Source organism: Molothrus aeneus, chromosome 3 (assembly GCF_037042795.1).
Source record: "Molothrus aeneus isolate 106 chromosome 3, BPBGC_Maene_1.0, whole genome shotgun sequence".
Lineage (NCBI taxonomy): Eukaryota > Metazoa > Chordata > Aves > Passeriformes > Icteridae > Molothrus > Molothrus aeneus.
The window spans coordinates 41,189,979-41,306,163 of NC_089648.1; the positions used below are offsets into that span (position 1 = coordinate 41,189,979).

A 116,185-nucleotide genomic window follows, 5' to 3' on the forward strand; every position below is an offset into this window, starting at 1 on the left:
TGGAGGTGCCAGAAGTGGGTCTGCACTCCTGTGGGCAGCATCCCCTTGTGCCCTCTCCCACTGGCCCACATGCTCGCACCATCTCCCATCAGTCCCACCCTGCTCGTGGTCTCAAGCAGAGGGTGAAGCCTTTCAGCCACTGTCTCCTTTCTCCCCCCAGGGGTGACCTCAGGGTGGCCTGGTGCTGTGGGAGTGCACACTCCCAGTGCTCAGCCTGGCTCAGAGGCAGGGAGGCAGCCCCCACAGTGGCCCTGCTCTGACAAGGAAGCAGCGTCTAGACACAGATTAGGCAAACAGCTAAAGCACAAGACCAGACACTGAAAAAATCAAAAGGGAAAAAGAGCTCCCCAGCTCTGTCCACCACTGATTCCTGTGAGATCTGGGGAAAGGAACTTCTTTAGGTCTTTGTCTTCCTCACCTGTCTAGTATGGGATAATATTTCCCTTTCTGGCAAGGTTATGGTCAGAGCTAATTAGCATTTGAAAAGTGCTTTGAAATGGAAGATGCATTTGGAAAACTGAAGTATTATTACTGTGATTGAGTAAGTGGGTCTCAGGATAGGGAAGCATTTCACTTCTTTTTCCCCGTGGGTGGAATAGCATGGATAATACTGGGATTCCTTCAGATTTACTAATTATCCAAGCATCTAGTATGTATCAGGTATCTAAAACAGAACTCAGTTTGGATATTTATTCCATCAAATGTTGGATTGCAAATTCATTAAATCCAAGCTACGTTATTCAAACAAATAAATCACGTGACACTGGGGCTCTTCCCCTACTGGCACCAGATCTCCTGGCACAGCTGCTCAAGGACGGGCATTTAAAATCTGTTTTCCATGACTGCTCACACAGGATTTTAAAATGCACTCCAGGTTTCCCAGTACAACCTCTTGCAAGAGTCTCCAGCAAGCAAAGTGCAGGTCCTGAAACACATACATAAAAAAAAAAATCAAAAAAAAAAATCAAATTAATGAGCTTTGTTTGCTCAGGCCACAATTCTGCAGGATATTTTAAAGTATTGGTTTGTAGTCTTGTTAATCCCAGTGAAGTGAGTGGAACTCTTTCCAGTCAGAATCAGTCAGATGCTTAAATACTCTGATGAATAGAGCTTCCAATTATTATTTCATCACTCACATGCTCTTGTCCTGTATTTTAAAGACTTCCTGTGTATTGTCTTCTCCTGGGGGCTAACATGAATTGAGTCTAGGCTGGAAAAGGATCACCTCTACTATCCATGGAGCACATATTAGTCTATAAAAATGTGCCACTGTTCCAAGAAACCTCCAGTAACTTTAAAAAAAAAAAAGAGAGAAAAAAAGAGGAAAATTATAAGGGACACATTTTCAAAACCTTAGTGTTCTGAGTTGTGGGGTTGGCAGTTCTTAGTTTCATGTCTCTATTTAGCTTCTGCTGAAATGATCTGTCCACCTATGCAGCTGTGGCATCACATTCTGAAAATGCTGTCCAAAAGAGAGTGGATTTTGCTTTATTTTGGAAGCAGAGTCAAGTTCCTGTGTAGACAGGGGCTGGGATTGATCAAAGCTCACTCATCCTGAGCCCAGCTCATTTTGATTCTGTGGAGTTGATGGTACTAACCCAAGTGACTCCTGCATACACACAGGACAAATTGTGCATATTTATGTGAATAAGGATGTGATGCCAGTATCTAGCAGTTCTCACTTGGAAAGCAGAGTCCAGGTTAAATCAATCTACTAATCCAGATCCAGGAGTTTCTTTTCTTTGACTGAGCCTTAGGAAATCAGCCACCAGGCAGTCTTTATGGCATCAACAAGCTCCACCTCATTTAAGAGAGGCATTGAACATCCGATCATCAGGAGATATTCAGACAGGTTACCTAACTGCAGGTGGCCTCACTGGCTGGGTGCGTGTCTTTTTGAGCCTTGGGACAAGGTCCCTGCCATAACCAACATGGGTGAAGCCCCATGTTTTGCAGCTACCAGCCCTCAGCCCCAGTCTGTACAACCCTTGCTTGTGCAGAGCTGCAGTGCAGAAGCCAGCAGGAGGATTTGGTCAGGGTTAGTGTGGTGGTCTGCAGGGTCACTACCCCAGATTTCCATCCCTGAGGTGATTGCAAAGGGACCTTCAAAGGCAAGGCCAGGGGTACGGCTGTGCAGCCAAGGGAAGGTGAAAGCCATGGGAACAGTGCCGTGGCTACCTGCAGTAGCTGCTGCTCTCATGGGTTAGGTCATGGCACAGGTGATGGGAGGCTCCTTAGCTGGCTGAGCTGCTTGCCCTAACAGCAAGTGGCTGCCCATGGGCATTCACCACAGAACAGTGCACAAGATGGCAAGTCCAATTTGGGACACTCATGTTCTCAGCCCCAAAGCTTTTGTCTGTCTTCATCTCCTTTCCCCACTAATTCTCTTCTGAAGGATTTGCAGGGAGTCGGCACAACTCTCTGCTAGACTGGTGGCAGGAGTGACATTCTCAGTCCTGTATGAGTAGGAGCAAATGCCATCGCCTGTCTGCAGCAGAGCAATGAGGTCTACAGGGCAAAAATCAATGTTACCTGATGGGAACTGGAGCCTGGAAGGTGCCCAGGCCAGCTCCTGTGTTGGCCCTGCTGTGGGAAGGCAACTGCACCATCACAAATATGCTTGGAGCAGCTAGCACAGCACAGGGACACCCATCTCAGATATCATCAATGAAACCCCTCTTTTTAATTTTTCTTTCTGTTGTCTGACGTTGGACCCGAGCCCCTGTGAAATTTCCTCTCTGTCTAACCCCGCTGCAGTTCTGAGTTGGATGGAAAGTGATGTGAACACCAAAGCAATTTGAATGGCTGCCTGGGACAGCTCCCTCCCTGCTTAACCCAGCCTCTCATCTTAGGGACACATGCCTCCCACTTTATCCTCAAAGGCAAAGCTAGGCAGTCCCAGTGTAAAACCATTGCTCTTACCTTCCTCTGACTCATGGTTTGGGCTGTGCATGCCAAGGTGTGCTTTCTTCCTTCTCCTTACAAAGCTTGCTTCCATTAGCAGTGACAGGAGCACAAGTCTGTGCAGTCCATGGAAGGCCCAGCTGCTCACTGTTAATGTTTAATGACAGCACTGCAAAATGGGGATATTCTCAGACTCCATTTCAGCTGGGCAGGCTTCATACAAACTCTTTTCAGCAAACACTGTCAATCTACAGAGCAAGTTACTGAGGAGTACTGGTTCAGATTTAGGGGAGACTTACAGAAAACTTGGTGTGATTTAGTTTCCAAAGGCTTTTCTGCAACCAGACTCATTTTTTTTCACATGTGCAAAACTCACTGTCTCTTGCTGTGGAGGAATAAATGTTCATGCAAAGTCCACGCCAAAGGGTCGGTGCCGAATGGGACACAGACGCCTTCCCTGTCTCTCCCAGAGGGGCTGCTTCTCTGTCAACACAGTCCTGCACAAAGAGTAGTGTCAGATGGTTTCCTAGAGTAAATTAATGCAGCTTCATTATGTTAGCCCAACTGATATCAGCAGAGAATTCACACAGCTAATTTTTAGCCTTCTCCAATTTCTCTTTGGCTCATGAAACCATTTCCTTCCCTGGTCCCTCTGACAGTCCCCTGGTTCTCCTTCAAGCATCTATCCACTGGAGAGACAAAGTTAGACATGAAGTATGATCCTAAATGCTACTACTTACATGCTCAGCCAGGAGGGACAGTGGGTCAGAATTTCTCAGCCAGAGATTCGGACCCTTAGACCAACCTCTGCTTTCATTCTCAGTGTGAGTCTAGAGGTATTACAGCTCATGAAGAACATGATGCCTCCACTTTCTACTCCCACCTTAACCAAGGACTGATCCAAGATGCAGATTTTTTCTGTGGTCATTATTACAACTCACATCCAAGAAAGACAATTGTAATTGAGGTCCACTGTGTGGAAATTTTGAAGTACATTGGTAAGTACATATACAAATATTTGGCTATAATTGCCTTGCTGTTCAATGAGGGCCTTGAAAGACTTTGAAAAGGTCATTGCTTTGACTTCACAAAGAAGGTGAGCTTTAGGAAAGCCTGTGTGCACACAGAATATTGGTGGGTTTGCCATAGGGAATAACTAGGTGGATGTGGATGTGCATACAGAGAAGGGGCCAGACCAGTGCATTCCAGGTGAAAAGACAAAATGGAAAAAAAGCTGTTTGAGCCAAAAAGACAAGTTTGAAGCCTTTCCTCCTTTCTACCTTCCCTCCTCAAAACTCTGAAGACTATTAAATGTCTGCTGCGGTCTATTCCATCCCCAGCTGGGGATGGGGCTGAACAGTGACAATCTGAATATGACAGAAGAATCTCAGGGCAGTGAAAAACCCCATCCTGGCAGGCTGTCTGCAACTGCAAGTGCTCCTGGCTCCACGTTGCTCAGAAAGAAAGAACCTTTGCTGTGCTTCTCATCATCGCTAACAGGGACAGGGTGGTCCTCCCCATATCCCTGCCAAGCTCTTTTCCCATCACTGAAAGCATCATGTGTGGAGCTGCACATGTCCAAAACCATGCTGCACTATTACAGAATCAAGCTGTGACTGGAGATTGCTTGTTCTGCTGGCTCTGGGACATGCTGGGAGCATGCAAGGTGGCCTCATCCTGGCTTTCTATGGAGAGCAGGCAGCAAGCTGCAAAGATGGATTTCTGTCTTCCTGGAGACCAACACTGTAAAGACTGAGATTCTTTGGAGAGAGCTCATAGGATCAAATCTGTACATAGTGACAATTCTAGGTCACAGCTAGGGACAGACGACAAATCATAATGGAGAAGGCAGGAACTGGCAAGGGCTGGGCAGTGGGAGGCTGGCATGGTGGGACAGTTCCTGTGGATGATGGTCTTAAGGCTCACTTCTGGCCCCAAATGAAGGTGTTGGTCTCTGCCAAAGATACAGAAGATGTGCCCAAAATATGCTGCTACTCCTAGTCTTCTTTTTCTTTCCCTCAATCCTGTCTGAAAGCCTCCCTTTTTCAGGAATGACAGACTGTTAAAGTAGGAGTGTTGTCAGAGGCTGCTGTAAGTAACCATAATAATCTGTAAGGCAATATGCAGCTCTGATGTGCAAATGGGATTAGGGAAGCCTCAGTAACGGGATAACACAGACAGTGCTTAAGCTGAATTTCAAACTGAACATAATGTTTCATTTGACAAATGTCTGGGTTTGAACTTTTTTTAAGCCTTCGGGGCTTTAGGAAGAGAATGTCAGTCTCCTGCAGAATAAATCCTTAATATTTTGGGCTTTCATTTAGGAAGAGGAAAAGAAGGTCTAAGTAGAGAAGAAGCCAAAAGGAATATCTGATTTCATTGCTTTCATCATATACCACTACATATCATTTATTTTCTCTCAGAGGCCAGGGATACATCTTCTCTAAATATTTACCTACTTTCTTTCTAAAAACATGTCTGCATGTCACCATGCTGATTTGTGCAGTAGAAATACCAGCCTTACTTTTGATCTAATACATTTAACATACCCAGACTTTAATAGTAGGCTAATAAAATGAGGGTCTAATAGTGTGAGGTCAGGATAGCCTGCATCATCTACTGGGAATATATTCCAGCCACTGCTCTGCACCAAGACAGTCACACTAGTGCCACACCACACTGCACCATGGGCCTTGCAGTGAAACTGGGGACAAGCAGGCTTGGAAGCAGGCATGGAATTTTGACTACAGGAAATCCTTCAGCCTTATGGCTCATTAATATCTTCCTGAAATGGAACCACATCTGGCAGCTCTGTCTCTCTTGCCTCCATGTTCACCCCCCAGTCAACTCAGACAACAGAAGCTGTGATGTCTCCATCCCTGGAGGTTTTCAGCTAGATCGAGCCCTGAGCAACCTGGCCTGACCTCAAAGGGCTTTTTAGACCAAGCCCTGCTCAAAGCTGGCCTGGCTTTGAGCAGGGCTTGGTCTAAAGAGTCCACAGCTGACCCTTCCAGCCAGAATTATTCTGTGATCCCATGATCCTGGCCCAGAGATGCCCCTCTTTACTTTTTGAAGGGCTCTATTCAGCTACTAGGCTTTAAACTCCAGGCATTTTCTACCTTAGTATCAGAAACTAGAAGGACAGCTATGTCAGAGACATTTTTTCCTCCCCTCACTTTCCCAGGCAGGGAGTACTGATCTTTCCATCCTAGAATGGAAACTGAGGCACACTCAGGTGTCATAAGACGACTTTCATTGAGGAAGTAAAAAAAGTAAAAGTTAATGGATCATTGCAAGGCTCAGGATGATTCTGTCTAGTCTGATCAGTACTGTGGGTGGCCCTTGCCCTATCTTACTTGAAATTGAACAAGGATCCTTGTTCAAAAGGACACTTTCAGACTGTGACTACAAATCTTGGTGCACACCCTACTTGTCTTCATAATTACTGATCACCTCAGCAAACTTCCTGCTGCCCTAGGCAAGCAAAGTTTTAAAATATTTCTTTCAAGTTTCTGACCCTTTTCTATTTCTCAAGCAGTGTCTACCTTGCCGTGCATGATGCTGCACAGGGTGTCTGAGAGCCTCAGTCTTTCAGCATATGTGGCACCACCTGCCAATGAAGTAGAGGATGAGGGCTTGGAAGCTGTAGCTCTCTTCCCAGTGCTGCCATTGTCTGGCTTTTTGTGGGCTCACTCGCAGCAGTCCTTCTCTCTGCTTCCCTCTGTAACAGGTGGGAACAAGTAGCAACCCCACAGTGACATGAGGATGTGAACATCTCATGCCCTTAGCTGGAAAGTGCAAGAGACAAGCAAAGCATTCTTTATTATAACTGCCCCGTCTTCTTATCTCCTCTGAGAGTACAAATCCAGGATTGCTCCACTTCCTGCCGTTCCTGCACCCCCTGCAGCACTCTGCCTATGTTCTGTTGGAGTTTTTCTACTCCACTTGGCTCCTTTCTGTAGCAGTCAGAGCTGCACACCAAAAGCAGCCTCCCAAGCCAGGTGCTGCACCTTGCTAACCTGTACTTTTCTACACTAGGCCCCCTATCAGAACTTTGGCAAATTCTCAGCACTTTACTGCCTAAGTGTTCTGGCCTTTCTGCCTTTGGGTGCCCAGAGGGTGGCTGGGCACTGGAACAAGCTACCCAGGGAAGTGGTCACAGCACCAGCCTGACAGAGTTCAAGAAGTGTTTGGACAGTGCTCTCAGGCACAGGGTGTGACTCCTGGGGATGGTTCTGTGCGGGCTGGAAAATGGACTCGATTCTCCAGTGGGTCTTCTTCAACTCAGCATATTCTGTGATTCTGTGTGAAATAGCCAGTGAAGCTCCAGAGCAGATGCCCAACAGACAGGGCTGGGGCTGTGCTACTGAAGTGTTTGTGCTGCCAGCTCTGCCCTTCGAGCTCAGCTAGCAACACTTCATTTCTGAAGGGAAGATGCAACAAAGACTTCCACAACCATGTAGTTAACATAGAAGAAGATTTTCAGGAGCAGTAGGAAAACATGGAAAATTCCATGTTTTCAGTTTTTTCTTTGGGATCTAAGAACCTGTTCATTTAGCTCTTTGTTAAATGGGGCTTGAGTTCTCCTGGGAAATTTGCCTGCGGTCTCTTCCCAGACTTTGCAGTAGAATTGTCTGAAATGTCTTTACATGTGAGTGACATCTACACGTGAGCCAGACACCCTGGGCTCAGTTCAAAGAGATAAACAGGCATTTACAGGAAACAATTCATCTTCTCCTGTGGTAGATACCTAAAATAGCCCACAGCAATCACAAAATGATCGCTTCCCTCCACAAACTATAAATTTATTCTGGAAAAGCAGCCCAGCCCTTGACTTGTGTTGGAGGATTTGGTTGCCTGGTGCTTTTTGAGCAGCTCCGCCTTACTTTAGACATTTACACAGGCAGGCAGGTATATATACATATAGATATGTGTGTGTGTGTGTGTGTGTGTGCAGGAGCCTGTAGGAGACAAATACCCTTCCAGCATGTCTCCTGAACACCAGGGAAAGGCTTCACTGTCCTGTTACCAATGCAATGAGGGTCACTGCCTTTGGAGTACTGGATTAATTTCCCTCCATTACACACCCTCATTTATATCCTAAATGTTGATATAATTGGTCCATGCTGGAATAGCTGAAATGCAAGAATGAGGCCCACAGTTCTACACAACAAACGATTAATAAAATAATAATTAATTTTATTCAAAAAGAAAAATTGACTTTATTACAAAGTAAATAAATTATCTGAGTTTCATGGCACCATGGCAACTGCCAGAGCAATGTGTAGGGGTATCATTCCTGTTCTGCAGATAACCACCCCAACCAGGAAAGGTGTGCAAGATGTCACGTTGCAACTGTTACATCATCAGGGAAAAATCTCAATGGCTGATCATTGCCTGAGGGAGATGTCAGTCTTCCCAGCTCCTGTGCTAGGAGAAGCTGTACAGGAATTAACTCTTTCCTAGGTGATACGCACCACTAGATTTTAACAGTATTAGTTCCACCCTGTTTGCCTAAAATGAATCGTTGTTCTCTTACTTTCCATTTTTGTCTTTCACTCAAGTCATAAACAGTGGGACTTTGCAGTGACAGCTGTCTATCACATCTGCTCTGTGACTGAGGACCCTTTTTCTTCCACCTCACTATCATATTTCTGCTGGACACTGGTTGCTCACCACACCACCATTCCCATAGAAGATAACAAATGTTATAGCAAATGCTGAACACAACCCAGGCAGCCTCCCTGTTGTCTGGAGAGCAGCCCATTGTCCAGCATGAAGAAATACTCCCTGCACATAAACAAAATGGCCCATCTTGTTGTGATACCCAAGGCAGCAGGAAATACCTAAGGCTTTCCCTGAAACACATTCTGGGGAATGCAATGATAAAATAGGTTTTTACCCACTCAGAGATCATACTCTCTGCCTTGTTACTGCTGATGTTAAGGGGCCAGTGCTGTGGGAATCAATTCCCTCTGCAGCCCCATGCCTGGGGAGGGCAGACTCTTCCCAGCAAAAAAATTCCCCCCTTGTCCGGAGGAGATGGAAGTGATAATGCCTTTCCCCAGGTTTCTACAGACTCCAGGCAATGTCCAGTTCCATAAAAATACCATTCCTATGTCAAAAAACCAACGGATATTTCCTTTTCCTCCTTGATATTTTGTCATAGGGATGCTCTTCTCAGTCCTCAGCAGATGGCATGCAGGCTGCTCTGCCCACTGGACTGCTGTGGTTTGTGCCTGGACACTGGAGTCCAAACTGTACCTGCTATTAATACAGGCTCTTTCCTGTTAAGTGTTCACCCTAATGCCCCAGACCAGGCTCAGACTGAGCAGGAGGAGGCATCCTGTATGACAGAAGTGCCTTTAATCTCCTCTCTCCCACCCGCATTTGTCCTTGATTGTTTTGCATCCCTCTTGCCCTCTCAGGCAGGTAGGACACAAATTTCTAAGTACTACCCTTCATTTTACTAATTTTTTTCCTGATGCAGAACTTTGCTGCTACATCTCTTGGTCTCTCCAGATCCTCCAAGCTATTTCATGGGCAATATAGTCTACCTCCCCATTCACATACACTACTGAGTTTCTTTTTAAGTTATAGTAAACTGTATCCAGAAACCCATCAAGTCTGTATCCAGAAACCCATCAGTTCCCAGTTACCCACTTTGACACTGACAGGTTTTTGCTCTTGTTTACACTGAGAGGCCTAAAAAACATGTGCTTACTTCCTCTGGAGGTCTTCCTCTCTTTTGTTCTCTTAATCACATCTCTTCCTCTACACAAGTTTTTGAAGAAACCTCCCCTATATCACCTTGATTTTCCTTTATGTGCATTCATATACTAATTCTCTTCTCAGCACTCTCATGCCTGCCTCCTCTCAAGCCCTCAGCTGCTATCTCCTTCCAAGCTGAAGTCACTGAGCAGAGTTTGGAGGGGCTGATTTCCTTTCCATGATCATGGACCAGAGCTCACACTTTGGTTTTTTTCCTTTTCCTTTTTCTTTTTCCCCTTCCCTTCCCTTCCCTTCCCTTCCCTTCCCTTCCCTTCCCTTCCCTTCCCTTCCCTTCCCTTCCCTTCCCTTCCCTTCCCTTCCCTTCCCTTCCCTTCCCTTCCCTTCCCTTTCCCCTTTCCCCTTTCCCCTTTCCCCTTTCTCCCTTCCCCTTTCCCCTTTCCTTCTCTCAAATGCTACCATTTTATTCCCTTTGATGCTGTGTGTGCTCCAAACAAGTGGCTCACTTTCCTCCAGAGGCACTGAAGCCCTGCCCAGCACAAAGTACATACTGTGCTGCCCCTGAATGTCTCAATTCAAGAAGGTTTGAGCTCCCATTGTTTGCAGTTCACAGAGTTCACCTGCATTTTATTCTGCTCATCTATTAAAGAAAACAAAGTGGAGATGGGGGAGAAGGAGAAGTAGGGCTGTAAAAGAAGCAGTCGGTCAGAGAGCCCTCATGTTCCTGGTACCAGTTGTGGGCCAATCAATCAGCCTCAAACAGCTCACTGGAGGATAACTGCCCAACTTACCCAAATTTATTTTCTTTAATAACAGAATCCTCCTGTGACCCTGCAGTTATTGCTGACACAAAGCAAGGCCTGCTTGAGCCTGATATCTGTTCCCTTGCTCCCTGCTGTGTGCAGAGCAATGGAGCCATCGTCCCCTTGTTTTCTGCCGACAGCAGCTTTAAATCACTGACAGCCACCCCTGTCTGTGGGGCCTGGGAGAGGCTTTCCTGCACAGGTCACTCACTTGTGACTCGTGTGTGCTCACCCTGTGTGCTCAGGCTGGGTGAAACACAGATCACCATGCCTGGGGATGGATGTCTGCTTGATGTTGGTGTGCTCGGCTCTGCGAGGACTGTGAGCACTGAGCAGGTGATGGAGGGAATGGATGAACACAGACACTCAGCTGCAAAGAAAAAATTGATGTAAAATCTCTGAGCTCACAGTCTGGCCAAGTGGCATTGCTAGCCAGGAGACTGGTGTGCCCTAAGCAGGCAGACATTGAGATTACACAAAGGGAAATGGAAACTGGGATTACAGACCAGGTCTGCATCATGGGCAGAGTCTCAGGGCACAATATCCTATACAGTGCATTTATTGGAGCCTGTGATCCTTCTTTGGGGGTGTCCAAAGTCCTCGTGAGAAACATGGAAGAATGTTTTTTGGAATTCTGAGAGAGAAATCCTGCTCAGCCCTCCAGGTTCAACTATAGGGCAGGTTTTGAGAAAGTTAATGAGAGTTCTTTAAAGGGTAAATGAAGGTTTCTTAGAGCTGACACATAAAACCCACATTGACCTTTGTGTTTAAAAACTTATCAAATGAAACCAGCTTTTTTCAAAGAAAAGCTGTATTTTTTTTAAGCTCAAGGACTAGTTACAAGAGGAAATTTCTTCACTGTGCTTGTACTGGAGAGCAGAATCTTGGAAAGGAAAACCCACTCCAAAACTAGGAATGGCCCCACCAGGCAAAGTTTCAATCCAAACCCTTGCACGGTCCAAGAGAGGACATGCATTCCCGGGAGGGAAGGACAGAGTGAACCCTTGTCCTGCCAAGGTTAGGCAGGACCAGGAGTGAGGAGGCAGAGAGGAAAAGCTGGAGTATAGGGAAGGAAGGTCCCTGGAGGTGCTGGGTAAGCCTGTAGAGAGGGAGCACCTGTGGTCTACAGGTATTTCAAGTATTTCCAGGTGAGGCAATGCCCTCCTTTTCTCCTGGCCTGTGTGGGCAGGGTGTGTGCAGCACACCCTGGGGATTCCTGGACCAATTAGTGCTGCAGGGAGTGGGTGTAGCTGGGCCAGCACCCGGAGCAGAGAGTTTAGAACTGGTAGGTGTCCTCTGTGCAGCTGTAACCCAGGGATCCAGGCAATTTTGGGCTTGGCACATGCTGCTGGTAGCCTGTCCTGAACAGGATGGAGCAGGATGGGGGTCTTTTTGTATGACATATGAGCAAGCAGGGCTGCAGGAATCTCACTCACCCAGAGGGACTGCTGATGCTCACCCAGCACTCTGTGAGCAGAGACCCATGGTCTGTCCATGGGGTTGTCCTATCAGTCTGTCACATATGGAACAGTTCATGGACTTCAAGCTAAAAGTTGGCACAGGCTGTGGACAAATGTGTTTTTTTCCAGCCATTATCATGTTTGTGTTTGGATGCAGGCCAAAATGCATAAACCTTCCTGAGGACATTAATTGTCCTCTGATTGCCTGTCCCGCATTATGGGAGGGTGTGGGGCTGTTTGGCTTTTCATAGGTTTGCTTAGTCCCCTAATTTTACAGAAAAATTATCTGGCATGAATTCTGCAAGTCAGAATGGCAAAAGTATAATTAATTCCCTGTGTGAAGTGAAAAATAGCCAATTTTCTACAGCACCGGTTTGAATATCAACAAGTCATGGAAATAATATGCAAAAGAAGCAGACGAAATTTACACAGATACACCAGATACACAGATTTTTTAATGGGGCAGCAGTGCTTTATATGGATAAAAATGTCAATACACACCTGAAGAGCTCTTCATTCCTGGTATGTATTCAGCTGAAAGAGTAGAACAGCCTTTAAAAACAGCCTCCTTTTCTGATCAACACAGGGAATTTGTTGAAAATGTATGCTCATGTCATTTGTTTCACTGGATACTATAATTTTGCAGGCAGATCTCTCACAGATATCTAAACATGAAAGTGTTAAGGAGTTTTCTCTAACCAGGGATAGGGATTTAAAAGTAAAACACCTCTGAAGCCCAAGCCCACTCCTTTCATTGCCTGAGGCTTTCTCTCCCTACAGCAGACTCTGTGCTTATGTGCTGTTTTCCTCCCCACCTCATGTTCGCTCCCACCTTGCCGAGCCCTTGCACCATTACAAAATTATTTGCACAATCTGCACCTGACTTTAACAAAGTTAGAGAATGAAACCCTAACAGAGGCTTTTTTCCTCTTTGATGCCTCAAAACACATAGTGGCCATCACAGTCTGCCTGGCCTAGAGACTTGCTGGATAATGGGAATACCTTGAAGCCTGTTAAAACAGTCCCTAAGGTTAATCTTGACCCTCTGACCACTGGTTGCTCTGCATGGCTGATAACTTGATTTGAAGAGGATCCAAAGGAAAACCTGAACTGCTGGCACGCTGGGGAAGCCACGCTGCATAGCTTCTCATAAGGTGTTAAAAAACACCTCTTGAGTCTCCATCCATTGTTTTGCTACAGGTGAGTAGCAAAGCAAAGAAGAAAAGCAAGTTATGCTCAGATAGCATCAAATACAACTTATTAGCTGGGCCCTGGTGGATACCTGGAACAGATGTTCCAGATCTGTGTATCACCTCTCTGTAACCCTCTTGACACTTCCTGTTACATTCTGGGACAGTGAGGAAATTAAATATCACCACTGATGTCACAAAAGTTAGCATGTACAAACAGTAAACGGAAATATGTTTCTTTTTTTTTCCCCTGCTGTACTTAGAATAATGACTGCATATTGCAGGTGTAGGGTATATGATGGCAAATGTTCTTGGGTGCAACCACCCCATTATATATTATAGTGACAGTTTTGATGTTCACAATGTCATTTTCTGTGTCACAGACCAATAATTTGAAATGAAAATATCTAAAAAAGAGGCTGTGTACTCACTAACCATTTTTCTTTACCTGTATATAGCCTTATTAGTGGGAATAACAGCAGGAGAAATCCATCTTCCTCTTTCACCCATTTCTACTTTACACTTCACTCACTCCAGAGCTTCCTCACGACCACAGGGACTACTTCACATCTCTGTTTGCTGAAGAATTCTTAGCAAAAGGCCATGATAGCTCCTTGTGTATGTAAAACATAGCAGAAATATTAAAGGAAAGATCAAAGGCAGTTCTGTTCCTCAGATATTTTCCCTGACCCTTTAAACTGGCTGGGTGCAGAATGAATAATAAGGACCAGACTCTGCCATCAATTACACCAAGTTAAATCCAGAACGGGCTGTTGTAAATCAAGTTATTTTAGAGTTACACAATGTGTAACCGGGAGCAGATTTGGGACCTGAGTCTGCAGGCCAAAGCACCAGACTGCAAAGGGAAAATCCCACCTCTGTCCCTCTTTGTTTCATCTAAACTCTCCTTCTCTTCACATAAGCAGCCCCATCTGCCTGCTTAGAAAAGCACACAAAGCTAAGGCCTTTCTAAGCTATCCAGAAAGAGCTTAGAAATCCCACCTCTAAGCGCTGCCAAAAGGATCACAGATAAATCAGGTCTTTATTTGTGTCAAAATGCAGCCCAAAAAGACCAAACAACATCTAATTTTTATTTGCAGCTATAAAAAAGTAGAGTCATTAATTGCCTGGGTGCAAAGCTTGCTGGAGGAGAAGTAAAACCAAAAGACTTGAAGTGTTGAGTAAAAAAGTGTCTGGAAGCATATTTATTCAATAAATTCTGTCTCTTCTTTTTCTCTTCAAATTACATGATGCTTCTCCGCCTCACACAAGCCTAATGCTTTAATCCTGCTAAATATTTGCAAATTGGCACCACATCGGATCAAGACAATAGAGGGGGAAAAGCAAAGTGACGCAGGTCATGATATACGTCTTATTACAGAGATAGCATTTCACAAGATTAAAGAGGATTTTCTAGGCAATGGAGACAAATCCAGCACCAGCTTTATTGAGCAAATGTTGCAGATGCTTCACCCGTTAACATGTGGCAGTGCAAACAAAGGAGATTATCTCCTTTTCCAAATGAGCACCATAAATGCTACCATTCCATTTATTGCACATTTTCCCACTCAAGTGTTCACTTTTGAGAGAAGACCTGTGGGATGCAATGCAACAGCCTTTGAAACAGAAGCTCCAGCCTGGTTGCAGCATCCAGGGAAATTATCAATCTGGAATATTGCTCTTGGGAATAAAACTACCGTCCAGAATAGGAAAAGAGAAATGGAGGGAAAAAAGAGCAATTTCAAGCCCTTCCATTATGGAGATTTTATGCACAATATGTCCTGAGAACCTCTACTCTGGTCAACCTAGGGAGACAAAGCTGTTTGTAAACACCAGCATGTGCTATATTTTTGTCACTTTTATTCCCAATCATCAGAAACAGAAGTGCCTGGGTGAGAAATACAGAGTATTAGAGGAAAATGGATAGGAAGCTGTGCAGAAACTGCTGTCCTCCAGTGGAAACACACCTCTGACGCCGATAGGTTGGACTACAGAGCAAATGGGGGTTGTGCTAAACCAGGGCCCTAGGAACTAGCACTTCCTAGCCTCAAACACCTTTTTACCCTGTTCATTACAGAAATGACAATGTCAGGACTGTGAAGAGCTCCAGCAGTCCCAGGGCACTGCTTGGTTGCAGCCCAGACCCTGCCCAGTGCCACTTCTATTTCTTCCACCACTCTCTCCTCTCTGGTGTTCTGCATCCAAAGCACATGTCACTATTTCAAGCCTCATAAACTTTAAGACCCCAGCTGTATGGAAAAGTGACACAAAGGACCCATAAGAAAGCTGCTGGGACAAGTGGATTCACTTTGAACTGTGGCAGATCAATGAGGATCTGGGGCTGCTTCCTGGTCAGCCAGTCCTGGTTCACGCCACAAAACTTTACTGGCAAATGCAGCCTCCAGTCAGAACCACCTGGTTTCAATTAGGATGGATTTGTGGCACTTTAAAGGGGTTTAGTGACTGCTTTAGCTGACCCTTCAGATGAAGAACTCCAAAAATCTGGCCTGGATCTCTAACAACAACGGTGCTTATCAAGGCATCCTTCCATCATCAGGCTTTCCAACTGCCTCCTGTCTGTTATTTCTTATCAGTATTTTGATGGTTTTGCTCCCAAAAGCACTGAATGTAACAGTTGCTTCTCTGGATTCACAAAGGTAAAATGCCTGATCACATCCCTAGGCTGCTGTCTGGGGATCCTGACAGTAAGCTCCCAGTGCAAAAAGGGGAAGTTTCACCTCTTTAAAAATCAGGTTAGAATCCAACTTGCTGCTTTTGCATTTTTCTGCTAAAGGAGCAGCTATAATAATATCATTCTCCATTGTTTCCTGGCCTAGAGCAACAGTATATCAAGTGTCCCCACTCCCTGAAGTCAAGCAACAGCAGTTGTGCATTGCTGAAAATCTGGGATCGCAATCGCCCAGAAAATTAGGAATATTTTGAAATTACTGGGCCAAATCTGCTCTCTGGGTTGCCAGCATAAATGTCATATTCGCACAAGTGCCAAATTTATGATGGGAACATTTTCAATGTAATTTTTACAAAATGTAATGAGTATCCATTCTAACTGGGCAAATGACATGTCATGCATAAAATATTTGTCCAACGAGTCAAAATAATTTTAAGTTATACTTTGAAGAAGGACATGAAGACCTCTTTCTCAAAGAACTTGAGCAGGGGAACATTATTTTGTACTGCTGCTCTGCCTCCCACCTCGGGCACCACAAAAAATTTGTGGCCTTTTAAAGGCAAAGTGCAACTGGAGATAATGCAATCAGACTTGGAATAATGATAAAGGGACATGATTTCCACAGGGTCAGTGATCAGTGAAACCATTGAACAATCCCTGGTGAGCTACCCACCAAAGTGGCAAAGAATTTTGCCACACCTGCAAGTCTTGGCCAAGGGTACTGGAGCCTCATAGTAGTGTGGTGCAGTAGGAAATTTTCACTATCTGTGTCCTCCTGATGGAGGGGGTGATGCAGAAAGCAGTCATTTGACTTTCATATTTGTCAAGATCATAGATCCATTAAAATTCTGGATCAGATGCATCCCTGGGCAGTTTCTCCTTGCTGATAGCACCCTCAGAATATTTCCCATATGTTCACACAGAGGGTAGATACTACAATAAAGAGTAACATAATGGACCACGTGGACAATATGGTCTGTTGGGAAAGGGCCAGTCTGTCTTCTCTGAAAGGAAATGCTTCTGGAAAGCTGCTGCTGTTCTATGGGGTAAAGGTGTTTTTGGGGATAAGGGAGGTCTCAGGATGGCTGGATTTCCAGAAAATTTTGGATAAGGTTCAACACCAAAACTTGTTGAAACACCACCAGTAAAATATTGGGCAGTACCAGGAAGAGTGCTGAAGAACAAAACACAGGATTATAGACTTTGCCTGCAGCTCTGCTCTCTGCCCTTCAGGAGTGGGATGGTGGGGCTAGGGTAGACCCAAAGGGACAGCAGAAAAAATAACTGAGAGGATGGAGAAACTCTTGTATCAGGAGATGTTATATAAAAGCTGTGACTCTTCAGCTGAGAAGGGAAAAAGCAAACACAATGGTGGAGAGAAGGCAGTCAGTCGAGTTATTGTGACATTTTCCCGGTCACCTGACCACCTGCTTACCTGTAAACTGCTCTTCACCACCTCCTACAATGCTGGAGCTAGAGATGATGTGATGGAATGAACAGGGGCTCTGTTTTAAACAAATAAAAGCAAATACGTTTTTACATAATACTTCTCTACATCCAGAGGTGTGGGACCTCTGGGCTTGGCTGTTCTGGGCAACCACATGAGCAGCAACAGCCACATCTGCGAGGGAGAAGGCAAATCCATGAGTAACAGCTCCATGCAGATACTGAAAGGATGAGGGAGGGATGTACCCATGAATACCTCGTTCACTTGCAGGCTTGAGTCAGATGCTAGAAAATTGATTGATTTAAACTTTGGAATCCTGAGGTTTGGCATCACTTTGCATTTTCTGCTTAAATCCCTGCATATCTTCTCAGGTGTCTGCAGCTAGGTTTTGGCCTCCTTCTGGGTTACCCAGCCTAGATAAACATACATGCTGTTAAAGCTGTCTCCAGGAACTCCTTCCTCTCCCTGCGATCTCTTATCTCCCGGAGGAGATTGTCAGAGGGTACTTCAAAGCCCTTTGAAAATGGCCAGGGCTCTGCCTGTAGCCCGGCAGATACAGGCACCCTCACCCCCAGAAGTCAATAGCCGCCCCTGCATTCGGAGCAGCCTTATCACCACCACAACAGCCAGCAGCAGGAGAGACTTTACCCTCACTATCACCGCCCAATCTTCTTCAGTCTTTGCTCTGCAGCATGCTGCCATCATCTCCCCAGATTCACCAGGGTGAGTTGTAGAAGATTACATGAAAACAGCAGAAAATAAAAGGAGTGGTTTTCCTCAGCCCTGAGGAACAGGGGAGCCTGAAGCCTGCTGAGCTTGTAATTAAAATGTGGAAAGGCCATGACAGAGCTCAAAAGATGGAAGAATGGGACACAGGCAGCAGAAAAATGCTGAGCACCAGGCTTTGGGCCACGTGAGGTTTTGAATTAAAAATAAGAAAATTGCCTAGAGGAATGCAGGGGAGGGGCGGCTGTGGAGGGAGAGCGTGATGGAGCAGGGGCCATAGTCCAAGCACTGCCCTCAGATAAATCTTGTCCAGCGTTCCTCTACTGTAAAACTATGAAGTGTAGCGAGGCAGAGGAGAACGGTACAGCTGTTTTATGGTGCTATTATCCCTGCTGAACCACGGAGGACCAAATGCCTGCCAGGACAAATGGCAGGACACCATGCATGCAGTTCTCACTCCATCAGCAACTTGAAAATGGAAATGCCAAATATAAAAGTCACATTTTCGCTTTGAACTTGTTTTTTGCTACTGTTAACAGGTATCTCAGGGGCTGGCATCACTGGAACAGGCTGCCCAGTGAAGTAGTGGAGTCACCATCACTGGAGTGATGTAAAAGATGTGCAGATGTGGCACTTAGGGACATGGCAGTGTTGGGTTAATGGTTAGACTTGATCTTAAAGGTCTTTTCCAGTCTAAGTGATTCTATGACCAGGCACACAGGCCAGGTGGCCACAGAAAGCCCAGGGCACACACGTGGCCAGGGATGTTCCATCATGATAGGAAAAGTAGCACTAATTGGACAAAGACCATGCTTTATTCCATGTCATATTTATCCCATCTATATTAACCCAAATTGGCCACTGCTGCTAAAATTATGCTCCCAGAGAGAAGGGCTTTAGAAAATTGGAGTTACCTGAATGAGTTGTGGATCAGGAGTGAGAAACATCAGATTTGTATGTGTGAGATTCATCCCAGGGGACCACAGAGACCAGCAAAAGTCTGAGCAGCAGGAGAGGATCAGTATTCCTCCCTCCCAGTGAAGCCAGAGGGAAAGTGCTACAGAGAGGCAATGTCATTATAAGTGTACCTGCAGTGCCAGAAGCTCAACAGGAATCCCTGCCTGAGTCTTTTTAAGGCTGCATAAAGTTTTACAGGTCTGCAACTCTGCTGACCTGGGTGAAATGATTCCTCCTTTGCCTCCAAATAATATCAGGATCCAACCAAAATGCACAGACCTGGGGAACAAGGGATACCTGGGGACACTCTCCAGCACTAGAGTCTGAATTGGTGTCTAACACAGGTCTCCTTCAGCCAGGAGAGCTCCTCAGATTGGAACAGTCTCTTGCGGATCACGCTTCCTTCTCTAGACACACTTCCCTTGCTGAATGAAAAACTGCTCCAAGCTGAGGTTTTATGCCTTTTTTCATACACATCACTGATCTATTCATCCTGTTAAAACTGTGGAGAAATAAATCAGCAGTGCTGAAGAATACTCTGCCTCAGATGGTAAAATTCATTGGATTACACAACTGCTTGCTCTCCAGGTTATACACAGAGGTCTGCACTAACTGGGTAATGAACAAGCCTCAACCATTATATTTTCCTGCTGGCTGCCAGCAATGTGGGAAGCTAAGGCTTCAGAAGGTCTCATTGGATCTTGGGGCCCTGCTGCTGGCCTGAAACCCATCCTGCTCTTTCAAAAACAACATTAAATAGACTGGGACAGTTAGGCTGATTGATGCCAGAGGTCCACCTCATCCCACATCCTGTCTCTAGTCAGCACAGATGCTTAAGGAGAGAATGTAAGAACCAAGCAAATGCTGAGTGATTTTTCCCTATTGTGTACAGTGATTTTTCCTCCCAGCTTCCAGCTATCCACAGCTTTGAGACTTCCCAAAGAAAAGGCTGTATTTTAATACCTAACAGCCCTCCTTGGGGCTGTTCATTTCCTCATGCATTACTCTAATTGTGCTTTTAATCTGCTTATGACTAAAGTAGGTAAAAGTAGTGTCCATCACTCCCCCTTGCCCTGGAGTCCCTTTGCCAGCTCTCCTGAGGTTTAGAATGTCTCACTCTTTCCTGAGCAGTTGTTTTTCCTCTCTCCTCACCTTGTTCCATGCCAGGGTAACACTAAAGGCAGAAGCTAAGATCTCTTCTGTACAAACCCCTGAGCACATAAATTGCTAGAGCTCAGAAAGGTTGCTCAGCTGTAGGGGCACTCACATGCTTCAGCAAGGTTCAGTGTTTAAGGATGATACATATGACAACATTAAGTCAGCTCCATGTGGTCATCCAAAAACCCTGTCTCCTGAAGCAGTGCCCCCCCTCTGTGGTCAGTAACTGGTGTCTATAAAGAAAATAAAATACAAAGTAAGAGTGTGGTGAAGTGTCCTTACAGACACATTGCAAGGACAAACTCACATTTGTCAATGTCTCAGCTCTAGTCAACCTTCAGTCCTACCCTAGAAGCATCTCCAACCCACTAAACACAGGGGGGAAAATGGTGTAAGTGCCTTTTTTCTCCACTAACAATAATAAAAAAAAAAGTGTATTTTGCCTAGCAGTTTAATTTCATATGAAAGTTAATCTCTTGGGAACTTGCATCCATCACAAACCATCAGCTATTTCAGCATTTCTGGGAAACCTTAAGTACAGTGGGCTTACTTCAGTATGCCCTTATCAGCCTCAGCTGCCAGCCCATCCAGTATCTGAAGCAGGGCAGCTGAGGAAGCCTTTTGATCACAGCAGCACACCCAGGCACAAAGTTACCCTGGGATGACCTGAACTGCCTTAGCCTCGGTCCAGATGCCGGGATGCACAAGACAGCAGCCTGCCTCAGCAGAAAATCAATGCCCCACAGGTAACAGAGGGATTTTTGTGCCAGGATTTGGCAAGAGCAGGTTCTGGACTCTAAGCTAGCACAGCCCCATCTACTGCAAAGTCAGCACACAAAGGCGGGGTGCCTTGGTCTCCAGACAGCATACCCTGACTCCCCTCCCTGCAGCACAGGAACCCCATGGAAGCAATCTCCGAAGGCATCCCCAAGGGCATTGGTGACTCAACACCAGTATCCCCAGAGAGGAGCCTGCTGGCAGGCTGGGCTCTCGGGCAGGGCCACTGTGCTGCAGGCACCACCAGGTGAACCAGCCTCCCAGCAGTGCCCAGCCTGGCACTTAACAGAGGAGAAGATAAGGCTTTGTTCCAGTGAGGAATCAACCATGAAAAAGAGGAGCTGTGCATTGAACTCTACTTTGTGGACGTTGTGTGCATTCCCATGGTTGAAAACGCCTTGGCCTTATAACCCAAGAGAAAGGTGGCACAGGAGGGCAAGCTGGTATGCCACCCCCAGCATGCCTGCTCCTCTCAGCTCCCAGAAAAACAAACACAGTGGGCACAGTTTACAAACCTTGGTTGGTCCAGAGCAAAGCACCCTCTCTGGAGCAGTTTTGGAGCAGGACACTGGATCCACGGGAATGCCTGGAGGTCTAGATGCTGCTCCCCACTCAGCTAACACAATGGCACCAAAGGGTGGAAGGCTTCTGTGCCACAGCCATCCAGCTCCTGGGCACAAACAATCTCAAACCTCACTCGCCTTGGCCCTGGCATGAGGGACAGGACCCAGCAAGGAGTGGCAAGACCCATGGTGTCAAAATGGAGAAGGCTCTGCTGTTCCAAAAACACCCCCTGGCTCCCCCAGGACACACATGGCACAACATGCAGCAGGCAAAATGCCCCAGTTATGCTGTGCTCCTTGCCACTCACCCCCACTTTCAGGGCCAGGCACAATGAGCTTGTCCATGCCTACCAGGGCCATGGCAAGATGCTGTGCTGGCAGGGAGACAGAAAGATGGCCATTGTACCCTTCCCACCCAGCCCAGCCCCTGGGGATGGGGCAGTGCAGAAAAAGGCTGTATTTTCTGGGCAGAGGCCTTTTGCTGGGGCACTGGGAGCACAGTTCCAGTATTTTGCTAATTCTGGGTATTAGCCCAGTGCATGGCCAAGGGACTGCCCTCCAGCCTCCTTGAGCAGGCAGCAGAGGCAGACACATACACAGGTCAGAATTTATTTCCAAATACCTCATTTATATCATTCTCACATGAAATATTTCTTTTGGAATATAGCCTACACTTAGAAAACAGAAGATAGTTTTTTTATAAGGCACATCAGATTATAGACTACATAGAGGCATCTCCCCCTCATTTATGCTTGTAAAATACTGGTAATTTTAAAAGTAAGATTTCTAAAACCTAGACCCTGTGTAGCCCCACGTAGAGCAGTATCCATAGAGTTATTAGACCTCAGTTTACACACACCTAGTAAAGGGCTATAACAAGTTGTATATAAATCACATCTTCAGAAACAGTCACAGCTGGCTACATTCAAAAGTAATGCTACTCCAGACTATGAAACAGGCTGCTTATAAAATATAACCTACTGCTTCCAGTTCAGCATGATACCAAGCAGTATGATCTTGCAGAGGAAATTTTGTTATTTTTGTAAATGGAAGCTGCTCAGATTCAAGCCTGTTCCCTCCTCAAACCCACATTTTTGAGCGACTGAGACTGTTTTTTACAAGCAAGCCAAGCACCCAGGAGAAATCTAGCTTTGTTTTTCTCCAAGATGTTGGCATGACTGCATATCTGAAATCCTGTCAAAGCATTTGAGTAAAAAATATAAAGGCTCAGATGTTAACTTCAGGACTAGTACACATTAAACCATTACCAACCAGATGCAACCAAGTCAAATGCATCCAGTTTCTGTGCTACGGAAACTCTTTTTCCAGGCTCTTCCAGTGCAGAAGCCAAGATATTTTTATTGAATTAGGCCCTAGGTAAAGATTTCCATCCCATTTTCAAGTTTTTAGTGATGGAACATTACCCATTCTACACTCATTCTTCTGTAGAGAAGGAAAAAATACAGTCTGTGGAGCCTATGCCAATAGCCCAGAATCCATTTACATAGTGTCATTTTCCTCAATGGGCCAGGAGGTAAACTGTGGTCAGCTTTATCAACTCAAACAGCTGCCACAGTTCTTTGTATCAGACATTGATTCCTTTCTGATGAAAAAAGGTTCTGGCCTTCTGTCACTACAGTTTAGTTTAAGAATAAGGAAAAGGTCACTTCAAGGCTAGGGCCAAAGGGAACAAAAAAGAAGTAAAATTTGATCTTGAACTATCTAGAGGAGGGAAAAAAGTAATTGTGGCCATAAAAAAGGCAGACAGATAGCACAAACTAAATGTCCTCTGCAGAACAGGTTCAAATACTGATCCTTGCAGAGTCACATTATCATTCGGGGCTCTTGAACTCACTAGAACTGCAATTAGGCTTAGAGTTCAGTAGGAACCAGATTCAGTCAGAGAACAGGTCACACTCAGCTCTATGTTGATCCCTCAGCTACATTTTAGGCACATTTCAATTAATCTGTTGGACTGATCTGGGAAAAAAAAGAATTATCAGTTGTATTTTAGGGATGGCCTCAGACAATTTCACAACTATGAGCTTGGACAAGATTCAACCACAAGTGACTGTTGCCTTTAGAAGGGAAACATTAACTTAGTAGGAAACAGCATCACGAAGAGGATGCAGCAGCCTCAGTTTCTGGAGTCCAGTTTGTTATAAATCTCAATCTGCCTGATTCGTTATTTGTTTAGCAGCCTTAAAAGGTAAAATGGGGCATCCTGGAATTCTTGGCTGTAGACTTAAAACCAGATGCAGTTTATATGGTGCTGCACAGGTATTTGTTACATCGCTTAAAAAAAAAATTAAAACCCCAACACAACAGTATTTACATTCCTTTGAGCTGAAATAGATGAACTGTCGTCACGTCTGCAAAAACACAGAGGAAATTGCCACTGCTCGAGGTAGCGAGTTAAAAGCTTGGTCAAGTTTTTGGGCTTCCACTCGGCTTCCTGGGAAAGGCAGGGGAAGGAGGACAGAAAGGACTTTCAGAAAAAGTCAGGAGGTAACAAATGAGATGTCAGCTCCATAAGGGATTAGGTTCCCTCACCACAAGCTGAAGGTATACCCATGACCTTTTTAACCATGGCATTTGCGTATAGATTACACCTCTTGCATACCCTTTTAAAAGTGATCCCTAAGAGCACTGGCTTGGGAAGACACAAAGAGAGCAGGAGTGGGGTTTAAAGCTACAAATGTCAGTTAGGAGGCACAGTGTTATTTTTCCCTTTGATCGTCCATGTACAGAGCTCTACATTTCCACCATTGCTTGTGCGTTCCTCCTGCAAAGCCCTGGCAGTGAAGGCCTCTGTTGTGCTCCGCCCCATCACATACACCTTACAACAGAAGAAGTTGAATCCTTTGGACAAATCCTTCTATGCTCACAGACACATGGTGCTTTTTTTTTTTCCTTAACAAGAAGGTCTGGTCACAAAACTGGGTGCCAGACCTGATATATAGCAATTATTTAACTAAGAATCCTTCTGCAATCCTCAAAAGGGCAACTGAGTCATCCAGTAGCAACATATACACATACATACAGATCTACACTATACACTCAAGACGACACAAATTGAGATTTCAGCTAATATAGCCTCTATTGATTTCCTCAGAGCAGCACTCAGGTCCTTGCAGCCCCTATACAAAACAGCAGTATTTTTTCCACCAGGATTTGGAGAGGTTTTTCATCTTGTCTGGAGTCCTACATTTGGATTTCTTTGGTTGCTGCTGGGTATCCGAGTACTGAATGCCAGCCACGATGGCTGCATCAAAGACCTCCTTGAGGTTTTTCTGAGTCAAAGCGGAGCACTCGATGTAGGACGCGGCTTTTATTTCCTCAGCACAGAGCTTTGCAGCCTCCTCCGAGACTGGCTTTTCTTTGCACTTGTCCAGCTCGATGAGGACTTTGACATCCTCCCGGAGGTCTGACTGTGTCCCAACCAGGATAATGGGTGCCTTGGGGCAGTGGCAGCGAATTTCGGGAACCCACTTCTCACTCACGTTCTGGAAGGACGAAGGGCTCACCACGCTGAAGCACAGCAGGAAGATGTCCGTGTTGGTGTAGCACAGAGGCCTGAGCTTGTCGAATTCATCCTGCACAGAACAAAACTGCGTAAACACTCTGCAGAAAAAACAGCTCTAGCCTGCCCTGAGCCTTGGTGAAACTGAGGACCACCTGCCACTGCCACCTTGACAAGCACCCCAAAATGAGCACCCAGACCACTCAGTAAGGTGTGACCCAAGCGGAAGCCACCTGTACCCCTGCCTGATGTCTCATGGCTGCCAGCCAGCGGGCACCCTGCCACCATCAGGCACACAGGACAAAGGTGGTGGCTTCCCCACGTACCTGAGATTTTCCAGCAAATGCTGCAGGTTATTTCAAGTGCTTAAATATTTCCTCTGCTCTTTGTACACAGGCCCTGTGCCCTACTTCAGCAGAGAAGCAAAGCTGTGGGAAGCAGTTAGGGCACAGAAAGGCGCAAACTGAAGAGGGAGAGAGCACTTTCTCCAGACCCAGCTCTGCCAGGGTGAGTCAGTGAGTGGCTCTGAGGAGGAGCACCGTGTACCTCAAAGCTGTTCTGCTGACAGACCCGGGCAAGGGCAAAGCAGATATGCAGCAGCACGTGTACCTTTCTGGGTACCTTTCCTGGAGTCAGCTTTTAAACTGGTAACTACTTAGCAACATCCTCCAGGATATGGGAATAATTTCCCTGCCATTGTGCCCAGGGATTTAAATCTGATGGGAGCAATAATGACTTACAATGCGCAGGCTTAACATGCCAATGGCATAGAGTAAGAGCTTTACCTTTCCCTCCCACCCAGGCCACATCAAACAAACTGCACACGGGCCTCCCAGCACTACCCTTCTGGTTTTTTTGGGTTTTTTTTTCTTTTAGTGCAAACTCCAGCAAAGCAAGGCCTTTTTGCAGCTTCAGGACGGAGCCACAAGAAAGTCAAACACCTCATGGTAACAAAGGTGTGCTGATCCTCAGGGAAGAATGCAGCTAGAAGCCAGGGTTACTCCAGGCAGGCTGCTTTTATGCTGACAGCAGGATAAAACCAGGGTAGCAGCCTGAACAGGTAGGATTTGCCTCAGCGGCAGTGACATTTAATTAAAATTGACCATGTTCTCAAATGCATGGAATTGAAAAGGCACAGAAACATAAAGCTGAATATATCTCTCAGTTTACTGATGAAATGCGAGTTGAGTGTTAATTTTTGAGATGTGAAATTTTGCTTTAAAGCCTCTGGAGACCCAGGATGTGCAGTTTAAAGCCCCCTGGAAGCCTCAGGAATCTTGTTCTGCTCAAATGAATTTTTTGCAGCAGTATCTCTGAGAGAGACAGACATTTATAAAACACCAGTCAAAAAACTAAGATTCATCAGCTCTCTCGATTCTCAGATTGAGCCTCAGAGGAAATCAAGTTCTCACCACTCGGCTCAAGAAAAACCCCACATTTACTGAGAGATGCTGCTCTGACCAACAGGGCTGTTTGCAGAAAGGCACCTTGCTATGTAATTGCCTCTTCTTGCTACATGTGAAACCTCAAAAGGGCTCAGTTCAATGGGTTTGGAAGCAAACCCCAGATCTGATGGGTTTTTACTAAGATGAAACAGTTCCCTTTATATCCTAAGTACACTTCTGCCATTTCAATGGTAGGTACATGGCCTGCAGGGATTCTACACCTCTTCGGGCTAGTGATGCTGAAACAGAACTTCGCACTGCCTGGAGTGCTTTTTTTAGCTCCAGATTTCAGCAGCCATCTCCCAGCAGCAGTTCTATCAAAGTATCCAGCAAGGAATCTTTTACTCAGGACAATTTCTGTCAGTTTCGATAACCCTTTCATTTTAAAGGCAGTAACTTTACTCATTCCAGCTGCACTTGGGCCACCAGAGCAAACACCTTAACCATTAAGGGCAGGGAAGGCAAGGGGTGACAGGACCTGTTCATCCTTCCTGCAGCTTGTAGCTGCATTTCCACAGGCACTGAATGTCCACAGGCTGTCACCCGATGGCAATTTCACCTGCCATGCTCTGCATATGAACATGCACAGCCAAGACTGTTGTAGTACCACCCCATCTCTTCAGCAGGACACAAAATCATGGGACAGTTCTGCTGTTTGACTTCACATCACTACTGCAGAAGGCTGTTTGTAGGATTTTAGTTCTGCTTTGTAGGGCACACTGCTGTCTACTACTGCATAGCCCTTAAAACCTCATTCCTAACTAGGGCACCCAGTTATTACTCATAGGTTTGTATGCTAAGACCACTGAGATTTTTCAGCGTGGTTTTGGTGAAAGCATAGACCTAGATCCACAAAGCTGCACAGGACTCTAACTCCCATTGCCTTCAAAGAGCAGTGAGGTAGCAAAATATTCTTGGCTACTTTTGGTTATCCAGCCTCAACCCCTGGCAAGCAGTGTTGCACACTGCTCAGGGTGGTACAAGCCTGGGTCTTCCAGAAAATGTGAGGCAGCAAGACATGGGCTTTTTTATGTATCAGGCCAAGTGGGAGATGAGAGGCATCAGCTACCCTCATCCCTTCAGGTTGCAGATTACAGCAAACCTCAGCTTTGCAACAACAGCACTTTCTAAATGGGTGGGAATGGTGAATATGAAGCCTCCACGGACAACACCCAATAGTACTTTTTTCTCCCTCCAGCTTCGGTCCCTTCAAAAACACAGTCTCTATCTCTGGACACCTACAGATGTGGTTGCTTTGCATGCATATATGCCAAACACCCTAATTCTTAAACCTGCAGTTATTTAGCAAAAATAAAGACAGTGACAACCGCTCAAAGAGAAAACCAGGTGGCCGTTGAATCCCCAATATGTTCAGCCTTTCCAGTCAGGCTAAACAGAGCTGCAGCTTGAGCCAGCAGAGCAGCAGCCTGTGCCCAACCCCTATATGGAGAAACAGTACGTCCCCCACCCTTCAACCGACAGGCAGAGCAGTGAGTCAAGCAGCAGTGAAAATGACAGCAGATAATGACATGATCAAACACTGGGAATACTTTCAAATCCATGAAGTCATTTGCAGGACTACTTTGCGCAACAGCAACAACTTCTCCCCTCCCGCTGTCACTTAAATCAAGTAAGTGGCTCCACTGACCTGACCAGCTGTGTCACAGAGCTGAAGTCTCACCGGCTTCCCATCGACAGACACAACAGCTTTTGGAGAGAAAGAAGGGAGGCGGGGAGGGTGAATTCGACTTTACATGTTTTCCATTAAAGAAAAAAATTTAAAAAGGAAGATTTACCATCCCTCAGCTCTAATAGTGTTCAACTATTTTAGATTTAACAACTTAGCAGAGCTGGAAGGGAGTCCGTCGCTAACACAAGCAAGCCCTTCAGTGCTTTCCGATTAATTTTACTACAAGAGATGAGTTAAGCAGTGACCGCACAAGTCCTCCGCAGGGAGCGCGGAGAGCGAGCCCGGCAGTCTGGCATATTCTCCGGCTAGAGGGGTTCAGCTTTATTTCTCTATACACATTCAGCAGGCCCGGGACACGAAAATCCCCCGCTGAACCGCAGAGAAACCCCTGCACTTCCTCTTTGTAAGGGCGAGACAAGGCGAGGATTTAAACCTGCCCTTTAGGCGCTTCCGATGTCCCCGAGAGCGCTAAGCTCTCCACCGGAGGGTTCCCAATTAAAGCCCGGCTCTGGCCGCGGGGCCGGGCATGACACCCGCTGCCAGCCTGGCTCCGTTACACCGGAGACAGGCCGGTGCTGCTGGCTGCGATGGCAGCCTGACAAGCTCGGTCCTGCTCCGTGGAGTCCTGCTCCCCGTAAATCCATAATGAAATCACCGAACCTGGACATCGCTCCCCCTCCGCGCACTGCAGCCACGGCCCCTGGAGCGGCACGCTCCCCGGGACGGCAGAATTCCCTCCCGCCGCCCCGGTGCCCGCGGCCGCCCCGGTCACTTACCGGAGAAGTTGTCGAAGGCGGTGGGGATGTACTCGGTGGGGTACCCGTTCGTGGTGTAGCTCACCACCAGGCTGGTCTTCCCCACCGCGCCGTCGCCCACCAGAACGCACTTGATGCTGCGCCGCGGCTCGGACCCCGCTCCGGCCCCGGCTCCGGCCACGGCCCCGGACCCCGCCGCCCGGCAGCGGCCGCCCAGCGCCGCTCCTAGCGCCGCCGCCGCCCGCCCGCTGCGCACCCTGCGCGGGGGCACCGGCGGCACCTCGCAGCCGCCCGGCGGCACCGGCTTGCTGATGTATCCCGCCTCGCCCTCCTGCTGCGGCGGCATCCGCGCGGCCACGCAGATCCCCGCGGCCCGGGGGGCGGCGCGCTGCCCGGGGCCGCCGACCGGGGGGCGGCGAGGCGCGGCGGCGGAGGCTGCGGGCGAGCGGTGCGGGGCCCCGGCGGGCCGGCAGGAGCGGCGCGACCGCCGCGAAGCCAGCCCCGGCGGCGCTGGCGGTTCCCGGGCGCGGGCGGTGGCGACGGCTCCCGGCGCGGCGGCGGCTCCCGGCGGCTCTGCTACCGCCGCGCCCCGCGCGCCAGAGTCCCGGCCGCCGGCCCCGCGCCGCCGCGTGACATCGCCGGCGCGGGGAGGAGCCGGCGCCGCGCGGCCCGGCCCGCCGCGGCCGCCAGGCGGCGCCGCAGCGCCCCGCCCCGCACTCACCGACGGCCGCGCGCGGGCAGAGGGGGCGGGCCCCGCCGCGCCGCCGCGCCCCTCATTGGCCCGCTCTCCCCGCCGCGCAGCGCCATTGGCTGGGTCCGACGGAGGGGGCGGCGCCGCCCGGCCCGTCGGGGCTCGCGGCCGGCCCTGCCCGCGGAGCCACTGTGAGGGCCCGCCCGGCCCAGCCGCCGGCGCGCGGCTCGCTGAGGGGGCCGCGTCGCGCTCAGCAGGGCGGGAGAACCGTGGAGTTTCCATGGGTGCTCTCGGCTTATTTGCCGTGGAAGCCGCTGAGTGGGCTCCCACCTGCACGCTTGGGGAGGGATAAACTGGGCTGTGTGCCATAGGAAAGGGGGCTCCTCATTTTCAATAATTTGGCTATGGAAAGTTTTGGAGTAAAACGCTGAAAATGAAAGGCTGATGAATAGCCTGCCCCCGTTCTCAATTGGAAACGTTATTAACGCATTTCTTATAGGAACCTTAAAAGCACCATAAAAATATGAACCACGCCACCTGGAGAATCTGGGGTGCCTCATTTGACAGGCAGCAAATGCATATATCTGAACTTACCCAAATCAGTATTGAGAAGTCTATGGCAGAGCTGCGATTTCAGTTTACCATTTTTAGCACCCCTGAGTTGCCAGTGAGTCCTGAAGTGCTGCTTCCCCATTTCCCTCGGTGAATTGGAAACCCATGTGAGGCAGCCGTGCTACAGCTGCCCATCATCCCATCCGTATTTCCCATGGTCACTGGAGCTGACATCTTCCTGCTCCTTTCAACCCTGGGGCAGTGTGGCCTAACCACCAAAGGCCCTGCAAAGGCTCACGTCTCATGGAAAAAAACATCCTGTACAGCTGATCTTTTCCTAAGTGCCCTGGCCTCTTCCATGGGAAGAGTCACTGGCTCTCCATAGGGCCATGGCTCTTTTGCGCATAGACATTTTGGACATTCCGAAGCAGGGCCAAAGCCAAGGTCCTGCCTGGCTGAAAGCAGCTGCAAAAACCCCATGTTGGATACGCTGTGTGCGCAATTGAAGGTGTAGGAAAAAACCATGTCCCTGGAGCCCCATGTGAGCTCAGCAGCACCCACTCCCTGCAGGGAGCACAACCAGGCAGGGATGGAGTACAGCAACCAGCAGAGCGTTGAGGCTCAGTGTGACCCTCATGCTCAAGACCCATAGGGGCCATTGATCCTCCTGTGGGACATCGCAGTCCTGCAGAATTACCTTCCCTTAAATGAACAAAGATGGTGCTGTCACATATGGCATTGGCCCTAGAGAGAGCTGTCACAGGGTACCCGGCTACAGCCAAACCCAGCTTCCCATTGGGTGCTTTCCTACATTTATCCCTCTGTGATGAAGCCTGTGAGAGATCACGCAGACAGCTGAGCTCTCCCAAGGTAGAAGAACTGGAGCAGGAGCCTGCCTGCACTCAGGCTTATACTAAAATAACTGAAATGGCTTAATTCATACCTTTGGTTATTTTGGTACAAGTCCTCGAGGGGAAGCCAAAGTTAGAACAAAAGCATTCTATTTTAATTTGGTGTAATTATAGGCTGTCTACCTAGAAAAGCTGAATTGCTATAGTAATACTACTAGAGCTAATTCCCTAGAGTATGCATGCAGTTGTGCCGGGATAATGTTAATTTGGCTTATTCTTGTGGGAAAAGGGAAAAGCATTATGTGTGCATTGCAGGTTGCTTTGCAAACAGCTGCAGCTGGTTGGAAGGTTACAGACATGGCAGCTTGCTGCCACACTTGTTCTTGGATTTGCTGCCTCCATAACAGAGCCATACAGCAAGCATGCTCCACGGCCACCTGACTGCAAAATCACAGCGTTTAATTCAGTGTTGGGTGCCTTCAGCCCAGTAGGTGCTCCCCTGAAAGGCCTGAGATTCCTGTGTGGCTGCTGTGCTGTAATGGTGAGGGAGTTCAGAGCTATCTGTTGATAGCTCATTTGACAGGCAGCAAGTTGAACGGCAACGCTGTTTCAACAGTATAAGCTCAGTATTAGAGTGATGCAGCTGATAAATCACATCCCTGATCAAAGTCAGGTACCAACCCCAGTAACCAAAATTGCCATAGGTTCTCCTTTTCCTTAAAGTGAGACAAAAGGAAAATTGATTAATTTTAGAGGCTTGTGTCCCTTCTTCTGAATTGAAAACAAGACACTTTTCAGTGAAACTCTGAAGGTAGTCAGGATCTGCTTAAAACAAGGAATATCTTTAGTAATTTCTGGTGAACTGCATGGAGTATGGAGACTGGATACTGTTATTTCTGGTGCATTTCCTCCCTACTTCTCTGTGCAGGGGGCAGAGCCACATTTGCAGCCCAGCATTTCATTTTTATTCTGCATCATGGTTCCCAGTGAATGCCTAGCTGCATCTCTGCACAAGACAAGGCATTGCTGGCGAGAGGCATGCACATTGGGAAGAGGTACAGCTTTCTAGGATCTAGTTCCCTCAGAGTTCATTCTTCAGGCTCTGAGCAGCACCCAAGAAAGTTGTCTCCAGCACACATGAGCTTTGATAGAAAGGCCCATTGTGCCTGAGAAGCGGAGCTATCAAGAGGAGTCTCCATCTCCAAGCCAATATTTGTGTTACCCTTCTGCCAGAGCCCAGCAGCTGGTAGTTTTCCATCTCCTGAAATCCAGAGGAACTTTCCACCTCAGGGAACAAGAAATTGGAGAAAAGTCAATAGACCAGACTAGCTTCATACCACATTTGTGCAAGGAAAGAAATAAAAGGAGCACTATAATTATATTTTAACTACCTTTTACTCTCAGCAGCATCCCAAAATCAGGTACCTTGTTAGTACTGTGGAACAGCGTATGCTGCTGGAAGTCAGCACGCAGTAAGTATGCTGACAGTAAAGACTGCAAAGACTGTAAGCTGGTTGGCTTTGGCCATCTTGGGCAGTGTGTCCTGACATGATGAAGTCACAACAGCAGGCGAATTTATGTCCATTTTGTCCAGTTTTGGCAAAGAGAAGGTGAGCAGATGTACTGCAGTCTGACACCACACCAGGATGTGGCCCAACTGAGGGCACAAGGATGTGCAAGCCACGTCACCCCTTACTAGCAATGGCAAATGGCAAATTTGTGTCCTGGATCAATGCCATGATGAGAACTCATTAAGATGCACAACCACAAGAAAAACTCCTCATAAAAAGATGCACAACCACAAGGAAAACTCCTGTAAGTGGGAGATGAGAGGGCAGGCAATATGCACTGGGTGACAGCCCATTTGAATGGCACTGAAGGATGATGTGAGAAATCTCCTCATGCAATGCTGCAAGCAAAAAATGCCACTTGTACATTTTTAAACACCTTCAGCAGACAAGTACAGCTGATGCATTGAGTTAAGTAGGCTGCAGTGGGATAGCTATAAGAGTCTGCATTGTTTCTGTGCTCAGGGAGGGGGGCGTGAGTGGATTCAGAGCTGCATGGTTGCCCTATACTGTAATGTACCCTGCTCAGTACAGAAGCCTTTTGTGTAAGAGGATGAGCTAACCGGTTGTTTTGCAGAGGGGGGGCCCCTTTGCACCACAGCAGCAAGTCAGAGCAGCTCCCGGGCAGCCCTGGTGGCAGTGGGCTGAGGGGGCAGTGATGAGGGATGCTGTAACAGATAGCCCCTGTTTCCGAGCTTTTGGCCTCAATCCTATCACAGGCACACATCTTACAGGTTTGAACCCAATTGTTTTCAGAGCTCTAAGCTGGGGGATAAACAGGCTTAAGTCCCCATAGGTCAACAGGGTGGCAGTTGTCTGTCTCAGGGCTGAATCTGAGGCATTATCAGCCAGTTCACAGAAAAGCTTTTGCTCTATCCTACATGCTTGTGTTAGTCAAATGTTATTCTTCAAGAAAAATGACAGAGAGAGGAAATTATTTTATCAGGACGTGAAGTAGGTCATTGTTATACCCTGGCTTATCATTTTCCCTATGATACAAAAAATATGAACGGGATGCTGGCCTTGGAGAATGAAAGCTTTCTTTTTTTTTTTTCTTGTCTTGCAGAAACTTGAAAAGCTTGTCAGGGTGAGAAGCGAAGGAGTGAGGCAGCACTCTCTGAACATGATGTGCTGCTTGTTCAGGGGAAGGGTATGGCCTGCTCTGCAGGACTGTCACTGAGATATTGATCTTTGTCAAGAAGAGCAACCCCGAGATCTGGAAAAATATGTGATGACTCCATTCTTTTTTCAAATAGTTGGATCCCAGTGATTCAACTGAGCCGATCACTGGCAGGCGAATTGGTGAGAAAAGAAAGGGGAAGAATAGGAAGGGAGGAAGAGAGCAAGGAAAGGACAGCAACCCGGGAAAGAAAAGGCAGCTTTTATAAAGGACTGCTCTGACTCTAGAGAAGTGCCTTTGAGGCTGTTCTATGAGATCTGTGAGGGGAAAGGACTAGAGAAGTACAAAATACTGCTACTTTTACATTTGATTTGTAGTTTTACAAAAATATATATTTGCCAGAGCTTTTTTTAGTAACATTTTCAGGCCCTGCATATGGATTTCAGGGTAGTTTTCACTACCTGGGGAATGGTATCAGTAAATAGCACACATTATTAACACAATAAACTCTCACCACCCTGCCAGCTAAATTCTGATTGAATTTAGGACAGGGTACCAAAAACTCACAGACAAAACCCGTTGTTGAGATAAACCTAGAAAAAACCCTCACAAAACCAAAACAAAGCACAATTGCTTCACGGCTCCCAAATTCCTAGTTAATTCAGAAAACAAATTAGCCTCCTATCTGCAGTCCCTCTGCAGGAGAACCACGGTGGGAGGTGAGCCCTTTATCTCACTTTCAAAATCCTTTTCAGCTGATCTGGGGTCACAGTTGCTGAAAAGCACTGCATGTCCTGATTTTGTGTGACAGTCACCAATTTGCCAGCTTGTTGAGTAAGCCCCTCACTGCCTTAGGGCTGCCCCACACCCCTCTGGGTTCACCACCTCTCTCAGGGACAGTTCTTCCCAGGGCTCTCTCCCTGCTGGCTCGAGTAGTGGACCCAGCAGATCACCTGGGCACTGCTGGGGACACACTGGATAAGACCTAGGTGGTGGCAGATAAATGTCTTGGTAAGACAAATAACAAGATACCACCTTTGCCAAACATCTGACTGATGGAACAGCCCCTGCCCTGGAGTATATTGCATTTCACTGCCCTTCTGCTCACTGGGATTTATAACTATTCTTCTGTTTCTGCCACAGGAGCCCCTTTTTCAGACATGGAGAGGGAGGAAGTCCAAAAATTAAGCTGGAGAAGAAAACATGCTTAGATAATGTGCTGCACACTGGTGGGAGAGATGCTGAGCAGAGAAAAGACAGCTCAGTTTGGGCACATTTCTGAGGAGCCAGAGCAGAGCTGCCTGCACTGGAAACAGGCGTGGTATCTGCAGCACAGGTACTCTTTGCCAGACTGCCTGTCAGCCAGCAGGCGAATCCCCTTATTAGTTTTCCTTAGCAGGCACAACCCCACTAATTCCCCAGGTGGACTCCCAAGACAGCTGTCAAAATCCTAGTCTGCCATGCTTCTGTTCTTTAAGGGTTCTGTCCAGCAGCTAGGAAAACTTTCCTTTCTCCTATACATTCCCTTCCCTGTTAGAGCAGACTAGTGAGTAACACCTCTCACTGGGCCATACACATCCTTGTATGAGGGGTCAAACCAGCTTCCTAATGGGACCCTTCACTTTTGTTAACAATGCTGGGACATGAGGAGAGCAGAGAGATCTGTCTGCTCTACAGGGATGTTCCCATGCCTGCTTCTGCACCCTCCCACCCCTGAAAGCTTGGCCCAGCCCATACTTCTGTGCTGATCTGCCTTTGCAGACAGTTTGTCCCATGCATTTTTAGTTGGTTACTCTGAAGTCTGAAAAACAACAACTGGTCTTAGTGTTATCTCTTTTGGAGCCAGTCACTTCCTCTCGGTATCAAACTTGGAAGAACCCCATAGCCACTGTTGAAAAGCCTTTCCATTTCCACATTTAAAGATCTTTTCCAAAAGCGGTTGCTGGGATGTCCTTGGTGGGGATTGAAAGGCTTGGAACAAGCCAATGGAAGTGTTAGTTTTATTGAAAGTGAGCAGGATGTTCTTCCCTGATAGCTGCCTGACTTTGAGGGCAGGAATTGCAGGAAAGCATCCACAGCTCCAGGGCAGCTTGGCAGAGGAGGAAAGTCATGGCTTTTTCTGTGCTGCATGGTAACACAAAGGCAGGAAACCAAAGAACAGGATTCACTTGGTATGGAGCAAACCCTGCCATCCAAAACAGCACTGTCCTGGCTCAGGTGTATGTGGAGACTCCCAGGTTCTCCGGCTTAGCTGAGCCAGCTATGTCCATCCCACATCCCTGCTGCTGGCAGACACAGCTGGGGAGGAGCAGGCGCTTAACACACCATGCTCCGCCCCACAGTCTGCTTTGGGAGAGAACTATGAGCAGGTTTGGTATACTGGAAAGCAGTTTTACAGGCATTATATTTCTCTTTTCAGGGACAGAATGAAAACTTCAATTCCCAAGTCTTCAGGACAGCACTTTTCAATCATAATAGGTATACATAATCAGACATAGAAGCCAGGCATAGTATAAGGTTTTCTTTCCCTTTCAAGCATCCCATCTCTTCCTGGGACTCCCTCACTAGCATACAAGGCTAGGCCCAAGAAATTGCAAGTCTAGTGCATTGGAGCTGGATTTTGAAACAAAGAGTTGCCAAAACAGTACTACCAGCATGGCTCTATGAGGCAATCACTTCCAAAATGGTTTACTTTCACAAAGTAGTGTTTTCACCCGTCTGGTTTAAAACATTTTTCTGAACAGAATGAAATTCCAAAGACTCCTTTGCTGGATAACCTTGACAGATTAGTGTCTTTTCTTAGCTGGGGAGGGAGCAGACAGAATTCATGTGCCAAAACCCAAAACTCTACAGGAAAACTTCTGTTGAGCACAAACTGGGCCTCATTTTGTCAGTGTTTGAGAAGGTACTTTGTAGATGTCTTGATGTCCTCAGACTAAAGATGTGAACGAGGGCATTACTGGTAGATAATGTGATCCTGGCTTCAAAGCTGTTTCTTCTGCTGCTTTACAGGTCTCCATATCTTTGACAGAGAGAGTTAGAATAAGAAGGATGAAAATGCTGAACCTCTCCTAGCTCTGGTAGTTGCGGAGAAGCGACCTAGGGGCTTTGAGCACCAGCCTCTGTTAGCTGTAAACACAAACCACTGAAAAGCACCAGAACTTTGCCACTGAAGTAAAGGCAATGGGAACAGGAGATTAATGGGTTGCCAGCTGTGTCGGCATGATAAGCCAAGCAAGAACCCACACTCTTTCAGTGGAAAATGGATTGAGACCTCAGCAGGGACACATGGCAAATCAGCCAGAAGCCACACATGGAAAACTGAGCAAGGCAGCATGGGCAAACATTCCTTATCTTCACTTTACGTCAATAGAAATGGCATTGTAAAAGAGGCAGCAAAGTATTGGCTGGAGAGGAGGAGGGAAAAGTCCATAAACTTTCTTGGCCGTACATGTAGGTTTTAAAATGCTACTGTTTTCCTCAGAAACGTGTCATTGAAAACAAGCATCCAGCAAAAACCACCCAGAAAGTTCTTCCAGAAGCTTGTTTGCTTGTTGTGGTGGATTTAGCTGAGCTGTGCTGGCAGGAATCTGCCACTGCTGTTGTGCTCCAAAGGCAGTCAGGGAAGTACAACCTCTTAAACCAGTCTAAAGCACAGCTGTGATAATTACACCATCTACTATGATTTGCCACAAAATAGGGCTCAGGGGAGAGGCAGACCTCAGAAGCCTGGGCTTTCTACAAGGTGATGTTGTCTGCAGCCATGTCCCTGTTTCCCACAGGTCCTGCTTTTACAGCAGCCTAGCCCAATTACCTTCATTGGCCTTTTCTTTGCTTTCTGGTTTTATTGTTTTAGTTAAGGCTAATTAACAGAAGAGTGGATGAGTCCCAGACTTCTTGTGTGGATTTTTTTTTTTGATGGTGGTGGTGGTATTTTTCATTTTGTTGTGTTTTCCTTTTACTTTTAAGCAATTGTATGTAAGAAAACAGTCTTTCCTACCAGAGGCAATACTGAGAAAGAAGGAGACTCAGCAAGCAGAATAACAATTAAGGTAAAGCCATGAGTAGGTTTTGCCTCCTCCTCTCTCAGTTTTGCAGCCCCACCCTGAGTGGGTAATGGGCCCTGACTGCAAATCTGCTGTCAGTGCCCTAGAGCAGGGAAAGGCACAAATACTCCCTCCACACAGGTGTGCAGGTGTCAGTGGGAGGTGAGCTGGGAGAAAAAGCAGGCTGGGATAAACACAGCTGAAGCCTCACAGCCTGGATCCATGTGGCCCCTGGATCCATCCCCTGCCCTGCAGAGCCTCGCGCTGGCCGCTGGCCGGAGCAAAGCTCATCGCTGGGATATGGGCAGGGCTGGGCTCACTGCACCTGGCTGTCTTAGGGCAGGGCCACCCACTGCACACCGGTGGGGAGCTGAAAATTCCCACTCCAGGTGCACAGGGCTCCAGGGACTTTAGCTGAGTGCCTGGGAGCTGGCTCTAGAAACATGAAGGTGCTCTGTCAAAAGGTCCAGTTGTTCAGGTATCAAAGTAATGATATCACTCATAAAAATAATCTCAGAATAGGATTGTTGGTAAAACAGTGTATTTCCATACAATGCCATAATTAATGAACACAGATTCTCTTATTCTCTTATTTGCAGTCCCTGACACCATAGTGATGGACATGATTCAAGAACAGATACAGGTGACCCAGTAGCTGAGTGCCTGAGCATCTCCCTCTTAACACACACATGGGGAAAATGAATGGAAAAATTGGAATGGGGAAAATGGAAAATCCATGCTGCTGAACTGCTTTCTGTTTTTCTTAGGAGAGGAACTTCAGGCAATGTTTCTGTAAAGCACTGAGCAGCTTCCACTCTTCCTGACCCCACCAATTTCCTCTGCACAAACTATCCATATGGATTTGACGTGTGGCCTCTGAGAGGCCCTGAGGCCTCCTATGTCTCACTAAGTCAAAACGTATGGGGTAGAGAAGCCATGTCCCTGCCTAAGCTTCTGCAAGTCCCTCAGGGTCAAGTTAAGTGCAAGCCTGATCCTGTTCTCTGAACCAGGCTCGCCTGGTGCACACTTTAATCTGCCCAGCCTCACCAGGCTGGGTTTCATCTCAGCTGCAGAGCTCAAAAGGAGGTGGCCCCTGTATTGCCCCATGGGGTCCTGGGCAGCTCATCATCCCCACCAGACCAGGGGCACATCTCCATGGCTGGCTCACCCTCACCAGCTTCAAGCCCTGGGGCTGGGGCAGAAACAAGAGGGCTGTGGGACTTGAAGGCTTTTCTGGAGTCATGTACCCCTTTTAGTGTTTCTGTGAGTCTCCTTCTGCCCTCAGACCCAGAAGCTTAACAGTGCTTCCCTGCTCTGCAGGGATGCCAGAGTGAGTCAATCCATTAAAAGCTGCACACTGCTGAGACACTAAGTCTACAGCCACATAAGATAATAAAACAGAGCAGGGAGTCTTTTCCACTCACATAAGGTAATAAAACAGAGCAGGGAGTCTTTTCCACTCCCAAGACGCACTGGCATTCCCAGCCATGCCCAGGGAGACAAGCTCCTATCCCCCAGAGTGGGAGGGTTGTGCCCAAACCACCTGCTGAGAACCACCCTGGCTCCTGAAACATGCCTGGGCGTTGACTGCAGGAGTATTTGTTTGGTCTGGGAGAAACTCCTGCAAGGACAGTGCCAACCATTTAACTGTATGGGCAACTGCCTGGGCCTGTGCCCTGCCTCCTCTTTATTAATTTATTAGTACCTTGCTGCTAGCCTACACTTGTACAGACAGAGAGCTTGCCATGAACAAGGACAATAAAGTGCCTGTGAGGGGAAACTTCAAAGCATTGTATTTGTTTTGTAAGAAAAAGGTGCACTGTCCTCTGCAGTTCAGTCTCTTTGGTCACTGCAGAGCTGGGTTTGGTCAATGCAGGTAGCGTGGTTTTTTGTGCAGTGCCTGCCAGAGGGAGCCTCGGTGGCCACGCATCACTGCCACCCCAGCAGATGCTGCTGCTGCTGTTATGAACAGTACTGCAGCCAGGTCTAAGACAGGGATGTAATGCTCTGAGTGGCCAGCTTACCAAAGAGAACAAAGAAATTATTATAGGGCCAGGGAAAAAACAAGGGGGAAAAAAAGCTAAAAGAAAACAAAGAGCCATTGACAAGAGACACAAATTAGCTGGGTCTCGAGTGTCCTTCCCCATCTGATAAAACAAAAATGTCCAGAGCAACAATTTACCAAAAAATATATGAGGGGTAGAATATCTCTGTTTAGCTCCAGGTACTGACTACTGTACAGGGCTCTATTTTTTTGTTGTTCCCATGCTTTGGGTTGTCTTGGATCTTGGTTAATGTAGAGCTGGTTGCATATGTGTGCGTGTGTGTGTGTGGTGCAGTCCCCATGGGTTTGAAAGCTGCCCTTTGCAAAGAAAGGGAAGCCCTCCTAAAGGGCAAAAAAGGAGCAAAGTGGGCTCAGAGGATACAGGAGTGTGCTTTGGCTGCTTCTAGGGAAATACTGCTAGAGGTAGGAATTAGCCCCGGAAAAGCACTCAAAACTCAAAACTAGAGGCAAATCCAGCAAGTGTTTAGGGTTGGAAAGATAGTGCTGAATAAAAGCAATGCAACAGAAAAGGAAGGCTGAGGAGAGTGCTGCTCCTGGGCTGCTCTGGGATACATTGGTTGTTGTTGTTGGCTCACTGGCCAGCACTGAGGTGAGGGAAGTGTGGGCTATCCCTGCAATAGGGCCTTATGGGGAGCTGAACACTCTTCACTTTTGCCACAGCAAAGGAAATAATCCATTCTCCACAGTATGTGAAGCAAGGGATGAGCTCAAACTGCAGCATGGAAAGCTCAATACACATGGTAGAACATACTTTCCAGAGATGTGGGCAACTGTGTACTGCAGTTGCCTCCAGGGACTGAGGCATCTCCAGCAAGGTGAAACACCCAGGGCTGTCAGGAATGGTTAGGGACAGCCCATTTTGTTTCTAGGTAGCTGGGATCCAGTGGTGTTTCCTGACAATCGCTCTTCAAACCATACCTTTGTAAAACAATGCAAAGACTGCCAAGTGCTATGGTTCCATGGTGATTTTCACTGACAACAGAAAGAAAACCAGATAAAGCCTAGGGTATATTTCAGTGCTCTTGCTCCCTCACTGTAATATTTGTTTGTGTATGTGGAAGTACATGCACCTGGTTCCATTCACTTTTTCTCCATTCACTTCACTGATCAGCTCCTTTTGTCCTGTGGATTGCCAGTGTGTCCCTGAAGGGCAGCCTGAAAACCACAGGAGCAGATATCCTCATGGGAGCCCTTTTGGGTCCCTTCTTTGTGTGTGCCCAGCTGACCAGTGCCAGATACTGCCCCAGGAGATCACTTGTCTGTGTGGGTGAGGCACACATGGATGTTGGGTTCTGAGCAAAGCCCTGCCTGTCTCGTGCTGCTGCCACTGCCTGCGAGAAGACATAATCAAGACCTGTCAGATGTACAGCTGAGAAAGATCACAGAAACAAGAAATGACACTTGTTTCTTACAGTCCTGTGTTTGAAAGAAGAAGTTGTTCTTAGCTACGTTTATATCATTTACCTGTATCGCACCATCTCTCTGTAGTCTCACTTGAAAAATCTCCATTTGGTTTGCAGTGGTTCCTCTTTCCTTCCCTGCTGGATTGACAGGCTCAGCAGGTACCCTCGGAATTGGTGTAAGTGCCTTTGACTTTGCACAGCAGCTAGTGGCACCGTGGATTATTCAGTCAACATTAACCCAACAACCTTATTGCCATAGCATGAAGCAGAAGGGAAAAGCCCTATCTTTGTTAGTAAATAATTAAAATTTCTTTTGTCAGTAAACCGAGGAAGCATGACTTGAAGATGAAGAAATAAAAACATATTTTTTTTCCCCCAAAGCAGTGGGAACTGGATTCTGCAAACCCTTATGCAGTTTGCTTCCCTGTTAACCGAAGCGTAAAGGTTCTTGCGTTCAAGGCCTCTCTCCCCTGACTGGAGCTCTTCTGCATGGCTTGTCCTTCACAAGCTAAGTGACAATAATAAATTGTCCTACTTAAGCAAGGGACCTATTTCACCTCCTCACCACGCTCATTAAAAAATGGCAATGCTAAATACACTTAAAGATCAAAGGCCTGGTATGCAAAACAGGTCCTGTGCAGCAAACTGATGGGCTCCTTAGGGTTTTGTCACTATGGTGCTATTGCCTTGACAAGTTAAAATATCCCTTGTCAGCCTCTGTGGGAGCCTAGACGGAGAAGGAAGCATCAAAAAATAACTGAATACTGTCTTTGACTACAGTCACTGAGTGGTTAATTTTTTTTTAAGCTTTAATCATCTTTGACTTCAGGTTTGGCTATTAACTCCACCAACTGATCATTAACTCTATTGACTGAATGACTGATTTCCAGAGGATTGGTCCAAAGAAGGATTGGTTTTTAGGTTTTGTTTGGTTTTTTTTTTCCCTGAAGGACTTTAATATCTCCTACCAGCAGACAGACAACCTATTGAATCCCCTGTAAGACTCAGGCTGAACAGTGAGGTATTGCAGGTTATCTGCATAGAAACACACTGCTCAGAGCTGATAAACTCACTGACACTCTATCCTGCTTTCCAATTTAACTCAAGCCTTGCTAAGCAGCAGGAGTAACCTGACTGAATTGTTGAGGCTCACAGCTTGAGGTCTTTAATCAACATTCCCAGCTTAATCAACAGGACTTTGGCAAGCCTAAAATGCAAATCAGGATTTTTCTGGTATTTACCCTGGTGCTTGTCCTTTTCCTTCCAGAACAGCTGGTTAAGGATAAATATAATGTTGATACATAAATGATCAAATGTCAATTGGACTTCTTTTTTTTAGCCCTTTTGTCTTTAAAATGCCTACAGTTGAAATTTTCTAAAGGCAAATTTGCTGTTTAGAGAATGATCTGCTAATAAATGAAAGGAATATTTTTTTTTAATTTATAAACTATTCTGACTCACAGTCCATATCCTAAGCCACAAGACCATCCTGCCTTCCTGACTTGAGATCCCTAAGACCTAAGAAGCTGACTCTGACTCAGCAGAGAAGGGCTGGGATTGGACTGTGTTTGCTATATGTATCTTTCTTCCATACATGACACAGACAGAAATAAATTAGGAAAAAGCCTCTTGTACACTGGCCCTGATTTCTCCCTGTGAATCACTGGGGTCTTGATTGCCCCCTGTGGTATGAGAATGAATTAAGCTCAGATTTATAAATAGCAGCCTAACCACTCCTGTGCTGACAGGCACAAATGTCAGGAAATATGTAGTTAGTTACACCGGCACTGCATCTTTTAACTTTAATTTAAGTACCTCTTTCATACCAGGGGAAGCAGAATAACACATCTGGAACTAAAAGATTCCTGCTAGACTTTTCACCTAACTATTTCCAGGTTTCTTCCAGATAGGAGTTTTCAGCAAAATGTTGTCTAATTGAAAAATTCTGTTTCCCTAAAACTATTGTTTTTCTTAAGAGACCTACAAAAGAAAACATACCCAATACATCTTTCAAACAAAAGTAATAAGGAAAAAATTATGAATATCAAAGCATCCCTTTTTCCATTTTTGACATTTAGAATAATATTTTCTTTATTCAAATGTCTTCTACAATTTAAATAATTTTGCTTTTAAGTAATAATAATAAAAAAATCTTGAAAGCACTGAAATTTAATATTACCATTGATTCAAACTGTGGTTTTATTGTTTGCCTGCAAATATTTTCCACAGCTTTGTTTTCTATCCCATTTTGTGACTTGATTTTTTCCATTTCAAGCACCTTCTCTCGGCTGAAAATGGTAACCAGATATTTTGTGCCTGAATGAAAAATAGGATGAAATCCCAGCTAAGGCAGACCACATGTGCCTCTGGAAAACGTTCACAGAGGAGCAGCACACCTGTGCTATGGCTTTGGCTATAATAGCAAGGCTTTGCTGTAAGTTAGCCAGGTGAGGAGTGCTGCACCAGACTGATCCTGCTACCACCCTCCTGTACAGAGCTGCTAGCATGAGGTTCAGCAGGACCACAAAGCGGACAGGACTAGACAAAAACTGGGGGAGAATGATTTTTCTGCGTACATTTATTGAATTCTTCAATTGCAGAAGTGAAATCATGTTGATTCACAGTTGCCAGGATGAATGTCCCAGTGTAACAAAAGCAACAGGATTTCCAGTGTTCATTTCCAGTGCTAAAATCCCACTGGAAAATCTGTTCCTGTGCATAGGGAGGGGACTGTTCCTGGTGAAGCAAAGCTCACAGTGAAGTACCAGCTGTAGTATTGGAGCCAAGAAGTTGCAGAGGCAGCTGCTGCCTGCCTTTCCTGTGTTGTCTGCCTGCCTCCAGCCCTGCAGAGTGGTGGGACCAGGAGTGCATCAGTAGTGCTGGCTGCATCCACACACGTGTAAAACTGCCTCCTCAGGCCCAGGCTGTGGCAAGATCATATTAGAAATACTTATCCAGCTCCCAGGAAAGGAATAGCACCTCTGTCAATATAGTTCATAGCAGGGCCTCTGGCAAAAACCCCAGTCTATAACTACAGCCACCTCCAGTCACAGCTGTCACTGTGCCTGAGGGCAGAAGCCGCAGTGAAGCCGAGACCCAGGAGCAGCAGCTCTGTGCCGGCTGCGCTTGCTGTGCCTTGGGCTGGGATGCTGAGCTCCTGGGGCCGAGCTGCGGGCACACGGAGCTGTGCAGCTCTGGGGCTGGTTTACAGCTTGGTGCTGTGCTGGATGATGGGCTGTGGGCACTGCAGGGCTGCTGGGATGTGGGGATGCTGAAATTCGGGCATTTGGGAATTTGGGGCTTGGTGCTAGGCTGCAGGTCTGCAGGGCTACAGAAATGGATGCAAGTGCCGGTGTGCTTGGTTGTGGGACTGCCGGGACACCGAGCTGGGGAGGCTTCTGGGCGCTGGGCACAGGGAAGCGTTGGGCGGGAGGGCTGCGGGATCCAAGGCCGCAGGGCTGCTCAATGGAGGAGCTGAAGGATGCGGAGCGGCGTGCGAAGGATGCAGGGGCTCTGCGGGACTGCGAGGCTGCATGCGGGGCTGGGAAAGGCGCGGGCGGGGGAGATGAGGAGCTGCTGGGCCGGGCCGGGCTGGGCCGGGCCGGGTTTAGGGCGATCCCGGGATGCGGCAGCGGCGGGCTCCCTCTGCTGGCCCTGCTGCCTTGGCGCCCTGGAGCGGCCACTTCCCTGCACGCCCGTGCCCGGCTTTAACCGTGATTCCCACAGAGATTCCCACAGTATCTTGGTGGGGTTTTTTCCCCTTTGTGCCTAGAACTGGCAACAGGAGCCTGCATGCCCCGTGTGCGGTGTCCTGTGGCGCCGTCAGGTTACTGATTTGTTCCCTTAGCCACAGCTCTGAGATCACAGCTTTGCCCTTTGAGGCCAGTTTTCCACCGGCCGGAGTCACTGACAGGACACCAAACCTTGACATCGTCCTTGTTTGCAGCTTGCTGTGGCCGTGTGTGTCACAGAGTTGTGAGCAGGAATGGCACCTGATGCCCTCAGCGTCCCTCTTGTCCAAATTGCACAGCAATCCTAGTAAGCACCACAACAAAATTCTGTTTATAGGCACTTAATGAATCTAACTCTCCTTCTCCCAGGGACAGCTGGGACACGAACACAAGCACTGCATGGTGGGGGTATTTTTATTTCCTTATTGGATACTTTTGCTTCCTGCTCTAAGAAAACTCCAATATCAGGCATGTCCTGCTGCAAGTACAAATAGGCTTAGTTTCTTCATCTCCTCTTGGATGAACTAAAAAATTGCCCTCCTGGTTCTCTACTCATCAAATGAAGGTGGTGCTAGCCCCTCGGACACGGCACACAGTACAGCGAGTTTCCCAGACCTGTCCTGTACCACCTGTGCAGAGTTAGCAGCACTGCTACACCTCAGGGAATGAGAGCTGCCACGGTGTTCTTCACTCACGTGCTCCATGGACCACTTCTGGAGCTTCCTCTCCAGGTACACAAAACCTTGATGCTTGAGCTGCTCATGGGTAGCAGGAGGAAAACACACTGGGTTTTACCTAATTTTTAATTTGCAGACCCCAATATTGTCCAACAGAGGTGCAGACCATCTGTCACAAATTTAAGGCAACTGGCAACAGGGTTGATTTTCTTAGCTGCCTTTCCCCAACAGATAACCCTCAGGGCCTGCAGACAATAGGCTGCAAACTGTTGGCATTGATAGATGAGCTTCCTCCCCTTCCATACAGCTTGGAAAATTGCTTGCCGGTCTCTTATTTAAACAAATGAAATATTCCAACTCCAAACAATGCTAGAGCTAATAAAGGAAAGAGGGACCAGTTTAGGATTTGAGTCTCTTACGTCCTGATTCTTTCTATCCCCCCTCTGTTCTAGCACCCCTTTCTTAGATTTTAACAAAATAAGAAAATTTAATAACAAACTCAGAGTGTTAACCAGGTGAGGTAAGGGACAGAAAAATCATTTGAAAGGTATTGGTGTTTCAAGCTGTAACCTTGATGTAGGATTTGAGCTGGCAAGGTGGGGATTTACGCTCTTTTCTACACCAGCAGCACAGAAAAAATAACTTTCTGCCTTTCTTATTCCTGAGAGCCAAGCCTCAGCCAACTGATATTCTCTGCATCAGCAGCCAGGGATAGGAGTCTGCCACAGAAAGAACCAAACACATATAGCTGCAGCACCAGCATGAATACAGATACACAGAGCAGGAGCACATTTTGTGCTGCAGACCCCTGGAGGCAAGCTTGGCTTGCAGATCACATACATGTGTGCCAAGATACCTGTGTGTGCTGCAGTATAGGCATGTTCAAACCCTTGCACTGCAAAACACTGGAGCTATTTTAGGGATGGGGAAGCATCTGGCTAAAAAAAAAAAGCCTTGTGTGTTTGGGCCTGACTCATTTAAAACCTTAGTTTCTTCCAGAATATTGGAAGTAATGAAAGTGCCTGCACTAAAATACCCGATAAGCCTCTCTTCCTCTGTGGAGAGGGTAAATGCATGTCATTTTCCAATTAGCTCTTGCTCTGAGCAATTACGTTGATCAAATAATTGAATAAGTGACAGGAATGTGAATTCTGGAGACAGTTAATTTCATTCATCTGCCAATTTATAGCCTGACTTGCATGAACACATAAACCAGGCTAACGTGTTATTTATAACTTTGAAAATGTAATTATAGTAGTCAAACATGAAGAGTTGTGTGTGCAGAGAGGAAGGTTTCTGCTAGTAAATTATAGTAATAGCATAATGAGGGAATTTGTTCTTTATAGCCAGCATGTAGGACAGGAAGGATGTGAGACTTGTGTTTGAGAGAGTGAACAAGGCTGGTGTCAGCATTAGCAGGTGGAGCAATGGCCCTGGCCTGAATGGGGGGCAGAGGGCCAGCTAAGCCTTACCCTCCTCTTTTGTGAGACATTGTGTGTGTCCTGCCCCAGGGACTGTCAATGAGGGCTAAACATGTCCCCCAGCTCCCCATACTCTTCTCTCCAAGTGAAGCTGAGCATCATTTTTGATGGAGAACCAGGACTGGGATCCTTTGCATGAAGGTGAGAGCAAGAGATACAAACCAGGTGTTTTCTGCTTGGGGTTGGTCTTGCGTGAGCATCATGGTTCTCTGGAAAAAGCTCCAGCTGAGTGTGCTTGACTACAAATTACTTAGAACAACCCTTGAAGTCAAAACCAGGTCCTTGACTTCCATCAAAAGTATCAATCCTTCTTGCAAGTTTTCTTCAGCAAAAAAAAATTTAAAAAGCTCATCAGGAATGCAAACCATTTGATATTTCTTCTTAAAGCTATCTTTAGATTATCTTAACTGATCATACCTTTTATCTGAACCCCCTGTAGCAACGTGGCTTACCACACTAATTAGCAGAGATGCACAGTAATAAAAGTAGTGTGCAGGCATGAGCCACTGCCTCATAGGGAGTATTACCTGGTTGAGTGCTACACTGGCTGCAAGGAGGAAATCTGTGCAATTAATTGCTTCCTGATTAAAGGCATTTGCAGTCTGGCCCTTAAATCTTCAAGGCCTAAAAACACATGCTGAGTTAAATATGGAATTTGCTCACAGTACTCAAAACAGCAGGATTGCCCCAGACCGCAGGATTCAGTGTGGTAATTTTGGTTGGAAATAAGCACTTTCCAGTCTAAGCATATTTTACCCCAAGCTGTGTACTTAGAAAGTGCCCCAGTCCAAACTAAAGGGCCATAGAAGGACTTGTGGGGATTTAAATCAGTTTCTAAACCAGCTTAGTTGAGCTCTTATCATTTTCCTGTGAGGACGTGCTCTTACAGGAATTAATTTCACAGGGCATGAGGCAGCAGAGGCAGAAACCCCACAGGACTTCTCAGGCTGAAAGGCTATTTAAATGGTAATAAACTTCAGTGGATGACAAAAACTAGTGACTGATTAGAGGCACACCAGGAGAGAGGTTATCTGGTGTGAAGCTGCAGGGTGGTGGCACCGGGGCCTTCTTTTCCCTGCACACATCTCTTGTCCCCAAGCAAACAGGATGGGGTTAATCCTGCCAGCAGGGAGGAGGCATCTTTCAGGCCAGTGGACAGCAGGAGGAAAAAGCTCACCACGGGAGGTTCTGGAATTGGGCAAAATGAAGGAGGGTGGTGTGTGTCAGGAGGCTGGGACAGTGCCAGCCAGAGCTGGCGTCAGGCTCAGGTGGAGCCACATCTCAAAACAGCAGGTGATCCAGGCTCCATGTGCACCCTTTCTTTAGTGTCATCGTTTTCCCGAGGGCATTTCCTCCCCCTTGATGTGGTGTCACCTATTACAGCCAGTCAGATGAAGTGACTTTATTTTAGCATGTCCAACACTGTTATTGTTGCCTCCTGGAAAGTTGCAGCACTGATGATTTATGGACCCTACTGTTCCCACCTAAGAAAGGGCAGGCTTTGTTTGGGCCCACCATTTGTCACACTAGAGCTGAGATGTCCCAGAAACACACATTTTGTTTGCTTATGTGGTGCTGCTGCTCTGGTGCTGCTCTCCCATCCCTTCTTCGCCAATTGTTTTTGCAAATTTCAAAAGGAATTTACTGATCCTCCACTCGTGAAAAGCACTTTAGGATCTAATTGCCTCTGACTATGGCAGTGGGCTTCCCAAATTCAGGGGGGCATCTTCAGTGTGTATTTAAGCACCTTGCTGGCTGGACGTCAGAGGGACAAAGATTATAGATCTTTCTTTGCAAGCCTCCCAATCCCCCTCCTCCCCATCAATTTTGTCAATGGCAAGAGGAGGCAAGCAGTTATACAGCCTGAATTGTGCTAGGACAGATGTACAGGCTGTAACTCAACATTCAGTTTGACATCCCTCCTCCATGAAGCGAGTCTGGCACATCTGCTGGAGAGGTTATATTGTGGAGTGGGAAAACAAACAATCCTGCCAATTGTTAGTGAGGGGGAAATAAAGCAGAGCAGAAGCTGCTTATCAGAGATCTGCATTTTGAGAGAAAAATTCACTGAATCCTGAGGAAGGAAGGATTCTCTGCAGAGCTTCAAGTACTCTCCTGACAATCCCATCCTGTAGGAGCTGGGGCTAGGAGCTGGGGTACTTCCTATAGTGAATACTGGGTTTGGAAAATCAACATAGCAGGAATCCTCAGATTGCTGCAGTGCTGTAAAGCTATAATTAAAACAAAGCAAAGCAAAACACATTAGTATGACTGGCACAGATTGTTGTCTGTGAATTGTGATTTTGAGTAACAGTAGGAATGACTCAAAGCCCAGAGAACTCAAAGTCCAGAAGTCTGGAAGAGTCTGAGGCAAAGTTTTCCCTCATCCCAGTCAGTTTGGAGGATGTCTGAATTTCAGATTTTAATTTTGCCAAGGTTTGCAGTGTTTAGATTCACATGCCTTGTATCACAATGGATTTGGCTATGTCTCTCTTACCTTCATGAGACTCTTGATTTTGTTAGGATCAGTTTCTGGGAGGACAGAGGAAGAAGTGTGTCTTGGTGCAATTAGATGAAGAGCCGTATGCTTTTTATTTATTATTTTTTTAATAACTTGAAAACATTATCAATCTGAGCATCTCCAAGGTTTTGCCAAGCAGCAGTGAAGTTAACACTGCCCACTCTTCTCCCTGGTCCACCTTCCTGGTGCATTGCATTCACTAATCACATGCCAAGATATTATTAGCACACCTGAACAAGATTCCCTAAGCTGGAGAGCCACACATTGTATTTTGGGCAATCTAAGACGATGCCTCAGGGTCCAGCTCCTGCCTTGACACGAAGAGATCAATCTCTCAGCTTTTGTACCAGCTTTGCTCTTGCAGTGGCTGGTGAGAGCAGATGGAATGCAATGGTGTCTGCTTGCAGGGGGTTCCCCACAGCACCGAGGGGAGGCTCCCCAGTGCACGGCTCCTGCAGGACCCCCGCTGGCGGCCCTGCACCACCGCAGCTCGCTTCAGGAAATTTGGGGGCAGCTCCTCTCCATCCTCCCACAGTATCTGCCACTTGAGTGGGAAGTGAGATGCTCTGCCCATCAAAAGGAATGTGGCTATGCATGGGGAGGGAGAGAGAATAAATACCACAGGGCCTCCCTCAGATGGGTGATCTAAAATTGCCTTAAAAGTGCCCTGATCAGCCATGTAAAGCCCCAGGAAGGGCACTACTGCTCAGTGGTCAGCACAGGCCAGGTCACTTGCCAGTACTTTATCTCTGCTGTGTCAAACTGAGCACATCTGTAGCAGATAATCTAGTTCAGCTTGTAACCCTGAAATTGAGAACTGTATTACAGAGCATGTTGAGGCTGCTGAAGCTGTATAAGCAGTTTCCTAAATACACAAGAGGTAACAACTCTGTGTCCAAGGTGGCTCAGTCAAATTCTGATCTATTACTCCAGTCAACACCCCTTGAAGACGTAAATGACATAAATCTATTTTCCCCAGTTTGAGGTGTTTCTCTCTCCACTATCCCTCAGACTTTGTAGGGATTGAAGGCATATCACAACACCTGAACCTGTGAGGAGAAAGATGTCTATGATCACAGAGCTGCTTGGCAGATAAGCCCCATGCCAGATTTGATTTTCATCAGAGAAAATACACTGAAGAGTCTGTAAAACTATGAATAATTTTAAGTAACAGGTAACCCAGTTCAATTGAAACAGTTGGGCAGTAAAGGGAATACAAAGAGTGTGTAAGTTATAACAACAGGTGGTGGGGACCTTCTCTGCTACCGTGCACTGTGAGCATGGAGTTGCACAGGAATTTCAGCCCAATATTGAAGTAAAATGACCAGAGGTCATGCAAACTTGACTTTGAGAAGTCACTAATCTGAAGATTTTACATGAGACATAAAACTGCAGTTGGGACAAGCAACTTTTTACATCTCTGCAGGGGCTTGAAGTGTAGCAGTGTTTTTCAGGCAGAACACAAGTCACATGTTGGTACCCACCTTAAAGAAAAGCAGAAAGGTGAGATACTCTAGAGGACACCTGCAGAAACACAGGTACAGAAACACCTCAGGAAAACTGGAAAACCTAAAAAACGAACAGTACAAGAATTAGAAAGTGCAGAACACAACCACTACCAAGGAATGAAAAAGACCTGAACATAACATCTGGATAATTTTCTGTAGCATCTTCTTCCCACAGCATGCTACCCAAAACCTGCCAAGCCACACTGCAGGGCAGCACAGCTTCCATGCATGGGCCTGCTCGCAGCCGGCTGAGTGCACAAAGCTCCACCTAGTGAGGGCACAGGCTGTACTACACATTCAGCACCCAAGGTAAGTAGGGATGGACTCCAGACACAAAAAAGTGTGGAAGATAAGAAACCCTTTAGCATTAGGGTGCCTCGGTGTTGATAATCCATCTCACACACACACAGAGTCCCATCAGATGAGAGTACAGCCTCTCTATGTCCACAAACATTTTCTTCCAGCCTCACCTCGCTGAAGTGACTTTGTAAGAATGTAACTGAAGTGACATCACTTGGCTTTCATCAGCTGGCTGCTGCTCACCTCTCCCTCACAAGGGACTCACCTGAAGCTCTCTGACTTCACTGGAACTCCAACTTCAAACCAACATCCTCTTTCTGATGATCAAAACAAATACACCACTAGTGCTGTAGGTACAAAAGTTTTAATACATGGTCCTCACTGTTCAGAAAAGTTATTGCATTAAATTCTAATACATAAATTTACCTGATTTTTAAAAAATCATTTTACACAATTTTGCCACAGCACCTAAAGGAAACTAGGTTTTATATGCAGTTGTCTCAAAAAAACCCCAATATTAGTGCCTTCTCAAATTAGCAGAACTAGTTCATTCAGTAGTTACTGCAAATCCCAACTTGAACAACACTATTGCCACAAGTGTACAGCTCAGGAAAAGGAAAGTGCCATTCCAAAAGGGAAATTTTTTAAATGATGACTCAGCATACACTGATTTTTCTCTGTTAACCAAGTTAACATAAAAGAGTAGTTTAATTCCACACCATTTTCTTTATGTTAGTTTTTCTTTTATGATGACTTAATTAGAGTCACAAGTTACAAAATATCAATGCCACTTATAGCAGTTTATACAATGCACACCTGTTTAAATTGTGACAGGCACAAGAACATGATGTTTGATGACTCAAAGGAAAAGATTCCTTGATGCATTAAAACCAACATCAGTGTAAGCCTACTGCTCCATGGATGGCAGCAGAAACAAAATCAGCAGGCTCAGTGTGCCATGAATAGATTGATCAAGGGCTCAGTGACAGAGGCATAACAGAGCATGTGGCAAAATTACATTCTACATTTCATCTTCTGCTGAGGGTAAGCTACACCAGCTCACAATAGAAGCATGAACAGGGCTCTCCTTCTTGTCAGCCTCATGTTAATGCTTGGGAATTGGGAAACTACAATTCAGCTTCTTGGATAAAATCACCAAACATCACAATAATCAGTCTAGAGTTCCAGATCTAACCCTTCTATTGCAAACACACACACACACAAAGATAAGGCTCATCTGTATTTATTCTGCTTTCTTCCGCTGTTAAATAAAAAGAAATATATCCATGTTCACAAAAAAAAAAACCAAAAAACCATCTCTTCTCTCTCTCCTCCAAAATACCCATCACCACAGAGAGCTGTCATTTATAATTCACTTGAAAGTATTTCTCAGATTAGGTTTCCCACTTCAAATAGATGACAGAAATTGTATTACTTTGCTATACTTCACCAGGTTCTGATATCAGAAAGAGTTCACTACTGAAATAACACCAGTAGGACACTCTCTCTCTCTTTGGCAGAACATGTTACACAAGTTCTAACTCACTGTCCCTGTCCCTTACAATAAAAGTAGAGCTATTCACTGGTTTTCAATCAATGTAAGCTGGGAGCAACAAGTTACCCTTTAAAAACATTTTGTATGACTTTATGAGTTTCTAGCAAAAGGCCCAAACACTGAAAAGCAAGTGAGCAGAGACAATAGGATGCTTTGCAAAATCTGACAGTTCAAAAGGCATCCAAAGAGCAAGAGAACAAAACCCAGCCACTCAAGTGGAAACTGCACTAAACTAGCATTATGAAAACAGGGAGAAATTAAGAAGCTTCAGTATAACAGTTATGCAGAATGTTTAATTAGAGATATCTTTTGTTTGTTCAGGCAGTCACAAGGCATTCATGACCATGATACAACCTGCAAGAGCTTTAATTTCAAAGTGCTACAGGAACAGGATATTTTGTTATTCCTGTTAAGGATGCTTTCTAAGGGACTGATCACAAGGTCCCTTAGCTGTAACATGATTTTCTCAAAACTAAGAAAGTTTGCACAGAAGCAGAAGAAGTTTGCACAGCTTAGAAGTTGAAGCTGACACCTTTCCAAAGCCAGCCTTGACATGAGACTTGGCTTACTTCATTTTCACAGGCATACACTGCATGAGACAGCCAACACCATTCAATCCAAACATAAGAGCATTTGTATAAACTTTTCCCATTAACATTAAAATTGCCAACCAAATCCTTGTGATTTCTGCAAAAAAGATAGTTCTTCTTGCTTATTGCTGTATTACAGAAATGATGCTAGCTCTTGCAGGAGACAGTGTATATTTCAAAGTTCACATCTCTTACAAAAAGCCTCACAGTCTCTTCACCAGGTGTTGGTTCTGTATAGCAAAACTGGCATTCCATTTCTTCCAAATGAAACAGTCCCTTCAGTCCCTCTCCCTACCCTGCATGTCTCACGAGCATTTATGCCTCTTCACTATGGTTCCAACCAGGAGACAACAGCCCATAATGCATTTGTGACAGCACCTCAAACAACAGTGCACACTTCACTAAATGGACGTGACCCCAATTAGATCCATGAGAAAACATGGAAGAGGAACACAAAGAGGAAGGGAAGCAATTTATTCTCACTTCTCTTGAAGCAAACTAATGGTTCTGACAGCAGGTTTGTTTTCAGACAGTTATAACTTAGGCTGACAGGCCAGCTTATTTAACAGAAGAAGCCCTTTCACCCAAATAAAAACATTTTTAATTCAATCTGCCTGTGAAATGAATGAAGATAATCTCAACATTAAAGAAAAGTCTGCATTGCTACCACAAAAATCACATTGTGCAAATCCATGTCATTTATCTGCAGTGCTGAGTCACATCTGGATGGTGGATGTGCCTTCTTGAATACCACACCCTGGGAATGCTTCAGCACTTCCCCTCCTACCAGAACACTGCCTTAAAAAGGAACTGCTAGAGTGACATGATGAGAATTGATCTTTTCCTGCCATCTGCTGTACATGTATGTAAGACTTTCACAAACAACTGGCCAAAATTTGTGTATTACAGTTAATTCCCAAGTCACAAATACTACACAAGCCTTTCATACAGGATATGCTGTCCAAGGACACGTGACCTCCACCTTCTCACTTCCCTACACCCCATCCACCAAGTAAAGCATTGCATGCTTGCAGGGATTGATTCAAAGTCTTCAGCTTCTGGAATGCAGCAGACAAGAGTTCTGCATCTTTCAGGGACTCAAAACACCCCAGTTTAGTTCATCTGCTCAATGTACAACGTGTTCAGTAAGTGCTGCCACCTCGTTCCCAGCTAGGTTCACTTCACACCACAGAGGTGGTACTTTCCGGATTTACACGCATCAATCTTGAGGCATTTCTCAGATCCTGTAGCTGCTTGGCTGGTTTTCCAACTCCTTCCTCAAACCTTTTTTCCACAACAGGAAGGACAGTTTCATAAAGGAAAGAGGCGTTCTGCCTAATAAATGCTTTCTTCTCAGGGTCCTGTTCACACCGTAAACTGTAGTCAACATGCTGGACAGCCACCAGGATGATTTCCACCAGGCTCTCCAGGAGAACCATATGCAGCTCTGGAAAATAAAGCTTTAATGCTTCTTCCAAGAAGGCCATAGTCTGCTTAGTGAAAGCTACTACAGTGTAACTGAGGTTGACCCAGCAGTCATCACCTGTGTATTGGTCAAAATTGCCCACTCCACAGCTCCTCATCTCCTCCCTGAGCTTCCCCAGAGCCTCCGGAGTCATCAGGTTCATCTTTCTCCACATCTCTTCAGAGTTGCGGTGCTTGGTGGCCTCGATGATGATATCCTTGTAGCTCTGCAAAGCACCTTTGATATCCTTCACCAGGAGGGCGTGAATGATGAAGGTGAGATCCAGTCCAATCTCGCTCAGCTGCTTGCAGTGCTCTTTAGCCACCTGGGATAACAAAGAAAAGCAATGTTATGGTTATTAATCTGTTGTTATTACTATGCAGGCTCCCTTTACATTTTACACATTTATTGAATGTATCTCAGAAAACTGAGAAGGGTTACTCATACTTACTTCTCGTGCTTTAAGAATCTCATTAACGAGAAATTAGTAACTGAAAGATACACCCTGGCTGTCAAATATACTCTGGACAATTACACTATATAACCCACATACATAAGCTTTTTTTCCCCCCCTCCCAATTAGCAGCTGAAAGAAAGCATAACCTGAGAAAGTTAGTCTTGCAAAAAAAGTATGAAAATGTAGCTAAGGACAGCCTTGGAAAGCAAAGAGAAAATTTTGAAGTACTTATAATTCAGGTGTGGCTTATGTAAATTTTAGGACCTCCTACTAGTTAAAGGCAAATTAAGAATCAACACATTTTGTGTTCTTGATAAAGGCAGGGTTTTCCTTGACACGTACTATAACCTTAAGGCTTTCCTCTGTTAAACTGAAAAAAAAACAAACAAACCTCAAATGAATATTAATCTTTCAACGCAGAAAACCTCTCTGGAGACACACACAAGAGTCAACAACTAAACTAGAATTAGAAAAGAGACTTTAAAGCTTTGAAGCCTTTGCTTCATCTGCTGTGCCCCACCACCCCCCTCTTCAGAATCTCTTACCTTGACACACTCTGCCGCAGTTGACAAACTCTCTTTGCTATCAAATACTTGCTTACTGAAGGCATCTACAAACATCCTCATAGACGAGCGCGCCCAGACAACGAAGGCCGAGTAGCAGCCGTTGTTGCCGGCGAAGTCCGTCTCAAACTCCCTGGCCGTCTCCAGGAGGCTGGTGAAGAAGACATGGCAGAGCTTGTGGATGTAGAGCAGCGTGGCGCCCTCGATGCGCAGCTGCCGGATGGCCGTCTGCACGGCGGCCGCCCGGTTCTTCAGGAACAGCTCGCAGGCCTTGGTGGACTGGCCCAGGCGGATGAGCTGGGACACGGCTCGGCGGGTGGCCCGCGGCCCGCCTCGTAGCGAGCGGTCCGGGGACAGCTCGAACACGAGCACATCCGTCAGCTGCCGGACGCGCTCGTCCACCTTGGCCCGCAGCTCCTTCACAGGCTGGCTCACGGGCTTGTCCGCCAGGTACTCGTTCAGTTTATCCAAGAGATCCACCGCCCCCTCGAAGTCCCGCTGAGCAATGCAGACGTCCAGGTCCTCGGGCAGCTCCTGGATCCACTCAAGTGAGAGGTCAACGACCTCCTCCTCAGCGGAGGGCTCATCCTCCTCCTCCTCGTCCTCATCCTCGTCGAAGGGGTTGGTGGATTCGGGGGGCGTCGGGGCGGGCCGGGGCAGCGCCTCCTGCTCCAGGCGTCGCTTCTCGCTGAGGGCGCGATTGCGCTTGGTCTCCTCCAGCACCTCCAGCCACTCCTTCTTGATCTTGGCGTTCTCAGCCTGGAAGATGCGGCTCTCGGGGAACATGAGCAGCTTGAACATGTCCTTCATAGGCGGGTTGTCCTTGACGTTGACCACGGCCAGCCCGTCCAGGGGGTACAGGGCGTCGTAGCGGTAGGCGCCGCGGCGGTTGGGCAGGGCGGTGGCCACGAGCAGGCAGTCGTTCATGAGGAAGGCGTGCACCCGCTGGATCTGCGCCATGTGGTCGGCGTCGTATTCCACCAGGTCGCCGTTGTAGACCAGGTACTTGCCAGGGCTCTCGGGGAGGAGGTCGCGGCAGCCCTCCACCTTCTCCAGGAGGGTGGTGAGGGTGCGCTGCCGCCCCTCCTCGTTGGCCGCCGCGTCCTTGGCCGACAGCGGCAGGAAGGGGTCGGCGGCGGCGGCGCGGCGGGCGCCCAGCGCGGGGTCGTCGCGGTCGGCCTGGAGGAGCAGGGCCTGGGTGACGGCCTCCATGATGCCCTTCTGCTCGGTGAGGATGTGGCTGAGCTGGTACATCTCGCTCTCCAGGTAGCTGATCTCCCGCGCCGTCTCGATGAACTGCCGGTAGTTTTGGTAGACGTTGCGCTTCAGGCTCTGCGCCGTCTCCTCGCTCAGCGCCTGGATGCGCTGCCGGTGCTCCTGCAAGTCCCGGTCCCCGTCCGACTGCTGCGACAGCTGCTTCACGTACTCCCCTGCCGCGAAGCCGCCCGACTCCAGCTGCCGCCGCAGCCGGCTCCCGCCGCCGCCCTCGCCCAGCGACAGCGCCATGTCCGCGCCGCAGCCGCCGCCGCCCGGTACCCGCCCCGCCGCTACCGGGGACACGACACCGCGCCGCGCCTGCGTCCCGCGGCTCGGCAGCAGGAGCGGCTGCCAGCGGTGACGCGATGGGGCCGCGCCGGGCGGGGTGGGGGTGGAGGGAAGGAAGGAAAGGACAGGAAGGGAAGGGGAGGGAAGGGAAGGAAGGGGCGGAGGCGACGGAGGCGACGGCGGCGGCGGCGGCGCGCGCACTCGGAAGGACGCGGCGGTAGCGGCCCGCGGGTCGGTGCTGCGCGTGCGCCGCGGTGTTGCGGTTTCCGGTGGCGGCGGTGCCGGCTGAGGGCAGCCGCGCTCGGGATGGAGGACGAGGATTTCTTGTTGGCGCTCAGGCTGCAGAGGGAATGGGAAGAGCAGGACAAGGCGGCGGCAGCGGCGGCAGCAAAGCGCCCTGATGTCTCTCCGTACCGCTCGTCCCTCCGCCCGCTGTCGGTGGTGGATGAGGCGTGGGAGCTGCTGGACCCCAGCCCCGACGTTCATGGCCTGTTCGTGCACTTCAACCAGACGCTCTTCTGGGGCAAGCTGGAGGCTGTCACGGTGTCCTGGAGCCCCCGCATGACCAGGTACGGCACCGGCGAGTGTGGGGCCGAGCTCCCGGCGCTGCCCTGTCTTGGGGGCGGTCGCACGGCCGGGCAGGCAGGCCGATCCTCGTGTTTCGGGCGCGGTTTGGGGGCGGCGGGAAGGGCCCGCACCCGTGGAGCCGCAGCGTGTGGCTGCCAGCGTCGAGGAGGAGCTGCCACTTGTCACTGTGCTGCTCCTCGCTGTGCTCCGCCAGCGCCTTGCTGGTGCCATGGCTTCTGTTCCCGGGCACGTGGATGTTCCGCATCTCTGGCAGAGCCCGTACGGCGGGACAGGAGTTGGTCGCTGTCGTTGTCTCCCTTGCCTTGCATCTGCCGTCCCTAGCAGCCATCAGTGGCTTTCCCCGGCGTGCAGGCAAGCCGGAGGGATGTTAGAACGGAAGAAATGACTTGGTCTTAGATGGTGTGTGTGGAAACCTCACGTACTCGTGTTGCTGCTCTGGTTCTCAGTCTTTATGATAGTTTTACTGCAGGGCAGATCGGCAAATATCAACCAATAATAGTATATTCGAAAAATGTAGAATGGGCTAGGAAGGGGGATATAGAAGAAATCTGAGGTTAAACAAACCCAGGAATCTTTGAAGTGCAGTCTGCAGTTCTGCAGCAGATGCAGTTGCTGGCAGCTGGAGTCCTGCCACTTCTTATCCTCTGCTAGCTGCAGTATTCTTTAGGCATTTGGAAATAGTTGGATACTGCACTGATAGAGAACTAACTCAGTAGGACTAACACTGACAAAAAAAGGATTAGTGCACAGAAGTGGAGGTATATGTAGATTCAGTATGAACCAAAAGTTGATGAAGGGTGGGGAGTGAAATTGAAACAACCAGCAATTAAGTCAGCGTTTGCTGCTGTGACTCTCTAGCCTCCATGCTTTGTATTTTAGTCCATCACAAGTTCTAAAAGAAATATTCTTCTGCTTTCAAAACAGGTTTTTCTACTCTAAGGAACTTGTGGAATTTATTTTTTTTTTTTTGCTTAACGATGCTGAGTTTTTCAAATAATTACTCAAAGTGATTTTACTCCATGTTCTGAGTGACCTAGCATGTGTTTGCAGGGGATGGCATTTTAACTTAAATTCTCAGTTTTTTTCATGTGCTACAAAATCAAATAGATTGTCATATTTTCTTTCTTCTTTTCCTTTCAGCTCTGCTGGTATCTGTTCATACCACGAAAGAAGTGGGCTGTGTTCCATTCGTCTCAGTGAGCCGCTTCTAAAGTTGCGGCCAAGGAAGGACCTTGTGGAGGTATTTGAAGGTGGCTCATGAACCGGCACATAAAGTGTATTGTGCCCACCCCCTCACTTCGTACAAACGTTTTAGGTTTCATAGTGGGATTCTTTTAGGTTCTTTCTGTTAGGTTTGTGTGGCTTGTATTGCAGTACCATGGTAATCTTCAGTTTTATGTTTCTAAGTAGGCAAATCCAAGTAGAAGTCTAAAGTAGCTCGTTTATTTTATTGACTTTATAGAGAGAAAAAACACCCCAAGTTTTTTAACTCCTAAATTACCCTTTAATATTCAAAGCAAACGTGGATTGTAGTTTCTAAAAGGCCAACAGCAGAAAGTAAGGATATAGGATATGACTTAAACGTGACATTTTGTTGCTCCTTGGGCCTCTGCCAGAGTTGCTGCTTTGAGCTGGCTGAACATTCAGATTTGCCTAAGAACAGAAATGCTGTAGAGTTTCAGCTTGCTCAGAAGTGGCTCTTTTTTGAGGGTGTGTAGGGCATGATGTCTTTAAAGATGTGATTTAAGTTTGAGGATTATTTCTTCTTTTTGGAATGCTGCTTATTGGAGTGACATTGTGCAGCATGTTTTAGTGATGTGGGAATAGGGGTAATTTGGTTTGATAGATCAATTATGTTTTTAGGACCCAGACCGAATATGTGAATAATCAAAGATAAGATCAGTAACCACAATCAATGTAGAAGAGTAAAATACTTGCAGCTTAACCATGAAACTGAAAATGCAATGCTTTTCAGTGACTGTCTAATGGTTGCATCATTGCAGACATTGTTGCACGAAATGATCCATGCCCTGCTCTTTGTTACTCATAACTACAAAGATCGTGAGTCTCACGGACCGGAGTTCTGCAAGCACATGCATCGCATTAATCTCTTGACTGGAGCCAATGTCACAGTAAGAATAATCCTCTCCACCTGATTTAATAGAGCTTTCTTCCTGGTTTGCTGTTTCAGTTGACTGGTGCAGAATAAGTAATGTTCTTATCAGACACTCCACAGTTGGTACCAATACAAATTTGCATCCAAGTGTGTGCTAGTTCCATAGTTATTTGTTGGGGGTGGTGGTGGTGGGAACTGGTTGAGGATGATGTGGTGAGCTGTTAGTGATGTAATTTTCAGGTATGTTGTCTGTAAGAATTTTTCTTTTAAGCTTTTTTGTGGTAAACTAGAAAGAGCTTAAATGGTAGCAGGGAAAGAAGTGATCCATGTGAAGTGTAGTCAAGATTTATGTCAATAGAGGGTAATGATATTTATGTTAATATTTAAAAATAATGTGTCTAATAAGATCAATTAAGGTAATAGCTGAAAGGAGAATGCTTTACTGGTATTGTTTGCAATGCATTCTAGGTGAAATTGTAGATAAATTTCCAAACTGATTTTATTGCTGTTGCAACTGGGACGTACTCCTCCACATTCTTTTTTAAAGCTTTGTTTTAATGATCGCTAAATGTTGATCAAATTTTACTCAGGTCCAGCTCTTTTAACTGCTAATATAAAAATCACAGTAGCAGTGGAAGGAATTGAATGGAAATAGATTATTAAAAAATATTATAGAGCTAGTGATATAAAATTTGTAACTTCATGAATGACTGGTTTTTTGTGGGTTTATTTTTTTGTTTTTTAACGCAGATCTATCACAATTTTTATGATGAGATTAATTTGTACCGCCAGCACTGGTGGCGATGCAATGGCCCCTGCCAGAACAGAGCACCTTACTTTGGGTACGTGAAGCGCTCCATGAACAGAGCACCCTCTGCACATGACTTCTGGTGGGATGAACATCAAAAGACCTGTGGGGGCACGTTCACTAAAGTGAAGGAGCCAGACAAATTCTCAGAGAAGTCCAAGCAGAAAACTCAGACGGCAAAACCTCCACATTTCAAGTCAACTAACAAAGGTATTTTATAATTTTTTTTTCTTTTCTGAACTGATTTTTGTCCAGACGTTTTCTTAAACGAATATGGACCCAACACTACATAAGCTTGGTTTAGATGTTGCTGTTACATAGCCAAAGAACAGGGCCTGTTTGTTTGTGCACTCCTAGGCCGCTCCTCAACTGAATTGTCTGCAAAAAGTTTTGTTTGATGCATTATTTTCAAGCAGCTGATTTTTTTTTTTTTTGTGTGAAGCACCTCAAATAATAAGCCCATGATTTTTTAATGAAAAAATTATTAACTTCTTTTGAATCTGATCTTGCAGGCAAGACAGAAATGCATGGTGATTGCAAAGACCCAACTCCTTTTAGTGGGACGGGATATCGGCTTGGAGGAGGAGACGGTGTGCTTTCAGAGAAAAACACCAACGCCAGCAGCTCCACTGCAAACAGTGAAGCACATAGCTCACTGCATCGTTCAGCAGTAAGGACAACACCAATCCCTAAAAAGGAGATTAAACTGGAAAAATCACCCCATGGCAGCATCTTTCTGCTTCGTACCAATGGTGCCAGTGAGAAGAGCAGCTTAGCTTTAAAGCGTGAGTTTCCAAAACCCTCTGCTGCTGATACAGAAGATGATGAGAACGACTGGGGGTTGCCTGCCAGGATGGCTCATGTTGCTGAAGGAACATCAAGGCAAGGCTCACCAGCTGGCAAGAGGGCTATGCCATCTTCTAGCTGGTCACCAAAACGAATTTGTTTGGAGCAGACCCCAAGAGCTCAGGGTGCATCTAAGAATGTGTTAGAATGTGTTAATACGCTGCAGCAATGGCCAAAAAAGGAAGACAAAACTGCCTTTGAAAAGTATTTCAACAAAAAGGGGGGGACTGATGTCACTACAACTACAAAACCTAGAGCTGAATTTACACAGTCCTCTGCAAGTCCTAGCAATCCTGTGAGGCAGGAGAGAACAGTCAGTTGTCCTGTCTGTGAGACTGATGTTTTGGAATCTGAAATAAATGAACATCTTGATTCTTGTCTTTCGTAGAACAGCAGAAAGTTTCTTAAAAAGATAAACCAGGGCTGGAAACATTGTTTGAAAGGTAATTTTTGCTCAGGATTTGCTTAGCTGTGGTTAAACTCCAGGTGCCTGTTCTGAAATGGAACTTAAAATGTAGCTGACCTCCATATCCTCACAGTAGTAAGTAAAAATTGTGTAGAATGCTGCTAGGAATACTGGTAAAGACTGTTTCTGGACATGTCATAAAAGCTTTCATGATTTCCCAGTTAAACTTCCTTCAAGTGCTATACAGGACAAATTAGGATTAAAGTGACATTACCTGCCAGTCTTTATTTTGCTTCTTCTGGAAGCCAGCCAGGTTCATGGTTAGCAGGCCAGTCAGTTGAGTACTAAAGCCATTGTGCCATGAGAAGTTATGAGTGCCAGCCACGTGTTTTCTATGTGAGCTGCCTGAAATGTTCTCTTGGTGCACTAAGGTGTTTCATGGGTTAAGCATTAAACAATGTGATTCCTTACAATCAGTGAAACTGATTGAATGTTTGCTTAAACATAAAAATTGTTTTATATAAATAGCTTTTTTAAAAAATAGTTTTATATCTTGTTACTGTAATTTTCAATGGCTGTACATGTTTACAGTTTTACTGCTGCTCTCTTAACTAACTTTAAATGCTTCATATTTTAAAAAATATTGGCACTACAGAAGTTTAATGTAAATTACTTTGTTCTTGCATACTCTGAATAAATTGTTACTGAAGTTTAAATTTCCACTAAGCCTGGCCGTTTTGTGTCACTAACCAGTGGGTTCACCTGTATGTAACAGTCTTGTTTATTAGAGCCTTTCTGTATTAACACATTTCCTTCTTAATTCCCTGTAAAAACAGGTGCTGGTGAGTACAGATTGCATCAACTGCTGCTTTCTCCATCCTGTTTTTAAAACAGTTTCACTATTGTTGCACTTCTGTGAAAAATTTTAGGAATACTGATAGTAAAACTTGCTTTGCAATGTTAATTTTCCATACTTCCTTCTTAAAGCTGCAGCCATCTATCAGTGTTTCCAGTGATACTTGACATTTTCAAGGACAGGACTACCAATAAATATTTGTATTATCTTATGTTTTTTAGATGAGGGTGAGAGTTGCACCACAAAGCATCTCTCACATCATAAAGCATTTTTGAGAGGTATTTCCATTAAAATTGCTCTCTGCAGTTTCCTCATTTAACTTTCCTACTGTGACAGATGTGAGTAAAGGAGAAGGATTGTGGGTATTGTTAAATGTGGGGATTTTTCCCAATGTCTTCTTTTACTTCTGAATTGTTCATTTGAATAACAAACAGAAAACAAATGAAGAATTTAGTGAATAGTGTAGCCTCTTGAGGGAAGATGAGCTTAAGCTGTAGGCAAGTCTGTCCCTCATATACACGTCCTAAAATAGATCATTGTCCAAACAATTGAGCAATTCTGGATTAGCTATGGAAAAATAGCACCTCTGCCATGTGTTTTTACAAGGAAGTATTCTAAGACTAGGATCTCTTTTATCCAGAGAGGAAGGCTTTGCAGTTACTATTTATTGCAGGCTGTTACTAATGGGTCATGGCCACCTTCATTTTGGGTATGTTACTACAAATGCTGTTTCTGTAAAATGTTGTGCTTGAATACAGTGTCCTGCCCAAAAGAATAACAATGACTAACAGTATGTTTTTTAAATACGCTGCTCAATTAGGGTCAAAGATGAGAAATTCCATCCTCTCTATCAGTTGTCTTTGTCCTTGAGTGAGTTTAGATACTGCCTGGAACAACACATGCTGTCAGTGAGCCTTGAACAAACCCACTTCACTGAAATGCAGCGTAAGTTGCCTGAATGGAAACTTGAGAAACAAGTTAATAGACTCGATTTTTGAGGCAAGGCAGCTATGAAGGAGGGTCAAGTGTGTGTGTGCATTTTGTCAATAGAAGGTTCTGCAAACCAAAGGAAAAAGCCATCTCATTTTGTGGTGACCTGCTAGGATTGCTCTGGATAATTCAGAGGGCAGTTCCAGAGGTTAAAACTACCTAAGTGGGGGTTACTTGGCCCTTTCATTATTATCATAAGAGACCGTTCTTCAGTTGCCTTGAAACTGGTTATCAGCAAGAAATCCTGAAGGTCGCATGTTAGCAAGTATTTTTTACTTTATGGAAATGTTATCTAGGAAGTTTTCATAACACTTGAGTTTTGATTAAGCAGTGGGAAGAATTTTTCTCAGGGCTCCTAAAATGTATTAGTATCTTGCAAGAAGACATGCAATATAAATAGTCTGGTTTAGAACACATTCTAACAGCAACAGTGTGCATTTATATCTTCTTTAGTCCAACCTCTATTTGTTCTCACCTGGAATATTTGGGTCACATGGGAGAAGTGTATTCTCCCAGCCACTTCAACCCTGATGCCTGTGCATAAACTGATGAGGAGGCTATTTACAGTGGGGTGGAAGCAGGGCCTGCTGCTCAGAGTGTGGAACCAGGAACCTGTTACCTGAGCCCCCTTTCTAGGAACATTTCCCAAGAGAACAACCAGAGAAATATTGCTCATTTGGAACAGGCTGTGCTACCTGCCTCTGGGCCGATTTAATGAATGAAGGTCACCAGGTAATAATCTAGTACAAAATTAAAGGCTAGAGAGGGCTTAGACATAACTGGACAAGAAGTGAGTAATAATTCCTGAGGTGCAAAGTAGCTATTCAAACTTCAAACTTCCCTTGCTGCAGCAGGAGGACACTAAATAGCTTGTGAGGTTTTCTTCCTTGCGTGTTCTTCTGGAGCCCCTCAGTTCTCCTGAATTTTCCATACACACAGCATCTCTTCGAGTAAAGCAAGATAGACTTTACTGAAGGGTTAACAGCAAGAAGGCATCAACAACAAGTTTCTGAGGAAAAAGAATGATGGACATCTCTTCCAAGTGAGTGGAGCAATCCATGGTGATGGTGGGATGATGCAGACTGCTCTGGCTGGAGAATGTTAAGAAGCTGCAGTTTTCCTCAGCACTGCTGCGTCTGGTCATCCTAGAACACCATGTCTGTGCCTTTTGTTGAATCTTGTCACCTTAAATTGAAAGGCCATAAAAGGTTGGACGGGGTGACCTCGTGAGGTTACAGCTGGCCCACATCCCCCTGTGAGCATGTTTTTGCTGCCTGACGTGGTGAAGGCAGCAGTGCAACCCCTGGTCTCCAGCAGCTGCTCCCTAACAGACAGCCAGTGATCGTCAGTTCTACACTCCAAACTGAAATACCCAAGTTCTTACTTGCATCTGGATTACTACAGCTCTCTTGAAGCCTTGGGATTTAATAAACTATTTTTAAAAATATGAATGTAAATCTCTGCATAAAAATTACCCTTGAAGTGTGGTTTGTGGACAGACAGGCCATGAAAGAGACTTGCATTTCACTATATGTGAAAATATGTGTGTGTGATTTCATAGGCTCCTGTATGGAAAAAAAAAAGCCAGACCCCAGGAGTGCTGTGTGGAGCTTTGGGATCCTTCACCAGGCCGTTAGGTGGCACTCCTTGCACGTAAGGAATTCTAATTTCGTCCTCTCTAACCTGTGCGGGGACAGAACAGAGTACAGGATTGCAGGCTCGTGTTTCACCTACCCTGCGCTCCAGGCTGAACGTGGACCAGCAGCAGCCCTGACTGGACCACAAACAAGCTAAAGGAGGAGGAATAGTGGTGGTGGGGGGGAAATACCTGCAACTAGCTGGAAAATGAAAAGTAAATTCACAGCTAACTAGATTCTGTGAGTGATTCTTTAACTTTGCAGCAAGAAGGGAGGGAAGATGAGAGAGTAGCTCAGGGGTCAGGAGTAAGCCCAAAGGCACAATTTTGTGGGTTACAGATACTGCACTGCTTGCATCCATTGCAGTGACAAAGCTAATTTTCTGTCATCGTTTGGCATCAACACGGCTCTGCAAGAGATGCAGGACAGAGTTTTAGGAAGTCAGAGGGGTTTATAAAACACAGAACTCCTGTGCTTGGCTAAGCCAGGGAGCCAGAGGGGTGTAACAGGCCCAGGGGAGGGTAGTGTACTACAGGTGTGAAAGCTTAAATGGGATGTGGCCATGGCCTTAATTCCTGTTTCCTTTTAGCTTCTGCCAGGCCAGGCTGCTTTAAGACTAGATTAAATTTCTAAGCAGGTGCAGCAGCTTGGCCTCAATAGCTCACCCTGTCTCTGTTCCAGCCATCACCTTTCATTTACATAATTTCACCTGCTTTTTTGCCTTAGTATGTCTTGGACGTGATATTTCCTAAACTGTGTAACAAAGAAGTTTTGAAGGGGCAAAACCCAACAAGTCAAGTATTTGGCTTCACCATTGCTTTAGTTTTCTTTAACTGATGTCAATCTCTGGATCATTGTTTTTGTGTTTACTGCAAGTACCTTCTCTTCAGAGCTCAGTGAAGGCCTGCTACAGGATATCAGCTGTAGGAATATGGTTTAGTCGGAGGTTTTAATTCTTCTTGTGGCTTCAGTAAGCAATTTACAATGGCAGGAATGGCCAAACGGCCTCTCTGCTCTCACCCTGCTTTCTCCCCACTGCTTTGTTGCCCTGCCTTTGTCTTCCCACTGCCACTGGTCTCTTCCCTGGAGAATTTCAGTAATGATCAGCTTTCTTCCCCAAAGGATCCCCTCGGTGGGTGTGCTGCCACTGATCCATAAGCAGTTTTTGATTCACTGGGAAGATGCTGTGTTTGGAGGCAGGCACAAAGCTGAAGTGCGAGGGACTCACTTGGAAGGTGCCCTCCTGCAGATGCCAGTGCAGCCTCTGCAGGGTGGGACAGGGCCTGGCTGCAGCACCAACAGCAAGAAAAGCAAGAAAAGCTCCCTGGTGTGTCACAGCACCAAGAGCAAGAGGAGCTCCCTGGTGTGTCACAGGAGCACAGGGTTGGGCACGGGCTGCTCCGGGTACTGCGGCTCTGGAAGGACATGGCACAGATCTGGGCTCTTCTGGCAGATGGCAAACAGAAACATATCCAAAGGGAAGAGTCATCCTGAGGATAAGCTAGCACCCCAGGGGCTTCAGAGAGGATGGCACTTGTACCAGGTGCCAGGAGTATGGATAGCTGCAAGTAAGGGACTCCAGTCTAAAGTCTGCTCTGTTCCCCAGACTTTGCTGCTAAGAATCCTTTGGCTTGTTCCTTTGGTTTACATTTAGCAGTACCTACATGGGAAATTTAATTAAAAGAAGAGAAAAATCTTCTTTCAGCAAGGGTGGCTGAAAAAATATGGGAACAGGTTTTCTGCAGAAGTTGTGGAGGGTCCATCCTTGAAGATACTCAAATCCCAACTGGACATGGTCTTAGGAAGCCGGATTTGGGTGACCTTGTTAAAGGGCAGGAGAGCTGGACCTGACCACCTTCAGGAGCGCCTTCCCACATAAACAGCCCTGGGTTTCCACCTGACAACCCCAGGAGCACTTCAGGTCAAATTGAAATTACAGCTGAAGGCAATTAAGGTCCACCAGCTTGCCCTTGCCCTGGTATATGCGGAGGTGCTCACACCATCTCTGACCAGCTGAGCATTTCTTCCTCTCCTACAAGGTTTGGTGTGGGCAGCTCTCATCACTGCCACCATGCAGACCCTGGGCATGGGGGATAAGTCTCCTGTCACATCAGAGACTGGGGGACTTGAGGCAGGAGCTGGGCAGGTGCCATGACACAGGGACAGGTACAAGGAAGCTCTGCCCTGCCAAGCCTAATTGCTGAATCCTCTCCAAGTCATGCTGTGGGGGGAGGATTATCAGCCCTGCAGACAGCACGAATGAAAACTCAGACTTAATTAACTTTGAATGTACCTAGAAGAGATTTAGAATGCCAGAAAAGCATCCCATGAGAGGAAATAGGAGGTATTTCTTGCACTGCAAAACCCTAAGTCTATCCAAGCTATCAGGCAGCATTTCCCAGGCAATATGGCAGAGTTAAGACAACTCTGCCCAGAGGTCTCACTGCTGACATTTGGGCTTAGGCTTGGGCCATGAAACACAATGTTGCTGAAGCAGATACACATCCCAAGTGGTAAGCAATGCCATGACTTTGGAGCTGTTTGCAAGGTGTTAGAGACACAAGCATTGAACACAAGCATCCCCTGAAGGAATGGGGAGCCCTCACTTTGAAGGAAAACACTGAAAAGTTGCTGCCTTAATGCCACCTTCCTTTTAATCCCTGTACAGATCCCATAAATGTTATCTTCTCCAAACCAGTTCTGCAGCACTCCCACCCTAAACCAATGCCTCACATCCCCAGCTGTGCACACACTGAACCATACAGAGGCTGCAGTCAGTCCATGCACACCCTGCAGCAGACATGGAGGGAAACACTGCCTTAACTTCTTCAGAAAGAGAAGAGGGATGAGAGGCTTCTGCTGTTGGGCAAGCATCCTCTCCCAGCTATGAATTGTTACAGGATGGGCTGATCACAAACCTCAGCATGTTTTCACATGTGGATATGGGTGTGTGCTGAAGTGACACCATTTTTAGAAGACTGACAAGTAGATGTCCTGTCCAACAATTTTCAGTTCTCCTTCTCTCTACTTCTTTTCAGCAGAAAGACTGCCCAAGCCTGGTGTGAAGCTGTTGCTGGGTGGTTGTTGCATGCATAAATGCAGTGCCAGGTGAAGGGTATGTCCCATGAACTGCCACAGTTCAGCTGTGTCGTGTATATCCTCACCACCTCTGTGAAGGACAAGGAGCAATTCAGGGTTAGTTGGCCTCCCAGAGACAGTCAGCAGCTTAGCACACAGAGCTTCTGTCAGGCAGCACCACCTCAGGGTGGGCAGCAGCACCAGCCAGAGCCTGTGCTGCCAGCCATGATTGGTAGCCACTATTCTCAGGGCACTTTGTGCAGCCAGAGCTCGGGTAGCATCTGACCACCTGGAGAGGCAGCCACCAGGCTGTGACCAGCTGTCATCTCACAAAAAAAAACCCACCCCAAATGTTTTCCTCTGCCAAGCATGTTACAATTTTCTCCAACCCCCACTGGAGGGACACAGCAGGAGAGAAAGGCCTGCAGCTCATTTGACAGCAGGTGGGAGATTTGACAGCGCTTGGGGAGCCCTGGAAGGATGCAAGAGCACTGGGGTAGCAAGGGGCTGGAGAGGCCCCCAGGCACATGTGGGAGCAGAAATGGCAAGGGCAGGTTGGAAGCAGAGCAGTTGCTCTCCAGGCACTCTCACATGAGGCAATGAGGATATTTTCAAACCTACTGTGAGCACTGGAGGTGTAACCACCCCAATCCCACTCTCCCCACTCCTCCATCCCCGCCACAGTGAATTTTTGTGTCACACAGCATCCTCTCCCTTGTCCTGGAGGAGGCCTTGTCCTGGCTGTGACACAGCAGGACCCCACCTGCTCTCTCCAGTCCCAGGAGCCTGAAGCATTCCTGCATCCCACTCCTGGTGTTCCAGGCACAGCCTGGCCACAGCTGGCCCCTTGCTCCCCACCTGCCCTCCTGGATTTGTATAAGCCTTGGCTTTATCGTGAAGTACGTGCTCTCCTTTCTCATCTCATTGCATAATGTTCCATGGTTGCAGAGCTACAGCAACTCTCAGCTAGATACAGTCATTTCCTAATGTGCTATTTTAAATAAAGGGTTAAAAAAGCCCAAAAAACAAATCCAACAGCTATAACGTTCCTAAAGTGCAGGTGGGAAAAAATAAAAGTAGTCAAAGAAGTTTCAAAATTGCTACCTACAGAAGTTCTTCTAGATACAAGAAATATTTGGGATTGAACAGAGTTAACTTTGTAGTTTCTGCTTGTTCATTAAAACATGACTGTGCAGAACACGTGTCCAGCACCACATTACTCACTATTATGTTGTGGCTGGGGAAGGGGAAGCGAAGGGAAAATAAATATGCCTAATGTGACAGCTCAAACTTTGCTCTTTGCTATCAACAACACCATCAACTGGACTCTAATCTCAGAAAACAGATTGTTATTAGCCACAGCCCTCTGGCAAACATTAGCGGTGTCCACAATCACATTTTCCCTGAGGAAATATTCTCTTTGACGTCCAAAGATGTTCTCAAGTGCTCCTATTCAAACAGTTCTGAAGTATCTTTTGGCTCTGGTAACTCATGGTACAGCACTCACCAAAATTTTACTTTTCAGATCTAGGGGTGGTGACATTTAGTTTGTTTCTGTAGTTGTTGGTTGATTCACTCCTATCTTACTGCATGAAAAAAATTCTCAGGATTCCAACAGCCATTAATCCAGCCCCAAAATTCTACTTTCCTTGCGATCTTTAGAGCTGTCACCATGACTTCTGCTAGAATGGAATCTTTTTTACTAGATTTATAAAGCCTGCTTACATGCAGTAATGTAAACAAGACCCATTTACAACCAAAGTGACTTGCCTTCAGATAGTTTTGAGAGGTTTTTATTCTTGGTTTTTTGGTTGACCCTGCTTTCTTTACGTAGCAAAATACAACTCACAACTGAATATGATATTCAGGCACTAGGCTTTTAATTTGTGAGTAGGAGTCAAATCTCTACACTTTACTTATGATGGCTTCATCTTTTTGCTTTTAAATAAAATAAAACAGAACCACATCAGGCCTTGAAACAAACCCAGGAGAGGAGCTGGTTCCATCCTGGCAAACCACACTGACATGGACAGACAAGCCCACAAGGAGCACTGGATATTCAGAATATTCTGAGATGAAATTTTACTTCCCATCTCCCAAAATTATTTTAAAGAAATAATGGGTTTCAGTTCAGACACTGCCCTGAAGCATGTGCCTTTTATCACAGCTTGCCTGTGTGTTCCTGGTAAGTTGTCAGCCCATCTCTGTGTTTTACATCCCTCCAACTCTGATGTGAGGCATGTCCTGCAAACTTTTACCTATATGGAAAGGACAGTACTGGGCTTAGAGGATAAATGAGCCAGTCACCACTTCCAGCATTTATCACCATGTTACAAAGGTAGTTACAACAACTTCTCCAGAAGACCCCATATAAACTATTAACATTAGAAGTTTAATCCCAAGCTACATATTTAATAAGGGGAAAGTCCAACAACTTGCTTCTGGAATACAGACAAGGAAACCAGCTCCTGCTTCAAATAGTTATGAACATCTCATCTTCAGAGATAAAAATATGCTTGTTCGCAACACACATGCAAGAAGAAAAGGATGGATGGGATGCATCAACTATCTTTTCTGAGACAAAGATACTGTGCATTCTTTTTCCCCACACTTCATGTTCCTCCCAAAGCAGACACCTATAGTGTATTTTTAATTGCACCATATTCCTCATACCACCTAACATGTTGTATCTTGGTCTCATGTGCCAGTCTCTTCACATCCTACCTTATCATTTCTATTCAACTCATTACTTACTCCCTCTCCTGCTAAAGACTTGAGTTTATCCCCAACAGGTTGGCAAGTTAAATCTCATCTGTCCTTTCCACTTTTAGAGCCAACTCATTTGGGAGCTATGAGTTTGAGGTTCTTTTTTCATATTTCAGGAAAGAGATGAATGTTCTGTATATACACTCAACTTCAAAGCCAACAGGAAAAGCCTGATGAAACTCAGTAAGCAGTAGTAAAAGTCAACAGAGCAAATTCTCTGGAACTGGTTTTGACTGGCAGGAGAGAGGACCTTGAAACCTGCTTCTGTCAGCTGCTATCCACCCCTAACAGACAGGGTCAACTCTGATGCAGCAGATGTTCCAGAGTGAACACAGCTCCTGTACAACCAGACTTCAGTACATGTGCAGTAATTACTTACATACAAGCTTTACATGTGAAAAAAGAAAAAAAAAAAGCTGACAATGGGAGACCCAGAGATCCATACTTTGACCCCCATCCCCTCCCAACAGCAGGTGAGATCCAAATCCAGCTAAGACCCATGAATTTCTTCAAAGTCTTTGCTGCTCAGTACTCATAAATTCCTATTAAGTATTTGCAAGAGCATGCTGCTATCTGCATGCCTGCAGGCAAGGTACAAATGGGAGACTCCTGGAGTTTTGTGACTTTGAGTTTGCTCTCGTCATTTGGCCTCCTCCCCTCTTCTTCAAAGCATTCAGCATGCACAGAAATGGCACTTTTCAGTCTGGCCACACTTACCAGTATGATGGAGATGTGATTTTTCCACTCCTGACCTTGAAGTGGTCAGCAAAGCCAGATGTTTTACATATGATACAGGCTGTCAGCTCTCAAATCTGGAAATGTCTTTTCTGAGAAACACTCAAGAGAAACACTTTATTTTCCCTGGTGCAGTGTTTAATTTACTATGCAAAACAACCCCCCTGCATATTGTGCTCAACCATGTGATAATTTAAAAAACAAAACAAAACCCAAACCAGGTCTACACAGGATGGTTGCAAGAAAGGCTTCTTCCTTGTTCAATGTAAAACTAGGATGGGGAAGAGGTACTTTCAAGAGAACTTGTAAGAAGTTATACAGCATTGAACATGAAAAAGCTTCAATGCGCTTTGCCATCAGCTCAGTGCTGCTACATTTGTGTTTCAACCTAAGAAAATGCCAAGAACCATCACCTTAGAGCAGAAATGTGCACAACTGGCACCCAAGTGCCATGAAAGGTGCACTAATGCTGGAGACTCATCTGAAGATGCAGGTAACTCTTTCTGAACTAGCTGCAGACAGACAAGCACATGCAGGGGGCTTCACAAAAGCTAGAGTGATGTCAGAAGCCCAGCCAGACAGCTCCTTCCTCCATAACCACACAGCCAACACAAAGCTCATCAAAAGAGGAGGAACAGTGTGTGCTATCTTTTACAGTTCTGCACCTGCAGCCTCTACCATTCTTCTGTCCTCTCTCAAGGGCCTAAAATTCATTGGGAGCCATGTGAAACTGAGGACATCCCATTAAACCTTACACATCCAGTTTGAATGTGACTCATTCTGTACCTCACATACCTGTCAAAAATGGTGAAAAAACTAGAGCTGACTCTACATCATAATCACTCTTCAGAAAGCCTAAAAAGGGTTCTGTTTTTGAGGGAGGAAATCATCAGGAAAATGGTGACCACACCCAGGTAACTGTAGGCAGTCTAAAGAAAAAAAAGTCCCAAATCCTTCTCCAGAGCAGAAACAGCTCTGATTAAAAAAAAACAAAAAACCAAACCAAACCAAAACACACCACCAAAAAAAAAAAAAAACCCACCAAAACCAAAACAACAAAAAAACCCCAATGCAAACAAAAATCCCAACCAAACACCCACAACAAAACAACCAAAATTCCACCTACCCCCTTTATCAGGAGGCATTCATAACTTTGTTGCTACAGAGTAGTTTTAAAAGTTAAAAAGATTACAAGTAACCACATAGTTTTCAAGAACCTTTATACATCATCTTTTTAATTAGATTAGCTTTACAAGCAACTTGAGGAGATGTTTCATAATGAACACTGCTTTTGAGATTACACAACTTTATAGGCAACCTGTAAATGAATCCTGAATTTCTTTGCCTGCTATAGATAAAGGTCTCATATTTCACAGCCAGCTAACATCATGAATAAAAATAGCATTATGAAGCTTTATTTTTAACCAGGACTAGACACATACAGATCATAAGACAGTTTAAAAAATAGTTTTAAAACAAGGACCTGCTTGGTGATGCTCAAGACTGAATATTCAACCGACATGAAATGAACAGTTTCTAAAGGACATGGAAGAAATGGCTGACCTGATTTGTTGACCCTGTTGTAATGACTTACATGGAGTGAAAAATTAAGCACTTTTTAAACCTGTCTGGCAAGCACAAACCTACAGTGTGATTAGAATTTGATACGCTGTTTGACTGCAGCGGTTTGAATTACAGAGGGACTGAAATGAGTTTAAAGGCTTATGCTTACATTTCTAAAACAAAACCAAACTTCTGTTAAAGGAGTACTAATGAAGATGAAGTAGAAGAGGTGACTTTTTTGCTTGTTTCACTGGTAGCCTAAAAGCACTGCAGACCAGACAGTAATGAAGATTTGCACTCCTTGGCCAGGTTGGCAGAGGCACTTACAGTAAAGGTATCCTGTCTGTTTCTCTGGGAAGAAAAGAGAAAAGAGGAAGAGAACTGTACAGGGCAAGAACTTACTAAAAAAAGGAAAAGTGAAATCAAAACAAAGCTGGGATTTCTGTTGGTTCTCCTAAATGATATACCAATACTGAATTTTTCTCCCCTTCTGTCAGTTTGTTACTAAACAATTAGCTTTTTCATGTTTTACATGAACAATAGTAATGTTTTTAATAAAAAATTACTGAGCTTTCCATAGAAAGGGTCTTTAATTGAATACAAACTATACAGATGCTAAAATTGTCACAAGTTGTAATATATACAGAAATATTTCTGTACACTCACATTGTTTTGGCTAAGTAAGGAAATAAGGGACAGATAGAAAACTGCAGTGGGTAAGGTGAACAACCCCCAAACTCCTGTAAATATGAAAGCTGTCTTTGATAAGTTTGCTTTTGTTTTCTCAAGCTTTTAAAGCTCAGGAGAAAAAAAAGGAAAGAAGAAGAAGAAGAAAAAAAGTCTGTGTCCAAAACATCCGTTTCTTAAAAATAAGAATATCACAGTTTCTGCATATCTCACTTTTATTCTGTGATATCCCATCTTCTGGATAAAACAAAAACAATGTAAAAGAAAGCAAATGTTTTCTTACTAAATATATACCTCACTACTGATCAAAAGGCAATGCCTTTTTGGGGAAATCCTTCAGCAACAGTGAAAATTTAAAGATGTATTATTGCACAAGGAGCTTACAGAGTGATGCACTTCAGCTTCAGTGTGCTGACCACCTCCTTGATACTATATAATAGATCAAGGTGTCAACTTACAGACTGCATGGGACACCAACATTTGAAAAGGAAGTTTAAAAAAGTGAATTTTAGATATTCTATTAACTTATATACAAAGGAAAGGGGAGTGGCAAGTATCTTTTAGAAAACGGAGAAAGCTCAAAAATTTCTGTCAAGTAAGTAAGGAGGTTCTGGGTACCTCTAATAGCCTAGGAAAGCCCTTGTATATTCTTGTAACTCGATGGTATTTACTAGGTCCCCAAAGCCAATGACAGCAACTGATAGTGTCACGTTCACTTAGTGCCAGTCACTTAAAAAATAAAAAAAACAACCAAACATCCCCCCTCCAAAAATAAAAAAAAAAGAAACCAAAGAAAAAAGAAGAGAGACAGAAACTTCCCCTCTGTGGATTCAACATACAAAACCACAAACTGAATGTTACTAATAGCAAGATACTGATTTGCTTTTGTTAATAAGGTTCAAGAGAACACAGTCAAAAAAAAAAAAACCAATACAGCAGCAATCTTTAAAAGTTAAGATTAGTGTGAGATATGATATAAAACAATCAGATTTTTAGCTGGTAATTAAAGTGCTCCTTTTCTGAATTAAGTTGTAAAAAAAAATTAAAGTGATTATCAGTTACTGGCAACCCTTACATTAAATTAGGTCTTTCATGGCAGAGGAGAACAGTATGAACAGTTTTACAAAAATAGATCCATGTTATATTGGAGAATACTGTAATTTTTTTCCTTTTTATCAGTTTTTCATTTTTTTAAGACTCAATTTTGATAAACTGTACCTGGTCATACAAAAATTACCCAAAATTCAAACTTTTATCATATAAAAAAAGGGAGAGATGAAATGGATTCAGCTGGATGACAGGTCTGGCAAAATATAAGGATGGACAAATTCTATGTAGGGCACTTATTTATGTCCAGATGCATATGGTGTTTCTTACTGATTGCTTATCTTCTTCACATAAGCAGTCACAGGCCTGGAGTCACAATCACATAGTACAATGCTTCAGCAGTCAAAGAACCTTCTTTTTGATGCAACATTGAAACACTGTTTGCTTCCGTATTAAGATGTTGGTTTGTTGTTGATTTTCCTTTATCTTGTTATTCACATTCAAAAGTTAATAGATAGCATCAAGATTTATCAGGGCGAACAGCAAGGGGAGTTGCTAAATCAAAGGCTTATAAAACATCTTTCCCAACTGAGTCAGAAGGTTTATTAAGTTCAACCCTCACACCTTTTTCACCTGCAGAAATATGAAAAGGAAAATGGTATTTTTCAGCATTTATCCAAGTACAGTCTAATAGTCTATATCACCTTCCAAAATAAAGTTTTACTATCAAAACACAATATCCCATAAGCAAGAAAAACTCACACATATTCTGCATGGCTTTACTTAGACTGACACTTATCCAAAAAATGAATAGGTTTCTATGTTATGACATTTCACTCTATAATTTCACGTATTATTGTCAGTAGAAAATAAATTGCATCTTGCACAATTCTTGCTGCAGATACAGAGCAAAGAACGCAATTTCAATTACAACTGGAAACTGAAACCACAACCATATGGTAATTTAAACCCATTACAGAGAAGACCAATACTGAAGGAGGAAGAATTTCTTTATAGAAGGGGTGATTAAACATTGGACTGAGCTGCACAGGCAGGCAGTGGAGTCACCATCTCTGGCAGCACCATCTCAGTGCCATTGTCTAGTTCGTAGGGTGGTGTTCAGTCAGAGGTTGGATTTGATGACCTCAGAGGTCCTTTCCAACTTAAGTGGTTCTGTGATTTTGTGAAATTTAAACAACTCAGCCTTCCTTCCTTAAGTGCCTGCAATTTGGGGACCCTGGAAAGGAAGGTGGGGAAGAAGGGGGAGCACCTTCCCTTCAGGCTTGAGCGCCCCCCAACCATTTCTCTGCAGTCCCTTTGAAAGGGCAGCAGCTGAAGCTGTGCAGAGGCTACAAAGCTCTGATCCAGCAAGGCTGACTCCAGGAGTTGCAGAGTTGCACACTTGTGACACGAAGGCTGGCTAAGAGATAGACAGGCTTCCTGGGGAGGCCAGGCAGGCTGACTGCCTGAGAAGTCACCTGTGCCTTGCCAGGCATGTGCCACCAAGCCCTGGGACAGCCTGCCTGGCTGGAGCTGAGGGGCTCCCTTGGAAAGCCAGGCAGGAGCTGCACTGCTCTTGCCCAAAATGCACGGTCACTGAGAGCACCAAGAGGGACTTGGCTGAACTGTACACAGCTCTGGGGCTGCTTAGGAGCTCCAGACAGCAATAAATGGAAGTCTCAGCTGGAAATGACTGGCACACGTTTTTAACATCATTGGTTTCGGAGCTTTTGCCAAAGCCATGTTTGTGTGTGTGTGCACTTGCTGTACACCTGATTTTGGGTTACTTTTAAACTATTGTAATAAACACAAAATTGTGATGGCAATTACAAGCATGACAGAAGTCCTAGGCCATTTCTCCTTATAATGCTAATTTGAACAGGAAAATTAGATCAACTTCCTCTTGGGGGAGAAGCCAGAGAAGGAAAACAGATGATAGATAGGTGAAATTGGAAATGAAGGAAGTAAGTCCATTCTTTAAATACAGATTTTAATTTTATGCTTCTGTTTTTCCAATATAAAAATTCTAGTCAAGTAAAGTTGTATTCACTTGTTGAATCCCTATATTTGATCAAAACTATTTCCAGAGCTCCCAGTTCTGCAGTGCCTTAGTCTCTGGTGTATTCATCCTCCACATATATTAGGGAGACAAGAGTAGGGAGAAACTGTATCCCCCATGTAAAAATACTGAGCAGCCTCAGGCCTCAGAGGAAGTATAAGCAGGACAGGCATTGACCTGGATTTCATGAATCACTGCCCAGGAGTTGAATCCCTGGGTCACCTTTCCTGTAAAACCTAACTCAAGTTATGCCACTTTCTCTCTCTTTTTGTGCAGAGGGTGGGCCAATGAGATGAGGCTACATTTAACTACTCTTCCACAAAAAAGTAACCATTATATTAAGAAGAGCTTACCTGTTAGATATTTCACTTTAGCTCGTGCTCTTTCATCTGCATCAAAATACCACACTGTTATTGCGTACCTAAGGAAAGAGAAGAAAAAAGAACTCCTGAATTATGAAGCAAAATACCAGTGAAACACTTGACATGAAACACAATCTAAATTAGATGATACTTCCACAGTCTGACAGAGCAAAGTTTTCATAAACAAGCAGCGGGTTTGGGGTTTTTTACCTACTAGCAGGTATTATCTGAAAAGTCAGTGAAAGGGTGACACTGATACTCTAAGTTTATACTCTTTTTCCTAATGCTATTTATAGTTCTTGTCCAGAATAAAGTCTCTGCCCACATCACCTTGCCCTGTGACCTCATCTTTTTACTAGGTCAAGTTCATCACTGAGTCACACTGCAGTATTATTTTTTTTGGATATTTGCCACAAGGGACAATTAACTACCCCTTCTTACACGGCTCCTCTGCTTTTCCACTGCCCGTAGAGGTTTTAAATACAAAATGCCACCTATTGAGAAAAGACTTTAAGGAGCTTTAGTAAATGGCATTTCACCATGACTCTTCTGGGAGTAGAGAGGGGGAGGGGAAAGCGGTACAGCTTCTGGAAAAGCTGCAAGAGGATATGCTTCAAGTTTCAAGTTACTTCTTGCAAACCCAGCTGTGTTATCTCACAGCTCCAGTCAATGTTCAGTGCTCTGGCCATCCAAACATGTTAAAACATGGGCAACAGGAAGTCTGAATCAAATGATTTACCTATTGAGACTATCTGGAAATGTCACTTATCATGGGGGATAGGGGGGAAGTCAATATGGGTACCTTTAGCATCAACCACTGCCCAGCACTGAGGGACAAAAGAGAGATCAAGTTCCCCCTGTGCTTCAGATTGGGAACAGCTCCTCTAATACTCCACAAAAATATTTGTGTATTGATGGTCGTTTCTGTTCCACAACCCTCACCTAATTCCCAAATTAGATATGGTAGCTCAGCTTGAAAATTATTATTTTCTCACAGCTCCCTGCCAACAAGAGGGAACATTAAACTGAAGCACCCAGTCAATCTTCCAGTAACACAGTAGGGTGGTAAGGACAAATGCAAGTTAGAAGGGTATAAAGCCACTACAGAGAAATAATGACGATGGCACCCTTTGGCTATGTTGGGGCCTGCTTATGGCTCTGTGCGCTCCCACAGAGTTCTGCCAAGCACACGCTCAGAAACTTCCCACCTACACACTCAGGAGGCTTTCTCCAAAATAAGAGATCAGGCAACACTACAAACTCAGCAACACAGTGGAAGCCTAATCACCCATTAGCAGAAACACTCTCCTTTTTGTCAGGAGCAACAATCCACAGTGTCCCTAATTTCTCACTTCTTGCTAAGAGGCACCATGCAGTAGAGAGTCCATCACTCCTACCTTGTAGCAAATGCTGGCTGTACTTCATGAGGGTTGCGGCGGTCAGACCAGAAGAATAGCAGTCTATCAAATTTGGGTTCAATATCAGCAAATTGGGCTTTACCTTCTGGAAATATCCGAAGGATGCCTCCACTTACCTGCAAATGAAATATTTGCAAACAATGCTTGAGAGCCATGTCTCATTGTATTTAATAATTCTGAATATCACATTTGAAAATATCCCAGACACTTGGAACTGAAACAAAAGCATTTATCATGTTCTATAGAAATTATGAATCTATAGCTTTTCATTTAACAAAATGTTTAACACATTTTTCACTGTGATTTCAGAATGCTACACCCTTTCATGTTTAAGTAAAAACTGTGAGTTAGATGGGGAGGTTGATGCATTACTATTAGCAAAACAAAAATGGACGAGACTGACTAATATTACACAGGTGGCTAAAAACACCCCAATATAGATGGGAGAAACATTTTATTTCACATCTGAGTTTCACCTTTCCCCATTAAAGAGATTATTTCTTTTAACTGCAGCACAAGTTTATGTGTAATTAAAATAAGGAAAGAGTAGGAAACTTCAAACTAAAGCTTGAATCTGTACTACTCATGGTCAATTTAGATCTCTTTCATGTTTTGAAAACAGTTGAACCTACCTATGTATGCCTAGAAATAAGCACAAGTAGGTGGGGTTAATTATATTTAAGTCATACTAACTTCTTCCTACTGATGGTGTTGATGTTGTTAAATCTAACTATAGATGGCCACCATAGACCCTCATATCCTAACAGACATAACAATGCAAGTACTAACATAGCAATTTGATATAAATGATGGGGCATCTGTGATCTAAGTCAGCAAACAAGTGACAATTTAGATCCATTTCTTCTCCTAAAAAAGTTTGAGATTCTTTTTTCAATAAACAATATACTCAGTAGTATATTAATTTGTAATTTGAAATAGATTTTGCCGGAAATAAATGCCTTTGTTCATAAATAAAATACCCAGCTCATAAATTTCTCACAATGATTGTGAAAATGCAATTTGCTTGACTCCTATACTCTGGCATGTATTCTTTTTTTTTTCCCCAAAAGAGAAACCATAAATCAAATAAAAATCCCCAAAGCTGCACTTTAAGATGTTTAGTTCAATCAATCCATTTACATGCAAAGGTGCTATTATGGCAAAAAAAATATTTTTTACCTGTAAGATTCAATTTGACATGTCAAAGAGCACATCAGAAACAGAAAGCTTAAAGTGCATCCATCTGACTCAGCTTTCTGATCTATCAGTTTTATGCAATTATGTTATTAGGGAAAAAAGAAAAATAACAACTCTCATCTGCAATTTGTGTTATCCATATCTGGTGCATGCTATGCACAGAATCTGACTGCTCCCATTTACTCTTCCACATGCTACTCTCTTAGCACAATGAGGCATCAGTAATTTCATCCTGTTTTTTTCCCCCCTATACTATAAGAATAAACTTGTCCATCATTAATGGCAGAGAAATCAAAGAATTAGCAAAGCTGTCTTTGCATTACTCTTTCATGGTCTCAATACTGCCATTTAGCTACATCTGTTCTTCAAATCTACCTAGTCCCATCAAATCACTAGGAAAATCCTTATTAAAAATTCACTTTACTAGTAGCCACTAGTAGTAAATTTTTAGACTACTTGAACTTTGGTATAAATCTGTTCTACACCCTGTACCTACAGTGATACACGACTTGTGCTGCTTTGAACTATACTGATGTAGCAATGACTGTAACACTTGGCTTATTTGAAAATGCTCCCAAGCTATAGCATCTTTCTTTTTAGAACCATACTCAAATAAGCAATCGACTTCCACAAAAAGCAAACTCAAGATTCAACAGGAATATAAGTAAAATTTAAAATAAGAATGTATGAAATTGCCTTTAATTTCTCTTTGTGTATAGGGAGGTATTTACCACTTTCCTCCATTCTTACTGTCAAGAAGATCCTGCTGACATCATGCAAAACCTTGAAAATAAATGCTTCATCTCTATCTGCTCTCACTAACAACAGAATTAGGGAGGCAAAGGACAACCACAGTTAACAAAACGTAAAACTACAACTAAGGCACAGAAATAAGGACATGAACAAAAACCTCAAGCAAAGGTGCAGTAACAAGTATATTTATATACATACATATATATGGAGGTAAAAAACATTTTAGAAAGAAATTATTGCATACCTTGGCATCCCAGTCCTTATTAAGATAGTATATACATGTAACACATCTTCCATCTCCATTTGGATTATCAACGTGGAGCACATAACCTGTTCCATTGCCTGGATAACAAGCCACCATAGCCTGGAGTCAAAGAATCAAATACAAGAATTACTTTTATCTCTGTGTGTGGGAAAAGTCTACATTTTATCTACATTAATTCTTAAGTAATTAATACATAAGCAATAGAAAAATTAAACAGAAATAACGGTCAAAGAAATTTTTAGAATTTTTAGCTGTGCTTTCTTTCTAGTTAAAAACTGTTTTAGAACTCAAACAGAAGTTGACAACAAAGGCATGACAGACACCGAGTGGAACACTTAATTAAGGCATGGAAGGTGGGGCTACTCTCATGTTGTGACTAATCACTCAGACTTCCCTCCCCTGAATGACATGGAAGAGAGGAAGAATGTATTGTGTGTAATTTAATAGCTTCTCCTTGTGATAAGAAATCTTCCAGGCTCAAGTTCAGACAGCTATCTTTTCATCTTTTTTTTTCCCCCTGTGTTTCCAATGCAAAGAATTCCTTCTCAAAAAATGCTGTCAAACATCTATTTTTAGGAGACTTTTAGACAAAACCAGTAGCCCATGTTACTCGATCACTGCAAGAGCATTCTTGGGCTTGTGTTTTGTCCTGTACATAGGAGGTCTTTGAACCTTTGTTGAAACAAACCTACACGTACAACAAAAACATCCTTTTTAGACAAGAAGTGAGAAATAGAAAACAGACACCGAGCAGCAATCTGCAATAACCTTCTGACATCAAACGACTCCCAGTACAGCAGTGTATTAAACTTCCCATGCTGCACTTTGCTCACTGACTTGAAAGCCCCCTGGAAGGCGATTTCTGACTCTTCAGACACACGGATGTGCGTGTGAAACAAAGTGGCCCTTGCTCCCAGATGGCCTGATTAGCTTGATTAGCTATCAGAGCACGTGGCTGGTTCGTGGCACAGCACATCTCTGTATCTTTATGCCTTTGCTAGAAATAATAATTATTTCACTTTTTTGAAAGAGATCAGAACAAAGTTTTCCAAGTCAAGTCACCCACTGCCATGACAGTACTCACAGTGACAATATCCTACCTGCAAGAAATCGCAGCATGAATTAAAAATTAAAAAAAAAAAACAAACCAAAACCAACCAAAAGGTGAATTTCTACCAACAAACCAATATACTGCTAATCTCAATGACTGTCTGCTGTATGAAAAAAAGTAGAAAAAACTTATATAAACAAACATTCTTGTCTAGATTTAGCCTGGTTAAGTTAGAACTCTAAGTTAGAGCTCTGCACTGCAAACTCTTTCACCTCTAATGTAATCCATAAAAAATATTTTCCCAATAAAGTTATTTTTTTGCTTTATACTGGTAATTTTAATTTCCTCCCCCTCCTTTTAAATGCTACAAATAAAGCTTTCCACGGTTTGTATTACTTGCAAGTGTTGAGGAATACATTCAGTGCAGGTAACTGGATAAACTGCTTTGTGCAAACTGATAAACAGTTTAAAGTATTTGCAGTTCAATCCATAAAATATTTGCATATCAAATGTCAGCAGAATGGATTTTGCTATAGCAGCAGTCTTTTAAAAATCTTTATTTCCATATATATTCTACTAATGGAAGCAACAATTTTTAGTAGCTATATATAGGCAGAAATCAGAACACAGTAGTTGCCAAGTTGTAAGCCTGTGATTTTAAAGAATCCTAAAAATAAAGCCAAACTTCATTCACATCATTTGGAAGTGATTACACTGCATGAAAAGTACTTAAGAAATACAAAATCCTAATATATTTCTAATTTCCATTAGGCACTTCAGCTTCCTAGCCTCTTTACTGTAATCATAATGCCTTTATGATTACTGGCCTCATGTTATGAAAATGTTACACATATCAAGAATGTGATCTAATATTTGGCAAAATCCTGACTTACCAGTTTTGCTTCAGGAAGATAAACCCACAGAAATCAAAACAGTGAGTTAAAGATACCAAATAATGTAATAGGGTTCTGTAATTTCCTTTCTTAGGAAAAAAAAAAAAAAAGAAAACAAAAGCAAAGCTGGGCTGGAAGAGGAAGATATTTGGTTTTCACTGAAAGCCAAGACTGTTGATAAAAAAGTCCCATGTACCACATAAACCATACCAAGCTCTCATAGAGCATGAACAGTGCTGAAAGCAGATCCAGGTCCAACTCTGGAACAGTATTCCTAACAGCAGGAAAGTTTTAATTTAAGGAGCTTTGCTGAGACATATCATGCAAATTAAATCCTGACACTATCTGTTGCTCACTATCTGTGTGAAAACAGCTACTAAAAATCTCTAAGAATGAGGTGAACTTTGAGATCAAGCAGCTGGAGCAATGTAAATTCTCACTTTGATAATGGGGAGTTAGATTCCAAGGCAACAAAGCAATATTTCCCACCACACTGCTGAAGAAAAAGAGGACAAACAACACTTTTTGGAATGTCTGAGGAAACACCAGTTGTCACCAATTTCACATAAAGAGCAGCTATATTCATTTCATACAACCATTTGAGTCTAAAAATTTTTCAGTCTTTAAAAAGACCTCTTGTTTTTCACTTCAGAGTCTCAAACACCTCCTATCATCAACGCCAAGTGACAAGAAACAGTTTTGCTGTGATAACTTATCTAATATGTATTTGTTATAACACTGAGAATGAGTCAGCCCTCAGCAGCAAATTGGAAAGCAAATAAATTTGCAACTCAGCTGCTGTAGCATAATATACATTGCCCCTGCTGTGTCCTCAGTTAACCCATGATAAGGAAAGGGACAAAATATAACAATTTATCGGGCATGGGACGTATATTGCTTTGTGCAACATTATGTAGTGAGTTCATGCAAAAGCGTCATGTAGTGCAAAATTATCCACGTGGACAGGACAAAGAAGTGATACACATAAATAGCAAAGCCTTTGTTGCTTGTTTTAACATTTTACAGTATAAATAAGAAAGCAAAGACATGTATATCACAAACTGAGAAAAGTTTGTGTCTGTGGCAATTTTTTTTCCCCAGACACTGTTAGTGGCAGTCAGTACAGCCAGGAATTTGAGACCTGAAAGCCCAAGATTCCCTAACATTTTGGGCTATGAACAATAAAGTTCCTAGCTTTCCAAAACAAAGAGACACCCAGTTGGGTGGCTCATCAGCTGTTCCATAGAAGCAATCAGTTAATTCAACTCAAGGTATTACTTGCATTTTCTTAACAGAAAAGGAGCCTCCTCTTTTGTCCTTTTTGGGCATTACTATTCTAAAGCATTCAGTAAATTACTTTCTGCAAAAAAATGTACTTAAGTCACACTGGATTTGCTCACTCACAGGATTCATGTGCCAACACTTTTAATATTAACCTTCTTTAACCCAAGAGCATTCCGTTTTAGGCTGAGCACTCGTGTCTAGCACATGAGCGCTGTCCTAAGATACCCCCTGGAATTCATGAGTAATCAAGAAAGCATGAAGGTGCCCTCCCCACACTGGTATCTGCCCAACTTATGTCTATCAAGTCTGAAGTACTCACATGCTAAAGGTCCTACTGATTCCTATTCGTTTACAGATGTTCTGTGTGCAAATGTTCTAAGTCCGGAAAATAAGGCCATCAGCTCAAAAAGCAACATTAAGTTGTTAACAGAAGAACTAATTGAAACCACAGATTTTCTGCTAAGAATAGGCATCCTTAGTGTGTCAGGCATTATTCTAATTAACAATAAAATGCACAAAGGTAGCATCAGAGGGAATAAACCATAGTCCCTATAGTTTTTTTACTATGTAAAGACATCAGCTAAGACAGCCCTGGGAGGCACAGCATAACAGTGCAACTGAAAACAGTGTTTTGTTTGGGACTAATCTCAGCCTCCTTTGACACAAATGTATGACAGCCTCTCCCATCGATAAAGAAGGAAGACTTGAAGGTAAACAAACTGAAGCTTTATCTTCTATCCTCTCCATTCCTCTCACTGCTGGATGCCTGAAAGCTTAGGTATCGCTCCTTAAAAAAAAAGGAAACATCAAAGCCAACTCTTAGGAAAGAGAGGAGAATACCAGTAACATGAGAACACAAAATTCTCTAAGGGGGGAAAACCCCCAAAACCACAAACATGTAATGGAGAGGATGTGTGTTCTATTAATTTATTAAAGAGATTAATATTTAAACTTTATTGTTAATCTCAGATTAAAGCTGCATCAGTCGAGGAGATGTCACTTTTGCTGTTTGCTGAAGGAACTGCAAATCTCAGTGAGCCAAACAAGATGTCTAAATGCAAGACCGATGACTTCCTACCAAAATTTATCAGATGTGCTTACAAAGACTTCACTGGAAATCCTTGGCATTGGACATATGACATATTATTCAAAGAAAAAAACTTCACACACCACTACAATGAAGAACCAAAGAAAAATAGAATTAAATTTAAAAATGACCCAACCCTGTTTGGCTTGTGATGTACTTATATTTCAAAAATTTATTCATCCCTGACAAACAAGAGCTGTGAGGAAATACATTTCATTTTAAGCACGCATCAGGCTATGATTTTTCACAAGTTGAACAAAGTAACAGTCAAATCAAAAGAACAAAAGACTGGTTTAGTATCACTTTCTGTGAGGAGGATCAAGATTACTGACTTACATATGCTAGCATGGTACAACTTAGCTTGGATTCATAAGTGTCCTGGTTTAGGGCAAATTTAGGAGAGAAATCCTTCACAAGCATAGACAAAAACTTGCAACTAGAAAGAAAATGTCAACAGGGAGAAACTGCTGTCAGCCTTACCCAAAATAGAGCAATCTGAAAAAAGGTAAAATAAACCTGAGATACAGCTAATCTAAATATTTCTATACTAACTTCCATCCGAGTAAAATTTCCTGCTGTTATCCTCCATGGTTTAGTAAGCAATGCTAGAGAATCAAGTTTTCACACATGTCAAAAATGTGAAACTAGAAAAGCTGGAGAGAAATATCAGGCCCTGCAAAGATTTTTTATTAAAAATTCATGCCTTGCAGTCATCATCAACTGCAGAATATGCAAGGAAAAAGTAAACTGCTACTTAGCAGCTTAAAAATTAATCAAGGCATTACACATCCTCAAGAGAAGAGAGGAAACTCTAAGTTAGAAACTAAAATGAAGAAAAAAATTGACATGTTGCAGCAGCTTTGAATCACTGATCTTTAAGCCCTTTCTCCTAATATTAAATTACCACTACAGCTATTCAATTTGTCCATTAGCAAAGGAGTTAGGAATCATTATTTTCTTCTGCATTTTTCTCTGCAGATATGGTAAACACCCAGCTGCAGAGTGAAGGCAAGAAAAACCCAAATACCGAAACAGAAACCAACAACCACCCAAACTAATAAACCCTGACTGCAGCATACACCTGCTATTTGTGCCACCTTCTTGTAAGAACAGAGTAATCTGCTCTTCCAGGAAAAAACCCAAGCATCTGAAGGCAAGGATGACAAGCACAGGTCACCCTCTCTTGTATCCTGCCAAGTTTTAACAGCAAAGTTGGAAAGCTTGGCAAAGTGAAGGCAAACTGAACTCAGAACAGAGATGAAAAATGAACTCAGACAGGAAGGGAGAGAGGAAAAACTGAGAGTTGACATAGCTGCTTACACTATTAATAGAATCAGCACACAGCTATGTACATGGATTACATCTTCCATGACCTTCTAGGGAGTTCAGTAACCTGACCTACCCCCCTCCTTCCCAGGCTTTTCAATGCAATGGCCAACACAAGATTTCTACTTGCTTTGGATAGAACCACATTCCATAAGCATACACAAGCAACATAACATACCATACCATCAAAAGTTTGGCACAACATATTAATACCTTTATACATTGCTTATTTCTAACTTGCCAATCAGATGTTGATTTCTCAGCCCAAATTTCAGAAAAAGCCTTGCCAACCAGCAGTTAATTCCTCTTCAAGTCATGGCCTTATTCCTGTCTTCATTCTTATGTGACATTTACCTGCTCACGACATTCACTTCAAACATCCTAATAAAGTGACACAAGCCAGAAGGCAGCAGTTTCCATGCTGGTTCAGTGGCCACATTCAGCTGAGCTCTCTAGGGCCAGCAGAGCCGCATGAAGTTTGGATCCAAACAGCTTGAATGTAACCATGGTGCCACGGAGAAAAAAACAGCTCGGGTATTTTTCCGTGTAGCAACAACTAGTTTGGTACTCTCCCTTTACCATTATATTCTCATTGTGCTCAACAGCAGGACCACACGAAGTTCATTTTCAAGTATCATTCCTTTAATCCATGCATGCCCATAGACTTCAAGAAATGCTCTTCAGCTCTTGAATTGCTAAAGAAACGTGCATACAAGTCTAGATGATTCATCAGTTCTTACACATGGCACAGGAAAAAACACAGAACTGCAGCAGCTTAAATCTGATATTCAGGAAATGACTGTGCACATGGGATGTGCTTGGCTTTGATGAATACATCTAACAAATAAGAAATAGGATAGAGAAGCTTTTATGAAACTATCAAGCAAGAGGCATTAGCCAGGGAGAAATGGTATTGATTCTCAACATGGGGACAGCAGAAGGCATGTTCCTTGCATGGAGGCTTTGACTGAGCCCTGAGGAGAGCGTGGCAATTGGGGAAGCACATCTCCAAAGGTGAGCCCATGAGCAACTGAAACCAGTGCTAAAGACAGACATAACAGGAAGATCTAAAACACTTCCCAGCTGAAGTTCTGCAGCTCTCACTGCTACTAAACTGAGATAAAAGTGCATGAACATTAATGAGCTTTTCTGCTCTCCTATACCTCAGTTTGTAAAGCTGCAAGTCTCAAATCTCCAAAGGCAAAGAGAGGGCTGAGTCAGCTAACAAACAGCAAGGAAAAAGAAAGATTGTATCTTCTGTAACACAACACAGTGGCACTTTCCAGGCTGCTGGCCAGGTTAGGTGGGACGTGCCTATTCTCAAAATTGTGCCAGTTTAACAAAAAGGTGCTGTTTTCAAATTGAGTCAGTGAAGGCACTGCAAATACACCTGCAGTACTTCAATCTTATGAAGCCCTAGTTTCCATTAACTTAATCTAACTGCTTATCAGGAAAATAAAATGGAGTTCAAGTCTAAAAATGTACACAGAGAGCTGTGCACTGACTTAAATAGAGTAATAATTAAAAAACCCAAAAGTTTCTCTAACATATCTCTAAATACAGACAATGTCATGAAGTCTAAACCACCTACATTCCCTAAAAAAAAAAAAGAATCATTTATATAAGCACATCCAAGAAATGTCAGAGCTTCAAAGCAGTAATAGCTCCCTTCTCTAAGGTTCAATATAACACAATCTGATAGTTTTGATATCAAAGTCTACTGCAAACTTAAAAAAAAAAGTAAACACAGAACACACAAACAAAAAAATCCCCCAGATATACTTAATTGAAGCTTCCCAAAGAAAGTAGATGAAAAGCACCGTCATCAGAGGCAGAAAGTTCTTTCTTAAAAGCTGAGGCGCAAACACAACACTTGGCTTTGCAGCTAGGAAGGGTCTAAAGCATACTTGATTTGTGTCGGTCTAAATCTGTCTAGAGTATGATTAAATAAGTTGACCAATACATTTCAGATTCAAACCACTGTTGAATAATATTAAATATGTTTGTAGAATTGGCAAGCCTCCATGGCTAATTCCCCATTCTCTTCAAGAGAAGCAGACTCATGACTCACTGTTTTGGCGCTGTGTAAAAATTTGACAGAGAAGTAAGTCAGTCAGCACAGATTTTAAGAGTCTGTTTTTAATTTAACACCATAATTGCTTTGAAATGAATAAAACCATTTAGAAAATAAGTACCTTGAAACTTTTTTGCCCAACATGGGGCAGAGCTTTCTGCTCTCGCATAAGACTACTCAACTTCCTAGTTTCATCACTACCCATTCAAAAACGGCACACAGCAACATCTTTAGGAACTAAAAATAACATAACACTAAAGCAAATTACAACAGTGCACTAAAACAGTATGAAGTTAAGTCTCATTCAGCTACATCACTTAAAATATATTCTGACAGCACTTTGTGCACACCAGATTTCCAGAGCCAACCAAGTGACATCAGCAGGCACACTGATGCACAGCACACAAAAAAGCATGGTTACCTATTTTTAGATTATTACGTATTATCAGTGAATTTTTCCAGTTGTGTGAGATCTACTGGGTAAACAACAACTGGACTCAACCTTAAGGGGTCTTTTTCATCTTAATGATACTGTGACACACTACCTTAAAACTAAAGCACACACATTAGCCTAAACACCAAGCCTGGGGACTTAGCACCAGGAGAGGCTGGGAAAGAAGAAAAACTAAGGATTAAGAGTGGGCAAGAGGTGGTTGCTTTTTGTTTTTCTTTTTGAACCAAACATTACTGTATTATCTGTGGAAGTAAATGGCTGAGAAATTTGCCATTTAAAGGACGTCACTCATCATCTCTGCTTTTCTCTCTTCAAAACTATACATACTGAGAAGCCTAGAATTTCTTCCCCCTAGAAGATAAACCATACACAATCATTTTGCTCACTTCTAGGAGGGAGATTCATTTCTTACTTAAAACTGCAATTTTGTTTCTGTTTTAGGGAATAAAATAGCCACATAAGTGAAATTTAGCTTGTAGGAAAAGTATCTTTATATAAATTTGAATGTTGCACAACTGCATGGGAACAGGATTGTGTGTTTAGTACTAAGCTTAGCCAGATACTTGGAAATATTTGTGCACTGCAAGTTCCTTAAGTTTAGCTAATGTTAATGTAGTTGCAGTAAAATGTCCAAATCTAGGCCTCAGGTACCTCTGGATTTTAACCACAGAAAGATTTACTGTCATAAACAGCATGCCGAGGAGAATGATTTTAAAGCAGGTTTTAAGGCTATTTTCAAGGGGATACACATGATTCAGCATGCCCAAACCTCACATTAAATGCTATAGCACTGACTCTTTAATATTAGAGTCCAGATAATCCTTTGAAATTATTTATATATTACAGAAAAAGAAGTAACTATGCACTGAAATGCTATTAGACATTTATTTATGGACAGATTTAATTTATATTAGTACTGCACAGAAGTCTGACTAAGGTTTAAAGCCAAACAGCAACAAGCAGCCTGTAAGATGCTTTCAAGCCACCTACAATTTAAATGCAAGAAATGCTGACTCTGCCCATGCTACGTTTTATGGGTTTCACACATAAACTGTCTCCATCCAAGCTTTTCTTTACAATTCCACCACAGTCCAGTAATAGGGCCTCTTTCCCAGCTGGCATAAACAACACTTAGGGGTTTTGTTGTTTTAACCAGATCACCCAATGTATCCAGTTCAAATGCACGCAGGCATTAAACAAATCTACTGGTATTCCAGCTGTCTCAGCTCCCACCAGTCCTTGGGCAAAGCCTTGAGGAACAGCTGAGGCCACGCAGCACTACAGGCTGAACATAAACACCAGGAGCAGGACTGCTGATGTTGGCATGCCAAGTTGGAACAGTGACTCCCAAACCCAGTCCTTCTGTGTATGTCCCAGCAGAGCCAGCCGTGTCATTCCAGGTTATGGAGGCAGTCTGCTGCAAACAGGGAGGCTGCACTGGCTCAGTGCAAGGAGAGCAGCTCAGGAATGCTATCTATTTGCTCTAAGAGCATGAGGCCTTGTGAGCATGGGAAAGATCTGAACGTACCCAACACTGACTCCAGGGAGGAAAAAACACCTGAGAAAACTGTCTGTGCTTGTCTGGCTGATACAAAAGCCCCACTGTCTTCTGCAATGCCAATTCAACTCACCATACAGTGAATTTATGTTCATGACAGCAACAAGATCATCTCTAGGTTAGGACCTCCTGCAGAGCTCCTTGGTGCTACTTCAACAGGTTTTTTTCCCAGTTTCCCCATCAATCATAACCACTGGCCCAGGAGACCAATGTGATGGAAAAACACATCACTCTCATGCCTTGGAAAAAATAGAACATGCTGCATTATCAACAATAAATTGGTTAAAACGGACCCATCTGGTTTGTTCCAAGTCTGTTTATACTTGGCATTAGAAAGCTGCTATGAAGAAAACCAATCCAATAAAAAAATATTTTCACCTTTGCCACTATTGCAGCAACAAAAATAGTATTTATTAGTATATATATAAAATTAATCACTCCTTCCTAAAAGGCAAGGCTTCTCCATAGATTAGTCCTTTCCTGTGAACAACAACTAAAAAGCCTGTTTATGTTAAGTGACAAGGCTTCTGTCAATCAAATTGGTTATGACTGTCTGTAACTCAACAAGTATTGTGGTTAGAAGTCACATGCTAACCTCAAACTCCACATTTGCCACTCTAAAAATCAGAAAGTGACAGAATCCAAGCTCCACACAAAGTGGTGATCTAAGCAAAAACCCATGGTGTACAAAATCTGACAGGAACAAGAAAGCTTTTCTTTAACAACTTGTCATGGAGACTTTCCCCCCGCCCCCCCACCAAGGCATTCAGAAGAACACAGAACCAGGACTTTTCCCCTCAAATGCTCACACAGAAAATCAAAAATCTCAACATCAGCTGTTAGCATGCAGCCAGCACTTAGAAACTCTTAAACCTTCTTAAAAACACTGTATTTAGTAAGAAAGAGAAATACACTATTCCACACCCCATCTAGAAATAACAGATTTCAAGACAGGATATGCACACCTCCTTTTTTTGTGTTTCTATAGAAAGGTTTATCTGTATGTCCTTTAAAATCCAATCAGCAGAAACTTCCCTGGTAAACCAAAGGACAGCTAGGGCTTTGCAATCTACAGTACTCACTGGAGAGAGATTGTGGGGATTAGCAATAGTAGCCTAGATCAGAGGTGTCACGTCAGAACAAGAGGACTGTTCCACAGCACATATTTATGCAACCTACATGCAAGATCTGCAGAGCTTAAGTAAAGCCTGTTGCCAGCTTAATGTTGTGCCAATTAAAGAAGAAAAAAAAAAGAGGCAAGAGCATAATGGATGACAAAGTGTTTGCCTCAGTCTGCAAATGACCCAAAACAACTCATACCCAAGGTATGAACTCATCATCAACTCAGGCAACAGCAGTGGAAATTACTGATGGACAGACAACATACAGTGACATGAAAGGAAGATGAAGAAAGTAGATACCAGAAGGACATTGTCAAAAGTCTGCATTATTGAAAGGGAGAAAGTAACACCAAGTACCACAAGAACTAAGGGAGGAACAGAAAAGCAGCCAATTCTAAAAATCTTAGATTCCAGATTTCTACACAGTCAACTTCCCCTTCAAGTCAGCAAGCAATCACTTCAGATTTCAGGATTGGCAGAAACAGTCTTTCAGGCAAAGACTGTATTTTGAAAGAAATTTTACACATAATTGTTGAAAATAAATAACACATGTGCTAAATTTGTATCTAGTATTGCACAATAACACTGGGTAGCAGTTTCTAAATAGGACACTGCACTTGAAGAAATTATCTGTGGGCAGCCAACTGATTTACTAATTTCTACAATGGGTAGTAAAGGGCCCTCTATACTAAAGACACTACAGATGCCCAAACATTTTTTGTATTCTCTCAAAGTTACACTTGTCTGAAGATGGGCAATCAAGAGGAAAGCTGATTGTGAAGACAGAGAAAGGCAGTAGGGAAGAACAGGGAGGAAGGGGAGGAGTCAGGAAGGACCTGTGGACAGTGGATGCACTTGCCAACCTGTGCTGCAGTAACAAGGGGAGCAAGCCCCACAGCACGGGTTTTAATTGCGATTACCCTGCTACTAACCCCGCGAAATCAAGCTGCGAGCACTAAGGAATGAGATACCTCAGCAGGCCTCAGCTGTAATTGTTTTTGGGTGTCTTCCAGCCCCCTAATGAACCACACCACAAAACATCTTGGACATCGGAGGTTACTCTCAGCACAGAGATTTGCAACCAAAGATAAGAAAAAAGCTGCTGCTCCATGCACAGCACTGTGCTCACATCCACCCACTGTGTGCAGAAGGCTGCTCACAGCATCTGTACTCCAGGTAAAATGTTTGCATGGAGTGGCCTCACAAAAAGCTACTTACCTCTCTGAATGCCTGCTCTGCCCTCAAGCCTATTGATCAACTTATCCCCCCCACTTGGAGCACATAAAAATCAGTAAAAAGATCGATATATTTTATTTCCAGGATCAATATAAGCAATGTGATATAGCTACCATGAAGACAACTGAGAGTTACTCCAGAAAACAAGAATTTACTTCCTCTGTAAAGACAACCCTTAATTAAGGGCTCCCAAACCAAGATAACCATTCCTTAAAAATGAAGGCTAGATGATGGGAAAAAAGTGTACAGATTTTTCAAAGGAAAAAAAAATTCTCAAAGGGACTCCCTCTTCCTATCACTGGCAAATTCTGTTCCCTACTGAGCCCCTGAAGAATTCCATCACTCTCTCCAGAAAGCTGCTCCCAAAGGGAAGGGGTGGGGAGTGGGGAGGAAGGCAGGGGGGGGTGCATTGGAATTTCTGCTCTTCAAAGGCAAGTTTTCTCTGGGGTTTTAATATGGAGCTATTCTAAGTTGAATTGCAGAACTCTAAGTCTCAATGGTGAGGAAGCATCATTTATTACTAGCTTTGTCTTTCAGTGGGTGTGTTCCTTCAAAGTAGCAGGATGTGAGTGTAGAAAGAGTAAAAGACACAGTAAAAACCAGAAATCTGCAAAATTCAAGTTGCTATATGAGACAATTAAACTGAAAATAAAGCTAGTTGATAGTATCTTCATCTACATTTCATGTCCTGCAGTGGAATATTATTTTCCATGTTTACAAGGTTCTTTATAAAGCTATAGGACTAAACAGGTAAAAATAATGTATGTTTATCTTATTACCTCTTACAATATAATTTTGGCATAGCCTTGGCTCATGAGTGAGACAACTCCCATTTTCTATTTTCACTAAGGAAAATGACAAAGTCAGGACTCCAGTATAGGAACTCCTGTGTTGTTCTTGAGTCTGTGCCAGGTGTTAGGAGGCCTTCAAGAGTCATTACATGTCATTTTGTCCAAGCTATAGCAGAGACTTGAAGCAAATTTACTCAACCCATTAATTTTAATGCAAACATTGAACATTTTTAAATATAAAGCACTTGAACCATGGATGTTACTTCCAAGGCATTTTGTAATAATGGAACAGGAAAAGTAAGACCAATAAAATAGTAAATTCCAGTTGTAACTTCACTACCGCAAACTAGCCTCCTTTTAGTGAATAATGCAGTGTTACCAGAAGGATTCCCAGAGGACCTGTACTATTTCTATATGACGTGGGAAACAAGGGTGAAGGAGCAGAGGGATGGTGTTTACCTGTAATACCTAAATATACTGCAGTCCCTCCCAGCCCTGGCTGCAGAAAGGCACATGGAGGGGGTCTAAAATGATACCAACTGCCTAAACAACAAAATGGGAGGTGAAATTCAGGAAAGATTCAGGAAAGCAAGTGCAAAGAAATACCCCTTGGGGGAAAAAAAACCCTCAAACTTTCTTATACAGTGGTGTCTTCTAAACTGGATACCATCACTTTAGAAAAAAAAATCAGTAAATATAGGCTGTTCTCCCAAGAACTTCATGTCAGCACAGCAGAGGAAGCAACTTAAGTGTCATAAATCACTAAACAAGGAAAGGCAACACAGAATACATCACCCTGCCAGCATACAAAATCAGGATATATTTGTACATTAAATACTGTGCTTCTGCTTGCCTTACCTTGATCAGCATAACCAGAAAAGCTGCACAGAAGTGCAGCAAGAATAACTAGAATCATGAAACAGTACCAACTGGATAAACACAAAAAAGACTACAATTCTTCAATTTAGGAGGGAAAGCGTGTCAGCTGAAAAAAATGCATACAAGCAAATGCCAGACTTTTTTTAAGAATATGACAAGTAAAACTTGTCATATTCTTAGTGAAATATACTGTGAGTATATTTCACTAAGAATAGTGAAGTGAGTTTTCACAACACAGTCTAGGAGACACTGAAATCGCCATCAGTGGGTTTTAAACAAAAGGAAGTTCCTTTTCCATCTAATCAAACTGCAGGACTCGCTGTTACAGGATGTTGCAGAGGCCAAAAGTACAAATGGCTTTTAAAACAAGATTACAAAAATTAATGGCAAATGTGTCCATCCATCTGCACGTATTACAGGCAGTGGCCTAGATACAACCTCTATCTCAGAGCTCCTCGATTGCCAGAGGTAAGTGGTATATGAGAACATAATTTTATATACACTTTGAAGCTTTATATACAGAACAATTATTGATTATTTACAACTACATAATAGTATAAACTAGATGACAAATACTTGTGTGAAACAGACATTTGATAAGGGAGAACTCCCACTGAGCAAACACAAGAAGGCAGCCTGCTAGAACCTAAATCAAATTAGCCAGAATGCAAAAGTCTAAGTTTTGAGCAGGGTGGGTCTTCAGCATCTGAATGATAAGAACAAATGGCTTTAAATTTCAGGGTTTTTTTATAGTAAGACTGGGTAGTCCTCAAAAACACTTAGCTTTAACCTACAATTCATGACCTAGCATCTAGTTCATACAGAAGGTCACTTCAGATGAACACAACTCCATCTGGCTTCAATTTACCACTAGATAGGTGGTAGGGATGGCCAAGCTGACACTCCCGAGAGGCACATGGCTCTTATCTCTCTAACGCAGTCCTTGCGGAGGACAGGCCATTGACAGGGCGCCTGCAGCTGCTGTACCTGGCAGAGAGCAGCAACTGAGGCAAGCCTCGGCCTCTGCACCCTGCTGGGGCAGCCAGCCTCTCTCAGCACCTGCCCCTGCTCCCTCCCCTCTACCCCAACAGGACAGGAATGCACCACTGCACAACAAGGTCCCCAGGGAAGCACAAGCGGGATGGAAGCGGGCAGGAGCAGCAAGTTTGTGTGGGGAACACAGATGAAAGAAAATAACTAGAAAGTAGATGGAAGAGGTAAGGATCATTAACTTGAGAGCTGCAGGTTTTCTATTTATTCAACAGCCTGGCAAAATACATAAACCTGACTCTTACCAGTTTAAATGTTCCCTCCCCACACTTCTCTTTTTTAGTATGGAGTGGGTGGAATTTTTCATAAGTAAAATAAAACTGAAATGTACCAAAAATAATATTTGGCCAGATGTTTGTTATAAATAAAAAAAGTAAAAATATGTGAAATATTAAAAGTAAAAGCACTTTCTGGTAGTTTGTGGCTTTCAAACCGTATATTTCATTTTTCTGTCTGTCTTGCAAGAAAAGGATAACTATGCATGCTGCACTATGCTCTCTCAGTACAGAAGAGGATTCAAGATCATATATAACTTTAAAATAGTTTAGGAGAGAAAGTATGAATCCCCTACAGGTAATTGACTTTCATTTCTTAAACATTCGCTTAAATCAGTCTCGTGGAGTGTACACATGCTCTGTATTAGCAAGCTTTGCTAGGAAAGGACTGTGCTATGAGCAAGTGCACACATGAATGGAAAAACAGGCAACTTGGGAGAAAAGAGGAAAGAGGCAGCAGCACAGACTTAGTACAAGTGACCACCTGGATGACCAAAAGGGATCCAAGGCAGGAATATTTCAAACAGTTACATTACTGGCATATTTGACCACAATGATCCTTTAGGGAGCAAATGACACTAGTAGGAAGAGTGCTGGTAACTTCATTCAGAGATGCAATAAGCAGGACTTATACTGACAGTGCCATTGATGGAAAAAAATTTTAACAGATTGCAAAATTTGGCTTGTTTTGTATCTTTTCCATTTCAAACTGCAGTACTTTTTTTCATGGGAGTGCTGAGGTTGGCAATCACCTCTGGGGATCACATGGTCCAGCCCACTGCTGAGAGGTGGGTCACCCAGAGCAAGCTGGGTGACCAGTAATCAGCTTTTGAGTATCTCCAAGGATGAAGACTCCACAACCTCTGTAGCAACCTGCTTCTTGGTTCATCGCAATGGAAAAACCATTTATTTCATTTTAATGGAATTTCTTGCATCTCAGCATACCCACTGCCTTGCCACTGAGCACTGCTGCCAAGAGTCTGGCTCCCTCTCCTTCACTCCTCCTCTCAAGTATCTGTAAACACTGGTACGGTCCCCTCACACCTTCTCTGCCATATAAACAGCCCCAGCTCTCTCAGCATCTCCCTGTATGACCTGAAAGACCAAATCCACCACTATGAACAGTGCTACTGCCTGGCTGATGCGCTGTCATAGAGGGGCTAAAGCACACACAAATAAAGTTAAGCCAAACAGAGGTACAATTCAGCCAGCATCTATTTCACTGGGCATCATCCAGTGTGCCAGCTGAAAAGGAGTCAGTTTAAGATGCCCTTATCAACTGGCCACAGTCTCCTTTCTCACAGCAGTAAGGCTGCATGCCAGCTGCCTGAACAACAATGCAGCAACCACTGAAACTGGAAGGGCCCAATGCCTTCAGCAGAGAACAGACCACACACTGTTCAAATACAGCAGAAGCTGTTGAGGGATCTTGGCACCCATGGCAAGGTTTAGCTGCTTGAACAGATGCTTGAACAGGACAGAGAGCAGCAACAAGAGAGATATGTTATTAGCCAATGATAAACTACTTTGGAAACCTTACACATGTTGCATCCCAGGACTTTTTCACAGTATGGAGAACTTAGGAGGATTGCTGCCTCAAAGTTGGGACAAGTTTTTAATCTATAGCAATTTAAATTCCACATTATCACAACTGTCAGTTAAACTACTGTTGAAACACTTTTGTTTCATTTGACTAGCAATGTCAAGACTGTTATTAACTATATAACTGCAGCTGACTGACCTGCTCAAGCAGGAAGATAACAGACCCTGGCATACCAGAAGGGCAGCAAACCACAGCAAGACTATGCCCAGCAGAGAATCCTATAGCCTCTGCCAACTCACCAAGAATTTCAAGCTATCAACGGAACAAATTGATGTGAATTGATAATACAAGCTCTTCCTGGAAATGGATTTAAAATATCTTCATACAAAAAGACAAATCAAATAAAACAAACAAAACCCAGGAAAAATAAACCAAACCAAGCAAACACATATAAGGTCCTAATGTCTTCAGCATTTAGTACATTTTTTAACTTGACAGTCAATGCAACAATTCCTCTACCCTGCTAGGACCAAAAAAAAAAACCAAAACCCAACAACTCCCTCACTGCATTCATCTTTGTATCATTTTCAACATCATGTTTGTTTTTGCTGAAACAAAGCAAGGCAGTCTCAGGCTCCGCTCCTACTACAGCACATGGAGGTGACACAGCATCATCTCCTCAAAGGTGTGCATAATTTCTACAATGCAGAATGCCTTCATGATCAAACTATGTGCTCTGAGCTGGTCTGCGCCTATATTAATGCACAAAATTAATCCTTGGGTATTAAATAACCTTTTTCTTTAGGCCTCATTAGCTACCCTACAGGTATGGACTTCATCTCTTTATCAGAGCACTACACACACAAGATATCGATAACCACCCTACCTCCACACACTACTCTGCCCAGACGTGCAGGCACGCACATTTCTACCCCATTCCTATTTATAACATCATGTGCTAACAAAAATACTCTCAAGCAGTTTTAAGTGAAATACCAAAGAACAAGAAAGTCTTCAAGTGTAAGCAGCTGTTACGTGCATAAAAGCATTGCTCTATTTTTGACAGACACTGCCCTGGAACAGCGAGTGGATTTTGACCTGAAGCTTACAACTGCCACTTACCAGCTAATTCTGGCACAAGCCTGCACTGGAAATATGCCTGACCACCCATCTTAACCAACAACCTTCAGAACCTCAAAGGAGTTCACAAGGATTTCATCAGCACCAAATGACTTTCCCAAAAGGCCTCAAAGACTAGCATTAGTCCTCCTTCTGAAGAGTCTAAGTAAGTCACAAATGTAGAAGACAAAAAGGGTGTCATAAATAACGATTATTTCACTCAGTAATAACTGCAAAGTCAAATAACTCTACTGTTCTATTCACTAAAAATACTGCTTTCAAAATACTGCTGTCTTAGTGGAGTGTAAAAAACATGCCAATGAATAAAGAACTTGAATTGATATAATCTGAATGTGCTGATTTCCAAAAAACACTTGTACAGTCCTTGCATTGTCTGCAGTCACTCCCCCACTGCAAAGTAACAAAATACAGCTGCACAAGAGCCAGGGAACCCCACGAGTGTCCTACTGAAGAATTCACTAACCAACCCACTCACAACAGTCCCAAAATTAATTTTTGAACTGAAAAAAGCGTTGCCTTTGTACAAGAGCTCTCTAAGGAGCCTAAAGAGAAACGATTTAGTCTCCGGATAGGCAAGAAGAAATTTTTGCTTTATATAGAGTATCCGTTTCCCTTTTATAACAAGTTTCCTTTTTGCATCAGGAGAAAGCCTTCATTTAAATTCCAAGGACAGTATGTACATACCTAGAGGTACAAACATATGTGCTAGCACCCAGTACAGAACAACAGAGAAGCGACTAGAAAGAGAGCATCCCGCAAAAGTCCAATAGCATCCTAGCCTGTTCAAGCCAAGAACCATCAGATATTAATCAAGACAGGCTATCCAACTGAATTACAAATCTAATGAACATGGTAAATAGTATAGAAGAGAATAATATGCTGCCAATTTATTTTTTCAGGAAATAGCTAGCAGCCTATTCAGAAATTAAGCACCATTTAGAAAAAAGGAAAACATCTCTCAACCAACCAGTCAAGGTTACTGATACAACTAACCAAGAGATCTGAGAATTGCTGTTCAGACAGTCCTATGACTTGGCAGGGCATCACTTGCAAAGAATTTCAGTCCAAGAGGCCACAGGGAAGGGAAGACAGCTCTTCCTCTCGAGCTGTACAGCTATGATGAGAAGCATCCCACTTGATTCTTAGGCACTATTAAATGAGCCCATTCTGTGCAGAAGAGACAGCATAGAACATCAAAGTAGCAACATGGTCAAAAAGTCATTGATATCACTGACAGGAAAAAACTAATTATCCACAGGGTACCAAAATCACTGATGAGCACAAACTACAATGCCACAGGTTCCTCATCTCCAGAACAGTAACAAATAAAAACGTGAACTCTATTTACAGACAAAAATGGCTTGGAAAAGCAAGAAGAACAAGCACTGGAGCTGGCACAAGGGGATGGGGCTGAGCAGGAACCCTCCTTACCAGCAGCAAACAGAAGCAAGCTGCAGCACACTATTCATGGCAAATGACACCAATCCAGCTCTCTCTTGAAACAGAGGTCAAGAACATCTTTGATGCTAATAAAACTCTAGAATAAGGGATAGGAACAGCCAATAAAGCTTAAGAGCAGGTTGATTTTGAAGCTGGGAGCATGGGGGAAATCAGTTTTCATTTGGAGAAAATACATGTTTACACTGTACATGCTATACGGGATCACCTGGTGGGTAGACGAGCAAAGTTTCTGTATAAAATTGTTGTAAGAAAGATTCTTGGAGGAAGAAGTATGTGTTTCTGATGGCAAGAACCAAGTCTCACACTGAACACAGAAGAGCAAAAAGAGAAAAGTTAAGAAAAAAAATACATAGCTAGCAAAGATTTCTTAAACTATGTTTGAATTTTCAAGGGCAAATTTTGGGAGAATCAGACTCAAGTTCTAAACTAAGGCTGTAGTTTTGGCAAACACTTTAAATGGCATAAATTTGCATTGCTGCTGAAAGAAAGTCTCACCATCTGCCAGTCCTCTGTGCCAGCACAAACATCCGAACACTGAACCAGCAGCACTTCTTTTGCCAGTTTATTTTTCAGATGGATCAGTTCCCCAAACCAGTTCACAGGATGGCCATGTAAATACTTGTGCTGGCAAAGAAGAGTGACTACTCCAGCGCTGCCAGCCCAAAACGTTCATTGAACTACAGCCTAACACACAGGGGTGTGGAGAAGTCCTAGCAGTCATAGGTGGTGCTCCCCACCCTTGGACACACTATATTCATACCACACTTGGAAGCTGCAATCACCACATAGCTCCCCTCAGAAACCAGCCTATCTCTGTGATTTTCTCTAGTAGAAGAACTTGTCAGAATCTCAGCAATGCTAAAATTGGCTGTAAACAAGAGTATTTTCTGGATGTTGCTGAGCTTCTCCATCAAAAGATCATTTGCAGGAGAAACCCCAGTCACTCTTCTCACCACCTCCTTCACCAGGGACCCAAAAGGCTTGTACATAAGGAACAAAAATCGAAAACTATAGTCATCACATGTCAGGGCTCTACTCCAACAGGGATTCGAGTATCTCCAAGAACCATGTGTGGGCTGTTGTGTATCCATGGATCACCACACAATCCTTGCAGACAGCATAGTCATCCACAAGAAAACAACATCACCAACAGAAGTGCTGCTGTCAGGGAAACAACCAACAGATAAGGATGAGCATTGGTCATGTTCTGTATCAAGGTCAAGCAACACAAGTGAGTACTGGGAGACTGAGAGAGACCTATCCACACTTTCCCACAACTCAGTGGCAAATTCAAAGCCATACATGAGGTCATTCACTAGGAACCAATTAGATCGGTAAGCTTTCTACCAAGAAATACATTCAAGATGTGATAGTGAAACGATCTCCAGAATGACACAGGAGGATCAATGTAATCACACATGCCACAAGCAAATTGAAGGAAAGCCCCCCACTTTACAGACATTCCTAAGCCCAGATCTCCAGTCACAGCTCTTGGGTTCTTCAACCAGAGCAGGAATTACCTGATCTGCACACCTGCCCCTGTGATTGCTTTCCTTTCTTCTACCACAGTATTGGTATCATCATCACTTTCCAGTCCTGCTTGGTTGCTAAGTTCTTATTCCCTCTTATTTTTCATTTGTCTTCTTATTGCCACACATGCTTACAGTTATATTTTGTAGAATAAGATACAGTGGAAAGAACACCCATAAATCTTACTTTTCTTTGGTAACATTAATCCAACATGTTTGTAGAAAAGCTGCAACATAAATAAGTGGCAAGAGCAGAGAGCCTCTTCTGTCCAGTTTATAAAAAAGCTAACAGCAGGGTACAAGAAATCCACTCACTCTTGGAGAATTATTTTCTAAAGGAGCATTACGAACTTTGAAAGAATCTAATTTAATAGGGCACAGTCAGACAAGTCTGAATCCTAGGTCTTCAGAAACTCCAGAATCTCCAGAGTAAGAAATAAGCAATTGCCAGAAAAAGCAGAAAAGCAAGTTTACACAATATGTAACAAATAAAGCAATTTTTTAACCTACAAGTGGCTGAGAAGCAGTGGGTGTCACTAGCATACTAGTAGAGAGAGGAGAGCATTAAAATGTAGCAATTTGAACAGGATTGGTCTCCTGACAGGTTTCTGGAAGTAGGAATGAAGGAAAAACTAAAGGGATGCAAGAGGGCCTGTCAAACTGTCTATTTTAATGTCCTTCCTACAAAAGGCAGAGGGCAGGGTTCAGGAGATGGCTGACACTGGGTGTAATGGTGAGCAGAAAGAGGAACATCTGATGGATCAGATGTCTGGTTACATGGTGATTAATAGGAACCCAGTCCACAAAAATCACAGTATTACTCCAGGACCAGTAAATGATGTAAGCTTCAGATCACAGAGTCCACAATACAGGAAAGAGAAAGCTAGCAAAAAAATCATAAACCTGACATCACCCCTAACCCCTTCTTCATGCTCCATATGGGGAAGGAGGAAAAACCATCTCAGCTGGGTGAGATTCAGGACGATTTCTTTTCCTGATTTTGATAAGCACGCTTTTACCTCCACTAGTCATGTAAGAACAGGACAGGCAAGAAACAGAAATACATGCATGTACAAATGCAGCAACTGGTAAGACAAAGGAAAAAAAAAGAATGTATGAAAATATGAAAGAAGTAAAAACTAGAAAATAACAGGAAGTAGGAGAAAGACACTGGAGCTCAAATATGCACGTATGTGCCACTGTCTGCTAGAGAAAAGAAGGAAGCAGCGTCTGGAAAGAAAGAGAACAAAAGCAAGGAATGCAGTAAGTCAGGCCTTCCAAGATGAGTAAATAGCCACTCTCTTACACTTGCTGCTGTCTCCACACACCTCAAAAGTACTCGGCTAGTTTATAACTAGTGCTATATCTTTCAGGCTGGAGAGTAATTTGCTGACACTCAGGACTAGGTAGAACCACACCAGTTTAAGTAGATCAGTTCTAGGTGGCTCAGGTAACCTAAAGAAAACACATACCAGAGACTTCAAAATATAAAATCTTAGGTCACAATCAGCACTTTACCTTATTTCACGTTCTTTGCCTTAGTGGACTGGCCCTGGTGAACGTAAATGTTTGAATGAGATCCTATTAACACAACATAGCTTTTTCCCTGACAGGCAGGTTTACAAGCCAAGAGATTCAGGATATATATATATATATATATATATATACACACACCTCAGACCAATTTCTTCTTGCTTTTTCATACACTGCTTCTAGACAGTTGAAGTGCACTTCAACAGACACTTGCCACAGAAGAGATGGCAAGTTCAATGCCAACACCACCAATGGGTTACAAGTTATATGGTTACAATACAAGTTATTTGAAGTGATACTGTGGGTATCATCTGTTTCTGTTTATTCAACTCTGAGGTAAATCTTTGACAGTGAATGACAGTTTTCATTCTGCTTTTGCTGGCATTTTAGAGAACTGAGCTTTTCTGCACACTAAAAGCACTGACTTTTGCAGGGAAATAAACAAGGGAAAGTGAGAAGACAAAGTAATGCATTTCTGTGCCACCAAGGAGTGAAGTATTGTCCTCTTACTGATCTGATCCCTACGCCTGTTCTGATCCCCCAACAGAGGAATTTCAAAAACCAAGTAGGAACATAAAATACAATGGGATCCAGGAATTACAGGCGTGATTGAGGATTACAACTCCAAAAGCCTTGGCACCTATTCTTTACAGAAGCATACCACTGCAAAGAAAAACAGAAGCAGTATTCCCTTTTGCTGCATAAAACTGAAATCCAGCAAAACCACTGATAGTTTTAGAGTGTAAGTTTGAAGCCTTGAAGAGATTTAAGACTGCCTGAAAGATAAGTTGGCTTAGAAAAGTCCTGCAGGAATCTATGAGGACTCTACATCATGTTCCCATTGAAATGTTTTAGCACAGTACTGCTTCAACTGAAGAAATGCAAAGACAGCATTACAAAAAAAAAAAATAATTCCCACCCTCTTTTCTTTATCATGGGAGTTTCCCGTGCCCTGAACAAATCCAGGGCTGTTTTTTGCTGTCCAGTTTCTCCCTTCCTCCCTCCCTCCCGCAGCTTCCTACCAGCTGAGATTCTGCAGCTGCAGCAACAACAGTCCATCTGTGACAGTGCAACCACCTCGGCAGGATGACTCCTACCATTTCACTGGCTTCCTTATGCTTTAACAGAGGTAGCAAAGTCTGAAGGGGCTTCACCCTTCTTCTTTTTTTTTATTAAACTGGAAAGATACTGATGAATATTCATTACTAGTTCTCTACCAAGGGCATGAATTTTATTTAAAGGACTGGAAGGGAATCACAAATTAGGCTAATACAATAGGAGATTTTGACTCAGTTCTCTGGTCTCGAAATAGAGCTAAAGAGTAAGATTTTTGTGGAAAAGTGACTTAATGAGAGTAAAATAAAAACTCTGCCCAAAACCACCCTGCTCCATGGCTGTGATTCCGCTACCTGCCACAACACCTCACTGTAACTCATGGGTTTATTGTGCCACCGGGGCACTCACTGATGCGAGTCTCCTGACCACATTTTTAAGTCCTGCACCTGGCAGGCCACATCCTGAGCCAAGGTTTACCAAAACCCGGCACATTCATGCTAGCCTACAAATGCTGTGCACAAGTGGTTCCACCCTCTTCAGCCAGCGCCGCTGCCGGGACACCCCGCAGCCAGCCCCCTGCTTCCCACAGCTGGGCAGAGCTGTCTGACCAGCGTTTTTTGGGAGAACACGGAAGAACTCTCATTTCAATGCTCATCACCTAGTCAATAAGCTTCCAGGTCAAGGGGTTTTTAACAAAACGCAGGCATATAAACAAGATCACATTTTTCACCTGCAAACAAACCGTTTCGCACCTTCCCAGCAGAGGCCGATCTCCAGGCTGCCCGCGGGACAGCAACCCGCCCGTCCAGGCTGCGGCCCAGGCCCGCTGGGGCTGGGGGTCCCGCCACGGCCGGGCGTGGGTCACAGAATTGTGAGGGTTGGAAACGACCCCTGGAGATCATCCAGTCCCACCCTCCTGCCCAGGCAGGGTCACCTCGAGCAGGTGACACAGGAAAGTGTCCAGGTGGGTTTTGAATGCTTCCAGATGGAGACTCCACGATTTCCCTGGGCAGCCTGTTCAGTGCTCTGCCAACCTCAACGTAAAGAAGTTCTTCCTCTTGCTGAGGTGGAACTTCTCGTGCTTTACTTTATGGCGACTGCTACTTGTCCTGTCACTGGGCAACACTGAAAAGTCTAGCACCATCTTTTTAACATCAACCTGAGATATTTACATACATTAATGAGATTCTATCCTCTTTTCACTAGACTAAAAGAGCTCAGCTCCCGCAGTCTCTCTTCATGAGAGAGATGCTCCAAACCCCTAATCATCTTTGTGACCCTCTAGAGAAAGACAGGAGCTTCTTTCTCTTACTGAGGAGCCCAGAACTGGACGCGACTCGCAAGTATGAGTCGGCTCCGGGAAGCGGAGCGGCAGCGGGCGCACACGCACAGCACAGCCCCGCACAGACGGACAGACAGCCGGCCGGCCGGACGGACGTGCGCACACGCACGCAGCCCCGCAGACAGCCGCACACGTGCGCGCACACACGCCCGCACCGGGGAAGCCCCGGCTCTGCGGCCCCGCTCCCGCCCCTCCGCCACAACCCCCCCGGCAGCAGGAGCAGGGGGAGGCCGGGCACCGGGGGTCCCAGCTCCCTCCCTCACTCACTTTCGTCCTGCCGTTGATTTTGTAGTTGCCCAGCTTTCCATTACAGTGTCGGATGAGATCGTCCATGCTGTTCATGAGGAGCCGAATGGTCTGGCAGCCCGGCTCCTTGCCCTCCACCCAGGTGATCTTGTCGCCGCGAATGTCCTTAGAGGAGTCGCTCTTCTGGCTGACGAGCTGCCCGTCGGTGAAGCGGCCGGTGTGGTGGAGGGCCCGCACCTCCTCGGCCACCAGCCCGCCCAGCTCCTTGCCGAGGAAGTCGTCCACCACGCAGATGCCGTGCTTGTTCATGCAGGGCACGATGTACTCCAACGCCAGCCGCTGCGGCACCAGCGACTTGGTCTGCCCATTGGGGCGCAGCGCGGCCGCACCGGGTCCCGCCTGCACGCCGCCCGGGTACAGGTTCGACTTGTCCCGGTACAGCAGCACTGCCTCCCCGGAGGGCGACGGGGACTGGGCTGCAGCCGATGCCTCCGCCTCACCGCCGGCAGCTGCACCGGCGGCGACGACATGATTGTTGGTCAGCGGGGCGGCCTCGGCGGGGGCCTCCGGGGACGGCGGCGCTGCGCCCTTCCCGACCCCCGCCCGGCTGCCGCTGCCCGCCGCAGCCCCGCCGTGGGCGCGGGGCGGCGGGGGGTGCCCGCTGTGGGGCTCGGTAGCGCCCCCTGCCGCTCCAGCCGCCGCAGCGCCACCGCCGCCACGGCAGATCAGCTTGTGCTTCTTCCAGTCCTGGCGCTGGTGCTCCTTGCTGCAGTAGAAGGAGCTGCGGCAGCGCCCGCACCGCAGCAGGTTCTCCATCTTCCCGCACAGCTCGCAGTACTGCCGGTCCCGCTCGCTGCTGCTGTTGCTGCTGCTGCTGCCGCCGCCGCTCTCGCCCTGGCCGCCCTGACCGGCGCCTCCGCCGCTGTCATTCGCCATGGCGCTGGTGGTGCCGCCGCAGCCCCGCTCCGCCGGGTCGTGTTATGTAAGGAGGCGGGCGGGAGCGGCGCTAACGCGGGCCCCCGCCCGGCCGCGCGGGGAGAGAGCGCTTACTGCATCATGGCCGCCCGGCTCCGGCTCCGCCGCGGCCCCCGCCGCCCTCTGCCTCCGCCGGCCCGCGGCCTCCTCCGGCGCGCGGGGGCCCGCGCCGCCCTCCCTGCGCCGCTCTCCCTGCGCCGCTAACGTTGCTTAGCGCCGCCTCATCGCCGCCCCACCGGCGGCGGAACGGCCGAGGGGGAGCGGAGCGGCGCGGTGCGGGGCTGCCTTCCGCTCCCCGCCAGCCTCTCTGCCCGGTGCAGCACGGGCCGGCGCGGCCGCCGCCTCTACCCACCGCGCCTCCGCCGCTCTGCTGAGGCGCGGAGGAGGAGGCGCCACTCCAGAGGCCCGCTGTGCACGTACGCCACTTCCAGCCCGCCAGCGCCGCCGGCGCGTCAGGCGGGCGTGGCCGGGCGGGCGGGGCCGGCTCGGAGCCGGCCGCGTCCTCCGCGCCGCTGCGTGAGGGGCTCGGCGGTGCCGCTCCAGTCGTGGGCGCACGGACGGGCCGCGGGCCGGACCGGGGCGGCCGCAGTGATCTCGTGGGGATGGCGCCCTTCTCCCGCTATGACGAGTGCGGCCTTCCCGGCAGAGACAGTGGGAAAATTGCTGGGGATGTCACTGGTCTGTGCTGCCGGCGCCGCCCCGTCGTCGCTGGGCAGGTCGCTAGTCTGAGGGTGCCCGTGACCCCGGTAGCGAGCTGCCCGCTGCCCCCGTGGGGTGTGGGCCTGCCGCAGGTGAGGCGGGGGCTCCGGGAGCGGCGGGTGACGTGGAAGCTGGGCACTGTGGCTTGGATGACAGGCAGGGTGGCGGCGGCGGCACCTGGCTGCAGTGGAGAGCCAGGTTTTGTCACTCCCGTAGGCCCCAAAATACTCCCGCTGGATAGCTGGTAGAGCGGGAGAGACATGTGCTGTCTCCTTCATAAATAACATGTGGCTTGTGTCCCGCCTAAGGGAGTGGTAGTGAAGGCTGGAACTAGGCTGATTAACAAATGAAAAAGCAAAAAGCAGGAAGAAGGAGCCAGTTGATGTAGCTGACAAAACAAGGCGAGCCCAGGAGTTGGGGCCTGTGCTGTGATGAACGTGGCAAAGTCCCTGACAGGCAAAAGGAAGCTCGTTTGGCAGAGCAGTGCTGGTAGAGGGACAAAGGTCTCGGCTCAGTCACGTCCTTTGCCAAAAGCCACATGGGCATCTGGACTCCTCTGAGGTGATGTTTAAGCTTCCACTGATCCAATTAACCACGCTGTGCTTGCTTGTGGTATAGTTTAGGAAAGTGGAGTTTCCAGCACTACAGCCCAACACGGTGGCTGGTGCTTCAGAGCCGTGTGGTGAGGCAGAGCAATTATTCCTCCTGGGCTGGATCTTCTCCCGTCCATCTTCTCAGAGAACCATTTGGTGAACAGACAGCAAATAGCTGCTTTGTGGGCTGGGCTGGTGAGACACGATGCATGCCATTGGTCTGCAGTGCCTGTAAGTTAAGCAAATGCATTCTAAAGCCCAAGAAGTGTAAAATACATGACCCAATATATAGATCTTGAGGTAGAAAGGTGAAATGAACCCAGAGGCTGCCACAAGACTACACGACATTGGATAAGTGATTTGTTCTCTGCCACTGTAGAAGAGGAATACTAATGCTTTTGCTTCTCACAGGCTTTTGTGAGGTGTAACACTGCAATATACTTGTATTATAGTGACATGACTTTATGTATGCAATTAATAAAAAATTGTTTTGTTCTTATCTCTCCTATAGAACTGGATTTAGGATTGATTGGCATAGTAATAGGAGTTCAAGAAATGTTAGGCACTGAATGTACTATGTGAAGAATGCAGGAGAAACAAAGTGTACCAAGGCTACAATTGCCTTGTGGTACATACATGAAAAATGAGAAGGAAAACCAGGGTGAATTATTAGAAAGGCAAAAGGAGTACTGAGAGGACAAGGTCATGAAAGCCCAATGGATAAAATTTCAAGGTGAATATGACTAGTGAGCTCCAAGGAAGAATTAAAAACAACAGCAACCACCAAAGGAAAAACAAGGTGGCAAATGAACTGGAAAAGATAGAAACTAAAACCAAAGTTCCAGATTAGTAATTTATTTGTGGTAAGGGCAGAAGGAAGTGGACTAAAACCAAGTTTTAAATCCAGTACATGAAGTGGACAGATTTTTATATATGTGTAATGAGAGTTTTTCCTTCAACTATAGGTGTATGAGGTATGTCAGAAATACTAGGTTTAGGCATTCCTCTAGCATGCCTTAAGAAGAGATTAATTCAGCTGATTTCCTTGGACTTGTAGCGTTGTTAAACTGGGCTAAATGAGAGGAGAGTCAAGGCTGTTATTTTCAAAAACTTGAGAAATGCAAACAATGGTATTCTGCCAGATAGAAACTCAAGAGTTAAAGATCTTTTGCATTTGTTGTGTACTCCTTCAGCAAACACAATGGAGATGAAAGTCACAGACTTGAAACTCAATCATCCAACCATGAAAAACTAGGAAAAAGACCAAGGCACACATATGGTGCCTGGCTAAAATCTAATGATAGTTATTCATTTACAGGCTAATTTGGCTTCAAAAGTCTTCTGTTCTTTCCCTCTCTTTTCCACATGTCTTTTGGGATATAATTAAAGGTCTTAGTTTTCACATTTGCTAATATGCTAAGCTACTTGTTAATATGCTAATATGCTAAGCTACTACAGGTTGTCTTGACATCATACTGTTTCACAGCATGGTTAACAGAAATACCAACTTCAACAAAATCCATCTTTGGGTGTATGAAGCATTTGCCTTATTATTGCAGCACTACACCAGTGACACAAAACTTAATGTAAAACTGTAAAACAAGTGACAAAGCTGTGTTGAGGAGCAGTGGTGGTAAAGAAACTCAGGAGGACAATGAGTATTTATATTACAATAGTGTTTGCAACATGCTAGAAATGTTTTCCAAGCATAGAAGACTCTATTCATTGCCAAAGAACTTGTGCCTTAAAAGACAGTGTAAGGACAAAGCACAACAAAAAGCAACATATGGTATACTAAGTAAAATGATCCATATGATGGTTGCCAGAACAGGAGGAAAGGACTTCCTCTTTTTTTTTTTTTCAGCTGGTTGGTCTTCACTTGGCCCCTAAAGTGGCCTTTCTAAGATAGCTAATTTCTTGTCTGTGTCAGTGAATGTTGGAAAAAAGCTTTACTGGTAACTAGGTAACAATGAGACGTACTGCTTTGCAGAGAATGCAATGAAAAGTCTTTAAAATTAAATACCAGTCATGATGAGGATGTTATGGGATAAACTTAGTGCAAGGTCATAGTTTTTTATCACCACTTAGATATGGATCTGATATGTTTATTAGAAAGGGAAAAAAAGGTTTGGTCAATGAATAACTTTTCTTTTTTTATTAAGTAGTAATAATAGCTGCATTTATACCGTGCTTTAGATAGCTTGTGTACTGCAGCACTGAGATTATATAAACGACCAAAACAGAATCTTTGAAGCCCAGGGAGAAGGGGAATACAGAGTTACAAGATTATATAAGGTTACAAAGTCAGTTCAGAAATAAAGTTTAAATGAGAAGTAATCTCATGCTGAGATAGTTTCACTGTGAATGGGAAAAAAGTGCTTGGACTCCAGGCTGAGCTTTTCATTGCTGCCAGAAGGCCTCTTGGAAACTGCATGTGCTCCTGAGGTGGGTGGTAGCATCAGGCATCAGCGAGACAGATGCATGTCCACAACAGCATCATAATTAAAAGTCAGAACTTGGGGGCTTGTAGCATTTGCTCTCCTCCACCCAGACCACTCCACCACGTTCTTCACCCTGACTGCTGCTATTCCACTTAAACCATTATTCACTGGTCTCAACATGCCATTTTTCAAGCTTGCTTTTCATACTAGCAAGTGAACTGTAACAGGTTTGCAGATTTTCCAAATTAAAGGAGAGAACTGTTTGTCTGAGTTGGATTCTCTGTTAAGCTCACTTCCTTTCTAATCAGGACAAAGTGTACAGAGTACATCCACAAGGCTATGCAAGTGCTCCTTTGTTGAACGCACCCTCTTTTCCTGAGGTACTCAAAGGGTTAGCATGGTTTATTCATCTCCCAGATACCTCCCCTGGCCCCTGTTTCTGGAAAGCAAGGAAAGGGTCACCCAGTAGATGTGATCTGCAAGGTGTGGGATTATTGCCTGGCAGGACTGGTGCCAGCCATTACAGAGAAGCACATGACCAAACACAGGCTCCCCTCAAGTCGCTTGGGCAGCATAACTAAAGGGGTCTCAGAACTTTTCAGATCCAGGCTTTGATATGCCAGGAACTTGGTGTTTTCCACAGTATGAAGTGGCATAGGGCCCTTGGGACAACAGAGAATTTGGCTTAGAGCTCTGAAAATAATCTTGCAGCACCCTGTACCATCTTTCATTCTGCTTAGTGCTTGTTGATGCCATTGTAGAGTTTCTCTAAAAGCTTTTGCTGAAATTAAAGTCATAGAATAAGTTGTTTATCACTGAATATCATAATGGTCTAATGTTTAAAAGAAAAAACCTGTCATTGTAATCTGAGTTTATAAGTGTTGAACTAAATCATAAGGAGTATTCTCAATTACTTTATGTAAACTTGTGTTTAGTACTGTCTTTAATATTATGAGATTCCTCCAGGCTGTTTAACTAAAATTGGTTTTGCTGTCCCTGAATCTGTCTGAAATTATATGCAGTTTCATATCTGGGAATATAGCCTATTTCTATTACACCAAAATGTGGTTAGGGTTGATCCAGAGAGATTTATGCATATTAAAATTTTTGTCTAGTGTAATAATTTTATTAATGTTTAAGAAAAATTAATTATGCTAGTGAAATACAAAACAATGTGGTTTTTTTTTCTTTTTAGCTGAAAATTCTGGTTGTAGATGTCTGTATCTGTAAAGCTATGGAAATGCAGCATAGCTTAGAAAATCCTCAAGACCAACTCATTCCAGTTTTGTCCTCATTTTAAACTTTGTACCATGGAAAGTTCAAAAGCTTTTTTTCACATTGTTTAAGAGATTTCTCTAGAGGGAGTATTTCTGGCTCTGGTTAGAAAAGAACTCCCTGTCTTGCTAAAGATTGGCAATTATGTACATTTTTGGCCTCTAACTTAAGCAAGCCAGCAGGCCCTCAGGGTGCTTAAAGTCCAGTTATGAACAGAAAATTACTTTTAAAGAACACTCTCTAAACCCATTTGAAATTCACTCACTGATAAAGTAATAAGCAGTTTTGGGGGCAAAAAAAGAGAGAGATTCCTGTTTTATCTGTATGTAGGTCAAATGTATCTGAACTGCTCCAGAATTTTTTCTTGATTTTTCTGCAGAGAAGTCTTCCAGAGTGAGAACAGAGGACTCCAACATAAAGAAAGCCCAGTGCTTCATAGCAGCACAATCACAAAAAGACCTGTTCATTCTGCATCTGATATGTGCTTCCTGCCTCTCTGTCATCATGATTCAGCATGGTGACATGCTGAAAGATCATTAAGGTGGAAACAATGCCGAGCAGTGTTAGGATGATGTGACCTGCCACGATTATTTTGTGTGTACCTGATTTATTGCACATCATATTTTCTCTTTCCTTGTCTTTCGGCTGCCAGGCACGTAGTTCATACTTCTGCCAGTGCCTGGTCTTGTACTTGGAGAAGAGAACAGGGATGCCCTGGGGTGTAGGCAAGGACAGTTTGCCCTTGGTACCTTGGTTTGGGAAGCTTGAGAATACCTCAGTTCATGCCTTGCAATATGTCATGCTATTTAATGATTTACAAAGTCTCCACCTTTTTAATTTATTTTTCTGATTACCTATGAACAGTTACCCAGAGCTCAAGAGAGGAACTCAAGAAGTGTTCCTAAAAACTGAAGACAAATTTGTTAAAAACCTGGACATTTTATCTTTGGGTGAAGATACAGTTTCTTTTCCCTGTCTCCAGATGACTAGCATAATTTCTGAAACCCCTAAGTTCTTTTTCTTATAGAGGCAGTTGTGCAAGTAGGGGAGATTCCAAAAAAATGGTGATCTTAAAATATCTGCTGCTATGAAAGGAGAGACCTGTCTCAGTAATTTAAGAGAGGAAGGAAAAGATAATAGTGACTGAGGTTTTGAGCTGGTAAGACTGACTAGGTGGTATTCCTCAATAACACTTAGTGGTTTGATTTTTGTTCTTTCTTTTTTTTTTGACGAGGCAGTTCCTTGAGAAGAATGGGGACAGGCTTCATTTTGTTTGTTTTTTGAGTGAACAATGGTGTCCTCCCTCTTTTCTTGAACAATGGGGATACAATATTATAGCTCAGGTTTTGTTAAAACTGTCAAAGTAGCACATCTGTCCCAAAGAGCTCACCTTTGCCAGGGCTGGCTACAGATGCACACAGACAAAAGCACTGTGAGCCTGAGCCCCAAAGAGCCACTGCAATCCAGGTGGCTCAGTACTGTGTTTTCTGTCACTAGCCATTCTTCCTTCTGCCAGGACAGCGCCTGTGTTCCCACACCCCCCTCTGATGCATAACTCGATCCAGTGTCCTGTTGGTCTTCTGCCATTGCACCCTTCAGTGTCTATCCCATCCCGAGGGCTTTGTGATGTCTGTTTTTGCAAAGACACAGTGCCCTTACTCTATGCCTCTGTTTGCTTTCAGTGCTCCTCTCGTGCCCTTCTTCAAGGCTTTCTTCACTTGTGGTTCGCTTAAGACACAGTGTTGAGTTGCTGCCACCAGAAGGGGTGGTTCTGCTCCCTCCAGAGCCTTTCTCCTTGGCATCGCTCTTTTCAAGCCCTTTGGTGAGTCAGTTCAAGAGAGTAGTTTTCTTTTGGATTAACAAGTTGGATCAGCTTACCAAAAGGTTTGATGTGGTGTAAGAGAGGGTGTGGACCAGCAGGGCCAGGAGTTTGGGAGGGAAAAGCGGGACCACCCAAGTCAGAATAGTAAGCTGACTTGGTCATGTCATGTAACTTCACTCTTATTTACTTCACATTATGTAACTTGACCCATTTCTACTTTCTCTTTTCTCTGATTGAAGAGAAGCTTTTAATTTTGAAACTGTATTGAGGCAATTAGCAGATGCAAAGGGCAGGGTATTTTGTACCAAGACAGGATAATGGCTAGTGTCACCTGATACTGCTATCTAAGGATGCAAGGAGAGGTGTTTCAGGCTATTGATGGTGCAAACAGCATGCCAGGGACTCCAATTTTGTAAGTTTTTGTTTGTTTCTTTGTTTTTCTTTTCAGGTTTTAGTAGTTGAAAGGTTCTGGCTGTTGATGATAATAGTTACTGATATTTTAGAACTGAACTCATATGGTATTAAAACTTGTGATATTGATGCACACTCATTATGATGGTGTTCTCTGTCTTATTCTTCCTATCCTCTGTGCAAATACTCTTTGACTAATACCAGAGTAAGGTATTTCATCATGTTTTAAAGTACATCCCAAGCAACTTATACCAAGGACAGATACTTATAAACCAGGAATGCTAGTAGTGGATATACAATAATTTAAATTCTGATATTACGAAAATTGTTGTCTCCTCCCTGCATGATCTAAACTGACACTACTCATTTTATCTCTTTCAGTGGGCATTCAGATGGCACAATGCTGTTCATGAATCCACTGAAACATAATGTTGGAATTGTACATTGGAGAGCTTTTACAAAGCAGTAGTGAAATATTAAGTCCTGAAAAATTAAGCTTACAAGGATTTTGTGCAAGTGCGCAGCTAAATTTGTATTATTAACATCCTTGTTTTGTGTTCACAGTGATAAGTATGTGCTACAGAGCTGTAATTAATGCTGGGTTGTGATTGAGTCTTGCTGTCATTCTGCATCAGCTTGTCACTGTTTGAGTCACCTGAACCTGTTCCTTGCTCCTCCAGTCAGCTAATTAGTGACTTAGAGAAAAGGTGGCATTTTATTGGTACTAGAAGAAATGGCCTTTCTTTTTTATGCAGAAGCAAAAAACAGGTCAAGAAGCAACTCGCTCCTTCTTCATCCACTTAGAATACAAGGGAAGATGATAATGTTTATCTTGTCAGGAGGTGGATTTCACTTTTTTTCCATTTCTGTTGCATTAGGTTATATTTTCTCCCTAGAATTATTCTCTTTTTTGTTGTTGTTTTGGGTGTATATTGTTGTTTGTTCATTTGTTTGTATCAGGGTGTATGTGTCTACTCTCAGATTGTTGGTAATGCCAGGACCATGTTCAGGAGTTTTCATTAAAAAGCAGATTCCTAAAAAGTATTTCTCCTTTAGTTTAGAGATTCCTCACTGTGTGATTGACTTCTGACTGGAGGGGACAGGCAGACAAGAGATGAAGACTCTGTACTCATCTATTTACCGAATTGTTCCAATGGTTGTTGAAATTTGTGTAGGAGGCAACACTCCTCCCTTTGTGCAAACACATCCTCCAATAAAAGCCATGTGTTGTGGGCAGAAGTAGTCAAAGACTTGCTGCCTTTTCCTTTTTTTTAATAAACAGCAACTTATCAGTTTCAGAGGTTGAACGTGGCTTGCTCATATATGAGCAGACTGTGTTTGTGGATTTGCCCCCCTGT

The 116,185-nt window shown here is 44.5% G+C and overlaps 4 protein-coding genes across 4 annotated transcripts; 1 reads left to right on the forward strand and 3 right to left on the reverse strand.

The window, feature by feature from the left end:
* Nucleotides 1–21,996: 21,996 nt before the first annotated feature.
* Nucleotides 21,997–29,162, reverse strand: RHOU (ras homolog family member U). Its single transcript, XM_066546757.1, has 3 exons — nt 28,838–29,162; nt 28,020–28,078; nt 21,997–24,999 (listed from the first exon to the last, which is right to left on the reverse strand). Exons 1-3 carry the CDS (start codon nt 29,160–29,162, stop codon nt 24,544–24,546), a joined length of 840 nt encoding a protein of 279 aa, XP_066402854.1. The 3' UTR covers nt 21,997–24,543.
* A 22,516-nt stretch (nt 29,163–51,678) lies between these two features.
* On the reverse strand, nt 51,679–57,471 carry EXOC8 (exocyst complex component 8). The gene is made up of 2 exons (XM_066546758.1): nt 55,943–57,471; nt 51,679–55,265 (listed from the first exon to the last, which is right to left on the reverse strand). The coding sequence occupies exons 1-2, from the start codon at nt 57,464–57,466 to the stop codon at nt 54,657–54,659; spliced, it is 2,133 nt and encodes a 710-aa protein (XP_066402855.1). The 5' UTR covers nt 57,467–57,471; the 3' UTR covers nt 51,679–54,656.
* A 312-nt stretch (nt 57,472–57,783) lies between these two features.
* SPRTN (SprT-like N-terminal domain) lies at nt 57,784–63,406 on the forward strand. The gene is made up of 5 exons (XM_066545657.1): nt 57,784–58,074; nt 59,234–59,333; nt 60,097–60,225; nt 60,960–61,227; nt 61,530–63,406. The coding sequence occupies exons 1-5, from the start codon at nt 57,812–57,814 to the stop codon at nt 62,249–62,251; spliced, it is 1,482 nt and encodes a 493-aa protein (XP_066401754.1). The 5' UTR covers nt 57,784–57,811; the 3' UTR covers nt 62,252–63,406.
* Nucleotides 63,407–73,534: 10,128 nt separating this feature from the next.
* Nucleotides 73,535–107,723, reverse strand: EGLN1 (egl-9 family hypoxia inducible factor 1). The gene is made up of 5 exons (XM_066546759.1): nt 106,633–107,723; nt 81,662–81,781; nt 79,447–79,583; nt 78,041–78,108; nt 73,535–76,261 (listed from the first exon to the last, which is right to left on the reverse strand). The coding sequence occupies exons 1-5, from the start codon at nt 107,545–107,547 to the stop codon at nt 76,197–76,199; spliced, it is 1,305 nt and encodes a 434-aa protein (XP_066402856.1). The 5' UTR covers nt 107,548–107,723; the 3' UTR covers nt 73,535–76,196.
* Nucleotides 107,724–116,185: the final 8,462 nt, after the last annotated feature.

Excerpts from the sequence above, each read along its gene's own strand:
- RHOU (XM_066546757.1), bottom strand. The coding sequence starts at position 29,162 with ATGCCGCCGCAGCAGGAGGGCGAGGCGGGATACATCAGCAAGCCGGTG. Across the intron at positions 28,079-28,837 it reads CGCCTTCGACAACTTCTCCG|CTGTTGTGTCTGTCGATGGG; the intron begins GTAAGTGACCGG and ends TCTCTCCAAAAG. Across the intron at positions 25,000-28,019 it reads TCTGTGACACAGCTGGTCAG|GATGAATTCGACAAGCTCAG; the intron begins GTCAGTGGAGCC and ends TGTTCTGTGCAG.
- EXOC8 (XM_066546758.1), bottom strand. The coding sequence starts at position 57,466 with ATGGCGCTGTCGCTGGGCGAGGGCGGCGGCGGGAGCCGGCTGCGGCGG. Across the intron at positions 55,266-55,942 it reads CTGCGGCAGAGTGTGTCAAG|GTGGCTAAAGAGCACTGCAA; the intron begins GTAAGAGATTCT and ends TTGTTATCCCAG.
- SPRTN (XM_066545657.1), top strand. The coding sequence starts at position 57,812 with ATGGAGGACGAGGATTTCTTGTTGGCGCTCAGGCTGCAGAGGGAATGG. Across the intron at positions 59,334-60,096 it reads CAAGGAAGGACCTTGTGGAG|ACATTGTTGCACGAAATGAT; the intron begins GTATTTGAAGGT and ends GCATCATTGCAG. Across the intron at positions 60,226-60,959 it reads TGACTGGAGCCAATGTCACA|ATCTATCACAATTTTTATGA; the intron begins GTAAGAATAATC and ends TTTTTAACGCAG.
- EGLN1 (XM_066546759.1), bottom strand. The coding sequence starts at position 107,547 with ATGGCGAATGACAGCGGCGGAGGCGCCGGTCAGGGCGGCCAGGGCGAG. Across the intron at positions 79,584-81,661 it reads ATAAGGACTGGGATGCCAAG|GTAAGTGGAGGCATCCTTCG; the intron begins GTATGCAATAAT and ends TTTCATTTGCAG. Across the intron at positions 76,262-78,040 it reads TAAAGTGAAATATCTAACAG|GTGAAAAAGGTGTGAGGGTT; the intron begins GTAAGCTCTTCT and ends ATATTTCTGCAG.